At 42.4% G+C, this 144179-nt stretch overlaps 1 protein-coding gene across 1 annotated transcript; it reads left to right on the forward strand.

The window, feature by feature from the left end:
• The first annotated feature begins 33810 nt into the window (after positions 1–33810).
• On the forward strand, positions 33811–111236 carry TXLNB (taxilin beta). Its single transcript, XM_033935495.1, has 10 exons — positions 33811–33904; positions 44934–45387; positions 67817–67908; positions 73907–74077; positions 76031–76225; positions 78091–78210; positions 80667–80741; positions 93189–93281; positions 107423–107518; positions 110223–111236. Exons 2-10 carry the CDS (start codon positions 44943–44945, stop codon positions 111162–111164), a joined length of 2229 nt encoding a protein of 742 aa, XP_033791386.1. The 5' UTR covers positions 33811–33904; positions 44934–44942; the 3' UTR covers positions 111165–111236.
• The last annotated feature ends 32943 nt before the right edge of the window (positions 111237–144179 follow it).

Here is a 144179-nt window from a genome sequence, read left to right on the forward strand (position 1 = left end):
ACTTTTTCCCTAAAAACAGGGAAAAAGTGAAGTTTTCAGTAAAATGTGGGGGGGTTACAACCCCCCACACCTCCGACAACGCCCCCACAACGCGATGCGATCTCTATTAAGTAAAGTGGGGGGGGGGTTCCACCCCACGCCCGCCCCCCCCGTCGGAGCCGTAAAAACAGTAATTGTCTGGGCGCGCCTTTGTCCCGGCGCGCTTTTGACCTGACACCGTTCAAGACAGTTTACAACAAGAGAGGCTGCAGGAATGCAGCGAAGTTACATCAAGACGAGCAAAACATTCTCACAAATCTTGCCTCGCAAACCAAACATTAACTGGCATCACCCCCTCCGCGAACTGGCATCAAGTCTTTCCTCATACAACTTGTGGTACAAACCCTATATCATTTTCATTGCTTTTCTCTGAATTATTTCAAATCTTTTGTAACAAGCTTAGCAAGATACAGCCTCCAAAACTGAACACAATACTCCAAGTGAGGCCTCACCAATGATTTGTGTAGGGGCATCAACACCTCTTTTCTTCTGTTGATTATACCCCTCTTTATGCAGCCCTTCATCCTTCTGGCTATGGCTACTGCCTTTTCGCATTGTTTCATCACCTTGAGATCCTCAGACACCAACACCCTAAGGTCTAAACTAAACTAAACCTTAAGCATCTTCTCTATAAAAAGAGCTTGACACGTTTTACAGAAAATGAAAGAAAAAAAATACAATAGGGATAGGGATAATATAGAGGGAAACAAAGATCACAATTTTGAAAAAAGCCAAGTTTTCAGATGTTTTTGGAATAATTGGAGAGAGCCCAGATCACGCAACTGGACAGGAAAATTATTCCAGAGCTCAGTAATTTTGAAAAGAAGAGACTTCCCTAGTTTTCCAGTATAGATGACGCCTTTCAGCATAGGAAAGCATAATATACGTTTTTGAGTAGGTCTGGTCATCTCAGATCTTGTAGAATTCCAAACTAGAGGAAGGAAGGAAAGATGCCATGCAAGATCTTAAATGTAAAGCAAGCATATCTGAAATAGACTCTCCTGAACTGTGCTTATCAATCTGTCACCTCCTGTCTTGTACATCTCCTTTGGATTTCTGCATCCTAAGTGCACTTCTTTCATTAAATTTTAACTGTCAGAATCTTTGACCATTCCTACTAATATTCTTCTAATATTCTCATGGTTTATACTCCCTCTGGAATATCCACTCTATTGGCTATCTTCGTGTCATCCGCAAAAACTTTTCCTTCTAACCCTTCAGCAATGTCTCAAAAAGATATTAAACAGAATCGGCCCTGGTACCAACATCTGAGGCACTCCACTACTTACCTTCCTTTACTCTGGGCAAATTCCATTTACAACCAACTTCTGTCGCATGTCAGTCAACCAGTTTCCAATCCAGTTCACCATGTTGGGTCCTAAGTTCAGCCCTTTCAGCTTACTCAAGAGTCTTCTCTGAGAATTCATATCAAAGGCTTTGCTGGAATCCAAGTAGATTACGTCTAGCGCAAGTCCTTTATCCAGTTCTTTGGTCACCCAGTCAAAAAGTATACTGGCATTCTCCTAACCCTTCCTCCATTATCTTATGCTCACTTGGACTCCAAGTATCATTCAGCTTTCTTTTATGCGCACCCCTCCCCTGTGGAATTCTTTACCACTTGTGCTGTAAACTGAACTAGCCTTTGTAAAATTTAGGATTGCCTGTAAGTCCTATTCCTTTGCCTATGTTTTTACTGGATGGATGAGAGTTAGGTTTGGTCGGCACACCTGCTTTTCTCCTTTTCTGTTATCATTACCTGGCTTCTGTCCTATATTTATACTGGCATTCTTTTCTACCTGTATTAATCTGTAAACTGCTCTGCTTTAGCAATACCAAAGGCTGCATAGCAAGTTCTTAATAAACAATAACTCTGAGGACTTTCTTAAGAGATCAGATTCCACAGGTGACCCTTGAGGGGAGGAATGCTGGCCTGTTGCCTAACCCTCAGTAAGCCTGGTTCTAAGAGAGAGGTTATAGAGGATCACCCCCTAGCTCATTTTTTTACTTATAGCAACCTGTGAACTACTGTCTGCCTCTGGAACAGGGCATTCATTTGGTAGGATTTTTCTGCCCTATTCTTTTTTTGTTTTCTTCTAGGTGTAAGTTCTTCTGCACCACAGTATGGCTGGGAAACATCGTATCACCAAAGCTGCTGCTCAGGTTACAACTTCTGTCTCTGTGCAGACAGAAAATGTTACCCAGGCAGAGGGAGTTGTTCCATGTACAAGCTGTCTTCAGCTTGAAACTCATGAAGGAATTAAAAGAACCGAGAGAAGAGGTGGCAAGATTGAGAAGCATCCATGAGAATGAGATGTACATTGATTGTTCATGAGGTGTCAAATATTTCCAGTAGTGGGGGAAATGAGGCTGTGCCGAGGGAAGACAGCTGGACTCAGATTATGGAACACTGCAAGATTGTACATCAATGAAATGGTTCATGAGGTGTCAAATATTGGTACTGTGACTGTGAAGAACCGGTATGCTGTCCTGGAAGTGGAGGAGGTGAGAGCATCCCAAGGAGAAGAAGGACCAGAGCTTGAAATCCCAAAAAGTACTGGATTCATAACCACTAGGAGGCATAAGGTAGTGGTACTTGGTGATTCCCTTCTGAAGGGTACAGAAACGTCCATCTGCAGACCAGACATGATGTCATGAGAGGTATGCTGTCTGCCTGGAGCCAAAATCCAAGATGTTATGGAGAGCTTGCCAAGATTCATCAAGCCTGGTGACTACTATCTGATGCTGCTTCTCCACTTTGGCACTAACGATACTGCCAGGTACCCCTGCGGACATGTCAAAAGTGACTTTGTGGCTCTGGGAGAGAAGGTGAAGCAGTCAGGTGTGCAGGTGGTATTCTCGTCCATCCTCCCTATCAAAGGTAAAGGCCAGGGCAGAGACACTCACATCCTAATCTAATCTAATCTAATCTTTGGTTTATATACCGGGTCATCTCCCAGTGGAGCTCAACTCGGTTCACATGTAATTAAGACTAGAGTACATAGCAGAAAACATAGGAGAAGAAAGAACTAATTAAAAACTACAGTACATAAGAAAAGAAAAGAAAAATAACTATAATATTAGAATTTCGTTGGACTGTAGTTAAACCATTTAAAAATTGTGAGAACAACAAAGTTTTCAGGAATTTACAAAATAATTGCAGCTGGCCTAAAAGCCTAATGGAGTCAGGAAGTTCATTCCAGATCTCTACAAACTTGAAAACAAAAGATATTTTTTCTTCCATTTACATCTTTGTTTTCCTGACTACAAGACTAGCCTCTCTTAACTTTTCCAGATATTTTTGCCTGTCTTCCTCGTTCTGTGATCTTTTGTAGTTTATAAAAGCTAACCTCTTATTCCTTACCTTCTCAGCTACTACTTTTGAGAACCAAAGTGGCCTTCTTTTCCTCTTACTTTTACTTACTTGCCTCACAAAAAGGTTTGTCATCCTTACAATTACTCCTTTCAGTTTTACCCACCGCATTTCCACTCCTTCCAGACATTCCCATCCAGCCAATAATTTCTTGACGTAAACCTCCATCTGAACAAAGTTATTTTTTTTTTAAGTCTAGAACTTTTGCTTTTGAATGAGCCCTCTCTGTACCCATCTTAATATTAAACTGTACCATGCAGTGATCACTGGATGTCAGATGATCACCCACTGTAACATCAGAAATACTTTCCCCGTTTGTAAGCACTAAGTCCAGTATGACCCCCATCCCGTGTGGGTTCCATTACCAACTGCTGGAACAGTTCTCCTTGTAAAGAATCCAGAATCTCCCTACTTCTAGAAGACCCTGCAATAGGGATAGCCCAATCAACATCCAGCATGTTAAAATCACCTATTAGCAAGACTTCCCCTTTTTTAGATATATTCTGAATGTCTACTATTAAATCTCTATCTACTTCTTCCATCTGTGAAGGAGGCCTGTAAATCACACCAATGTAAATATATTCACCATTCCCTCTTTCCAAATTGATCTGCAATGCCTATTACTTGCCCTGCAGATCCTGCAATTGTGTGTCTTTAATATGTTCTTTAATATACTGTATAATGCTATTCCTCCTCCTTTTCTTCCTACCCTGTCTTTCCTGAACAGATTATAGCCTGCTATAACTACATCCCAGTCATGGTTCTCTGTGAGCCACTATATCTCTGTGAGTCATGTTTCTGTAATCGCCACTATATCCAACTCCTCTTCTAATCTAATCTAATCCACTGTGCTTTCTCAGATATATTAGTGAAAGGAAGAAGTGCAAAAGTGGCACTGTGAGACTCAAAGGTGAAGGGGAGGAATATGTAGAAGCTGATAAAGAAAAGGCTGAATTGTATAACAGATATTTCTGTTCTGAGCTCACAGCTGAAGCGCCGGGAGTAGGACTGCGGAAGACAAACGTGAATAGGGATGGAGGAGTAATAGACCTTGTTCGATTTTCAGAAGGTTGTATTCATGAGGAGCTAGCTAAAATAAAGGTAGACAAAACAATGGGGCCAGATGGTGTACATCCTAGGGTGCTGAAGGAACTTAGAGAAGTTCTGGTAGCTCCTCTGACTAACCTTTTCAACAAGTCTCTAGAGCAGGGGTCCCCAAAGTCCCTCCTTGAGGGCCGAATCTAGTTGCGTTTTCAGGATTTCCCCAATGAATATGCATTGAAAGCAGTGCGTGCACATAGATCTCATGCATATTCATTGGGAAATCCTGAAAACCCGACTGGATTCGGCCTTCAAGGAGGGACTTTGGGGACCCCTGCTCTAGAGTCAGGAGTGATACCGGAGGACTGGCAAAGGGCGGATGTGGTCCCTCTTCACAAAAGTGGAAGTAAGGAAGAAGTAGGGAATTACAGGCCGGAAAGTCTGATTTCTGTGGTCGAGTTTCTGGAATCCTGTGGATCACAGGACTGTAGGCAACATGTATTCACTAGAGGTATGTCTTCTCAGACAAATCTGATCAATTTATTTGACTTGGTGACCAGATAATTGAATAGAGGATGTGCGCTAGAAGTAGTGTATTTAGATTTTAGCAAAGCCTTCGACAGTGTTCCATACAGACGTCTAATAAATAAACTGAGTGCCCTCGGGATGGATCCCAAAGTGATGGGCTGGGTCAAGAACTGGTTGAGTGGAAGGCGGCAGATGACAGTGATCAATGGAGATCGCTCCGAGGAAAGGGATGTTACCATTAGTGTGCCTCAAGGTTCTGTTCTTGGGCCTGTTCTTTTTAACATTTTTATAAACAATATTGCTGAAGGGTTGTCGGGTAAGATTTGCCTCTTTGCGGATGATACCAAAATCTGCAATAGAGTAGACACACCGGATGGTGTGAATAACATGAAGAAAGACCTTGCAAAGCTTGAAAAATGGTCTGAAATATGGTAGCTAAAATTTATTGCTAATAAATGCAAGGTCATACATTTGGACCGCAAAAATTTGAGGGAATGGTACAGATTATGGAGCGAAGAGCTTAAGTGTACGACAGAAGAGCGGGACTTGGGTGTGATTGTATGTGATGATCTTAAAGTGGCCAAACAGGTTGAAAAGGTGACAGTGAAAGCTAGAAGGATGCTAGGTTGCACAGGGAAAGGTATGGCTAGTAGGAAAAAGGAGGTATTGATGCCCCTGTATAAGACTTTGGTGAGACCTCATTTAGAATATTGTGTAAAATTCTGGAGGCCATACCTTTAAAAAGATATAAAAAGGATGGAGTCGGTCCAGAGGAAGGCTACTAAAATGGTATGTGGTCTTCATCATAAGGCGTATGGAAACAAACTTAAAGATCTCAATCTGTATACTTTGGAGGAAAGGCGGGAGAGGAGAGATATGATAGAGACATTTAAATACCTACGTAATGTAAATGCACATGAATTGAGTCTCTTTAATTTGAAAGGAAACTCTGGAATGAGAGGGCATAGGATGAAGTTAAGAGGTGATAGGTTCCGGAGTAATCTAATTAAATATTTTTTATACAGAAAGGGTGGTAGATGCATGGAACAGTCTCCCAGAAGAGGTGGTGGCGACAGAGACTGTGACTGAATTCAAAAGGGCCTTGGATAGGCATGTGGGATCTCTCAGAGAGAGAAAGAAATAATGGTTACTGCGGATGGGCAGACTAGATGGGCCATTTGGTCTTTATCTGCTATCATGTTTCTATGTTTATAATAAACTGCATTAGGCAAACCTTCTCATGTGAGGAAAGGCTAAAGAGGTTGGGGCTCTTCAGCATGGAAAAGCAACAGCTAAAGGGGGATATGATGTCAGGAAGTTCTGCTTTACACAGCGAGTGGTGGATGCTTGGAATGATCTCCCGGAGGAGGTTGTGACAGAGACCACCATTCTGGGATTCAAGGGCAAGTTGGATGCACACCTTCTTGCAAATTACATTGAGGGATACGGGTGAACAAGGTGTCCATTAGGGAACACCTAGCTTGGCCTCCGCGTGTGCGGGTCGAAGGGCAAGATGGACCTAGGGTCTGATCCGGTGAAGGCATTTCTTATGTTCTTATGAGATCTATAAACTCATGATTAAGAGGTCCTTTTATTAAGATACGCTAACCGATTTAGCATGCGCTAAATGCTAAGGCATCCATTATATCCTATGGGTGTCTTACCATTTAGCGGGCACTAAATCGGTTAGCATGCCTTAATAAAAAGTCCCCTAATTGCATAAATAATGGTATTAAATTTATTTATTTATTTACCACTACATGTCCTTGTGATTCTGGGAAAGTCACTTAACTCTCCATTGCCCTAGATACAAAATAATTATCTACATTTAATATATAAACCACTTTGACTGTAGCCACAGAAACATAGAAACAAGACGGCAGATAAAGGCTGGATGGCCCAACCAGACTGCCCATCCACAGCATCTACTATCTCCTCCTCTCCCTAAGAGATCCCACATGCCTGTCCCATGCTAGTTTGAATTCAGATATAGTTTTCATCTCCACCACCTCTACAAGGAGACTACTGTATGCATCTACCACCCTTTCTTTACTTACATTATTCCTGAGCCTATCACATCTTAACTTCATCCTATGCCCTCTCCTTATGGAGTACCGTATTTTTTGCTCCATTAGATGCACCTGATCATAAGATGCACCCTAAATTTAGAAGAGGAAAACATGAAAAAACCATTCTGAACCAAATTCTCCCTGCCAGAATCTGCACCCAACCCCACAATCCTTGCCAAGCTCTACACCCTGTCCCCCCTCCCTGCCAGGCTCTGTACCCTGTCCCCCCCCCTGGTGGTCTAGTAGTAGGCAGGGACAGGGCAGGCAGGCCTAGAGGCTGGCAGGCAGGTAGGGACATGGGACAGGGCAGGAAAGTAGGCAGGCCTCTCCCCCCCCTACCTGGCAGGCAGCAGGAAAGCCCCAGCCTCTCCCTCCAGGCAGGCAGGCCCTGGCCTCTCCCTCCCAGGCAGGCAGCAGACAGGCCCCGACCTCTCCCTCCTCCCCCCCCCACCCCCCCAGGCGCATACCTTTTTTTAAACTTCTGGCACCTCATTCGCTGAGAGCAGTGCATAAGGGTTGCTGGCTACCTGGTTCCCGCCGCTTCCGCAGAGAACGACAGATGCGGCTACCTCCTCTTCTGCTCTCTCACGGCATAGCGGTGCACCAGGCTGCCTGCCTGGCCCCATGCCGCTTTCCTTGGGAACTGTCTTGCGGGAAGCGGCGTGGGACCTGGCAGGCAGCCTGGTGTGCCGCTATGCTGCAAGAGAACAGAAGAGGAGGCAGCTGCTTCTGCCATTCTCAGGAGAAGTGGCAGGGACCAGGCAGCCAGCAACCCTTGTGCGCTGCTCCCAGTGAGTGAGGCACCAGAAGTTTAAAAAACAGGTACGTGCAGGGGGGGGTGTGAAGAGGAAGAGGGCCGGTAAGAAAGGGAGGGTGGCAGCATTAAAATAAGTTAACGGGGGGGGACGTTTTGGAGATTCGCTCCATTAGATGCACCCTTATTTCCACCCACTTTTGGGGGAGGAAAAAGTGCATCTAATGGAGTGAAAAATACGGTATATCAAATCCCATTCCCTTTCCCTTCTATATAGGACTGACAATAACATTACATAACATAGCATAAAAATGTATTTATATACCGCAGTAACTTATGAGTTCTTTGCGGTTTACAAAAGAAAATTGAAACAGTGACAATAAAAAACAAATGACCTAGAAATTACAAACATTTCTTAAATAAGTAGGTTTTCAATCATTTTCTGAACTGCTGGAACAGAGCTAACTAACAGATTTGCAAACTCTTTATCACAAGAAGCTGCCTGGAAAGATAGGAGTCGCTGAAAATTACTCTTGTATAAACAACCCTTTACCGATAGAAAAACAAACATATTACAATTACATCTTGGGTGTTATGAATTAATGAATAAAAAATGATCCACAAGATAATCGGGTGCTAAACCATGTAAGACTTTATAGCATATACAACCAAATTTAAAACTGACTCTGGCTTCGACTGGTAATGAGGCTTGTCTGATTTTTTTCAGATTGAAAATTAGTCGGATTGCCATGTCTATGAAAATTTTTCTGATAACCCACTAAGTAAACTATTATCTCCCTCCTTTTCACCCCCAGATCACCTCCTTGACCATAGATCCTACTGGTGGCCCATCCCGTTCTGTTCAATGGTCTACAGCTCACTCTCCTCTCACTACCCACAGTTCAGCATCTATACCCCCCTGCTGATATACCTTCAAGGTGATCTTCTGTTGGTCCCTGGCAGTGAAAGTGTTGCATATATGTTGCACATATGTCATGCCTCCTCTAATATCACTTCCTGTTTCTCCATGGGTAGGACCTGTCAGAAGGAAAGCTTCAGACCAGGCTACAGGCAGCAAATGTGCAAAGCTGCCATTGCCATGGAGCAACAGAAGACCATCTTTAAGCTAAACCAGCACAGGAGGCTGGTGATGTTGAATTGTGGGTATGGGGAAAGATGCTGGGATCACACCAAGGACAGGGGTTGGGAGTGGAAAAGAGCAGAAAGAGATGTTTGAAGGAGACAGAAGATGCTACATGATTAATTTTCTTAATTGTGATTAATATGTAATGCATTAATCACAGAGTTTAACTGCGATTAACTTGCAGTTCTTCTTTTGTCCTATTAAGCCATGTCTATATGTTTAGTAATTTTGTTCTCATTGGTCTGTAGTTTTCTGGATCACCCCCTAGAATCTATTTTTATAATGTGTATTATGTTGGTCACTCTCCAATCTGCAGATACCATAGGCAATTTTAATTCATTTACCAGGCGATATGTTTTTTCAGTGTTGGTTAAGTGCCGCTGAATATTTGAGCAGGAACCTGTCAGTGTCATTTAAACAGGTAGGAGCTGCTTCTATCCAGTTAACTCATGCTTTGTATTGACCCCCTTAGTTTCTCCAATGTGACCTTTTTCTTTATTAATGCCCATTTTACCACACAATTATCTAGTGTTCCAACTGACTCCCTCATAGGCTTCTTGCTTTGAGTACACCTGACAAAGTTTGAATATGCTAGTCCACTCTCTTGTAATTGTAAAAATAGATTACTGCAACGGTTTATTTACAGGGATCACTCAGAAGGAGATGAGACGACTTCAGATCATCCAAAACACTGCCATTAAATTCATATCTAAAACCAAGAAATTCAATCATGTGACCCCGCCCCCCCCCCCCCCCCCCCATTACGTAAAGCTCACTGGTTACCCATCAAACAGAGGATTTCATATAAAATTGCTCTATTAACTTTTAAAACACTACAATCAAAATCTCCCCAATTTATAGAGAAATACTTAATTCCCTATGAACTGTGACAGGCAAGACCTTGTCTCATTCAGAGACTCTGCTGCTAACCCTATTTCTGGCAAACCAGTGCCTTATCCTAGAACAATAAAGCAAACTGTAAGTTATGGCAAGCAGACAGCTCACACACCAGAAAGGCAGAGAATAGGACAGAGTGCAGCAGCAACTCATAATTCCTTCATTTTACCCTATTATTCCTTATTTAAAACTGCAGAAGTAAAAACTCATTTTTGAAACCTGCAGCTTTACAAGCTGACATACAGACGGTTAAAGAAAGGGGAGGAGTCAGCAGGGATGTATACGGGAGGTATACAGGGTCCATTTTTCTGTAATTGAATGGAGCTTGTTCCCACACCTATAGCCCCCAGCTAGAGAGCATCAGGGCAGTACGGTGAGAGAGCTCTTTGGAGCTGGGCACAAGAGAGTGTCCTTTATTTAGTAGCAGTCTGAAAATTGAGTGCAGCCAGGAGCACTGCCGGGAGTTGCCTATGGGCAAGAAGAAGCAAACTTTGGTCCCATTTGTAAAGGTTGCTTGGACTGTGTTAAAGCAGGAGCCCAGGGGACAAAAGCTGTGAAATAAGGTTGTTATTTTTGAATGAAGAATATTGAAATCCTGAACTGTTGGAGATTTGAAAAGTTTGCTGTATTTTTGAAGCATAGACTGTATTGAAAGCAGCAAAGGGGTTTTTGCTGCTAGTTTTCCCTGTATAAAGAAATATCAAGGAAAATAAATTTTATGGTTTTGAAAGTGCAAAAAGGAAAAAAAAGGCTATTTATTTTGTGAAACCTGCACACCTCGTTGGCACTCTGTGGGGACTAGATCCAAGCATGCGTGGCGGGGCTTGACCCCGCCACAGAACCAAAATGTCTTCTATGATCTGCAGAACGTAGATTATTAACTGTTCCATCTCTATGTATTACAGGCACCAAGCGTCAAAATATCTTCTTAGTGGTAGCTCCTCCCCCCCCCCCCCCCCCCCCCAGCTTTGGAACATGCTTCCCACCTCTGTCAGAGAAGAAAACAGCTTAGATCGTTTTAAAGGCCTTCTTAAAACACACTTTTTTAATGAGGCCTTTACTGCTTAATTCCTACCTTGGGATATTCTTGCTCTTTTTTTTCCAATAGATTCCTGCTTTCTACTAAAAGAGTCAGATCCTAGTGCTTCCTTTCCCTTTGTTTTGTTCCTTTTTTGTTTTCTATCCTATATATATTGTATTTCTACCCCTACTCCTGCTATATCAGGTCAGGTTTTGTTATTTGTCCTTTTATTTGTAACGCCTTTTACTTAAGTTGTATCTTTTTAAAGTTTGTCCTGTCATAGGCGTTTTTTATTTTTAGATTTGTTTTCCCGTTTTTATCTGTAAATTGCTTGGAATGTATATAAGCGATAGCATCAAATTATAATAAAAACTTGAAACTTGATTTTAAGGTTTTGCTTCCACAGCAAGCTTCTTTTTCAAATTCATTCTTTGCATTCCTTATCAATGCTTTACACCTAACTTGACACTGTCTCAGTTAAATCCTTGAGTGTCACTGAGTTTGGATTTTAAAATTGTCTGGTTAGGGATGATATTCAGCCTCTATCCAGTGGTGTCAGACTCAGGCCTGCGGGCCAAATCTGTCCCGCAAGAAAATACCAAATGTCTACTAGAGCTGGCCTGCCGGGTATGTCAATGTAGGACAGCTATACTATCTTCACAATGTGTGTTAGTTGTTTTTAGACCTATCACTTTTATTTATTTATTACTTTTAATCGGGTTTTAGTTCTTCATGTGACCATCGATTTCATTAGCATTTCTTGTGTGCCACTTTTTGCTTATGATTATGGTTCTGATTATGGCACTTGTCATGTGACCCCCCCTCCCCCCCCCCCCCTTTTTAAATTGCCGGTGTCTTTTGAGCTGGTTTTACTTTCGGTTTGCTCAGCTCAGAGCACTACAGATTGTCTCTGCTAGGTAAGAGCCACCATGGCTTTATTTCATTCTTCCATTTTATTTTTAACGTGCACATAGTTATTTTAAGTTATCTTAAGTTCCATTAAGTATTAGCCTAAGTTAACTCTAAAATTCCATTTAAGTACTGTGAAAAATCAAGCAGTTTACTATTGGACATTACATCTTCAGGAGTACGTATTCCTGCTATTATCCATTGCTTCCACACAATCTTAAACCCGCCGATTCGAATCTTGCCATTTAAAAGCGAACAAGTGAAGTTACAAGGCACCTGCCATCGCTTAATAAATTGGCTCCAGAATGGCACCTCAAAAGACACCTACTGGCACCTAATGACCTGCAACCCTTCCCCCCACTTTCTTATTTTGTTCCCCTTCTAACTGTTAACTTCAATGATTTTACTGTTATGTATTTTTGATTAATTGCTGTGAACCACCTAGAACTCCCTGGGTATGGCGGTATACAAAATAAATTATTATTATAATAATTATTATTAATGCCGCTGTAGGCATGGCCAACGCTGAAAGTGGTGTTAGAGGCCGGTAGGCGCCTCCAGAGGCATGATTCACGTCAAAGGTAGGTGCCGGAAATGTAGGCCTTGAAAACCCTGGCCTATATTCTATAAATGGTGCCATCACTTGAGTGACACATGAGTGGCCGCTTTTAAGGCAGCTGCCAATAATGGCATCATTAGAGTATACTGTATATTAGATAAAGCATTGGCACATCCAATAAATTAATATGCTAATAAAACAGAACAAAAAAAAAATAAGATGATATAAAATACAATTTTCAATAAAATTGAAGGAATTTGAGTTAAAATTCCTTTCATCGGATCCAAACAATATGGATAAAAGATGGCATTTCAGAATAGTGATAGTGTGAAGGGAGAAAGATGGAAGAGTGATCAGAAACATAGAAACATAGAAACATAGAAGTAGACGGCAGATAAGGGCCACGGCCCATCAAGTCTGCCCACTCTAATGACCCTCCCTATCTATCTTTGCGGTTAGATCCCACATGTCTATCCCATCTGGCCTTAAAATCTGGCACGCTGCTGGCCTCAATAACCTGAAGTGGAAGACTATTCCAGTGATCAACCACCCTTTCAGTGAAGAAGAACTTCCTAGTGTCACCGTGCAGTTTTCCGCTCCTGATTTTCCACGGATGCCCCCTTGTTGCCGCGGGACCCTTGAAAAAGAAGATATCTTCCTCCACCTTGATGCGGCCCGTGAAATATTTGAATGTCTCGATCATATCTCCCCTCTCTCTACGTTCCTCGAGTGAGTAGAGCTGCAACTTCCCTAACCGCTCCTCGTATGGGAGCTCCTTGAGTCCCGAGACCATCCTGGTGGCCATTCTCTGGACCGATTCCAGTCTCAGCACATCCTTGTGGTAATGCGGCCTCCAGAATTGCACACAGTACTCCAGGTGCGGTCTCACCTGGAGATGATATAAAAGTAAACTTGTATGGGTTATATTTAATATGATCACTATGTTAGCTGAATAGTGACCCCTTAGTGTCTACACCTTGAGCTGTAACTGAAGAAGCTGTGGGTTAAATCCAGATCCCTTCTTTTTCCTGCATGGAATACTTTATGGATAAATTTTCTAGCAGAGATGGCAGTAAGTTTTCAGAGAGGCTGTGTAACAAGTCACCTAGACATATGCATACACTGACCACTAGGTGGAGATAGAACTCTATTACATACCCAATTTAAGACCAGCCTCCTCCCAGCCCAAGTTACATGGGAAAAGAGGACAAGATTCAATTTTTTGTTGTTTTTCAAAAAGTACAAAGACTAAGGAACACTCAATGATGTTACATGGAAATACTTTTAAAACAAATAGGAGGAAATATTTTTCACTCTACAAATAGTTAAGCTCTGGAACTCGTTACCAGAAAATGCTAAGAGACAGACATAGTGAATCCACTGCTTGCTCTAGGATCAATAGCATGGAAAGTTGTTGGACTGGGGCTAACGTACGTTATGTGAGGTCCTATGCACTGAAAACTGTTTACATTGTATGATATACCATCCTTCTAGTTTATTGTTTGAGGGTTTAGTAACAGTGTATACAAAAGATATATAATAAAAAAGTTAAGAAAAATTATTATTAAATAAAAAGATAGTTTGAAGGTATATTTTTTACCTATTTTATACAATATAAAGCAGGGGTCTCAAAGTCCCTCCTTAAGGGCCGCAATCCAGTCGGGTTTTCAGGATTTCCCCAATGAATATGCATGAGATCTATGTGCATGCACTGCTTTCAATGCATATTCATTGGGGAAATCCTGAAAACCGACTGGATTGCGGCCCTCAAGGAGGGACTTTGAGATCCCTGATATACAGTAATTTATGAAATATCCTTTAACCCTAGATATTGCAATTATTTGGTTTTCTGCCAGGTACTTATAACATGGATTGGCCACTGTTGGAACCATGAAACTAGTATAAACTGAAACAAAATATTATGTGGAAGGCTGGTGTTCTCTCTTACCAAGTCTTCAAATTTTTTTTTTTAAATGCTGCAAAAAAATCTTGAGTCTTCAGCGATTTCTTAAACTGTGCTTCATTTGTGCACAAACATAATTGCCCTGGCAAGCTATTCCACAATGCAGGCCCTGACAGTGAAAAATCTGAAGAACACATATTGGCATAGTAGACTGAACTTATACCATGGCCTGCTACATAGGCATCAACGCTGTGGGTGTCTGAGCACCCCCAATATTTTGGGGACCTCATGTGACATGTTACCCTGAGCCCTGTGGATTTAGGACACCCCTGAAGGCCGGTATGTTTCTCCCTTCTCTTCACCATTGTCTGGCATCCCAGTCTCATTTTAAAAACTAATTATGGCCTGCAGAGGATCGCCAGTTCTGTAGCGATTCTAGCAGGCTTCTGGCAGCCTCTGCTGTTCGTTCCCTCTGCCTTGGTCCATCCCAGACCAAACTAGTTGCTTTTATCTGTATTCATCTCTTCCACTGCCAATTCAGATTTTGTTCTTTGCATTTTGCTGCCTCATATAACTGGAATAAACTACCTGAGTCTGTGTGTCACACCCCTTCCTTTACCTTGTTCAAAGGTAGGCTGAAAGCCCACCTTTTTAGGATAGCCTTCGACTCATAACTCTACTCCCCTACTGCCCTCTGCTCACTACCCTAACCAGCAGTTAACCATCACAGAAACATCCAACCTCACAATTATTGCACCTACAGAATTCTTGTGCTCCATTAGAGCATTGCAAAGCTCAAGAAAAAAGAATTGATTGTAACAGAAACCAGTGAAAGCAACTCAAGAAGAAAAGCACCCCAAAAGGAAAAATTAAGAAAGCTCAAACCAGAAAATTATTACTGTTAGGCAGTGGCGTACCTAGGGTATGTGGCACCCGGGGCCCATCATTTTTTGACACCCCCCCCCATCTATATGAAAAATATGATTTTTAGTACCAATCTACATATCGCACCACAAGAGTGTACCTAGGAAAAGGCTGCATCTTAAACATTGCAGTGAGCACTAGAACACCAACACATACATTGTAAAACTAAACAAGCCAGATCCCGCACAGTCAATGGTCCTGTAGTCAATGCCAACTGAAAACTATGTCTTTTTCAGAACACACAGAACAGAGATACACCCTCGCCCAAAATGGAATAATCACAAACTAAAAATAGAAATATGTAGACAAAAGTTAAACTGATCCGCCAAGAAACCAGACCCTGGATACAATGCAACACCACAAAAAACAGTAACACATGTCCTCTAATACAGTGCAAAATATAAAGACAGTAGATGTAAATTTGAAAAAACTGATACATAACAATCACCACTTTATAAATTAACAAATAAAAATAAAACAAATAATGAGAAATAAAAAAATACCATTTTATTGGACTAATCCCCGTAAGCTCGGTCCCCATCCCCGCAAACCACCTGATTCCATCCACACAAGCCTTGAATTGTTTATATTAAAGTATAAAAAGAAACAATATTCTGTACAATTGTCAATTTATAAATCAGCGTCTTATCCCCACTCTCTTCCCCATTTCCCTTCAGCATCCTCAGCCCACTCTCTCTCCACTTTCCTTCAGCGCACGCACATAAAAACAAGCAAGTAATTTTATATCATTTTCATTCTATTCATTCATAGAAATTAAAGTCTAGATAATGCCAGTCACATAACAAAACATGATTTTACAAAAATAATTCCCTGCAGTCAAGCCTGCAAGGATTACTAGATGTCTTTCAGCAGTTCCCCTCCCTCCCTCCCCCTTACCTTTGTGGCCAAGTCAAAATGATCTACCAACAATAAAATTTTAAAAACACAAAGCACGCTGTACGCAGAGAAAATGTTAATTATCATTTATATTCCACGGGTTTTCAAAGAGGTCAAGGCAGATGACTTTATGCAATGTCACCTCAGTAACAACTATACAAAAATAGACAAATATTCCCCCTCCCTTTTTACTAAACTGCGATAGCGGTTTTTAGCGTAGGGAGCTGTGCTGAATGCCCCACGCTGCTCTCGACGCTCATAGGCTCCCTGCGCTAAAAAACTCTATTGCGGTTTAGTAAAAGTGGGCCATAGTGCAAAATATAGACAGCAGATATAAATTTTCAAAATGGACATATTTTGATCACTAAGTTGAAAATAAAATCATTTTTCCTACTTTTTTGTCTGGTGATTTCATGAGTCTCTGGTCCTTCTTCTGGTCCTTCTTCTTTCTCTCTCCCCCTGGCTCCCCTCTTTATTTCTGCCTTTCTTTCTCTCCCCTTGGTCCCCCTCTTTCTTTCTGCCTTTCTTTCTCTCTCCCCCTGGCCCTCCTCTTTCTTTCTGCCTTTCTTTCTCTCCCCCTTGACCCCCTCTTTATTTCTGCCTTTCTTTCTCTCCCCTTGGTCCCCCTCTTTCTTTCTGCCTTTCTTTCTCTCTCCCCCTGACCCCTCTTTATTTCTGCCTTTCTTTCTCTCTCCCCCTGGCCCCCCCCTCTTTATTTTTTTCCTTTCTTTCTCTCTCCCCCTAGCCCGCACAAAGCCATCGTGCCGATTTCTCCACTTCCACGATTCTTTCCCTACCCTCACCCCCAAGCCAGCAGCCGATTTCTCCCTGCTCCTTCCCCGATGTCCTGATGTCCTGAACTTCATCGGGCAGCAGCAGCATTCACAATTCACTGCTGTTGCCCGCTTCAGGCCTTCCTCTCTGTCGGGTCCTGTCTTCATGAAAACTGGAAGTAGGCAGGACCAGGCAGAGAACAAGGCCTGAAGCCGGCAACAGCAGCGAATTGTAAACGCTGCTGCTGCCCGAAGAAGGTAATGGAGCACCGAGGCAGTCCGCTTCTCCCCCCTCCCAGCCGAACCCCCGCTGACCCTCCTATCTCCCCCCCCGTGAACCTTTCCGACCTTCCCAGCGAGAGCAGCAAACCTCCTTCGCGGCTTTCTCCTCCCTCTGCCGCGTTACTGATGACGTCATCAATGATGCGGCAGAGGGAGGATAAAGCCGACGCTACTGGAGGGAGGTTTGCTGCTTTCGCTGGGAGGGTCGGAAAGGTTCACTTGGGGGAGGAGAGATAGGATGGTCAGCGGGGTTTCGGCTGGGAGGGGGGAGAAGCGGTCTGCCTTGGTGCTCCAAGGCCTGGCGCCATTACCTTTTTCGATAATGGCGCCGATGCTGCTTTCGCTGGGAGGGTAGGAGCGCGATAGGGACCGGGCCAGCTGTGCACCCCCCCCCCTAAGGCGGCACCCGGGATGGACCTCCCCCTCGCCCCCCTTGGTACGCTACTGCCCTGGGGAAACAGCCTGCAACAAGATCGCGCGATGCCAGAGATCTTTGCCTGCTTCGGCTGTTTCCTCCGCCGCGGTCCCGCCCCTCCTCTGACATCAGAGGAGGGGCAGGACCGTGGCGGAGGAAACAGTCGAAGCAGGCAAAGATCTCTGGCATCGCGATCTTGCTGCAGGCTGTTTCCAGACGCGACACCCGGCGCAGGGGGGGTAACTGGACCGGACCGGGAGCACCCCCTCAGGGCTTGGTACCCGGGGCGGACCGCCCCCCCCCCCCTCTTGGTACGCCACTGCTGTTAGGGAATTCCATCATCAGAGACATTAACCTTGAAACAAAAGTCAAGGAGTCTAAAATAGTGATTTTGAGCCAATCAGGACCTTAGGCCCTCCCACTGCATCCCATTCTGAGCACGCGACCCTATAGGCAGGAGGGAGTTGGCTTCCCTCCTGGCAATTTGTCATCTGAAGGTACGGGGGTTGTCAGGTGATGTGGGGAGATGTCAGGGGATGTTGGGAGATTGGTGGATTTGGGGGGATAGGGGATGGGGGAGCGGGTTGTGGGAGCGGGTTGTGACCACTGGGGGAGTAAGGGAGGGTCATGCCTTAAACCCTCCAGTGGTCTTCTTGTCAGATTGGGCACCTTTGGGGTACTTAGACGCAACTAAAACAGGTCTAACTCCCTGCGTCTAAGTTCTGCCTATGAAAGCTTTGGTTATTCCCTCAGGATGTTCAGATCTAAGCCCACCTGATGCCCACCCATAGCACACCTCCCAACACACCCCTATAAGCTCTGGACGCACAGCGGCTTAGATGTGCTGCCAAGCATCCAGAATGTTGGTTTTGATTGTCGGCACTTGGACGTCCCTGCTATTAGGACATCCAAGTGCTGACTTAGGCGGGTTTTTGAATGTTTCAAAGTTTTGATTATGTCCCCCCAGAGACTTTGTTCATTAAGTACTCTTGACTACCACGGTTGCAACAGTACTGAGACTCCACTTTTTGTGTTTCTAGTTTTTGTGGAGATTTTTGGTTTTCCTTATGTTTGTGTGCATTTTATAAAGACGCATAACATCACGAGAGATTCAGCAGGTTAAATCTGCCTGAATTGCTCACTGCTGTTCCCTAAAGGTCGGTGTCCTCGCTCTTCTGACACACAATAAATCAATCCACAACAGAATGTGGATTCTGAACCAATAGGTTTTACTTGAAATAAGGTCTGTAAGCAAAAAGAGACAACAGTCCTATAGGCCAAGGGACTATTGGCAGTTATTACCGACCTATGCTCTAGCTGTTACCGGCAGCCTCGCCTATGCTCCGCCCTTATCATGACCACTCAGTGCGCTGAGGTTCTACTGCAGATTTTTATACTATTTTAATTAGCATGGGACCATACTAACATCTACCATGTGGAAAACCTGCGCTAGCTATTTAACATAGTTGAGTAAAAAGGCTCCTAAGAGCTTTTAATTCTTCAGTTGTTCAGCCATAAGGAGATACTAAACCTTGTGGGATGAATTGATGGGAGTCAGGGGGCAGGCTTTATTGAGTAGGAAATTAATGGTGAATTGACAAAAAAAACTAAGGATCTGATATTCAAAAGGGTTTAACCAGGCAAGAGAGGCTCCTACCTGAATAAACCCCACTGAGTTAACTATCTGCCAATATTCAGTGACACTTAAGTGGGTAGTGCCACTCGGTGGCAGAGCTGGGAATGTTGGCACCTGGAATCACTGAGCTGTGCGGCCCTCTCCCACCGCACCATGCATCCCCTGTCCCCCCCTCTCCCCTCAGCTTGAGTGCCACTTCCCGCTCTTTCCTGCTACTTGGAGTGGCCCACCACTAAAACGGTTATGGCTCTTTAGCTTAGAAAAGAGACAGCTGAGGGGAGATATGATTGAAGTCTGCAAAATCCTGAGCGGAGTAGAACGGGTACAAGCGGATTGATTTTTCACTCCAGCAAAAATTACAAAGACTAGGGGGACACTAGGTGAAGTTACAGGGAAATACCTTTAAAACCAATTGGAGGAAAATCTTTTTTTTTTCACTCAGAGAATAGTTAAGCTCTGGAACGCATTGGCAGAGGATGTGATAAGAGCGGATAGCATAACTGGTTTGTACAAGTTCCTGGAGGAAAAGTCCATAGTCTGTTATTGAGAAAGACATGGGGGAAGCCACTGCTTGCCCTCTATTGGTAGCATGGAATATTGCTACACCTTGGGTTTTGTCCAGGTACTAGTGACCTGAATTGGCCACCGTGAGAACGGGCTACTGGGCTTGATGGACCATTGGTCTGACCCAGTAAGGCTATTCTTATGTTCTTATCTGAATGTACATTCAAAACTATTTTGCAGGCGATTTTCCTTTCTGCCCTTGATTACTGTAATCTGGTGCTCCTGGGAGTGCCAGCTTCGGCTTTGTGTGCTCTCCAGATAGCACAGAATTCAGTGATAAGGGCTTTGTTTTTGGTTGGAGATGCGGGATCATAGTATTATATGCGTTTGTATTTGTTAAAGTTGTCCGATAGGATCCATTATTGGCCCCAAAATGTTTAATTGAGAGTATTTTGCCACAGTTCCCGTCTCGTCAACTATGGTCTGCTGTGTTGGTAGAATTACATATTCCATCTGTTAAAGACCTTAGACTGGCAGTGTCCAGGGATAGCGTATTTTGTTGTATGGGCCCGAGAGAATGGAATATACATATGTCAACAGAATTTGGAAAGTTTTAAGTGATTACTTAAAAGGCATCCTTTTTGTCAGATGAAATATGGAGCATGATTTCGAAATAAGTATTGAAAGTGGAGTGCTGGTCGCCCACCTAGTTGGTTGTAAGTAGTGTGTGTTGTATTGTATTATTTGGTGTTAATTTATATGTACAGTGGTGCCTCACACAACGAACTTAATTGGTTCCAGGAGCAAGTTTGTTATGCGAAAAGTTCGTTATGTGAAACGCGTTTTCCCATAACAATACATGTTAAAAAAAATAATTCGTTCTGTAGCATAAAATATGCTAAGATGACATAAAAAAAGATAAATTTTTTGTTATTATTTTTATTTAGATACATCTAAAAACATAATTGTTTTTTAAAACAACACACATTTTTTAAATTTAGTGACAGACTAAGTAGAGTCTAATTTTACAGTGAGAGAGGGCAGAGTCTCAGCGGCAAAAACTGGGACTTAACTGTTCATTTTTTTTTTTCTAGCATCGGGGAAGCGGCGAGAGTAGCTCCGCCCCCCCCCAACGCATCAGCAGTAGGCGCCGGGCCCCTGCGAGCCGACGGTCCGCCACTGCACAGGGAGCCAGGCGGAGAGAGGGCAGTTAAGCGCAGTGCCTGCGCGGAAGGATGCAGCTCGGGCGACTTCGTTGTGTGAAACGAAGTTCGTTGTAGGAAGCAAGACATGAAGTTCGTTGTGCGCAGCATTCGCTGTGCGAGGCGTTCGTTATGCGAGGCACCACTGTATGTATTTGCATGGCCGGATCGGAAAATGGGCGATCGAGGGGAAAAACACGTGGTGGGCCATTTTGTGCATTGGGTCAGTAAAAGCAATTGACGTTAAAGCTGTGAAAACAGGCTTAGCGACGATCCCTGACTTTAGTGTATCTAGCCATATATCACAGCTGGGCCACATTTGGGTAACAAAAGCCCTTTGAAATCTGAAAAGTAACAACAGTTTAAGAAGATAAGCTGATTCTTCATGATTAAACAGAATTTTTAAATTAGACTGTGTAACCAAAAAAAAATCCATACTGATCCAAAAAAGGAAAGAAAAGGAGATTGTCAAGGGGGGCAGGAAGATAGCAAGAAGATAGAAATAGAGCAATTTATTTTATTACATTTGTTCACATACATTTAATAGATGTTGTACCAGAAAACTGTCCAGGGCAGCTCATAAGGCAATAATAGAGCAATAGTTTTTTAAAAGTTATGTCACCTGCAATTTAATCCACTGCCTTCTCTGCCACCAAAACATGCATAAATCAAGAAAAAAAATGGCTTATCCTCTGCAACCTCTCAAGTGACATGCCTGCCTAGAGGAGAGATGTGCAAGGAAGTCTCAGATTCAGATGACTCATATTTTAAATTATAGTACAGGTCTAAGTTCCTTGGATTATTCATGCACTCATTAGAGGCCTGGAAACTGAATCTTATAGGAACTATCTTTTGCCTTGCAAATTTGAATTTCACAGCCACTGGCTTCAGGAACTTATTTAAATGCAAGTACAACAGAGCTTCAAAGTTCTATCCTGAAGCATCAACCTCACACTGTAGTCAAAAATCAGAATTAACATAGTAACAAAGTAAATGACAGCAGATAAAGACCTGAATGGTCCATCTAGCCTGCCCATAAGTTATACCCATTGAAAAATACATGATTAAATTAACTTGTCTCTTCTTTGATACTTCTGGACCATAGACTGTAAAGTCTGGTAATGTCCTAGGTTCCAAATGCTGAAGTTGCAATCCAAGCTCACTCCAGCCTATCCAACCATCCTGTTTGCAGGATATCTACCATAAAGTCTGTCCAGTAACATCCTCATGTTCCAAGTTAGTGGAGTTCCCGTTGATGCCCTCCCCAGCCCATCCAACACCAAATTACTACAAATGGGACACAGTCCTTGCAAGTCTGTCTAATACCGGCCTAAGTTCTTTAATTTACATCCTTTGCCTTCTAATTAAAGATCCTTTATGTTTATCCCACGCTTTTATGAATTACATCACCATTTTCCTCTCCAACAGATGTACAGGTGAGAACAAAAGGACAAGGTGTCAATAATTTAAGTAGTATTCTCATAGCTGTACCCATGGGAATCAAATCAATATCTTGATGCCTCACTTTAGACAGCTCGAAGGGGCGCACTTAGTGCCAATTCATTAACAGATTAAAGGCTGGCATGCCAAAGTTAGGCACACCTTCTTTTGACAGGTCAATGATAAATGTGTCATGCAAAACATGCAACTGACAGTATTCTTTCATTTGCATGTGTCACCTGCAAAACGGCCATGCTTTCATCCATGTGTACTGTGACAAACCCAAGTCCATTTTGGGTTTTGTCTATGACAAACCCGAGTCCGGTTCGGGTTTTGTCCCAGAGAGAGGGAAGAATTACACTATACCCCGGTGCAAGAGAACTGACCAAGTAGAATCACAGACTACAGAACTAGCTGACTACTGCTGGGACAGAGAGTTGGCAACAGATGAGGTATGGCAGGGAAAGGACAGGCTGGAAAGCTTCACACAGTTTAAATCTGTCCCTAAGCCTGCCAGGAGATTGCTACCTTTCCAGCAGCCTATCCCTGTAAGAGTCAAGGCTGGAAAGGAACCTGCACTTAGCCAGATGGAACAAGCCAGTGTGTGGAAGGCCCTTCCCCCACCTAGGCTAAGGGGGAGTGTCTCTCCACAGCTTAAAATGAGGCAGTGCAGAACAGTAAGAGGACAAGCAGAGTGGAGGCAAGTAGGAGAGAACCTGGCTGAACTGTGGAAAACGGAAGCTGGCAGGAGCCGGAGAGAAAGGGAGATTTTCTCTCACCAGCCTAAGGAGGCTAGGGAAACTGACTGCCAGATGATAGATGCAGAGGAGTTGGCTTCTGCCTCTGGGAGTTGGGAACAAAACTACCTGCTCTGGTGAAGAAGACTGGGTTTCAGGATACTGAGAAAGTCCAGAAGCAGGGGACTGAATTGTGCTTTACTCACAAAACCTGGACACTGGATTTGAGGGTTTTGTCTCTGGATGAGAAGCTTATGTTTGCCAAAGGTGAATGGTGGGTTTTGTTGAAACTGCTAAGCTGAAGCCTGCATTTTTGCTTTGTGAAACCAGTAACCATAATAAAGCTAAGATTTGATGCATTTTGACTTGGACTTTTCTCTTGCATGCCCTTATTAGGCTGATAATAAGCCAGGTAAAGTCCTGAAGGGTCCCTTGGTGGTAAGGGACACGCTGGGCCAGAGAACTTTGTCACGATCCCGGGGGCTCGCAATACAGCTCAAGAGCGCGGGTGTGACAGTACGCCCCCCCCCCCCCCCCCCTTGACTGTTGCACACTAAGGTCTGAATTCTACGTGTGCCTAAAAAAAAAAATCGGTGTCTAAAAAGTGCTATTCCTTAAACCATGCTTAAAGATAGATGTGGTTTATAGAATAGTGCTTACGCCTGGGAACCATAACTAAATTTAGGGGTGGCCGTTTACAACAATGAAAATGTAGTACAAATGCCCAAAACTAAATGTAGGTGCAGAGGCACTAATTCTGTAATTATGTGCATGATTTAAAGAAATACCCCTGATCCAACCCATGACCCGCTGATTTCTGTGCCCCTTTATTGACTTGCGCATAAAATTTAGTCATGGATCCCATGCCTAAATGTACACATATAACCCTTAATTGATTCTATTTAATGCCAGTGATTGCTTATTAAAATGCCAATTATTGGCCTAAGTTAAGTGTTTTAATTGGCCATTAACGGTATGATAATTGATTGTGCTATTAAAAACCAATTAAAAACTAATTAAGAAAAAAGTAGGTGCCATGACACACCCACTAAAAGAGGCACCTGAATTGCATCTACGCAGATGCTTACCAGCACCAAACATCAAAAGAGGCATGGTGATGGGCGGGGTTAACGTTTGACACCACTAACCCCCTCTTCCATTAAACTGCGCTAGCAGTTTTTAGCGCGTTGAATGGCCCACGCTGCTCATAGCACATAGCTGGCTATCCGGCTACCTTCCACTGAATATCCAGCTTAGTGGATTTGTCGGTGACTGGCTATGTCGTGTGACACTGCCAATATTCAGCAGCTCCCCGGCTAAGTTCTACAGCCAGATAGAGCCACCTAAAAGGGTGGTATATCTTGGGCTGTTAAGATATTGACCTTTATCTGCCGTCATGTTTCTATGTTTCCATTTTTACAGAAAGGGTGGTAGATGTGTGGAACAGTCTCCCGGAAGTGGTGGTGGAAACAGACTGTGTCTGAATTCAAGAGGACCTGGGATAGGCACGTGGGATCTCTCAGAGAGAGAAAGAGATAATGGTTACTGCGGATGGGCAGACTAGATGGGCCATTTGGCCTTTATCTGCCGTCATGTTACTATGATTCTAAGATGTAACCAGCTAGATGTAACCGGCTAGCTGCTGAATATAAGCATAGGTGGCTATGTCTCAGCTGGCCAAAAATAGACTGGAAATTCATTGGCAGTCACCGGATACAGTGCCAGCATTGAATTTCTGGTATCGCCGCAGGCTGCAGGAGATCGCCGGTGATCTCTCGTGGTCTGAATATCAGCTGGATTGTTTACAGAACAGCGTCTAGCATGTATGCACAAAACTGCCAATAACTGGCTCCAATCATGCACACGAAAGCTACTGTTCTTTAAACTAGACGCACTATTTGCACCGAAATGTAAGCATCAGCTTATAGAATTGCCCTGTTGGACATTTTGGCCTGCATTCTCTAAATGGCGCCATTGTCGGTGGCCGCCTTAAAAGCAGCCACCGATCATGTGTTAATCACACGATGGTGCCGTGTAGAGAATTGCGCCTACAGTGGCGTTAGGCACCTCTGGAGGCATGATACTGGTGACATTTTTTAGGCTCCTTGAAATTTTTTAAAAGTAGCATTTTAAACAGTGTTTTCCTCTTAATTTAGGCGCCAGTAGGATGCCTACTGGTGCCTAAATTAAGGTGTCGTTTATAGGATATGGGCCTTTGTGTGTTTAATGTTTATTTGTATTTATATACTGCTCTTTGATTCAAACATCAGTGCTGTGTACATCAATTAAAAAAGGAAAGGAACGCCAGATAATCATGATACAAGGATAAGAAGAAAAAGAAAAGAAATAATAAATAAAATAAAAAAATTTTAAATCATCTAGCTGCTGTATTGAGAGGTGCCTAATTAAAAATTAAAACTAAATCATAAAAGAAATTTAAAAACATACTTAAACTAGAAAATAAACATAAGAGGGAAATGCCAATCCAAATAAGTAAGTGTTTAGCTTGGCTCTAAGGGCTCCTTTTACAAAGGTGTGTTAGGGCCTTAACGCGTGGAATAGCTGCGCTAAAATGCCACGCACGCTAGCCACTACTGCCTCTTCTTGATCAGGTGGTAGTTTTTTGGGTAGCGCGGGCTAATCCGGTGTGTGCACTAAAAACGCTAGCGCACCTTTGTAAAAGGAGCCCTAAATGTAATATAAGGAAATTCACCACAAAGTTCATTAGGAAGTGAGTTCCACAAGAAAGGTACTGATGCAAAAAAAAATGCAGAATTTTGAGATGACATAAGTTTAACCAGATGAATTGATGGCACTGTCAATCTAGTTAAATTTGATGACCTTAGTGATCGCGAAGGTTTATATGGGATGAGAAGTTTCACAAGATAGTCAGGTTGCCCTTGATATATTGTTTCCAATTATATTTGTGGTTGGCACCTTGCTGCATTGCAACTCTATTTCATGTTCCTTTTGTACATACAGTAATCTGTTTAGACTTTAGAGGCATTCTCCAGTGGCTGGTTAGCTCCAAATGATGAGGTAACATAGTTTTCACCTGTTGCAATGAGTAAATATGCCATGACATGGGCTTTGGGCTACTCTTTCTCTCTGGATCAAACAACAGGAATCTCGCAAACAGCCGTAGAATGGTTTAACTCATACTTTACAGAATGCAGTTATCAAGTTAAATTAGCAAATTCTAAATCCCACAAGGGTCTACCAAGACTAGGAGACACTCGATGAAGTTACAGGGAAATACTTTTAAAACCAATAGGAGGACATTTTTTTTCACTCAGAGAATAGTTAAGCTTTGGAACGCATTGTCAGAGGTTGTGGTAAGAGCAGATAGTGTAGCTGGTTTTAAGAAAGGTTTGGACAATTTCCTGGAGGAAAAGTCCATAGGCTGTTATTGAGAAAGACATGGTAGAAGCCACTGCTTGCCCTGGATCAGTAGCATGGAATGTTGCTACTGCTTGGGTTTTGGCCAGGTACTAGGAATCTGGATTAGCTACCGTGAAAACGGACTACTGGGCTTGAAGGACCATTGGTCTGACCCAGTAAGGCTGTTCTTATGTTCTAAGATTCTATATTATTGCCGATCCTATTCAACCTGTTTCCAGCCCCTTTATTGACTCTTGCACAGTCAATAGGTTTCACAGCATTTGCATATGCTGACAACATACAACTAGTACACCCTATCCAACCATACAATGTAGGAGATCAGTGGCGTACCTAGGGGGGGGCGGGCCGCCCCGGGTACCAGCCCTGAGGGGGTGTTCCCGGCCTTGCCGCTCAGTCCCCCCCCACGCCCGAAGGACCGCTCGCCCCACTGACCTTCCAGCACACCTATGAAGCAGCCCGCAGCAGGATCGCGACGTCAGCAATCCCTCAGCTGCTTGGGCGCTGCTTCCTGCGCTGCGGTTCCGTCCCTCCTCTGATGTCAGAGGAGGGGGCGGGACCGCGGCGCAGGAAGCAGCTCCTAAGCAGCGCAAAGATAACTGACGTCGCGATCCTGCTGCGGCTGCTTCATAGGTAGTGCGGGGAGGCCAGGGGGGCGAATGGTCCTTCGGGGTGGGTCGGGGCATCAGGCCTTCAGGGTGGGGCGGGCGGGCGGGCAGGCAGACTTTCAAGGGGGAGGGGGGTGACAGGCAGGCAGGCAGGCCTTCAAGGGGGGGTGCAGGTCTTCGGGGGGGGGGTGCAGACCTTCAAGGGGGTGCAGGCCTTCAAGGGGGGGACAGGCAGGCAGGCCTTCAAGGGGGGGACAGGCCTACAAGGGGGGGGACAGGCCTACAAGGGGGTGCAGGCCTACAAGGGGGGGGGGACAGGCCTTCAAGGGGGGACAGGCCTTCAGGGGGGGGACAGGCAGGCAGGCCTTCAAGTGGGGGGACAGGCCTTCGGGGGGGTGCAGGCCTTCGGGGGGGGTGCAGACCTTCAAGGGGGTGCAGGCCTTCAAGGGGGGGACAGGCAGGCAGGCCTTCAAGGGGGGGACAGGCCTACAAGGGGGTGGGACAGGCCTTCAAGGGGGTGCAGGCCTTTGGGGGGGTGCCAACCTTCAAGGGGGGGTGCAGGCCTTCAAGGGGGGGGACAGGCCTTCAAGGGGGGACAAGCAGGCAGGCCTTCAAGGGGGGGACAGGCCTACAAGGGGGTGGGACAGGCCTTCAAGGGGGTGCAGGCCTTTGGGGGGGTGCCAACCTTCAAGGGGGGGGACAGGCCTTCAAGGGGGGACAAGCAGGCAGGCCTTCAAGGGGGGGTCAGGCCTTCAAGGGGGGGACAGGCCTACAAGGGGGTGGGACAGGCAGACCTTTAAGGGGGGACAGGCCTACAAGGGGGTGGGACAGGCAGACCTTTAAGGGGGGATAGGCCTTCAAGGGGGGACAAGCAGGCAGGCCTTCAAGGGGGGGTCAGGCCTTCAAGGGGGGGGACAGGCCTTCGGGGGTGCAGGCCTTCGGGGTGGGTGCAGGCCTTCGGGGTGGGTGCAGGCATTCGGGGTGGGTGCAGGCCTTCGGGATGGGTGCAGGCCTTCAGGGGGGGACAGACCTTCGGGTGGGGGGTACAATCCTTCGGGGAGGGTGCAGGCCTTCAGGGGTGGGGTTTAGGCCTTCAGAGGGGGACAGACCTTCGGGTGGGAGGTAAAGTCCTTCGGGGGGTGCAGGTCTTCAGGGGTGGGGTGTAGCCCTTCTGAGGGGGGACAGACCTTCGGGGGAGGGGGGTCCTGGTGTAAAAGTACACAGAGGGAGAGAGGGAAGGGGGGGTTCAAAGATACGTGCATATGCCAGACTTTGGGGGTTAGAAATAATGGGTCTAAAAACAGAGGAGTGGGAGAGAGATGGTGCATAATGGGATTTAGGGAGGGAAGGAACAGAAAGGGAGAGAACTTGGAAACAGGGGATGGTGTGGAGGGGGGATAGAGATACTGGATAGGAGGATAGTTGGGAACAGAAAGGGAGAGATGGTGGATCCTGGGGTGGTGGGGAGTTGAGAAAAGGTGAATCTGTGGATGGAGACAAAAAAAAGGAAAGATGCCAGATCTCCGGGAGAGGGAAGGGAAACGGAAGGGGAGAACAGAGATGGCAGACGGATGGTTAGCACGGAGAAAGGAGACCCTGGCAAGCAAGACAACAAGAGCCTGGGACCAACAAGATTTGAATATTGATCAGAGAACAAAAGGTAGAAAAAATAATTTTATTTTCTGTTTTGTGATTACAATATGTTAGATTTGAAAAGTGTACATGAGACAGCTTGAAATGGGAACTTTTCTATTTTTGTGAATGGCAAGGCTGAGTTCAGTTAAAATATATGCTTTATAAGAAAATATAATAATGTGTTTTATAAAGTTTATAAGCATTGCTGGCATACTCGGTGAGGTGTTCCTAGTGTTGGTGGTGGTGGTAGCATGTCAGTGTGTTGAGAGGAAGAGGTAGTCTGGGAAATTCTGCTGAGCAAACTCTGGGCCCATTTCCACCCCCAGTTAGTCCACTCCACTCAACTGGTTCACACACTGAGTGGGTCTTTGGGTGTTATTTCTGGGTAGTTGTTTTAGAATCTCTTCCAGTGGTTTGTCAGTATCTCCTTCTGGTCCAAGGAAGGAAACTTTGTCAACCTTAGCATTGACCTTCAGAATATGTTTGTAACAGCGCTGCTTGTGTGGCATTAGGCTATGTAGTGATCGAAAGAAAAAAACAGACCTTTGCACATTTTTGCACTATATGGTGGGTGTATGAGGAGATTCATTTCCTGCACAGTTAAGTCCATGTGAAGTTACCTTGTGCTGTATTTGACATCTAGCAAGGTCTCTGTTTGGAAGGAAAGATCTAAGCTTAAAAATGAAGTGGCCAGAAGTTATGTTAAAAGTAGATAGCGTAGCTGGTTTTAAGAAAGGTTTGGACAAATTCCTGGAGGAAAAGTCCATTGTCTGTTATTAAGACATGGGGGAAGCGTCTGCTTGCCCTGGATTGGTGCACTCAGCAGCAACAAATACTAGTTTTGGCTGGCTCTTTCCCCGCATTTCTCCTCTCTTCCCCACGATTTAATATCCAGTTCAGGCAGTAAGTAAATGCATCGGCAGGGGGGGTCTGGTAAGTCTTGGGGGCTGGGGATGGAAGGTGAGAATCAGTTCTGTAGGCTATCAGAAATTTGCTTAATTATCTACTCACACAGAAAAGCAGTAAAGTCAATAGGTTCTCTGAGTGGGAACAACCTGTTTGATCTTGCACTCTTGTGATTGACCAATTGTTTATCACTGTTTAATTTATCACATTGATTAATTTGAGCACACCTGAGGTGTCCTATGATGGTGTGCACTGCAGGCAGAGGAGCCTTATTGTGTAAAGCACTGGAGAATTCTCTCCTCTCGCTTACCTCTCACGCTGAGGACACCCTGCTTCAGTATAATCATTTATATGATTTATCTTATAAACATTATTACGTGGTCTTTTCCTCAAGTGCTGAGACATCAGGTTGTTCCCACTTGGAGAACCTATTGACTTTTACTGCTTTTCTGTGTGGCTTTAACATTTTTGCTATTCAGTATACCTAAACTATTATTCAGTAGAAAAAATATGGTTTGTTCAATCAAATCCTGTGTGGACATTGGACTTCTATGAGTGAATGTTCTGCTTGATTGAACAAACTAAATTTTTTCTACTGAATAATAGTCTAGGTACAATGAAAGTAAATAGCAAAAATGTTTGAGTAGATAATTAAGGAAATCTTTTTCATATTGCTTGCTTATGGACTGGGAAAAAAGACTGTTCAAGCAAATGTCTCCAGAACTGCTTTAATGGAAAAATGTGATTTTTTTTTTTTGAGTACTTTGTGAAATTTATTGTTGTTGTGAAATTTATTGTTATATTTTGTTTAAACTTAAAAAGCGGTGTCATTAACAGTGAATCTAATCGAAAAATCGATTCAACAGGGTGAATCGAATCGAATGAAATATTTTTCTCTGAATCGGGCAGCACTATTGGCTACCATGAGAATGGGCTACTGGGCATGATGGACCATTGGTGTGACCCAGTTAGGCTATTCTTATGTTATGTTCTCATCTGTAGGGGCCTTTGTTTTCACTTCTTATTTTAATGTATTTTTTTCCTGGGAACTTATCAGTGTTTTTTTATAATGGGAACAAAAATGGAAGAGAATTAATGTGTGTGGAATGGGGGGGTAACTAATTTCTTCAGCTAAATAATTCAATCCACTTCAAACAGACATAGGAGAACTCACGCACCATTCACACACCCTCCAACCAAAAACGTCAAAAGAAAAAAACTGTTCGACAACCTCCTAGCCATTCGAGCTGCAACACTTGACCCCCAACTCTACAACCTATTGACCTCGACCACAAACTACAAAACCTTAAAAAAAGAAATAAAAACCCTTCTATTCAAAAAACACATAAAACCAAACTAACATAATCAGAACTGTCCCAAGCATCACCTGCAACTACTCCATATGTACTTCTGATGTCATGACAATTCAGACATAATTTATGTTATGTTATGTTTGGAATAATGGTTACATAAATGAGGTTCAATAAAAGAAAATTTTCACTGCCTGTTTCTATTCTGACCATTTATTCCATTTCATGGTTATTGCAAAAAAAAAATAAAAAAAAAAATTTTTCCATGAGGGGGGGGGGGGTGTCAAAAAATGATGGGCCCCGGGTGCCACATACCCTAGGTACGCCACTGTAGGAGATATCCCAGAAATCAATCAAAAATCAGATAAAATCAAATCAATGGCTAAATGAAAATATGCTGTCACCAAATCCAAAGCTTCTTTTCCCAAGTAGTGCAAAAGAGACCCTATGAACATCTATCTGTATCAGTTCCATACCACTCCAAATGGCAACCACAATAAAACTTCCAGTGATAATTCTCGATGACAAACTCTCCTTCCATCAACAGATTAATTTGTAGAAGCATTTTTGAACTACTGAGCTAAAGATGATTCGCTCCATTTCTACACTTCGTGAACCTAAATCCCTCAACATTCTGCTAAACTCATTAATTATCTCTCATTTAAACTATTGTAATTCTTTCTCTCAAGGTACAGTACTAAAATAAATTAGAAGACTTCAGATCATACAAAACACAGCTATCAAAATCATATATAAGGCCAAAAAATTTGATCATGTCACTCCTTTCTTTAAAAATGCTCATTGGCTACTAGTATTCCATCGTATAACATACAAAGTTCTACTTCTTAAATTTAAAACAAAATTACATAACTCTCCGGCATTCATCAATAGATTACTAGTTCCTTACACAACCTCTAGAACAATATGCTCCTCTCAACAAAATCTCCTTTTGATCCCTTCCATCTGTCAAATTGTCTATGATACCTTGCGTAAAACCATATTTTTGGTGCCCCTACTTTATGGAATGCTCTACCCACTTATCTTAAACAAGTAGACAGTATATCCAAATTTAAATCTGAACTTAAAACATTCATGTTTAAAGATGCCTTTGACATTTAAATCCTGGTTCTGAAAATTAAACAGCAGTCATCAATCTTCCCCTCCTTTTGTGTTCCCTTTATTGGTTTTTCTTCCCAAAGACGGAAATGTATCTTTACCCCGCCGCCCTTGATGTATCATATAACAGTCTTCGTCGTTCACATTTTAATTTTAATCTTGCTTGTAAACCGCTTAGTTATTTTGATAGGCAGTATATCAAATAACAATAAACTTGTATAGAAAGGTAGGGTTATACAGTTACATGGAGAAACATGTGGAGTGTGAATTAGAGAAGAAACAGTTAATAAAACTGAATCACCTGTTTGGAACATCTGCATATACACTCCCCCACCCTCCTTTAACTAAATCTTGATAGCGATTTTTTAGCGCAGGGAGCTGCACTGAATGCTCCACACTGCTCCCGACGCTCATAGAGTTCCTATGAACGTCGGGAGCAGTGCAACTCCCTGCACTAATAACTGCTATTGCGGTTTAGTAAAAGGGGGGACATAATGTTGATGAACCAAGTAATGAGAGATAAAAGAAACAGTGCATCACATCTGTAAAAACATGATCAAGTCTGTGAAATTTTTCTTTTTTTTTTTCCAAATCTTTATTATTTTCAAAACTTACAGTAAGTGTAACAATAAATACTACATTTTTTACAACAATAACACACTTATTATTCCATTAATATCCATTACAGAAATAGACCCCCCCTCCCTCCTGAACAATCATAATGTTATCACACAAAATTTCTATAATAAACCCCAATATATTTGAAATCATAAATCTAACAGACCCCCATCCTCCCCCCTCCCGGATGTGCATAACATAGGGAAAAACATAATTAAACAGTACAGTATTTTGCTAATGGCTCCCAAATCTCCTGAAATTTCTTAAAATTCCCTTTCTGAATGGCTAATATTCTTTCCATTTTATACACATAGCACAATGAATTCCACCCAAAACTATAATTAAGCCTCGTCCAATTCTTCCAATTGCTCGTAATTTGTTGCAAGGCAACTCCTGTCATTATTAATAAAAGCCTGTTGTTCTTAGATGATAATTGACTTTTAGCTTGATAAAATGCACTATATTTCTGTTATAACAAATGAATTTTAATTCTTCAGGACTTCAATGATTTGGTTTCAAGACTGTGAGACATTTGAGTGTAGTCACAGAGCGGTTGTCGAAAAGGTGATCTTTGATTGCAAACATGTTCATCACAGTCCAAATAAAGAGCTGGAGCCTGGAGCCGCTTCTGCTTATGAACCCAGCCATTGCGGTGACAATCTTTTTTGCCTGGAGCCAGACTGCAGCTCCCTCTCCTCAGGGTCTCAGAACATTGTCCTTGCAGTGTCCCAGACACTGGCTGGCCCAGGGAGCAGAAACCTGAACCCAAGAAATGAATTCCAGGACTTACACATGCTCTGAGCCCCTGGGCTGGCACCTCAGATCAAATTCTGAAAGATTATTTTCTGTTCAATTAACTACATAAGGTTTGCTGTTTCTTTATGTTGTGTCAGACTCCTTCTTCATTTCCTGCTGTATAGAAAATTCTATCTGGTATATTGACTTTTGCCATCTGTCTCTTTGCTCACACTAACCTCTCTGTTGCCTTTATTTGCTTTCATTTCTTTCTTCCCTCACTCACTAAGTGCCCGTTTAAAGGCAGAAAGGCTGCAAGCTCTTACATTCTTCCTGCCTGTCTTTTCTTTCCCTCCTTTTGCTATGATCTGTCTCGCTAGCTCCTCCTCCATTCCTCCCAATCCCCTCCCCATCTAATTTCTCCCTCTCTGACCAGGTCTAGGATTGTGACTCAGACTCCTGCCTTTTTCCTCTCTTGGTGTCTTACTGCCTTCACTTTCCTTATTCTCTCCTTGGTCACTTGGCATTGCCTGGTAAGTATGAAGACTTTTTGTGAATTTCAGGCATTTACCAGGGGTGAAAGGTGGCTCTACTCTAAATACTTCATAGAAGATTTTTGAGGTTGTATAGACATACCTTTGAAGCACTTATAAATCTTAGGCCACTCTTTCTTTGAAAAGCTGGTTTCAGTGCTGAGTTAAAACATCACAGCATAGGTTAAAGTCATCCAGTTGTTATTGGGTTACCATGCAATTAAAGAGATCTGGATTCTTTCTGGGCAAGTAGAGTGGTGGATTATTAGTGTTTGATGGGATAAGCAATAGAGAATGCAGAGGGGAGCAAATGTTTAGTGCTGATAATGCAATTTTGTCCTGCACCATGCACAGTTCACAAATATTCATGCATAATGAATGATGCATATGATAAAATATTTTAAGGCTCATGCTAAGGCATCCAAAGGACAGTGTAATTTATATTTCAAAACAGAAACAGAATATTATGGTGAAAAAAAAGACAGCAAGACATATCTAGACCTCTCAGTTTTCCCACCTAATGCAATATCCTACAATCAAGGATCCTCTCTGCTCTAGACCTACAGCATAATGAAGCCTGATCTGTTTTGATTATAGTATGCTTTAACCCCACCCACCCCTTTTGCAAAAGCGCAGAAGAGGTTTTTAGCACCGTGTTGAATGCTGGCATGTTGAATGTTCTGTGCTGCTTTGACGCTCATAGGAACTCTATGACCGTCAGAGCAGCGCAGGGCATTCAGTGCGCCGGCCAGCACTAAAAACGTCTTCTGCACTTTTGTAAAAGGGGGGGAAGTTTGCATCATTTCAATTTGGCTTCCTCAGTTTTACATTGAGCAATGTTTCGTTTGTCAGTATTAATTGTGGAATGAGATTCCAGGAATGACGCGTTTGTGTAAAAACGTGTTACAATTTAGAAAATTGCTGAAAACAAATTTCTTTGGTTCAAATGTTGATTTTTGCATTCAGATGAATAGGAATAGTTTAAAACAGGGATCTCAAAGTCCCACCTTGAGGGCCGCAATCCAGTCGGGACTTCAGGATTTCCCCAATGAATATGCATGAGATCTATGTGCATGCACTGCTTTCAATGCATATTCATTGGGGAAATCCTGAAAACCCGACTGGATTGCGGCCCTCAAGGAGGGACTTTGAGATCCCTGCTTTAAAGAGAGGCCTTTTTTATGATAACTTGGCTATGATTGTTTATGTATAGAATCAAGGGTAGGGAACTCCGGTCCTCGACAGCCGTATTCCAGTCAGGATTTCAGGATTTCCCCAATGAATATGCATGAGATCTATTTGCACGCACTGCTTTCAATGCGTATTCATTGGGGAAATCCTGAAAACCCGACTGGAATATGGCTCTCGAGGACCGGAGTTCCCTACCCCTGGTATAGATAATTGTTTCTTGTGTATTTTATAATTATGAATGTTTTTATTGTAAGCCGCTTAACCCGCCCCCTTTTACTAAACAGTGATAGCAGTTATAAGTGCAGGGAGCCGCGCTGAATGCTCCGCGCATCTCCCAACGCTCATAGGAGCTCTATGAGCATCGAAAGCAGCACAGATTCAGCACGGCTCCCTGCACTCATAACCGCTATCGTGATTTAGTAAAAAAAGGGGGGGGTTAGTTTTTAACGAGGATAATTAATAAAATAAATAAATATCTGGTTCTGAAGTTGGATGGCTTGGACTCTGTTGCAGCCGCTTTCACTGATAAAGGGCCGAGTGCCATGACCAGTTTTAGAAGTGCTCAAAATAGAGTCTGGCTAACAAGCAGGTGCCACGTGCCTTTCTGAGGGATTCGGAATGAGGCACAGCCTAAATTTAGCCAGGTCTGCAAAGTACACTGAGGTTTAACTCATACATGAGCAGGGATAAAGTGATGAAGAAAACAAAGCTCCTTATATATAAAGGCATGCCCACAGATGATATGAAGAGGTGGTATCAGTTTCCTCTCCTAACAATCTCTTCTATACTTTATAAAATGGGTAATCATCTGTCTTCTGCATATAAGATCCCCATCGAAATCCATAATAGTACAGTCTTAATAAGCTACCACAACTAGTGGAGCTGGTACTGGTTTGTAGGAATTGGGAATTTATTTATTTATTGGGAATTATTAACCGCCTTATAAAGAGATTCACCAGTTTACCGTAAAACTTAAAATTTTGTTAACACTATAACAATGGTAAAATGACCAAATATAAGAATAAACACAGTCGCTATGGTAAACTTGGAAATGGCAAATTGAAACCTAATAATCACTGGGTTATACAAAGCAGTGTAAGAACATTTTACTGCAGGCCGGCAAGGTAAATGCTTCAGTGCTCACAGGAATTTAATGAGCATTGGAGCACTTGCCTCACCGGCCCGCAGTAAAATGCTCATATGCTGCTAAGTAAGAGAAGCCCAATAAGACCAACATGAAACAGTATCAGAAATACACACATCATATAACAGAAATATGATAAACGTCAGTACAATAAAAACAATACCAAACATAATAGCATGGAAGAACATTCAAATAATATAATACAGTGTTCCCCCAGTCATTCGCTGTTCGCGGTCCCGGTCATTCGCGGATTTTCTGACCACGAATGACCGGGCAGGAGAGGACAGCCGCAGCGGCAGGAGAGAGCAGCCGGAGCGCCGGCGAGTGAAGGAAATCACTCGCGGTATGCTCCGCCCGCCTCTTCCTTTACTAAAGTCGGGCCTCACCAATCAGGACTGCCTGCAAGCCCATGGTTTTAACCCACAGTAAGTGAAAGGCTCGGGTGATTCCGTACGAATGTAAGGAAGTTCTTCTTCACCCAGAGAGTAGTAGAAAACTGGAACGCTCTTCCAGGGTCTGTCATAGGGGAAAACACCCTCCAGGGATTCAAGACAAAGTTAGACAAGTTCCTGCTGAACCAGAGCGTACTCAGGTAGGGCTAGTCTCAGTTATGGCACTGGTCTTTGACCAGAGGACCGCCACCTGAGCGGACTGCTGGGCATGATGGACCACCAGTCTGACCCAGTAGCGGCAATTCTTATGTTCTTAATAGAGAGAATAGAGGACTCCCTGAGGAACACAGGTCCATGGCTCTCAGCGGACCGGGTCCCAGAGGTTTTTATATGGATTGTCAAGTTGAATCATTAATAAAGTCCATATCAGAAACATCACTTCTCCACAGTGGTTTTTGTTGTTCTTAGAAAGAACGTTATAACAAGAGTTTAAGCTATAAAACCCCTAATTGTTGGAATCAGCTACCAGAAAGCTATGTAGTGCTACTTCATATATCATCTTTAGACTGACTTGGATGACCAGGTTATTTAAGAAGTATTTATGAAGATTGGTTAGGTTGTTTATGATGAAAATTTAATTCATGTTTTTATGATTTTATTTCTACTTCTGCTGCTTGCATCTGATTTTGTGTAATATTTATTCATACAGTACAATACAATATGGATTCTTATATACCACTTCCTAAAGTGCTGGGTCAACGTAGTTTACTATATCAAGAAAACTAGTACATAATTAAGAATAACAAGGAAGGAAAATACTACTAATTGGTCTTATTTAATTGCATATTTTAGAGGGAAAAATAGCTTTCTATTTGCCCCTAAAATTCATATACAGTAAAACCTTGGATTGAAAGTAACTTGGTTTGCAAGTGTTTTGCAAGACAAGCAAAACATTTGATTAAATTTTAACTTGATATACAAGCGAGGTCTTGCAATACAAGTACATACAGTATATACACATCACAACTGAGTCGATTGCTCTTCTATCTCTGATGCTGCGGAAGTGTAGGGACTGTTCTAAACGAGCAAAGTCTTGCAATACGAGTACATACAGTATACACGCGTCACATCATCACAGCTGAGCCGATGGTTCTTCTCTCTCTGACGCTGCGGGAGCGTAGGGATTGTTCAAAATGAGCGATGTCTTGCAATATGCGTATGTATAGTATTTTGTATTAAAGTTTTTGGGTTGTGGAACAAATCGTCTGAGTTTCCATTATTTCCTATGGTGAAATTTGCTTTGATATACGAGCACTTTGGTTTACAAGTATGCTTCTGGAACGAATTATGATCGCAAACTAAGGTTTTACTGTAATTCGTGTCTAATCCTAATTCTAATAGGAGGCAGTTCCACACTAAAGACAAGTTAAAGAGTTAATCCGTTTCAGTTTAATTGTGTTATTGATGGAGATCATAGAATCAAATTGTTATGCTGATGCACCTATGACTAGATAGAAAATTAAACTGTGAAAGCAGTCTGGAGCTTAGCCATAAATGACTCAGAACACAAACGTGCAAAATTTAAATAGTTATCAAAGTGGGGTTGCTCTGTCATTTGAAAGGAAGCTCTGGAATGAGAGGGCATAGGATGAAGTTAAGAGGTGATAGGCTTAGGAGTAATCTTAGGAAATACTTTTTTACAGAAAGGGGGGGGTGGATGCGTGAAATAGTCTACCAGTACAGGTGGTGGAGACAAAGGCCTAGATTCACTAAGCTTACCGATCGTGTCCGGACCACTTTGCGACCCCGACCTGATTCACTAACCTTCCTCCCGATCTGATCCGCGCATGCAAATGAGGGGAAATAGCATTCAAAGCAGGTAGGCAGTGATTGACTAAACGGAAGAAGGGACACCGATTGAGCTGGCTGATCCAAACAGAAACGACTGCTGAGGACCAGTCGCGCACGTCCTTGCCGACTGTCCTGCTCTCTGCTGCCTAGAGGAGTTCAGTTGCAACGGAAGCGTTCACCCATGTGCCTGCCCTGTCCCTGCCGAACAGCCCTCGTATGTCACACAAGATTCTCTAACTTTTGCTGCACTGGGGGGATGTTAGGTCTAGAGCAAGCTCAGGGAGAGCACACTGGGACTGCCCATGGTTTTAACCCACGGTTTTAACCCTGTGGAGTCGGTAGATAAATGTTCCGACTCCGACTCCTCAGTTTTTTGTACTTCAGACTCCGACTCCAGGTACCCGAAATTTCCTCTGACTCCACAGCACTGGTTAATTTTCAGATCGTTAAAATGGAATGTCAAGTTGAGAGAAATGAGCATTTTCGACACCACCTTCTTTTTGCTTTTAATCAAGGTTCTAAGGCCGCAGAAGCTGCTCGCAACATTTGTGCTGTGTATATAGTGGGTGCTATAGCTGAAAGAATCGCTCGTGATTGGTATGCCAAGTTCAAAAATGGAGTCGGTAGATAAATGTTCAGACTCCAACTCCTCAGTTTTTTGTACTTCTGACTCCGGCTCCGACTCCAGGTACCCGAAATTTCCTCCGACTCCGATTCCTCGACTCCGACTCCACAGCCCTGGTTCCTGGCTCCAGCATGCAGGGTGAGGGGAGAGGGCTAGAAAAGGAAGGCCGGGGTGGAGAGACACTGTCGAACAGCTTCCCGAGAGTGAATGGGAGGCTCCGGCAGTGGCTTTGGGATCATTGTCCTGCAGGAAGCCACTGCTGCTGCTTCAGAGTGTGACAGCAGAATACAGAAGTAGATTGCCGGTCCTTTCTTCCGGTGAAATGTATACCTGGGACTTTTTAATGTGACAATCACTGCAATTCACCCTAGAGAGCTCCTCTGGCCATTTTGCTAAGAATGCAGGCTGCTTGGACTTCCCAATGGCTTGGTTTTGTGCATTTGTATTCCCAAAACGTCCAAACTCAGACATCCCATCAAAAATGCCCCTCCATTTTTGTAATGGGTGCTTATCTTTGTGTGCCCATTGTAGAATAGCACTGAGCGCTAGTTTTTATTGACTCTGATCTTAGCCCTTAGTGCACATCATCCCAATGCCTAATTTTGGGTGCCTCTATACAGAATTTCACTCTCTATGACAAAACACTACTACATTCATTAAAAATGTGATGGAGGGTCCATTGTGCAATTTATGTGCTGCATTTGCCATCCATTAGGCCAGTGGCATGGTGCGTGGGGGTCAGACCGCCCCGGGTGCTATCTTGGTGGGGGCGCTGGCACCTCTCTGCCTCCCCACACCACGCTAGTGCCCTCCCTTTCCCGCCCCCGTACCTCTTTAAAATCTTTGCCAGCGCGAGCAACTACTCTAGCCTATTGCTTGCGTAGGCCTGGCTCTCTCTGAATTCACTTCTGGGCCGCGAGGCCAGGAAGTGACATTGAAGGGAAAGCCAACGCGAGCAGCAGGTGGATAACCTGCTTGTGGTGGCAAAGATTTAGAGGTATGGGGTGGGAAGGAATGGTAAGAGTGTGGCATGGGGGGCAGGCACTGGGGAGTGCCACTGTCCCGGGCACCTCCCACTCTCACTAAGCCACTGAATTAGTCTTCTATTTTTTTCATCCTAGGAGCCCTCAGTTTTCATATGCACTCCATAGCTATGTGATATTTCAAAATCCTTTACACAAAATATGTGCTAGCATATCAGTCAGTACTTCCATTCTTACAATAACTTTCTGATGTCTCTAAGGCTTTGTACTCGCCTCAGAAATGTTCTCATGTTACCCTGTGACCTGATTTTGTGCTGAGTTTCATAGATTAATTGCTTCAGGTGCTTGGGTTATTTAAAAAAAACTTTTTCTCCATGAAACAGTTGCTCAAACTGACCATCTCTCTGCTGTAGTTGCTCCTGACAGCTTTCTTCACTATTTCGGCTGTAATGACATCATAATAAGAACACAAACAACTTTATTAACACTCGCAATGCTGACCTGGCTTGGATTTAGTGGTATATCAAATTTTATTAAACTTATTAAACTAAAAGCTTAAACAGCACTGAGAGTATCTTAAGTGAAAGAGACCGAGGCTGACAGAAGTCTTTACTATTTGAGAAACACTTACAAAGCCGCACAGCAACAACCGCAAAGCCCTTTAAATCTCTATGGGCTTCGGGGCCGCTAGTGCGGCTTTGTAAAAGAGGCCGTTAAAGAGAAGCAGAGAAGGTTCAGAACCCATCCATAGGAGAAAGGATAAGAACATAATAGTTGCCATACTGGGACAGAATGAAGGTCCATCAAGTCCAATATCCTGTTTCCAACAGTGGCCAACCCAGGTCACAAGCACCTGGCAAGATCCCAAGGAGAAAAACAGATTTCATGCTGCTTATTCTAGGAATAAGCAGTGAATTTCCCCCAAGCCACCTTAATAATGGCTTATGGACTTCTCTATTAGAAAATTATGCAAACTTTTTTAAACCCTGCTAAACTCACTACTTTTACTACATTTTCTGGCAACAAATTCCAGAGTCTAATTACCTGTTGAATAAATAAATATTTTCTTTGCTTTGTTTAAAATCTACTACTTAGTAGTTTCATTGCATGCCCCTTAGTCCTAGTACTTTTGGAAGGAGTATAGCGATTCAGTTTACTTGAGACACCACACCACAAAGGGAAATCAAGGGAAATTATTACAGTGGGCAAGTCTGATATTTGCTGCTCCCCGCCCCCCCCCCCCTTATTAAAGACCCCAATAGATTTTTTAAAAAGATACTCGCAACATCACAAGGAGACAACTGATGCCTTAACACCGAACTCAACAATGAAACACCAGCAAAGAGGAAAGCCCAACGACGACAAGAGCAGTGAATCGTGAACACTGCTGCTGCCGGAAGAAGTTCATGACGCTGGTCCTCGGAGCACCCCCTTGTAGCCACTGCAGGAAGGTGAGGGGAAGGGAGGGAGGTACATGGGTCAGAAGGGAAAGAGATGCCCAGACTTCATGCCAGCACACTGGAGACAAAAGGACTAGAAAGATATCTAGAAGGTCAGTTTTGAAAATGCCCACTTGGACGTTTTGACTAGTAAGACATCCAAATGCCTGTGTATGCCATCTTTTGAATGTCTTTGGGCTAGATTCACTAAGCCCACCGATCATGTCCTGACCACTTTGCAACCCCGACCCAATTCACTAACCTTCCTCCAGCACCAGATCTGATCCGCGCATGCAAATGAGGGGAAACGGCATGCAAAGTAAGAAGGGCCTCGATTCACTAAACTTATTCAAGAACACCGACTGGGCTGGCCGATCAAAAAAGAAGCGGCTGCTGGGGACCAGTCGCTCACGTCCTTTCCTGCTCTCTGCCGCCCTGAAATCCCAGCCCTGCAGCCCTGAAAAACCCCTGCTCTTTGCCTCTTTTGCTTTTGCTGCCCCGATTTCTCCTGCTATGCTGCCTTGACTTTTTCTGCTCTGCCGCCCTGACTTCTCCTGCTCTGCCGCCCTTCCCCACAGTGCGAGCCCTTGGCTTTAACCCACTGGCTTAAAGTGGGACTGCACTACGGCATGCTCTGTTCTGTTCCAGAGCACGCCGCAATGCAGCCCAGCTTTAAACCCGCGGGTTAAAACCATGGACTCGCAAGTAAAAAAGTAAAAAAATAAAAGTCCAAAAATAAAAAAGCAAAGCTTTGTTGATGGACAGCAAGTGCATGCGCAGACCACCTGCAGGTAAAGATGGTCTGCGCATGCGTCAGGATCGCTCTTCTGCGATCCGTGCAGTCGCCTCCGATCGCAGTCATTTGCAGGAATTGGACAGATAAGGGGGCTTTAGTGAATCTAGCCCTTTGTTTTTTGTAACAAAAAGATTAATAAAAATGATTGAACTGAAAATGAGCCCCTTAGGAACTGTATAGCAAATCCTTGGCTGCTGAACAGAGGAAGTGCACTCACATCTTAATTGAATAATGAGTCAATTAGCACTGATAACTGCTTTTTAACAAGCAATTATCAGCATTAATTGGATTTAATTTAAACTTGTGTGCACAATTTTAGCCACTATGGGCTAGATTCATGAACCTGCCCAATCGGGATGAACGATCCATGTCCGATCCGGGCAGGTCCGATGGATTCTTGTAGATGGGGGCGATCAGAGGAACGCCCCCATCTGCCAGCATGGATCGCTGGTGTGCGATCCCAATGCATCTGCAGACCATCTGTAGATGGTCTGCGCATGCCCGTCCGAGCTGTGACTTTTTTTTTTTAACTTTAACTTTTTATACTTTTTAGCCCAGCGAGCCTGTGGTTTTAACCCGCTTTAAACCCGTGGGTTAAAATCACGAGCTTGCAGTGCAGGGAAGGGCAGGAGAGATTTGAGGCGGCAGGCAGGAGAGATTCAGGGACGAGCAGGCCAGGGCGGCCATTTGGGAGAGAGCAGGGTGGCGATTCGGTGCAGAGCAGGCAGGAGAGATCTGGGGAAGAGCATCGGGGCGGCAGGCAGGAGAGATTCGGGGCAGCAGAGAGCAGGGCTTCAATGGAGCTGAAGAGTCGGAAAGACGTTTGCAACTGGTCCCCAGCATTCGCTTCATGGGTTGATCAGCCAGCCCAGTCAGTTTCAAAAATTTCTTTGGTGAATCGCATCCCTGTCTACTTTGCATGCGTTTCCCCTCATTTGCATACACAGATTGGAAGCGGATCGCAGGAGAGGATAGTGAATCGGGCCGGAGGGAAATCTGGTCGCAAAGGGGTTGCAAACCGATCGGCACACGATCGGTTTGCTTAGTGAATCTAGCCCTATATCCTCACCTAAATTTTATATGAGGTACCAAAAGGGGGGGGGGGGCATATGGTTATGGGGGTAGATCGAGGAGGCGTATGGGAGTAGATCGAGGGAGTTCCTCACATTCACGTATGTAATTGTAGAATAAGGGGCATCCACACCTAGCTTTAGGTGTTAGGATCTGCATCACGTTTTTGTTCGTGCAAATGGCCATGCCTAAAGTTAGGCACTGCTCCTAGGCTTAAGTTCTGTAAACCATGCCTAATTTTAAGTGATGTGTATAGAATTGCATTTAGGTGATTTTTTTTGGCATCAATTTTTTAGGCGTTACAGTATATATAGAATTCAGTCGTTAATGTTTTGAATTTATTGATTTCATAACATTTTATTTTATATTCCACAGTATACCTTGCAGTTCAATGTGGATAACAAAAGCACAACTGGTCATACACCAGGAAGTATGAAAGATAAAGTACAAAACATGAATTTCTTCACCTTCATATGAGGGGCCACTGAAAAGTTCTTAGCCTAACCAACAAAGTTGGGACAATCTCCATTGAGGATTATACACTTAGTCCAATGTTTTCCACTTTTCTTGTTCCGTCAGAAAAATAAGGAGCGTAAAAATTGAAAAATCGCAGGACTAAAGGGTCCTTTTACTAAAGTGCGCTAGTCGTTTTAGCGCACGTACTAAATGCTAACGTATCCATTATAGTGTATGGACACGTTAGCGTTTAGCGCATGCGAAAATAGCTAGTGCGCCTTAGAAAAAGGACCACTAAATGTATAGTCCTCGATGAAGATTGACTTACCTTTGCTGGTTGGGCTCAGAATTTTTCAGCGGCCCCTTGTATATTATTTTATACTAGCTGATGCCCCGGCGTTGCACGGGTATTTAATTATAGCAATAACACTGTAAATGGATTCAAATGAAGATACTTTATAGTGGTGAATGAAATTATTTTTTTACAGCTTAATAAAAAGTACAATATTCAAATTATAATGTGAAATATTTGACAAAATGAATACAATACAACTAACGCAAAACGTGATTATAAACAACTTTTTTAGTTTCACCTCCAGGAGCAAGAACATATAAATTCTTGGGTGAACCCACCCGTGAGCAAGCAACATAGAGTTGTGGGCCGCGAGACCCCCAGAACATATCAATCCAGGTAGTGAGGGATCTGCATACCAAGTTTCGTTCAAATCGGTCAAGCCGTTTTTGCGTGATCGCGGCACATACACACACACACATACATACATACATACCTCCGATTTTATATATATAGATTTAAGTTTAACATTCTGTTTGTATGCATTCTTTGTAGAGAAACATAGAAACATGATGGCGGATAAAGGCCAAATGACCCATCCAGCCTGCCCATTCGCAAAATCCATATATGTTTGCCTAATTATAGATGCTGTATAAATATTGTATTATGATCCACTTTGTACTGCTATTAGCAGAAAAGCAGAACATATGTTTCTAGGTTCAAAACATTTGTTAAACTGCCATGAAAATCACTGTTTACTTACACCTATGTGTATTTCTTTGATATAAGGACTGGAACATGGAAAAGGATAACAAGCCCGCTGATCAATCATGCGAACAGCAGCTCAACATGTCAGTAAATGATGCTTCAACATTAATTAATCACAACGAACTTAAAGAGCAAAATGGTGATGCCTTTGCTCCCTTATCACAGCCCCCTGCAAAAGAGACATGTGCTGAGCCTGAAGCAGCTGTTTCTGACATCTCTGAAGAGCTGAACCGACAGCTGGAGGACATCATTAAAACCTATGGGTCTGCTGCCAGCCTGGTGGAACAGGGTGGTGCTGGCGATGGAGTAGAGCAGTCCCAGAAGGCAGAGGCGCTCAGCAACGAGGACGGGGAATGTGAGGATGCAAATGAGGAGGCAGAAAAAGAACAGGCAGCTGTGGGGGACATCTCTGCCACTAAAGAGGCGGGAGCCAACAGAGAGCAGAAATTGGAAAAGAAGATGCTGAAAGGACTAGGTAAGACTAGAGCTGTTATCAGACTTGGAAAGGTGAAAGCAGAGGACTCTCTGCAACACTCGTGCAAATGAGTGCTAAAAAAAAAAATGCACCCTGTTCCCTGCTGCCCATTTAAAGAACAAAAAATAGAACCCTGTAAAGAGTGGAGGTGTAAGTACACAAAAATCTAAAACCCTCCCTCACCCCAAGAAGGCAAAATGATTAAGGGAAAGAGATGAGGTCTACTGATTGCTCAAACTAGCCAACTGTGTATTGTACTTTAATTTTTAATTTTTAACGGGAGAACCCTCAGTCACACAGCAACCCCTGGAACGTCCAGGGACAAGCTGCCGCGGGTTTACACTCAAAAAGGTGTTAACTGCGAAACATCCCCGGGCTCTCTCCGTGTGAATAACTAATGTGCACAACAAAAAGTGCTATGTGTGAAAAACAATATATGAAAAAACACACATCAAATATAAATAGATATAGAATTCATCTCTTTCCCCTAATCTGGGGGCCAAAAGGAAAATTAGTGTCCAAATCTAACCGAGCAAAAAAAAAACACAACTGGAAGAACTTAGCTTCTCCTCCTTGCCTTACCAGCTTTATCAACAAACTTGAAATATCCAGCGCAGTCCAGTTCCTGAGGAAGGGGGTGTACACCCCCGAAAAGGAGTCCCGTTGGACGAAGACACTGCCTGCTGACTGCACACACACGGAGAAGCTAAGTTCTTCCAGTTGTGTTTTTTTTTTTGCTCGGTTAGATTTGGACACTAATTTTCCTTTTGGCCCCCAGATTAGGGGAAAGAGATGAATTCTATCTCTATTTATATTTGATGTGTGTTTTTTCATATATTGTTTTTCACACATAGCACTTTTTGTTGTGCACATTAGTTATTCACACGGAGAGAGCCCGGGGATGTTTCGCAGTTAACACCTTTTTGAGTGTAAACCCGCGGCAGCTTGTCCCTGGACGTTCCAGGGGTTGCTGTGTGACTGAGGGTTCTCCCGTTAAAAATTAAAAATTAAAGTACAATACACAGTTGGCTAGTTTGAGCAATCAGTAGACCTCATCTCTTTCCCTTAATCATTTTGCCTTCTTGGGGTGAGGGAGGGTTTTAGATTTTTGCCCATTTAAAGAAGGCACACTAGAGTCAAAAGATATCACAGCAGTTAATTCAAATTGCATCGGATAGCAGCCACATGCATGATGCAAATAACACATGAGTAACTAAGGGGCCTAAATTATCATACAGTATTTGTTCATGATCTAACAATGAACATTTGCAGCTCCCATAAGGTATCAGGAAAATTACTTTTTTAACTTGAAGTATTCTGATAAACTGAGTTCTTTTTACTAATAGACTTCTTCACTAGAATAGAGGATCAATATTCTTCGAATGCTCAGCATTTCATTTGGGATACAATGTTTTAAGCGCTGCTATTTAATAAATCTTCAGTTTCTTATTTTTTAAGCAGAACATGGCCCTAAATATAAAGGTTATTGTGATAGAAACATAGAAACATGACGGCAAAGGCAGATCTGGCAAATTTTAATAAATGATAAACAGTGCTAAGGAACTCAGGTGCTGATGCAGAAATGCTACCTGCAGAATGCGAAAAAGGTTTCCGAGTTGCGTATTCCTGCAGTAGATAGAGCACAGCATATTAAACTACATGCTAAAGATGCTTTTAACTAGCCTGCAGCAATGTGCACTGATATCTACCATGGGAGGTCTGAAGCTGGTGTAGAGCCCCCATGATCAACATCAACCCCAACTGTCCCTCCCTTTGCCCCACTCTGGCACCTTCCAAACCCCCGACAGCACTGTGACCCTTCAGAAGACAGGACTTCCTCTCCAACATGACTGCCATCCTCTCACATGACCAGTTACCATCAGATGTAACTTGACTCAACCCAACCACACCTGAATTTTTTAAAATATAGTCCCTGGTGGTCTAGTGGGCACCCTCCCTTCTCTTGCTCCATCCCCCAACTGAAAAAAATACATTCTCTGGACTCTAATGGCACCCAATGCCTAGTATTTTTAAGTTGGATGGGCTGCGGTTTGATGCTAGTCACTTCAGGCAGAGTGGGAGGGCCACTAGACACCAGTGAGTTTGTTTTTTCACTATTGTGGTTGTGGGGAGAGAAGTTTCAAGTTCAAGTTTCAAGTTTAATAGTTTTTTTGATTAATCGCTTAATCATACTTCTAAGCGATGAACAGTTTAAAAATTACATTTGAAGGGAAACAATACAATAAAAAAACAAAATTTAAATAATGACAAGGGATTGAAATTTAACTTAACATACAGTACTCATAACATTGGGTTAAGGGGGAGAGACAAAATGTGAGGTTATCAAATTTGCCGATGACACCAAACTCTGCAGCAGGGTTAGAAACACGGAAGACTGTGAAGACCTGCAAAGAGACCTAACGAGACTGGAAGGCTGGGCAAAAAAGTGGCAAATGAGTTTTAACGTAGAGAAATGCAAAGTCATGCATGTAGGGAAAAAGAACCCGATGTTCAGCTACAAAATGGGGGGAACACTGCTAGGGGTGAGTACCCTTGAAAGGGACCTGGGGGTGATGGTCGACACATCACTGAAACCATCGGCACAATGTGCGACAGCCACAAAGAAAGCAAACAGAATGCTGGGCATCATCAAAAAGGGTATCACAACCAGGACGAAGGAAGTCATCATGCCGCTGTATCGAGCAATGGTGCGCCCGCACCTGGAGTACTGTGTTCAATACTGGTCGCCGTACCTCAAGAAGGACATGGCGATACTCGAGGGAGTGCAGAGGAGGGCGACTAAACTGATAAAAGGTATGGAAAATTTTGCATACGCCGACAGGTTAAAAATGCTGGGGCTGTTCTCCCTAGAGAAGAGGAGACTTAGAGGGGACATGATAGAAACCTTCAAAATCCTTAAGGGCATAGAGAAAGTGAATAAGGATAGATTCTTCAAACTGTGGGGAGCCACAAGAACTAGGGGTCACTCGGAGAAATTGAAAGGGGACAGGTTTAGAACAAATGCTAGGAAGTTCTTTTTTACTCAGAGGGTGGTGGACACATGGAATGCGCTTCCGGAGGATGTGATAGGCCAGAACTCTGTACAGGGGTTCAAGGAGGGTTTAGATAGGTTCCTGGAGGATAGGGGAATTGAAGGGTACAGATATAACTTGAGGTAGGTTATAGAAGTGGACAGAAACCACTTCACAGGTCGCAGACCTGATGGGCCGCCGCGGGAGCGGACCGCTGGGCGAGATGGACCTCGGTCTGACCCAGTGGAGGCAACTTCTTATGTTCTTATGTTCTTATTAATAAAGTAAAAAAAGAAACAATAAGGGAAAGATACAGAAGGTAAACAAAATAACAATAAAAAATTATAAGATGAAATTTATTAGGGCTATGAGGTATTAAAATTAGTTTTCAAAGGCATCCTTGAAAAGAAATGTTTTTAAATTACTTTTAAATTTTCCAAGTTCCTGTTCTTCCCTTAAAAACATTGGAAGGGCGTTCCAAGTCTGTGGTGCGGTAACCGAAAAAATAAATTGCCGTCTTGTATTAATAACCTTCAGCGAAGGAATAGTCAATAAATTCTGTTCATTGGATCTCAAAACTCTATTTGGAGAGTATGGAATTAATAATTTGTATATAAATGCTGGAGTTTTATTACAAAGAGATTTGAAAGTCAGTATACAAAGCTTATATGTAATTCGATGGATAACTGGAAGCCAGGAACAGGTCGAATTGGGCAGGATGGGGATTAGGATCCGGTGCAAATCACTTGCAAAATGTTTATAATGTCACCTTTCCTCTCAGAATCAGGTACTGACAAGAAGGGTGACACTTTGCAATGAGCTGCTATAAGCCTTAGAGCAGGAGTGTCCAACCTCGGCCCTCACCAGGTCAGGTTTTCAGGATTTTCCCAATGAATATGCATGAGATCTATTTGCATACAATGGAAGCAGTGCATGCAAATGGATCTCATCCAAATTTATTGGCGAAATCCTGAAAACCCGACTGGATTGTGTCCCTCGAGGACCAATGTTGGACAACATTGTCGTAGATCATGCTGTGATGTTTTTGGAGTGGTAGTTTTGTAGATCAGTGGTTCCCAACCCTATCCTAGAGGACCATCAGCCAGTCAGATTTTCAAGATAGCCCTGCATGGGGCAGATTTGCATGCCTGTCACCTCCATTATATGTAAATTTCTCTCATGCATATTCATTAGGGCTATCCCAAAAACCCAACTGGCTGGTGGTCCTCCAAGACAGGGATGGGAACCACTGCTGTACATGATAAAGGGGATGATACTCTCGTATGAGGAAAGACTAAAAAGGTTAGGGCTCTTCAGCTTGGAAAAGCGATGGCTGAGGGGTGATATGATTGAAGTCTACAAAATCCTGAGTGGAGTAGAACGGGTACATGTGGATCGAGTTTTCGCTCCATCAAACATTGCAAAGACTAGGGGACACTTGATGAAGTTACAGGGAAATACTTTTTAAAACCAATAGGAGGAATTTTTTTTTCACTCAGAAAATAGTTAAGCTCTGGAACGCTTTGCCAGAGGATGTGGTAAGAGCAGATAGCGTAGCTGGTTTTAAGAAAGGTTTGGACAAGTTCCTGGAGGAAAAGTCCATAGTCTGTTATTGAGAAAGACATGGGGGAAGCCACTGCTTGCCCTGTATCGATAGCATAGAATATTGCTACACCTTGGGTTTTGGCCAGGTACTAATGACCTGGATTGGCCACTGTGAGAACGGGCTACTGGATTTAATGGACTATTGGTCTGACCAAGTAAGGCTATTCTTATGTTCTTATCAACCCCTCAATGTATACCTCGGTTAGAGAGATTTTGCAAATATTCCAGTCTTGGTTCTTAATCTTTGTTTTATGCTATTGGTGTTTTATCTTCTAATGTTTTTAGTGTCCTGCCCTAAAGTTTTAGTATTATACATACCTTGTAGCTTCGTGTTCCAAGTTTTATATTTTTGGTGTTTTTTTTATTATAATTTATCTTCTTGGTTGTGGCTTAAGCTGTCCAGTGTTCATAATAGGAAGTAGTACAGTAATACTGTTTTGCTTCTTACATATGATATAGTTGGTTTTTGCTTGATGTCATTTGTATGTTCTTAATTGTTATGCTTATGATTTTGATTCATCATCTATACCAGGGGTGTCCAACCTGCGGCCCCATGAAGTATTTTGTGTGGCCCCGGTCGAAGGCGATGCAATGTTTTCCTCTGCTGCCTCCGAGTGTTTACCGTCTTGCCGGCTCCCTCCTCTGTCTTGCTGCAGCGTTTGCGCAGTCCCTGATCTATACAATGTCCCTTGAGATGTTTGGGGTTTTTTATGGTGGTTTTCCTAACTTCCTAACTTACACTGTAGGAATTCTTTTGGAACTACTTTATTTTAAGAATAAGCAACAGTGAATGCTGAGTGACATTTCAAAATTTGACATGGGTAACTAATGCAATTTATTTTTAAACAAAATTACTATCCAGTCTCTTTTACTCATGAGTTCCTAATCAGCATCTGTTATTGTGTGCAAGAGGGGTTAGAAAGGTATCATGAACAGTATGCATTGTGCTATTAGAACACTTTTTTTATTCACATATTTCTATTGCAAGTCTATTCACATCTTTTTAGCGATGCTGTTATGTATTCATTTGAAATGGGGACAACCTGTATATATGTATTATGTTGTAGTAAGGGAGGGAGAGTGTAGCACAGTGGTTAAAGCTACAGCCAGCACCCTGCGGTTGTGGGTTCAAACCCACACTTCTCCTTGTGACCCTGGACAAGTTACTTAATCCCCCCATTGCCCCAGGTGCATTAGATAGATTGTGAGCCCACTGGGATAAATGCTTGAGTACCTGAATAAATTCGTGTAAACTGTTCTGAGCTCCCCTGGGAGAACTGTATAGAAAATTGAATAAATAAATAGTGTGAAAAATTTCCGTCTCTGGTAACCAGAGCTGGTATTGTGATGTCATAATGCCTCATTCCAGCAATGCCTGAAAGCCAACCTCATCAGTGATGTCACAATGGTTGATTGTCCTATACTTGGCTCACTTTTACTACATTATGATTTCTAGAGTGGCGCAGTGGTTAGAGCTACAGCCTCAGCACCCTGAGGTTGTGGGTTCAAACCTATGCTGCTCCTTGTGACCCTGGGCAAGTCACTTAATCCCCCCATTGCCCCAGGTACATTAGATAGATTGTGAGCCTGTGAGGACAGACAGGGAAAAATGCTTGAGTACCTGAATAAATTCATGTAAGCCATTCTGAGCTCCCCTGGGATAATGGTATAGAAAATTGAATAAATAAATAAATACACATACAGTGGTGCCTCACACAACGAACTTAATTCGTTCCAGGAGCAAGTTTGTTATGCGAAAAGTTCGTTATGTGAAACGCGTTTTCCCATAACAATACATGTTAAAAAAAATAATTCGTTCTGTAGCATAAAATATGCTAAGATGACATAAAAAAAGATAAATTTATCTTGTTAGAGCTGTAAGCATGATATAGAGGGGATATATGTGAAGGGGAGGGGAGACAGGGGTTTTGTTGATCCTTGCTGTGTATTATAATCACCCCCCACATACTCCCCAGTACCTTTTTTAATTCCTCCCATCTTTCCCAGCCAGTGGCGTACAGGCCAGAAGCGCAGAGATCAGGAGCAATTCCTCTGCACGCCTGTGTGGGCCCATGCCGATCTCCGAATGGCTGCAGTTAGTTCTTGTGAGTCCCGCGAGAGCTGACTGCAGCCATTCAGAGATCAGCGCAGGCCCAGGCAGTAGCACAGAAGGCTTGCTCTTGATCTCTGTCTGCGCTTCTGGCTGGGAAATTTGCTAGACCACCAGTTCGAGTGAGCGGGTGAGATTAAAGTTGCAGCAGTCAAATTTAAAAAAATATGTGGCTTTTTTAAAAAAATATGTGGCGGCGGGGGAGGTTTAAAAATATGCGGTGGCGGCAGAGGCTTAAAAATATGCAGCAGCGGCGGCAGGGGGGTTTAAAATATGGGAGCCAGGCGGAGAGAGGGCAGTTAAGCGCAGTGCCTGCGCGGAAGGATGCAGCTCGGGCGACTTCGTTGTGCGAAACGAAGTTCGTTGTGGGAAGCAAGACCTGAAGTTCGTTGTGCGCAGCGTTCGCTGTGCGAGGCGTCTGTTATGCGAGGCACCACTGTACATATGTATTTTGTTTAAATATTATGGCCTGGATTCTTTAAACAGTGACGACTAAAACGACTGTCTAAGAAACAGCCTCCAATCGCATGTCAGTCATGCAACGGCGCTATTTATAGAATCACAGCTTTGTGAAAGGTAGCACTGGAAATGTAGGCCAGGTTTTTCAAGGCCTATATTTCCGACACTTACCTTTCACATGAATCATGGCTACGGAGGCGCTTTACGAAGCCCAGCATTAGTCATGCCTACAGTGGCATTAGGCGTTGTAAAGCGCCTCTGTAGCTGTGATGTAGGTGCCTACACTTTTGTTTTCTTAACACTTTTAGGGGTCCTATTACTAAGGCGCTTTACCCAATTTAGCCTGCTCTAACCAATTTAGCACGCGCTAAATTCTAAGGCGCCCATTATATACTAAATCGGTTAACATGTCTTAGTAAAAGGACCGCTTATTTTATTTTTAAACAGCATTCTCCACTTAAATTAGGTGCTGGAAGAGCGCCTACCGACACCTAACATGGCGCCATTTATAGAATATGAGCCTATGTCATTATTTTTTACTAATATTCAAAACTATCACTCCAAAACAAAAGTACCACACAAGCCAAGAAAGCTAGCTTATTACTTAGGACAGGGGTGCCCAACGCGTCGATCGCGATCTACCGGTAGCTCAGGAAGGCAACGTGAGTCGATCGCAGAGCCCATCCCGGGCTCCGTGAAAGACTCGTGTTGCCGTCCCGATCTACCGGGCGTATCAGCCTTCCTCTCCCCGACGTCAAAGACGCCACGCCGGGCATCCACTTTAGGCTGTTTTTGTCATTTCGGGGGGGGGGGGGGAAGAGGGGAGCGTGGCAGCGGCAGCGGCAGCAGCAGCCTGAAAAAGAAATCATCCTGGCCGGGGTCGGTGTCATGCTCCGGAGCTTCTACAGCCTTCCTATCTCCCTCTCCCTTCTACCTGCTTCCGGCCACACACCCTGCTCCACGGCTCTCTTCGGCAACTCAGCAGCAGCGATCGACACAAGCTTCTGACGTCGGGGCCTACCCTCTGCGAGTCCCGCTTCTTTCAACTTCCTTTTTCCACAAAGGTGGGACTCGTAGAGGGAAGGCCTCGATGTCGGCAGCTTGTCTTGATCACCGCTGCTGACGAGTTGCTGAAGAGAGCCGCGGAGCAGGGGGGTGTTGCCAGGTGCAGGTAGAAGGGAGAGGGCCAGATGCAGGACTCGTGGGTGAGGGAGGAGAAGAGAGAGAGAAAGAGAGAGGGGAGGGAAACAAAAGGAAATATTTCATACTGGGCTGGGCCGGAGTGAAGGGAGGGTGGAAAGATTCTGGCTACCGGGTGCAGTAACAAAGGAAAAGGGGGGAAAGCTGAAAAAAGACACAAAGAAGAGAAAAGGTAAGCAGGACCTACTGAATAAGGATAGAGATACAGAGGGGACATGAAGAGGAGGTGAAATAGAGACATAGAAGTAATGCTGAAAAAGTGTGGGGGGGGGAGATAAAGACATTGAAAGGGCAAATGGTGAACATGGGGTAAAGACAAGGACAGAGACAAATGAAGATTCTGAAAAAGTGGTGAGAAAGGGATATAGGTGAGATGGACACAAAGAAGGGTGATGCTGGAAAATAGGTGGAACGGTAATTCTGACAGACACAGAAGGGAAATGCTGGATCAAGGAGAGATGGGGCTCAGGCTGGATGAAATGAGGAGAAATGCCTTGTTGGCCCGGAACTTCCTCTCCTACGTCAGAATTGACGTCAGGGAGCAGAATGCTGGTCAGCACGACGCTTCTGCAGGGAAAGCTTGGGACGGCGGTGGCTTGGGGGCTGTTCCCCGATGGCGGTGGCAGCAAACTGAGTGGCTTGGGGGAGGGCACGGAGAAAGAAAGAAAGGGGGCAGACAGGGAGACAGAAAGAAGGGGGAACAGGGAGACAGAAAGAAAAAGTTGGGGGAGAGAATGAGGTCTGGAGGAGAGGAAACATACAGGAGGCTGAGAGAAAGGAAGAAAGATTGGATGCACAGTCAGAAGAAGAAAGTGCAACCAGAGACTCATGAAATCACCAAACAGCAAAGGTAGGAAAAATGATTTTATTTTCAATTTAGTGATCAAAATGTGTCGGTTTTGAGAATTTATATCTGCTGTCTATATTTTGCACTATGGCTCCCTTTTATTAAACCGCAATAGCGTTTTTTAGCACAGAGAGCCTATGAGCATTGAGAGCAGCGCGAGGCATTCAGCGTCACTCCCTGTGCTAAAACCTACTATTGTGGTTTAGTAAAAAGGGAGGGGGTGTATTTGTCTATTTTTGTATTTTGTTACTGAGGTGACATTGCATAGAGTCATCTGCCGTGACCTCTTTGAAAAAACCCGGAATATGAATAATTAACATTTTCTCTGCCTTTCAGTGTGCTTTGTGTTTTTTTTTAATTTTATTGTTGGTAGATCATTTTGACTTAGTCATTATAAAAGTAGCTCGCAAGCCCATAAAGTGTGGGCACCCCTGACTTAGGACAAAGAAAAGCCTCAGACAAACGGAGAGGTATACCCACACTCTTCCACCAAAGCATCTTAGGCCAAAAACTTAGCATTAAAGTTAGATTAAAGTTAGCAGGTGGGAGCAAAAAATAGCCGAGAATGATTAATGGTAAAAACACAAACAGGCCAGGCCGACGATCGTTTCATGGCTGGTAACCACTGCTTCAGGGCCTTAGCGCCAAATCCAGGCTATCAGTACGCTGAATGGCCCGCGCAGCTCCCAACGCTCAACGGAACTCTATGAGCGTCGGGAGCAGCGTGGGCCATTCAGTGTGGTTCCCCGCACTAGAAACTGCTAGTGCAGTTTAATAGATGAGGCCCTTTGGCCACAAATTGACCCATAAGTTTGTCCATTAGTGTAAGTTTGCTTTTTGCCAAGTTAAGTTTTCTCCACAGTGATATAATGGGTTATAAATAAATGATTATGATTATTATTTCTGAAGCTAAAGTTACGAGGTTTCCTCAATGCATGTCCTCTCCCATGAGCTGCTTCCTGTGACCTCATTATCGGCTTTTAAATTATGGCATATATACTACAACCTCCCTAAAAACAAAGTTCAGCCCAAGGCCATTTATAAAATCATCAGATCCACAAAATGAATATGCTTATAATGATATTAATAACCCCAAAACATAACTATTCAACACATTTTTCATGTAACTCTGGAACTCTGGTCACCACAACTCAAAAAAATATATAGCAGAATTAGAAAATGTACAGAGAGGGATGATGAAACTGATAAAGGGGATGGGATGACTTCCCTATAAGGAAAAGCTAAAGAGGCTAAGAATCTTCAGCTTGGAGAAGAGACAGCTCACGGGAGATAAAATACTGATTGGAGTGTAATGGGTAGACATGAATCACTTGTTTGCTGTTTCCAAAAATACTACTAGGGCAACACAATGAAGCTACTAAGGGCTCCTTTTACAAAGCTGTGCTAGTGGTTTTAGCGCGCACGCTAGATGCTAACGCTATCATTGAGCTGGCGTTAGTTCTACCCACGTAGCGTGGGTTTAGCGCGCGCTAAAAACGCTATCGCAGCTTTGTAAAAGGAGCCCTAAGTAATACATTTAAATCAAATTAGAGAAAATATTTCTTCACTCAACATGTAATTAAACTTTGGAATTCAGTGCTAGAGAATGTGGTAAATTTAGTAGTTAGCTGAGCTTAAAATGGTTTGGATAATTTCCTAAGAAAAGTCCATAAGCCACTAAGGTTTCCTTTTACTAAGGTGCGCTGGCGTTTTTAGCGCACGTACAAGATTAGCACGTGCTATAGCGTACGCTAGCCATAAAACTACCGCCTGCTTAAAAGGAGGCAGTAGCGGCTAGCGCGTGGGGCATTTTAGCGCGCCTTTGTAAAAGGAGCCCTAAAAGATGGACGGGAAAATCCACTGCTTATTTTTAGGATAAGCAGCATAAACTCTGTTTTACTCTTTTGGGATCTTGCCAGTTACTTGTGGCCTGGATTGGCAATGGTTAGAAACAGGATACTGGGCTTGACTAACCTTTGGTCTGTCCCAGTATGGCAATGCTTATGTACTTCTTATATTCTTTTAGTTTCATGCTAAAAAGTCTGTGATGATATTTTGGTGCCCTCTACTGGCTTTTAAATAGCACCATAACTTTCCTATTTTTCAAAGTTTTAGGGTCAGTATTCAAACTGCCTGCCCTGATGCAAGGCTTATACTGTGAGGAGCATTTTCCATAGGTCATCTCTCTGCCCCGGCCTTCCCCTGTAGTGTGATCCCGTGGTTTTAACCCACGGGTTTAAAGCAGGTTAAAACCATGGGCATGCTGGGCTGGCTAAAAAGTTTTTTAAAAAGGTTGCTGCTCTTTAAGCATGCACAGATCATCTACAGATGGTCTGTGCACGCATCGAGATTGCTACAGAGCGATCTGGGCGGTCAGTTGGGGACGTGATTACGATCACCCTCATTTGCATAAGGGCGATTCGTAAATCAGCCTCCCTGACACGGATCGGATCCCTCACGGATCCGATCCGATCCTGCCCTTAGTGAATCTAGGCCTTAGTCCACAATTATAGAGACCAAGAAAAAAAAAAAGAAAACAAGAAAAAAGTTTACATTTCAAAAATGGGGGCAGTGACAAGAGTACAGAGTCGGCAGCCGGTTCGTTTTAAGCTATAGAAGAGACTATCAACTTTATCATTACTCCTCCCCCTTCTTTAGCCACAATAAAGTCTAGAAATTGCTTTGATTAAAAAAAAAAACCAGATAATTTTTACCACCTATGAAACACAACATATTGCTAGAAATTTAATATGAAGGATGTTCCCAAGGCAAGGATTCTAGGGGTCTCTGCTATTAAACGACTCTAGTTTAATAGAAGAGGGGTAGGTCTATATGCCAACAGGTCCTTCCTTCTTTTCTGTGTTACTTCAGATATATCAGGAAACAAATGTACTGTTGAACCTAGAAATTGCTCATTGATATGTCTGAAATAGGTCCGAAGAATTAAGTCCCTATCAAAGTCTAAAGCAAATGTCATGTTAAGGGTAGTCTTCTCTGTAATTATTTTCAAAGAATTTTCCAGAAATTTTGTTAGATTCATCTCACCATCAACTCTTCCCGCCATATCAGTAGGGGTTGAACTTCCTGTTTTATTCCCAATAGAGATATATTGAGCTCTCAATATTGGAGATAAATTCTCCGCAGAAATTAACAATATCTCTCTCATATATCTCCATGGATTTTGGAAAGTTCAACATTCTCAAATTATTTCTCCTTTGTTTATTTTCCATAAATTCTAACTTTTTCTGGATAAAAGATCTTTCCTTAATAATTTCAGTTTCTAAACTTATAATTTGATTAATCTGTTTTTCATATTTTTGGATATTTCTCACTGTGTTCTCTCAGCAATTCACCTTGGGTAGTCACCGTGGAATTGATAGAAGCACAATCATTCCATAGTGTAGTCACTGCCTTCCTCAGGTTGGAGTCCATGATTTCAATATCCTTCCATAGTGCGTCCAAATTGACTACCGTACTTTAGGCTTCACCATATCTCCAAATTGTATGTTTTCCCTCCGGATGGTTGAAGTTCCTACAACCACTTCGTAGGATGCCAATATCAAGGCTTCAGTGGGACCAATCTCTCCCAACAGTTTCTCTCTCACTGCTCCTCCAAGGGTTAACGCCGGTCCCCCTTCTCAAGAGGAGTTAACACTCTCCGTGCCTGCCAGGCTCTCCCTTCCAGGTTGGAGCGGAACCTGGCCCCAATCTGGCCTCAGAGAAACCCATTCTAAACTAAGGTCCACCTTTGGTTCAGGTGTCCCTCCTGAAGTTGACAGGTTCTTTGTTGCATGGTGCAAAGTTACTTCTGGAATAGTTTTCTGCAGCAGTCACCGTGGGTTCCCAGTCGCTGGAGGACCTGGCCGGGTACTCCCTTTTCATTTCCCCACCATTGAAGAGGAAAAAAAGAAGATGAAAAAACACACCAAGGTAACTATCGGCGTCTGCTTAAGGTTTCATTTAGAGAGTCGCTTTGCGCTCACATCTGCTCCCGAAACCATCTTGGTCGTCATAAAATTTCTGGGTTTAGCACTAATGGTGGTCATCAAAATGCTGATCGCAGCCAGCAGAATATAGTGTCTGGCACCTTTACAGCTGCTTCTTTTAAAACCATTTTTCTTCCTTTTATCATAGTTGCCCTTTTGAACGTTAAGTGCTAATGCAATTGATTTCCTTTGTGTTTTTAATTATTAACTCATGTAAAAACTACACTGTTCTTTCACTATTAAGAATTTGCAGCAAAGAAAACGTTTAAATACATTTCACAAAGAGGCATCCAAGCATGGAGGAGAGTATGGAAGCAGGAGGAAGGGTTATATGGTAGGAAAGCATGAAGAATATATCTCATGGAATTATTGCCAAGTTATTAAAAGAAAGAGGAGAGGAAAGTTTGAAAACAGGAATTCTCTACCCACTCTTATGTATCAAAGTGTCTATGCTGAAACTTCTGGAACTTCCTCTCCTATAGAAATGCATTGTACCATATTGGGGGGGGGGGATTTATTTCTCTGGAACTCTCCAGTCTGATCCGGCCCATTTTTAAATTAATATGTCTTTTTTTTTTTTTTTACTTTTCATCAGTGCCAAAAGTGGTCCTATTCTGTTAAGTTTGCTGGTCATTATTTTGTCTCCAGAGGGACAGAAACACTGGCAGATAGTCTCTTACTATGCATAATTTCCTTCTAACATTTCATTGGGTGGGAAAGAATAAAAATGACTCGCTTGTTTTTAGGAAAAATTGTTCATTAACTACATTAACTATAAGTTATGCAAATATCTCAACTCAGGAACTCTGTCCTACTGTGTTTCTATAATTGGTTGCTTCATGTGAAGCTGAAGTCATCAGGGGTGGTCAATCAATCTTACAGCTTTGCCTTTTTCCCCCCAAGTCCTTTTACAGACCAAATATAGAATTAAGATCCTTTTCTTATAGAATTTCTCAAGGTCCCTTTAGCCCTAAAAATGTGGGCTCTTAGATGCTTGTTCTGAAATTGACCATTAAGACAATAGAACTCTAAAGGTTATTCTAAGAGACTTGAGTTCAGTGCAAGGAGTTATAATAGGGGATACAAAAACATACTGCCCGATATTCAGGGTTATATAACCAACCAGAAGCTGTTCCTAGCCAGTTTAATAGCGCTAAGTGTGAATATTCATTGGGAGATAGCCTATTTTTCAAAGTTTTAGGGTCAATATTCAAACTGCCTGCCCTGATGCAAAGCTTATACTGCGAGGGGAATTTTTGATAGGTCATCTGTCTGAGGTTGGACTTTATGGGCTAGCCTGGTTACAGGCTATGTTGCACCAGAGGATATGGTAACAGCGGTTAATGTAGCTGGGTTTTAAAAGGGTTTAGAAAAGTTCCTGGAGGAAAAGTCCATAGTCTGCAATTCAAACAGACATGGGGGAAGCCACTGCTTGCCCTGGGATCGGTAGCATGGAATGTTCATACTATTTGGGTTTTTGCCAAATACTTGTAGCCACTGTGGAAACTAGATTGGCACGGGGACAGAATTTGTCCCTGTCCCCATGGGAAACCATCTCTTGTCATTCTTTATCTCAACCTCAGTCCTTCTACACCAGCATTCTTCAATGCAAGACTTGAGGGTCAGTGGCCCATTCATACTCTTCCCTCTCTCCTTAAAGAATGACATAGGGATGGTTTCCCATGATTAACTGTGGGGACAGGGACAAATTCTGTCACTGTGTCATTCTCTAGCTAGATGGACCATTGGTCTGACCCAGTATGGCTATTCTTATGTTATTTTATTGTTATGACATAGCCAATTATTACCAATATTCATTGGCAGACCAGCTACGTTTAACGGCCAGAATGAACTGTATAATAATTGTAACCTGTTAATTGTATATTATGTATGTTAACCTGTAACCCGTTCTGAGCTTTTTGGGGAGATCAGGATAGAAAATAAATTAAATAAATAAATAAATAGCAGGTTTATCTTTGGTTGCTATGACTTGGCCAGCTTAACCCGCTTTATGTCGAAAGTGGCTGAAAATAGTCCAGAAATGCAATGCCAATCAGCAGATATGATCTGGCCTTTCATATCTGGGTTTGTTTCCAACTGCAGGAGTTAGCTCCGCTAACTCCCTCAGTCTGAATATCAGCCCTGTGGAGGAACATTTTTTTGTTGTTGTTCAAAAATATTTTATTGGTTATCAAAGATAAAGTACAACAATATGTAACAATTGTAAAGTACAAAAACACTGTGTACATGAAAAATATATAAAAACAAAGCATATATATGGGTATATTCAGTGTACAGTATAATAGAAAGAAATAAAGGAAATATTATAAATCGGTAATAAACGATGTAGTGTCTAAAGGGAGATTTCCATATATTTAAGATTCACAGTAACTCAAGAGTGGTGCCCATATTAGTTCATATTGGAGAAGTTTATTATTTCTCTCAGCTAATACCTTCTCATACTTTCCAGTCAAGCAAACATGATTCCACCAAGTATGGAAGTCAACCTTAGTTAGATCTTTCCAGTTATAAAGAATATTTTGAATAGCTAGTGCCATTAAAAGGGTAAACAATTTACTCTTACACATATCCAACAGAGTGTGAAGGCCATGAGCCATCAAGACTATTACGGGAAAGGTTAAAGTTTCTACGATGTCTAGGATGGAACATATGGTGCTCCAGACCTTGGACCAGTAATCGGTGAGATGATTACATGTAAATAAGAGGTACATTAATGTGCCAGGCTTTTGTTGACAGGACCAGCAATTAGGTGACAACGCTGAGTCAATTTTATGAGAGAGAAGAGGGGTCCATGTGGCTTTGTGAAGTAAAAAAATAGATGGATTGTAATAGTGAAGCTGACCTAATGGACTTAAAAAATGAGTCCAAACTGTGGTCCAATCTATTGCATCGGATGGTAAATTCAATTCTTGAAACTATTTGTTCTCAGTAGTGAGTGGAGCATCATATATCGCCATTTGGAGCATTTTATACCATAAGGAAGCTTTACCACCCATGTTAGAAATTTGAGTAATATAGGAAAGGAGACTTGGAGAGTGACCTATTAGGGAACGTTTTCAGTAAACAATGGCAAATTTGCAACCAATGGAAGTATTGATTTGATTGAAGGTGAAATTTATTGGAGAGCTCTGTAAAGGAAAGCCAACGATCTTGGTCTATGAGATCCTGAAGAAACCAAATTCCACTTTGTTGCCATTTAGACCATGCGATCATTTTGTCTTCTATTTTAATTTGTGGATTATTCCATATGGGAATCATTTTAGATTTAGACCATGGAACTGGTAAGTTAGAGTCGACTGCTGCCACAGCCATCTTCAAAGAAGCAAGAATATGATCCATTTTATCTTGTTTTGATAAAGGTAAGCAAGCAATGCACTGCAAATTGACCTGTCCATATGAAGCCTGTTCCAGTTTGGCCCAGGCAGGCAAAGAACCTTTGGTGTAACTCGGTAGCGTTTGAGTCCAATGTCGAAGAATAAAGGCATGATGATACTGACGGAAACAAGGAAAATTCACTCCACTGATAGCCTTTAGTTTAGATAAGGCAATCCGTGGTTGTTTCTTGTTCCAGAGGAATTGGGATAGTAATGTGTCCATTTGTTTGTATACTTGTTTAGGGAGGAGAAATGGGAGCATATTTAAAACATATGTTATTTTAGGGGAAACTACCATACGAATTGACTCTAATCTACCCCACCATGAAAGATTGAGTGGGGATCATTTATGTATAAGGGATTTTACATTTTCTAATAGAAATTCAGCATTGAGCTGAAGTGATTCCTCAATAGTTGGACCCAGGTATACCCCTAAATATTTCATTTTCGAGTCAGACCACTGAAAGCCATACTGCGCGACCTTATATTTGGCTTCAGGACAATTTATGGGCATAATTATGGATTTACCCATGTTGAGTTTATATCCAGATTCCAGTGAATAGCTCTCGATCGTGGATAGAACATGTGATAGAGAGGCCTGGGTAACGTACAGCAATATGTCATCTGCATAAGCTGATATTTTCAGTTCTTGACCATTATGATGGAACCCATGTATAGAAGGGTTGTTTCGGAAGGCAATCAGTAGGGGTTCCAAAGCAATATCGAATAGAAGTGGCGAAAGTGGACATCCTGTCTGGTACCCCTACTAGGAGTAAATGTGGAGGACAATTTACCATTTATACAGATTCTAGTAGTAGGGGAGGTATAAAGTATTCTCATTTTTCAGATGAAACTAGGAGAGAAACCGAATCAATTCAATACTTGGAATAAGAAGGGCCATTCAACTCTGTCGAATGCCTTCTCAGTGTCTAGACCTATGGACACAAGTCGTTGTTCATTAGGAGAAAGTTGATTATGCAGGAGGGAAATAATATTGGAAAACGTATAGGTATTGTCTGAGGAATATCGTCCAGTAATGAAGCCACATTGATCAGGTTCTATAAGTTTGGTGATGACCGATTATATTCTGGATGAAAGGACTTTGGCATAAATTTTCGCGTCCACATTTATTAAGGATAGTGGTCTGTAATTTGGGATGTGTTTCGGGTCCTTGCCTGCCTTCGGCAAGACAATGATTGTTGCTTCCGTGAATGATCCAGAAATGTTACCAGACTCTATAAGATATTCAATGTATTGTAGGTAATGAGGTAATAAAACTTCTTGAAATTCCTTGTAAAATTTCACAGTTAAGCCATCGGGTCCTGGGGATTTACCAGGAGCCATTGTGTTTATGACTCGAGATAGTTCTTCAATTGTAATAGGTGTGTCTAGTAAGTTGGTATCCGAAGAGTCCAACATAGGGTGAGGAAGATTATCCAAAAAAGAGAAGGCGAGGGGAGTTTTATTCAGTTCTGTGGTATAAAGTATACGATAATAATCCATGAAAGTTTGTGATATGTCAGATGATTCAGTAAGTATTGAAGTATCATCTAATATTATACTGGCTATGGAAGATTTGTCCTCTCTATTTTTTAGGGATGCAGCCAGGAGGTGTCCACATTTGTTGTTTTCAGCAAAGTAAGAGGCAGATTTCTGAAATATGGTGTGAGCTGCAGATTTGCTTAATTGGACATTGTATTGGAATTTTAATTTACCCAGGTTATTCAGTAAAGTCATGTCCAGTGGTGTTTGTTGGTGTAGAGATTCCAGATATTTGATTTCCGATTCTAGTTGACTTATTTTGTTCCTCTGGGATTTGTATTTATGAGCCACATATGTGATGATGATTCCTCTAATGTATGCTTTGAAAGCATCCCACCAGCTGCACCAGGATATATGTTCAGGTTGATTAATAAGGAAATAATCCAAGATAGCAGCTCTAACGTGTTCTGTGAACTTAGTGTCGTGTAGGAGAGCGGAGTTAAACCTCCATTGCTTAGGTGGGACAGAAGGGGATTTGATATTAAATGTTAAGGTAATGACAGCATGATCCGAAATGGTGATTGGTTGTATATTGGAATCTACAATATCCAGGTTTAAAGAATTACTTAGAAGGAAGTAATCTGGGATTAAAGAATTAATTAGAAGGAAGTAATCAATCCGGGAATATGAAAGATATGGGTAGGGTGCATGATTCTCCATATATCAGACAAATGCAGGGATTCAAACATTTGATGGAAAGCATACCAAGATCTCAATTTTTTTGTAACCAACTTGAGATTTACGATCTTTGATAGGATCAATCGCCAAATTAAAATCACCACCAAGGATAATTTGGGAATCATTATCAGTGAGAACTGATGCTGAGATCTCATGGAAGAATTCAGGACTGTCTGCATTCGGAGCGTATATATTATAAACTGTAAATTTTGATTTACCACACAATATGGTAAGCTTTACCCATCTCCCATTTAAATCTGTGGAGGATGAGAATACTGTTAGACCCAGTCGATTTCTAATGATAGTTAACACTTCCCCCTTTTTTTCTACTGCAGGAAAAAAATAGATTGGCAGCGCCCAAGGCAATTTTATTTTCTTAGATGCATTCTCATCTAAATGAGACTCTTGAAGCAGGATGATGTCTGGGGTAAAGCGTTCAGAATAGGATAAGATTTTTTTTACTTTAATCTTATTGTTAAGCCCTTTAGCGTTTAATATTAATAATAATAATATTTTATTTTGTATACCGCCATACCCAGGGAGTTCAAGGCGGTTCACAACAGATAGATGAATTACATACAGTGCGATTCGAAAAAAGAAGAACATAACAAGGCAACAAGGCAATAAAGACAATATCTTAAGTGACATAAGCAAGCTCAAGAATGAATGTCCAATTTTGATACAAACATAAGTTGTTAGAAATGGTGAACCCATATATACACATAAAGAAAATTTTCGAGAAAATAATAAACTTTGCAGCAATTGTGAGAAATAACATCATGCAAGGAAGAACACAGTGAAATAGCGATGATAACATCTTTGAAGAGCCTATAGTGAGTGCAGCTAAAATAGAAAGCAAAGAGTGGCAGGGGACAGAGCACCCACAAGTACAGAAACTGATACAGTGCACAGATAAACTACTCATGCAATATAGTTGAATATCATTTAAATTGTGAGGCAGCATGCTGTAACTTGTTGCTGAACTAACAGTGAGTGAGACATGCAGAACTTTCAGTGCAGGAACTTTGTGCATAGTGGTACATAGCACAAGTCAAATCTGATGTATGGGAGTTGGAGAATGTTGTTCGATGAAAGCTGCAAGATCTTCCGGGTTGATGAAATCCTTCATCTGGTTGTTGAAAGTCACCCTCATTCTGGCCGGGTAGAGAAGCCCATATTTTGCATTGAGTTGTTTCAGTTGAGGCCTGTAAGACAGGAGCTGTTTACATTTGTAGGCCGTCGTCTTGCTGAGGTCAGGAATGAAAAGTATGGTGGCTCCCTCGTGTTTCAGCAAGGATTTTGGCGCGTTGCATGATATCAAACACTTGTTGATACCGGAGAAGTTTCACCACCACTGGTCTAGGATATCGACCATTAGAGGTACGGTAGGATGGTACACGATGTGCCCTTTCGATTTCAAAATCTTTTTGAAAGGTGATGTCAAGTATTTTCGGGAGCCATGTTTCAAGGTGTTTAATAAGATCGCGATCCGGAATCTCTTCCGGTAACCCAAGAATTCTGAAATTACTTCTTCTCAATCAGTTATTGCTGATCTCAAGCTCTCTTTCCAGCGCATTGAGCATGCTTTCGGAGTTCCACCACGTTGCTGGTGGTCGCGTCCATCTTGTTTTCCAGTGTGGTGACACGAGTCTGCAGCAGAAAGAACTCCAACGTTAAGTTAGTGATCTTCTCATTTATTTCAATCGTCTCTGATTTTGTGTCAGTTACCAGCTCCTTCAACTCTTTGAGTTCTGCCAGGATTTCACGATTGCTATCTGCATTAGACTCAGGTAGTGGCGTATTAGATGGCGATGTCGGCTCAGGTTTGTGTCTTTTACTAACCTTCTTATCTGCCATTGTTGCCTTTTGTGCAGCGCAAATATTGAGCTGTGACTGATGAAATGTCACTCAGTTTGCTTTTGAGATGAAAAAGACTGATTTTCTAAGAGTAGAATATCGATTCTGTATATCAGGTGCAGGAGCTCCGATCTCACGCTGCCATTCCTCGCGGGTTCAGTAGTGCCCCCCCCCCTGTGGAGGAGCATTTTTGATAGGAGGTATAAATCTAAGATTGGACGTTTTGGGCAGGTCGTCCACAAACTCAAGATTACAAACGTCCATTTTCAAAGCTGCCAGACGTCTATCTTTTATTTTTGAAAATGACATAGGTATAAATTTTGGTCCTTAGGATATCTACCTTTTTTGGCCATTTTTCAAAAATAAAAACATCCACATGAAAAATGCACAAAAGCAAGTTATGGCTGATCGCCATCAGCTGAGTCAGTTTTGGGGATTCCTGCCAGCTCAGCAGAAGGGGATTTCCCCTGTCAGGATCAGCTGGAGCCCTACACCCCCTCCCCCTCTCCAACATCACCTCCACATCCCTCCACATTCCTGCCCCCCCCATCACCAGACACCACCTGACTTCAGGCAACACCCCCACATCACTGGACACCCCCATACCTAGCACTGCAAAATCTGCACAAGGGAAGCCCACTAACTCCTGCCTACAGGGCCACATGCTGCGAATGATGGGTCTTGGGATGCAGTGGGAGGGGTCTAAGGCCCTGATTGGCTCAAAATCGCCAGTGGTCTTCTTGTCAGTTTGTTTACCTTTGGGACACTTAGATCTGTTTTACTTTGGTCTAGGTCCCGGCATGTAAGTTCCACCTAGGATGTCCTGGAAAAGCTATGATTATTGCTTTGGTATGTCCAGGTGGAAGCCCTCCTGATTCCCTCCCATAACTCACCTCCCAACACGCCCCCGTGAGCTCTGGACGCACAGCAGCTTAGAAGTGCTGCTCAACATCTAGAAAGCTTGTTTTGATTATCGGCTATTAGGACGTCCAAGTGCTGACTTAGGCTGGTTTTTGGACGTTTAAAGTTTGATTATGCCCCTCTCCCCAATAGTGTCTGGAAAATGGTGTTGCACAACACTCACCTAGAGTAATACATTCCGGTGGAAAAGGATTAAGATACTTTTGGCTTCAAATCAAGGGCCCCTTTTATAAAGCCGCAGTAGCGATGCTGCTGCAGAAAATGCACCGAAGCTCATAGGAATTGAATGGGTTTGAGTACATTGCCGCAGCTTTATAAAAGGGGCCCAAAGAGTGGCATCCTACAAGCAGCTATGACTGTCAGGTTTGCTAAATCCTTAGCTGTATGACCAGGAATTACTGGACAGACTGGATGGACAGATTTATCATTATCTACTATGTTGAAAATGGATGCATTTGAAGTACATTTTCTAAATGTGAAGTTTTTTTTTTTTTAAGTTCAATGTTTTTTTATTAGTTTTAATAATAAACAATATTACAGATATTTGCCAGAGTCTATGTAATATAATGAGCCATTCTTAAAGTATAAGAAAAGTAAAATTAAAGAACAAGAAGAAACATGAGATGACAATCAAATACTAGAAGTCTGAATTTTACAAAGTTCTTACATAGTATACATTACAAAGATATCAGTTCAAATACATATCAAACATTAATTCTGTCAAAGTATGCCTCTTGTTTCCCCATATGTCGTGTTAATGGCATCCTTCTGTAATACTGCTTTGTGTTTTTTACCAGGAAAAGAAGCTACCCTGCTGATGCAAAACCTAAACAAGCTAGGCACACCTGAGGAGAAGCTGGAAGTTTTATTTAAAAAATATGCAGAACTGGTCAGTAAGACTTGGCTATATTGATCAGTTTGACTCATTTTAATGTATTAAGTTATTGTGAAAGATAAAACAGAGAGGGGATGAACATTACATAAATATTGGTGCACCACTAAATATCACAGCTGTCACACATAACATGTAGCTGACGATATCCTAACCTCATCTGGGATTATACCAGATTTAGAATTAATATCTCACATACGGGGTGTCCAATGGAATCCTAACATCAGAGCTTTATTTCAGCCTGTACATTCTGCCTTCCAAAAATATCCCCTCCCATCAACTAGATATCTCATTCAGTCTCTCAGCATGCTATTTTCCAGTCATACACATATCTTCAGATTGATAGGCAGCCACCCTCCAGGTAGAGCAATTCTGGTTCACATTGACTGCAGCCAAAGAGTTGACCTTTTGAATCCACAGAAGAATGAAAGTCCAAAACAAAACATACTGTGGAGTCTGCAGTTACTGATGCAGACTTTATTATATTTGAGAAGATAATCCACAATATTTGGAATAATGAAGATCATCCACAACTCTAATCAATGAAGAGGACCCAACACAGACCGTGTTTCGACCTTAATGTCTTCCTCAAGGGGTCTTGATTGGTCTCTCCAAAGAATCAGTAGATATGACAACCTACGCCTAGCGTAGGTGAGTGCTTTCCTCGAGTGTTACTGTTGGGTCCTCTTCATTGATTAGAGTTGTGGATGATTTTCATTGTTCCAAAGATTGTGGATTATCTTCTCGATGTAATAAAGTCTGCATTAGTAACATCAGACTCCACAGTATCTTTTGTTTTGGACCCACATTGACTGTATACAGACATTACTATACTTCCTTAAAATAGAATAGGGGTTTTTTAAGGTGAGACTTAATAGTCTCTGCTCAATAGGCAATAAATACATATTATGCCTTGAAGTTTTCCTCACAAACAACAAGTAGATCGGGATGGTGCAGAGAAAATATAGAAGGGGAGACTTTTCTTGAAACAGCCTTTGGACGAAACATGTCAAAATGACAGGTCCCTTCCCGATGTGAACAAGAGAATACTATAAAGATAAGTTTTAGTGTTGATTAGCTTTTATTACTAGAGCACAGAGAACTTTAAAATATTTAAGTATGAATTAAAAATCACAGGGCTAGTGAGGAGGCCACTGCCATATGTATGTTCTTAGTCATTGAAAACACTTGGCTAACAACTGGCACTTCTGAAGCCCTTAGAAAATAGTAAAAAAGAAACAAAAGACAAATGAATGCATATGATACTGCTTATGTAGAAATTGAAGTTTTCCTCAGTCATGTTTGGACTAGACTATCCTGCAGTTCCTGCTCTTAGAAAAGCTTATGAGCTACCAGAAAACTCCAGGTCATTAGAAGCAATCTGAACCAGTCTTGGTTTTATTTCCACTGCATGCAGTGAGGGTAAAATCAGGGCTGGCTCAACCTGTACTTCAATGGATCTATCAGGATGGTTTGCTTTTTATAGCTGTAATTCAATTCCAGCTGCACCGCTAAGGAAAAGGATTTAGGTGTCATTATGGACAATAAATCTCAGATTGATAAAGTATTATGTTCTTCCTTCTGTGCTCTTCATTATGTCTCTGACTGCCCTGTGATATCATAGCATAATGATATGCTAAGGTACCATCACATGGTTAGGATATCCCAAGCTCTCATGGTAGAAACCCCCTGACTATAAAGAAGCAGTTGTGGCTCAATGGGTAAAAGTCCTGTGCTCATCTTCCAGAGGTTCTGGGTTTGAGTCCCAAACAACTTCCCCCCTGCACATGTTCCTATTTTAATTGTGAACTATGGGCCCATAACCTTTTATATATATAAATGTCCAGAATGATGTACGTTAGTATAAGTTTCCATGCACAAATACCGTGCTATGGGAATTGTGCTGCTATCTGGACTACACTTACTTTTTCCACTATTCTTTAAAGGAAGCCTCAGCCCCACCACTCCACCGCAAAATTGTTATTTTGTTACGAGAAGATTTGTGTGGCTCTTCATCATTGGCCATCCTTGTTATATAGTATTCTAAGGTGTTTTGTTTATATTTCCCATTCACAAAAGTGCTTCAATAAATAATTCAATAAATAGTGCTAAATGTTTCTATTTTGTAATGGTACTTAGCTTGCGTTATCCAACTTGAACACAGCCAAAAGCTCAGGAGTCTGACCCGACATGTTTCGCATAAAAATGCTTTGTCAAGGGTCCCCCGAGTGTGCTGCTGTCATCCGACATCTCTTACTTTTTTTGGAGTCGGATGACAGCAGCACACTCGGGGGACCCTTGACAAAGCATTTTTATGCGAAACATGTCGGGTCAGACTCCTGAGCTTTTGGCTGTGTTCAAGTTGGATAACGCAAGCTAAGTACCATTACAAAATAGAAACATTTAGCACTATTTATTGAATTATTTATTGAAGCACTTGTGTGAATGGGAAATATAAACAAAACACCTTAGAATACTATATAACAAGGACGGCCAATGATGAAGAGCCACACAAATCTTCTCGCAACAAAATAACAATTTTGCAGTGGAGTGGTGGGGCTGAGGCTTCCTATTTTAATTGTGGCATTCTACCGTGCAGGTGCACCTTGATGATCTCAAAATGAGGTCACCATTATGCAGCTGCACACCTCCATTTGCAATGAACTAGAAGCCATGCTAAGGTCTGAATTTGTTTTTACTGTTTTTGCCCTTTTACAAATGAAGTTATCTGTTCAATATATATATTTATGTCATGTGGTTGCATCTCTTTGAAGAATGAGCTCATTAGAGCACTGTTTTGTGAGAAAAAAAGGGTTGTTTTTGAGCAAGAAACCTAAAGCTGTGTTTTTCATGTGCTGTAATTAGCAAATAACATTGCTGTTTGGACAGAAAACTAGTAGGTCTGGCATGTAATATGTTTGTATTGATGTGCCCTGTTTATGTGGTGGCTTATTAAATGTATTTTTAGCTTAATAAAGCAAAAATAAATCCCTAAACCCTATTTACAAAGCCCGCCTAAATTCCGTCCATAGAACTCACATCTATCTAAAGCCCAAACCACACTGAAAAGTAGACCTGGTTTTCATTTGCCTACAATTTCCACATTAGATAGATGTACTATGGTGCCCAAATATATGTTAATGAGTGAAAAGACATCCACATTGAAGCCTCTCCCATGCCATGCCCACGTCACACTCACGCCTATATGGTTAGGTGCAGTTTTTCCCAAAGGGCACCTACTGAATTGTGGACATGTCTTGAAACTCGCATCCACATCCTCAGGATGCCCATCTGCCAATTATTACTTGTTAAGACCCTTAAATTGCTCATTAACCACTTAGTTTGGATGCCTAGCTCCCGCTTAACTTTAGGCAGAACTTAGGAGCCATTAGGCACCCTTTACAGAATCAGGCCCTTATTGTCTTGGAATAATACACCAATAAAGTAATATCAAGAACATCGTTCTCCACAGTCTCTTTTGGTTTTTGTTCTCTGAATCGATAGCCAATGCAGAGCATGTAATGGAGGAGTTATTCTGTCAAATCTTTTTAGACAACTAATCAGTCTAGCTATTAAATTTTGCAGGAGATGACTTTGATTCTGAAATTTCTTTGTGATGCCCTCATATAGTGAATTGCAGTAATCAGTTTGAGGTAACAATATAGCCTGAGCTATGGTACAAAAGCTATTGTGGTCTAAAGATTATTTAATTATTGCATAACTGATGTAACATATGGAATACCTTCCTAATAAGAAAATTTACTTGATTCTTCATAGTTAATCCCAAGTCTAGTATAACACTAAAACTTTGGATTTATTTTTAATTTGGAGAGTTTCTCCAGTTAGAAATTGGAAACATTTACAAAGGATGTCATCGTAATCTCCAAACCAGATGATTTTAGATTTTTGCTTGTTTAGTTTGAGGAAATTATCTGTAGCCCTCGTATCTACTATACTAGTGGCCTTTAGTGGAGAATCAGTAGTACAGTACCCTCTCCAAATCCACGGTTTCAGTACCCACAGATTTGGTTATTCGTGATTTTTTTTTAGAAATGCTGCATCCTGGACCTTAACTGGTGATCTAGCGGCGATGCGGGGCAAGAGCAATCTTCCTACGCTCCTGCCCCGTGCAGAGTCATCATCAAAATGGCAGCCAACGGGAACTCATGGCAGCCATTTTGATGACATCTCTGCATGGGACAGGAGCATAGGAAGATCGCTCCTATCCTAATTCTGGGAAAGGTCCGGGACGCAGTCAGGGCCGGCCCTGAAAGTTATCTGCAATATTTCAATATTCGCGGGCCGGCTCTGCCCTGCGAATATTGAGGGTCTGCTGTATTGACATACAAGTCCAATGCTGGACATCAGCAGATGTCATCAGCAAATTGACCTAAGGTAAACTAAACAAAACTAAAACTTAATTTTATAGACCGGGTCTTCAACCGAAAGGAGCTCAACTCGGTTTACAATAATGTAAGCATAATACATAAACATAACAAAGAATGTAAACTAGAATGGCTTAGTTTCCAAAATGCTTGGTAAACAAGAAGGTTTTCAAAGCTTTCCGGAATAGAACAAAAGAGTCTAAACTTCTAAGTGAAAGCGATAGCTCATTCCAGAGCTCAGTTAGTTTGAAAATGAAAGAGTGGCTGTATCTCTTGAAAGTTCTATTTTTACACTTAAGGGAAGGAAATGTAATTTTTAATTTTTGTTAACTCCTGGGTGGTAAAGATGCCAAATAAAATTTTAAATGCAATACAAACTCAAATGCAAATTATGGATTAACGAAGCTGGGATACAGCATAGGCCACTAGTTGAATTGCAATCACTGTATGTAAGAAGAACTGCTTGGATGAAAGGGATCAACTGGCACCCCAGAGCAGCAGGCCAATGTTCAGTGCTGTGAAATATTACGAAAAAATCAGGATGCACATAGCTCTTGCCACTTGATAGCAACATATATATTTTGCATGGCTTCAAAGATGTCCAATCTTGTGACCGAGAGATCAGAGTGAAGTAAACAGCTAGGTGGATTATTTAAAGCAACTTGCAACAAAATAAAAAAGAATAGCTTGGCAGTTGGTCACTTGGCTCAGCAGACTTCTCCTGGACCATTTATGAAAGGTTATATTGGCTTGTTCCGATGTCACAACTCTCCTAACATCAGACCAACTGAATGTTGCAAGTTCAGGCAGATAAAATTGCATCAAGATGGTGCTAATGGGAGCAATAAAGGACTTGCATGGTATGTAATACTACAGTGATTAGCAGGGGCGGCCATATCATTAGGCAAATTGAGGAGGTCGCATCAGACAACTAAATTTTTGGAGCAGCATGAAGTGCCCTCAACCACTTCAGTGGTGCCTCCCTAATGGCTGTCTTTCAGCTGCTGCTGCTTCTCCCCACTCCTACTGTCCATGCGCGCCTCCAAGTCCCTGCTGGTTATACCCCCTCTGTTGCATAATATTGTGTCATAGGGGGCGTGACTGGCAAAGCCTTGGAGGCACGCATGGGTCTCAGAGGCTCCATGCTTATCATGCAGCTTTTTTCTTGTTGTGCCATATGCCTGGAACAGGCTGCCAGAGTCAATACGTCATGCTTCATCTCTAACAGTATTCAAATCCAAGCTAAAAGCCTACTTTTTATGAACTGATTTCAACTTTTCACTCCCACTCACTATCAGAAACTTTTACCCATCATATTATTCCTTCTGCTAGAAACTCCTCAACCCTCAGTTGTCCTATCTCTATGTCCAAATTAGATTGTAAGCTCTTCTGAGCAGGGACCGTCCATTGAATGTTAAATATACAGTGTTGCGTATACCTTTTAGCGCTATAGAAATTATAAACAGTAGTTGTAGTAGTAATTTAGTCTATCAGAGTCAGTTAAAAACAAAAACAAAAACCCACTATCGCCAACTGAATGTTACCACCAGAAATTGCTGATTTCATTCCATTTATTAAAAGTGTTGTGTGAAAAATGTTGCATTTTTCAGCTAGAGGAGCATCGCACAGAGCAAAAACAGCTAAGACAGGTGCAAAAGAGGCTTGCACAAATCATGAAGGAGAAAGACCAGCTGCAGAGTGAGCACAGCAGAGCTATCCTCTCCCGTAGCAAACTCGAGAGCCTCTGTCGGGAGCTACAGAGACACAACAAAACACTCAAGGTGAGCAAAAGATATTGTGGTGCGTACAAGGCCAGAACATACTGTGTAGGGACCATTAATAGGCTGTTTCATTCCCTCTTGTGTTTAAACTCTGTACAGAGTGCCTCAAAGGAAAGTTTCCTAGATGACATTTGTCAGTAACCTACACCCTTAAAAAAATAACAAAGACATGTGTAATATGGAGGAGTATTATTTTTAAAAACATCTAAGTCCCCAAACACCGTCCATCTAACAGCCATAATTAGGGTTGCCAGATTTTCCATTCAGAAAATCTGAACCCCCTAGACCAGGGGTGAGCAACTCCGATCCTCAAAGGCCAGAATCCAGTCGGGTTTTCAGGATTTTCCCAGTGAATATGTATTGAAAGCAGTGCATGCAAATAGATCTCATGCATATTCATTGGGGAAATCCTGAAAACCCGACTGGATTCCAGCCCTTGAGGACCAGAGTTGCCCACCCCTGCCCTAGACCCACCCAGTTCCACCCATCCCTGCCCTGTAGCGCCCTAATCCTGCCCCCAGTCCCATCCTAGCCCCTCCTTAGCCCCACCTCCGATGCCTACTCTTGTCAGGGAGGAAATCCTTCCATGTGCAGATGCCATACGATGACATCACACGCACGAATGGATTTCCTCCCTGCCCGACACGATTTGAGGAGGCTTTTCAAAACCCGGAAAATGATAGGAGGCTTGCGCCAGAAGACATATGAGGAGAGACTGGAAGCCCTGAATATGTATACCCTAGAGCAGGGGTGTCCAATGTCAGTCCTCGAGGGCCGCAGTCCAGTCGGATTTTCAGGATTTCCCCAATGAATATACATGAGGTCTATTTGCATGCACTGCTTTCATTGTATGCTAATAGATCTCATGCATATTCATTGGGGAAATCCTGAAAACCCGACTGGATTGCGGCCCTCGAGGACCGACATTGGACACCCCTGCCCTAGAGGAAAGGAGGGACAGGGGAGATATGATTCAGACGTTCAAATACTTGAAGGGTATTAACGTAGAACAAAATCTTTTCCAGAGAAAGAAAAATGGTAAAACCAGAGGACATAATTTGAGGTTGAGGAGTGGTAGATTCAAGAACAATGTTAGGAAATTCTACATTACAGAGAGGGTGGTGGATGCATGGAATGCGCTCCCGAGAGAGGTGGTGGAGAGGAAAACGGTGACTGAGTTCAAAGAAGCATGGGATGAACACAGAGTATCTAGAATCAGAAAATAATAGTAAATATTGAACTAAGGCCAGTACTGGGCAGCCTTGCAGGGTCTCTGTCTGTCTGTATATGGCCGTTTGGAAAAGGATGGGCTGGGGAGGGCTTCAATGGCTGGGAGGATGTAGATGGGCTGGAGTCAGTTTTGACGGAGATTTCGGCAGTAAGGCAGACTGGATGGAACATTCGGGTCTTTATCTGCCGTCATCTACTATGTTACTATGTTAGATAACTTTAAGGCCTGATGCAATCCACTCCAAATCACACACTTCCCCCTCTTCGACAAAACTGTGTTCGCAGTTTCTATAGCAGGGAGCTGCACTGAATGGCCCATGCTGCTCTCAACGCTCATAGGAACTCAATGTGCGTCGGAAGCAGCATGGGCCATTCAGCGTGGCTTTCTGCGCTAAAAAATACTAGTGCAGTTTCTTAGAAGAGGGGGTTTGTTAAATGCTTAAATCTTGGCTATAGTGACTTCTACATATTCATTAATTCTCCTATTATAGTCTAAACAAATGTTATTTTGCAAAATTGTTGATAATTTTTCAGAGCGTACATATAACCCTTTAACCTCAACAACTGATTTGATTTTCATTTCAAATATTTTTATTGAGATTTTTAGTAAAATAGAACATAACAACAACTGATTTGTTCCAATCCAGAAAAGTACCAACTGCAACTATCAGTTGAAAAGGAGAATCTAAGTTGTAATTTGTATCATTTTTATTTACTCAATAGGAAGAAACCCTCCAGCGGGCTCGGGAAGATGAAGAGAAGCGGAAAGAGATCAGCAATCACTTCCAGGCCACGCTCACAGATATCCAGGGTCAAATTCAGCAGCAGAGTGACAGGAACACAAAACTTTGCCAAGATAATACAGAATTGGCAGAAAAGCTCAAGAGTATCAGCGAGCAGTATGATGTCAGAGAGGAGGTAAGACACAAGGCCCTACCTATGTACCCCCCATTATATACTAGGGCTGGGCAGGCAGAACATTTTCATTGTTGTTTCTGGGAGTGTTTGCTTTATCCACTTCATTTAGCTATTTTTCATGACGAGAGCAAAGTCATTGGCGTGTGCACTCTTTTGAAAGACGGCACTGTATCTGCTGGTTTGTTTGCATCTTGTCTTTTCTAATAAACACTTTTTGGTGGGGAAAAAAGTATATACATATTCATATTCATTTTTGTTTTTATTAATTTTTATTTCTATAAATATTGTACAATGTTTACACAGTTTCTCCTTTCCCATTTCTAATGCTCATGACATTAGCTTCTTTCAAACCTGAAGCTAATAATCAACTAGCTTTGTTCCTTTTTTCTTAAATGGTTTTATTGAACACAGTAGAACAAAGAAGCTTCTTTTGAAACCTAGCATGTGAACATTTTTATTTGCTGAAGTCATGACAGTAATTTTTCATCATAGAGCAACTCCTCAAGACAATGTCCTTAGACTACAAACACATATCAAACTGTAGCCCATACATTTTCACTGGTTGCTCATTGAGTTATTTTTCAGATGTAGCAGTTTTATGGACTCCCTTCTCAAAATATTGTCTCTGACTAATCACCCTTCTCAATAATTGAGGGACTGTATATGAGCACTCGAATACCATCAAGAATAGCTAAGCCGGATGAGGAAAACAAAGCTAAGGACAATTCTTAAACGGAAGGCTTGTTGTTCCTCTAGCAATAGATATCAAGGTTACTGTTCTGGAAGATAAATTAATTGAATTTATTGAAAACAAACAAAATCTATTTTATGGAAATTAATTAGAAAAATTTGTTGTTTATAAAAGAATACAAAAAAAGAAGAAAAGAAGAAGAAAGGGGAATTTAAGGGACCAAAAATAACTTGCATCAAAGCTATATTGATAAAACTAGCTCTAAAGTCAAATAGCTGCAAGCACTTGAGGTCGCCTTTTCCCAGAAGGCGCTCTATATCAGTTTGGTTACCAAGATATTCAACTGAAACATTAAACGTAAGGAGGAGGAATCCATTCATATATAGTCCATCAATTATTGAGAAGGGTAGTTTTATGGATGCCTTAAAATCTCACGCATTTTTCCCCAAAGACAAAAAAGGGAGAAAACCTTCAGGAAACAGGTCTCTAAATTTGTATCTGAGGTAATAGAAGGTGAAGTGGCTTGCCTAGTGTCACAAAGAGCCATTGGAGAGAATTAAACCCTGGCTGTCCTGGTTCTGATCCTCCTGCTGTACTGTAACTACTATGCTGCTTACTAAGGGACTAAGGGGGAAATTCTATAACCAGCGCCTAAATTTAGGCATCAGTAGGTACCCTTCTGATGCCTAAGTAATTGAAAAATGCAGTCAGAAATTGCAGGGTTGAAGCGCCTAAATAAAAGGCGGCTGAAATGGCCACTGGAATCACGGCTAAGTAGCCGCTTTAAGCTGCATAACGCCAAATTAGATGTGGCCAACGCTGGAAGTGGCATTAGGTGAGCTAAAATAGCTACCCAGCCATGAATCATGCCAAGACAGGTGGCTGAAATGTAGGCCCAGAAAACCCTGGCCTACATTTCAGGCAGTTGAATCCCCCTCCCCCCCACCCCCCATCAGCTGAGTGGCAGTGACTCCCCAAAGCCGCGATTCTGTAACCAGCACCCTAAAATTATTGACAGGCAATCGGCGGCTGCTTTTAAGGTGGCCACGGACTTGGGTGCCGGTTACAGAATCCGGCCTGAAGCTTTTTCTTGTAGAAGCAGAATGAGGAAAAACCCCATTGTGAATCCAGTCCTAAGTACGCAATAATCTTAGTACAATGCTTATTTTCTCAGCATCTTGACAAGATATTTAAGCACCGAGACATTCAGCAGAAACTAGTGGATGCCAGACTGGAGCAAGCCCAGGAACTGATAAAGGAAGCAGAGGAGCGACATCAGCGAGAAAAGGACTACGTATGTATCTGTTTATCCTTCTGTCGGTCAATTTCTTTCTGTGGTGTGCTCCTAATATAAAAGGAGCTAAAAATACATATAAAAAAAATTACCCATTCCTCCTGTGATCATAGACGTCTGAACGGGGGAGGCCACAGGAACCATGGCCTCCCAAAAGATTGGTGTTCTCATGTGGTGCCCACCCTCCTACCCACTTCCTAGTATTCTAATTTTAAATCTTTGGGCAGCTGCCGCGTCAATGGGCAAGCCTGCCTCGGGGCACTTCATTCTATTTCCGGGGCAGGCCTGCTCACTGATGCTGTGCAGTGGCTGCTTGAAGACTTACAATTACAGTGCCGGGAGGAGGTGGGTGGGGAATTGGGAGCTGGGGAGAGACTGCGCCCACGCTGTAGGGCTCCACCGGGGCTAGGGTGGAGCTCCTGGGCACCTCCCCCCAAACCATGTAGCGTTCCGACGTCTCTGCTTGTGATTATGGAGCTACTAAAGAAAGAGATCTGGGAGGTATTGTGGGAAAATGGATGGGAGAAAGGCCTAGGTAATTGGAAACCGTTATTTCTTTATAGTAATAATAATAATAACAGTTTATATACCGCAATACCGCTAAGTTCTATGCGGTTTACAGAAGATTAGTGGAGTAGAAGTTGAGTTGACGTACAAGTTGAGTTAACTTAAGGGATGTGGGAACAATGGGGAGAAAGGGCAAGAGAGTGGAAGGAGGGAAGTGGATCAGCTGTCTAGGTATTTCAGGAATAGGTGAGTTTTGAGGCGTTTCCTGAATACCTCATAAGTGGTGGGCAATAGGAGTTGTTCTAGGTCTTTACTCCATAGAGCAGCCTGATGTGAGAGAAGATGCTCATGGTGTTTTTTTAGTTTGCATCCTCTAACCGGGGGAGAAACGAAGTGCGAGTGGGAGCTTCTCTTGTGTTTGTTGGCTGAGAAGGAGAATAGGTCAGTGATGTATTTAGGGGTTAGACCGTAGAAAACTTTAAAACAGAGGCAGGCAAACTTAAACTTTACACGAGCTCAACAAGCAGGTAGATTAAGAGGCTTGAGGAGCCTAAGTCACTTCATGTGTTCAAAGAGTATTCATTGCCCCCACCTTGACCAAGCTTCAAATTCATCTTATGTAATACCAGCACATCTGCTTGAGTAAGAACATAAGAATAGCCTTTCTGTCCTTTGATACTCAACTTCTGGAAATCTATATGGGGACATATTAATTTGATTCTGGAGTCTGCGGTTCCGCTATCATATGAAGCGGTAATCTGTAGGACATTGTTATCTCCTATACCTTCACTAGATAGACATAAAAGCAGATTACTTGGTATAATGACTGGGGTAGCCATGAAAATGGTTACAAAAATTGGAAGAACTTTGACAGATTAAATTACACTTTTTGGTGGAATTCATTATGCTTGTGTTATAAATACGAGAAAATGAATTCTGAACTAATGGATAATAATAAGTTGTTTAAACTGACGTGGGGTCCATTGATCAATTTTATCAATCTTAATTAAATAGTTTTTTCCCTTATTTCCAGTTTGATTTGCACATCCAGCAAAGGGGGGTGGATATTATATTTGGATATTATTAATTACATGTATGTACTGTTGTATGATTTTTTGAATACATTGGAATTAGGGTGGGTGGAAGGGAGTTAAAATGGTTTCTCATATTTATTGATTGATGTAAGTGCTGTTTTTCAAATTACTGGTATGTATTCCTTTATGCACTGTTTTTAGACTGAAAAATGAATAAAGCTATATAAAAAAAGAATAACCTTACTGGGTCAGACCAATGGTCCATCTTGCCCATTTGATATAGTGACTGCAAACAATCTCTTAATTAAGTTACCCAAGCGTCTCACATGTGGAATATGCCACTGCCGACAATCCAAAATAAAGCGAGTTTTTAAAATATATCCTTGAAGTGTTGTAGAATCAATATTAGTGTTCATTTTTAATTAATTCCCAGTCTGAACAAGCAGGTCAAGATGGTTTACAAAATTGGTAGCATGTGTAAGCTTTTGGTGGCCCTCAGAGCCTTCTCGTATTCACACTGCAGCCCTTTACGTGAAAAGGTAGAAGACCACTGACTTAGCATAACTGTTGCCACTTAACCTGAGGTGCACCGATGCAGACTTACATTTAGCATTCTATAACAGAATCTTGGCACCAGTTTAAAGAATTGCCACTTATATATTTCAGTCCAGATGGTGACATTTCACTTCACAGACACATTACTGTAATTTGTGTTATTTGATCAAACACAAACTAAAAAAAATCATAGCAATCCCAAAGAAGAAAGGCACAAAAGACAAGATCATTATATTTAATTGAATTCTTATAGCCTGCAACTTTCAACCAAAAATCATACACTATACACAGTGGTGGATGGACATAAGTTTCGTAACATTTTTCTTTTTTCTTCTTTTCTTCATTGATGGCCGGACACAGTTGCTGAACCAGGCAGCCGAGTGGAAAGTACAAACAAAAATGCTGAAAGAACAAGAGACAGTACTTAAAGCACAGGTAGTGTTATACTTTCCAAACCCTCAGGGCTTGGATTTTAAGAGTCATTTTGTGATTATTATCAATCATTATAGGGGTCAATATTTAGCCATGGAGCAGTGAGTGTTTTGCTCACCACCAATGGCATTATTCTTGGATATTCACAGCTGGGACCTTTGCAGCTTCGGCTATGAATATCTAGTTATCTTTTGAGCCGGCTAACACATAGCCACTTGAGTTGATTTTCAACACTTAAGTGACCATGGGTTACTGCATAAAAGGCCCTTTTTACAAAGCTGCAGTAGCAAGTCCCAGTTCGGCCAGTGGCATAGTAAGGGTGGGTGGCGCCCCTCCCCCCCCCGAAACACGCCCCCTTCCCTTTCCCCATACCTTTTTAACTTCTCCAACGTGAGCAGCATGCCCACGTCAGTGTCGGCTCACCATTTGAGGTCACTTCCTAGGCACGGGCCCTGGAAGTGATGTTAGAGCGATCGCCAATGCAGTGGCAGGCAGCAACCTCGTCCAGGGAAGTAAAAACGTTATGGGGGAAGGCCAGGGGTGCACGCATGTATGAAGAGGAGCAAGGAGGGCAGAGAGGAGGAGGGGTTCTGCGCCCTTAGGAAGATCGTGCCTGGGGCGGACTGCCCCCCTCGCGCTCCCCTTATGATGCCACTGAGTGCTGCAAATGCCTATAGGAATTGAATGGGCTGCGCCTCATGCTGGGACTCGCTACTACAGCTTTGTAAAAGGAGTCCACAAATAGGTCAGACTTTTCAGCATCTCCATTTATGCAGTAAATCTGACTGCTTTAGGGCTGAATATCAGCACTTAAATGGCCAAGTGCTGACTCTACTCCTAGAATGCCCCCAGTATAGCTGGCACTTAGACAGTTTTATCAGATCATCTATATAATGTATCAACCTATCTGAAACCGGCCTAAAACTCTCGTACAATTCTGTTAGAGCAGAAACTTGATTTCTATTATATATTTGAATGGCAAACCCTACTGTAATTTCTCAAGGTAATGCGCCCTTTATAGAATAGCACTCAGGGGCTGATTCTATAAGCGGTGCCTAAATTGGCCGGCGCCTAGAAAAATAGAGCCAGCTGCATGCCAATCACACGTAGGCGCCATTTACAGAATTGCACCTAGCAGCACCTATGTAAAAACTTAAGCGCCAGAAATGTAGGCCATTGTTTTTAAGGCCTATATTTTGGGAACCTAAGTTTTTAAAGAATTGCGCTTAGTGGTGCCGAAGTCACGGTCTGCCCATAAAAATGCTCACATAGGCATTAGGTGCTGCTAAGCGCCATGCGATAGGCGCCTACCTTTTTAGAATCGGGTAGGAACCTATCGCCCAATTAATTTATTATTTTTTTTTTTTCAATTATTGATGCTGTAAAGCAGATTTTTCCAATTAAGTTAGGTGCCTAAAAGATGTCTATCTTTAGGCGCCCTTTAGAAAATCTAGGCCTCAGTCCTGATCTTTTCTGGCGAACTTTTTTGAGTGCTATTTATAGAGTTCCCCCCTTAGTACTCTCCTCTGATCCAGCTCCCCAATTACACAGTTCAAGAAATTGATCCGATTAATCTGAGAAGACCTTCCTGTGGTAAAATCCTGCTGCTCCATATCCTGTAATCAATTTGTGTCGCAATCTAAGAAAAGGTACCAAGTCTTAGTGCATGCTTACTTGAGAAACGAGGCAACAATGTCAGTTGGGTTCTCAGTCTCCTCTTTACTTCCACCTGTGTAGAGAGAAGTCACATCTGCCTGCTGCCCATCTTCAGTCCTCCAGAACAATTCCTGATTATAAGGTCAGATAGCGCAGCTACAAGAATTTCCTTTAATTTCCTTAATACCCACAGATCCGAGAACATTCCCGCCCAGGCTATTTCTTCTATCACCATTCTCATAAACTCCGCCCTTCAGTCGGGCCATTTCTCCCCAGAAATGGGTCATATCGCCTTGACCCCACTACTGAAAAAATCTGACCTTGACCCTTCCATACCATCCAGCTATCGCCCAATTGCAAATATCCCTCTCCTAACCAAGATGCTAGAGTCCATCATTTCTTCCCAACTCTCATCATACTTAGAGAGATTCTCTATTCTTTTACCCTATCAATATGGCTTTCGTCCTAACTTCAGCACCGAATCCCTACTGTCTTCCCTGATTTCAAGGGTTCAACAACTTCACTCTCGAAACAAGTTCGCCGTCCTCCTACAATTTGACCTTTCCGCTGCTTTTGACGTTGTTCACCATGATATTCTTGTTTACCAACTCTCTGAGATAGGTATCAACTCCACAGTCCTAGGTTGATTCTCTAAATTCCTCCATTGTTAACATGAATGGCACCTCATCCTCCCCCTGGAAAACAAATTGTGGAGTCTCGCAAGGCTCTCCACTATCCCCTATCCTTTTCAACATCTATATGTCCTCCATAAAACTCCTCCACCTATCCCCCCTAGAAACAATTTACACTTATGCAGACGACATCCTCGTCCTCCTCGAGACCGATTCGAACCTCACCGACCTGTCTAAGAACATATCCTCTTGTATAATGAACCTACAATCCTGGGCCCACACTGTGCAAATGAAATTGAATGAGTCCAAAACAAGACTTCTTTGGCTCGGTCCAAAACTAGATCACCTATCCACCTCCATCCCACTACCCTCTGGCTCCTCTCTGCAGTTTGAGTTCTCGAGCAAGGTCTTGGGCATCATCATTGATTCCACATTGTCCTTCAATGACCACCTCCAATCCTTGGTAAAAAAATGCTTTTTCAGCCTTCACATGCTGAGGAAAGTTAGATCCTGCTTCCATCAAAAACATTTTGCCCTCCTTGTCCAATCCATCATCCTCTCCAGATTGGACTATTGCAACTCTATCTACTTAAGCCTAACTAAGAAAAACCTCCACAGACTCCAATGGATTCAGAATGCCGCGGCCAAGCTCATCTTCGCTAAAAGTAAATTTGATCATGTCTCCCCGCTCCTGGCCAAGCTCCACTGGCTTCTGATAATCGCCAGGGTCCACTATAAATGCGCCTGTTTAACTTTCAAAATCCTATATGGTATCCTCCCATCCCTTTATCCCTCTTTCTTGGAATTCCTCAAACCCTAATACCACCAGATCCTCCCACAAATTAAAACTATCCTTCCCCTCGCTAAAAGGCATTTCCCACACAGGAAAGCTAGGGACCTCCCTTCACTTCAAAATCACTGAGTTCTGGAACAACCTTACCTCCCCTCTTTGGAACTTGAGCTCTCTCCAAGTTTTCCGCAAACATCTGAAAACCTGGCTTTTCTCAAAAAATGTAAGTCTCCCTCCAGCTTAAGAATCAAGGAAACTCTTATATCTTGGCATCCCCAAGTCCTCTAAATTTTCTTCACACTTCTCCTACTGTAAACTGTGTCGAGCTCTACGAACGTGGAGATGATGCGGTATACAAACCTAAGGATTAGATTAGATTAGATTAGATATATCTATGCTGACCTGAAAGTTTTGTCTGATTTTAGTTTAGATCTTTTAAAATTTGCTTAAGACTTATCTCACTTCTGTACCCATTTGTGTCTGTTTTTCTATAGTGGCCCTTCTTCAGAAAAGATCAAAGAGAGTTAATTGTTAAATAATTCTGCTTTTGACTCATCAAGTAGAGAATGACACGGTGACAGAATTCATCACCGTTCCCGTCCCCACCGATAACTGCAGGAAACTATCCCGTGTCATTCTTTAGAGTCTATCTCAATCTCAGTCCTTCTATACCAGCGTTTTTCAATGCAAGGCTTGAGGGTCATACTGTTTCTTCCCTCTCTCCTTAAAGAATGACATGGGGCAGTTTCCCGTGGTTATTCGCATGGACAGGAATGGTGATGAATTTTTGTCATCGTGTTATTCTCTGCTCAGCAGACTCCACATGTACCTGCCTTTCAATGTTAAGTCTTGTAACGCCACTTTTGCACTTCCTCTCATTACTCGCATATCTAAAAGAAAGTCTTGCTCCAAACATCCAGATACTCAAATTTTAACATAGTAAGGGTGGGCGCATCATCTTGATGCCCCAACAAGAGGATACATTTCCGGGCCAATAAGGAGGCCTTTTGCAATAGCATGTTACCCCCTCTAGACAATCCCAAATGAACCACCTGAGAAAAAAGCAGAACATCCGTCCTCAAAGGAATCTGCTTGCGCAGAGCAGACTGCAGGTACATGGCTACAAAAGACCAAAATGTTTGAAGGTGGTCACAAGACCAAAACATATGAAGCAAGCCGGCAGGGGTGGACTGGCACTTAGGACACCGAGCATGAAAGGCAGAAACATAGGCCCAGTATGGAGATACATGCAGCCGCAAAAGAAACTTAAAGTGCTGCTCCTGCAGCACAACGGAGCAAGTCAGTCGAGGAAGATGTTTCATAAGAAGATGAACTCCATTGCCAGTAATATGTTCAGAAGGGGAGAGATCCTGGTTCCACACAGCTGCCACTACTTCAGGGTCCCAAGAAGGATTAAAGCAGCCCAAACTGACCTGATGGAAAGACAGACTAATCCGTCTGGTGGAACAAAGTCAAAGTCTCACACACCACATCTTCACTGTCTTCGTTCAAAGTAGCAGCATCCAAAGAGTGGAGATAGTGAGACACCTGGCGATAGAAAAGCCAATCTCTAGCCTCCAAGAAACCCTCCGTCTATAGGTCCTGGAATGAACAAGGTACACCCTTCTCTGATACCACATCGCGCATATAGCAGAGACCACGAGCCTTCCAGTGCTGCAAGTAAAGTTTGGAAGCATCAGGATCAGATCACGATTACCTCACAGGGGCAACAGAACGGTGGAGGCAAAAGGCAGATGCATGCGCTTACACAACCATTGCCAATATTGTCTCATGGATCTCAGCAAAGGATGGTTCCAGGTAGGAAAAATCCAATAAGGGCGCTTGGTATGAAGATAATACATCAGATGTGTGGGGGCCATCAATTGTTCAAGAGGGACAGGCGTGTAATACTGAGTGTTTTTTATCCAGTCCACCAGGTGCCGAAGAAGGCAGGCTATGTTATATCTCCTTAAATCTGGAAGCGCCAGTCCACCCCGCCCCACTGGTAATGATAATTGAGCAAGAGTCATTCTGGGTTTTCTATTATTCCAAAGAAATTTACGTAATACAGCGTGATACATATTGATATCCTTATTGGTCATATGTTTTTATGCCAATGAAAAAAGAAAGGGAGCTTGGAGAAATCTTCTATGTGACTCCCAACAGAACTCTGGGGATTTTCCTATCCTCGAATGCTGCTTAAATCTGAAAGTAACACAAATCTGAAGGCAATATTAACTTTTGAAAAATTTTCTTTTAAAAAAGGGATATTATCTTGATAGGTGTTTTTCCTATTTGGGAGTTAGTATATAAGAGTGATTTTGACCTACTACCCAGTGTTTATTTGGTTCAATGTATTTATAGGACCACATTTTATGCTGATGGGCTCCACCTTAGTGAATGAACTTGTTATGGGAACTGTCCTTGAGGTAAGGATTCTAACTGTGCATTGAACCCTTTTCTGTACACCAGCTACTGAGCACATCAACAGGGCAATTCTACAAATGAGAACCAGTAGCTAGACCCACCATGCACATGTAAGTGGCAAGACAATAGACACTTATGTGTATAATTGCACTAAACTTTCCCTCTGCCACCCACCCATGCCTAGCTCATTTCCTTTTCTTATAGTCTTAATTTAAATAGTTAATTATCCTACTTAGGACAACAGGTGAACTGGTTATTACATATTATTATTACATTTCATTACTTGCTAAGACTCAAACATTAAATAAAGTTCACAAATTATCTTAAGGCTCCTCTATACCAGTCTAACATTCCCAGTACCTTAATAGGATTTAATTAAGCAGCTCAATAAAAGATGCAGACAGTAGTCCAACAGCAAGAGAGGTGCTATCCAGTCTTTTGCACCGAGTGTCACATATGTGATTATCTCCCAGTTGGCGAGAAATTACATGTGTGTATTCACTGCAAAGAGCTCCAGGCTCTCAGAATATGAGGCTGTTCCCTTGAGGCTAGAGTTGCAGAATTGGAGAAGCTGAGGGAGACAGAGGAGGAGAGACATAGAGGAGACCTACAGGGACGTTGTAGAGAAGTTCCATCTCCAATCTGGCAGCCCCTGTGCTGCATTGGAGGAGGGAGGTCTACTAAAAGGAGAACATCTCCCTAGTGATGCAGGAAATGATCCTATAGCCAGGACCTGCCCACAAGGAGATGCAATGTCCTTCACTAAGGATCTATCTCCAGGGGTTTCTGCTCAGAAGGGAGGAGTTAGGATAGCTATTTTAGTGGGAGATTCAATCATTAGGCATGTAGATAGCTGGGTGGCTGGTGGGCGTGAGGATCGCCTGGTCATTTGCCTGCCTAGTGCAAAGGTGGCAGACCTCACGTAGAAGCCGGCTGTCTAGGTGCATGTAGGTACTAATGACCTGGGAAATATGGGAGGGAGGTTCTGGAAACCAAATCTCTTAGGTAGAAAACTCAAATCCAGATCCTCCAGGGTAGCATTTTCAGAAATGCATTCCGTTCCACGTTCAAGACCCAAGAGGCAGGCAGAGTTCCAAAGTCTCAATGTGTGGTTGAGACAATGGTACAGGATTGAGGGATTTAGATTTGTTAGGAACTGGGCTACCTTCTGGAAAAGGGGGAGCTTATTCCAAAAAGATGAACTCCTTCTTAACCAGGATGGAAGTGTCTGTATACAAATGCTAGAAGTCTAAAAGATAAAGTAGGAGAATTAGAGTACTGTATATAGTACTGAATGATGAGATAGTTATAAATAGGCATCTCAGAGACCTGGGAAGGAGGACAATCAATGGGACACTATTTTCCTGGATACAAATTATATCACAGTGATAGAATAGATCAAATTGGAGGGGGGGGGGGTTGCGCTATAGGCTCCTTTTACTAAGGTGTGCTAGCGTTTTTAGCGTGCGCTTCATTGCCTTGCGCACTAACCCCACGCTACATGCCAAGAACTAATGCCAGCTGAATGGTGGCGTAAGCGTCTAACGTGCACGGAAATGCAATGCGCGCTAAAACCACTAGTGCAGCTTAGTAAAAGGAGCCCTATATGTTAAAGAGGGAATTAAATCAAACAAAATAGACATTCTGCATGACACATATGGATAGAAATTTCATATGTGAAGGGAAGGAATATACAGGTAGGGTTATACTACCGTCCCCTGGGAGAGAATGAGTAGACAGATGAAGAAAAGTTTTCAGAGATTAGGAAAGCTGGCAAATTGAGCAGCAGTATAATGAGTGATTTCAACTACAAAAAATGAATGGAGAGAGTACGTATGATCACTAAACTAAACATTCATACTCTATCAAGCAATTTATAGAGAGCTCCCCTATTACAACCCTCCCTTTTAATCACCAGAACATCCACAGAGAAAACAAACGTAAAAAAAAAAAGTGGAGAAAAACAACAGTCATGCAATGCATGCCTTGGATGACAGCTTGGGAGTTCCAGGATAGCACTAGTTGCATGCTAATTGGCTATTTCTTACCTTAGCAGGACTGTGAATTTGCATGCATTGCTCGACTGTTGTTTTGTTGAGAGGGTGTTCCCTCTACAGCGTCGCCGTACATGAAGAAGGACACAGTACTACTCAAAATGGTCTAGAGAAGAACAACTAAAATGGTTAAGGGGCTGGAGGAGTTGCCGTACAGTGAGAGATTAGAGAAACTAGGCCTCCTCTCCCTTGAAAAGAGGAGACTGAGAGGGGACATGATCGAAACATTCAAGATACTGAAGAGAATAGACTTAATAGATAAAAACAGGTTGTTCACCCTCTCCAAGGAAGAGAAAACGAGAGGGCACTCTCTAAAGTTCAAAGGAGATAGATTCCGTACAAACATAAGGAAGTTCTTCTTCACCCAGAGAGTGGTGGAAAACTGGAACACTCTTCTGGAGTCTGTTGTAGGGGAAAACACCCTCCAGAGATTCAAGACAAAGTTAGACAAGTTCCTACTAAACTGGAATGTACGCAGGTGAGGCTGGACTCATTTAGAGCACTGGTCTTTGACCTAAGGGCCACCGTGTGAGCGGACTGCTGGGCACAATGGACCATTGGTCTGACCCAGCAGCGGCAATTCTTATGTTCTTATGTAACGTAGCTCCTTCGCCATATGGATTGTGCAGTAGAAAAGTGCTTTGCTTTGGTCTTAACAGAAGAAGATGTAAGAGGTCTACCTGAACCAAAAATGGTTTTCCAGCGTGATGAGGCAGAGGACTTGAAAGAAATCTCTAGCTATAGCCATTAGATGCAATCCCAATATTATTGGTTTTAACTTTAACAACACAGACGTAAGACTCTCTTTATATGCAGATGACCTATTATTATACACTTTGATACCTTCAATTCCCCTTACCTTCAATCCCCATATAATTAACTCCTTTTCCTCAATATCAGGTGGCAGCAGGAGGGATTGGGCTTCCTTCCTGCCGGGGCGTTGTTTTGAGGGTTCCAGCAGGAGGGAGTGAGAATCCCTCCTGCCACGGACAGTTTGGGGGGTTTGTGGGTGACAGTGGGAAGGAGTGGGCATCTTTCCTGCCGGCCGACTTGCAGTGGGGTTCCCTGCCGCAGCAATGACACTAATAGTCATCAAATAGCTAACATACAAGGAAATGAAATACCAGCAGACATGATCTGGAGCTCCTTTCAAGATTTAGAATGGAATAATTATATCAAACTATATAACAAATACTCTAAATATACTGCAGTCTGGACTCATGTTCCCCGGAAATTATGAAAGCGGCTCCTTTAGAATTTAAACTATCTTTGCTGAATTACGTACTTAGCCCATAACCTAAAAAATGGAAAGTTCCTCACTAATAATGGTCACATAATAATAACCCCAATTCCAAAAAATAGCAAAGAATCATCAGCACTGGTAACCAACTATAGACCAGTAGCATCCATTCCATGTATTGTAAAAATCATGGAAGGATTGGTACATACCCAACTGATGGAATATCTTGATCAGTTCTCTCTCTTAAATGAAACTCAATCTGATTTTAGACCTTTGTTCAGTACTGAGACTGTAATTGCGGCTATCTTAGATAATCTGCGTCTCTTGTTCAGTAAGGGCCTTAATGCCCTGATCATACAGTTTGATATGAGCTCTGCCTTTGACCTAGTTGACCATGGGAAAATGCTACAATGCCTAGATGCAATTGGTATTAGGGAAGAGGTGCTGGACTGGTTTTGAGACTTCCTTATGTCCCGTACCTATCAAGTACGTTTCAATTACGATCTCTCCGATACCTGGAGCAATCCATCTGGCATACTGCAAGGATCACCACTATCCCCATTGCTTTTCAATGTCTACATGTCCTCACTAGGTGCGCAATTGACCCAGCTGGGGATAAAATTATTCAGTTTTGCAGATGACTTTACGATCATCATTCCATTTACTAACTCTCTCTCGGAAATTATTCCCAAGGCATCAGAAGCACTAAATTTGATGGAGCAATGGATGACTGAATTCAAACTGAAACTTATTTCAGAAAAAACAAAAGTTTTTGTAGCTTCGCCACACCCGCTTGACATCAAAACATCGCTATGCATCAATAACCTTAGTTATCCTATTCAATCTACTATGAAGGTATTGGGTAAAACACTAGACCAGTGCTTAACCATGAAAGACCAGGTAGACACCTTAATCAGAAAGAGATTTTTCACGCTCTGGAAACTTCGATCCATTAGAGCATATTTTGATATGTCAGCATTTAGAATCATGGTACAATCCCTCATACTGAGTCAACTTGATTACTGTAACATTGCCTATTTCCCAATAGAATATGCGATGATTACAATTAGTTCAAAATTTAGCGGTCAAACTGATTTTCGGGCTGAAGAAATTTGATCATGTGACACCTTACTACCGACAGCTGCATTGGCTGCCAGTGGAGGCAGGCGTAAAGTTTAAGTTCACCTGTTTCTGCTTTAAAGTACTATACGGTCTAGCCCAGTGGTCTCAAACTCAAACCCTTTGCGGGGCCACATTTTGGATTTGTAGGTACTTGGAGGGCCGCAGAAAAATATAGTTAATGTCTTATTAAAGAAATGACAATTTTGCATGAGGTTAAACTCTTTATAGTTTATAAAACTTTCCTTTAACAGTTTTACCTTATGCAAAATTGTCATTTCTTTAATAAGACATTAACTATTTTTTTCTGCGGCCCTCCAAGCACTCTATTTTTTCTGCAGCACTCACATTTAAAGTTTAATATCTTTTCTTTCTCAAAACTGGCACATTTCTATTACTAAATTGAAAATAAAATCATTTTCCTACCTTTGTTTGGTAATTTTCATGAGTCTCTGATTGCACTTTCTTCTTCTGACTGTGCATCCAATATTTCTTCTCTTCTTTCAGCCTCCTGTAGGCTTCCTCTTCTCCAGACCTCATTCCCTCCACCAACTTTTTCTTTCTTTTTCTATGTCTGTCTTTCTCTGATTCCTTGTCCCATTTTTTGCTTTGTTTCTGGCTCCTTGTCCCCCCCCCTTCTTTCTTTTTTCCTTCTGGCTCCTTGTCCCCCCCCTTCTTTATTTTTTCCTTCTGGCTCCCTGCCCTCCCCCCTTCTTTCTTTCTTCCTTCCTGCCCTCCCCATGCCACCGCCGCCGGGGAATAGGCTGCTGCTGCTGCTGGCGCCATCGAGAACAGGCCGAGATCTCCACGGGGCCGACCAACTCTCTCTGCCCAACATCAATTCTAATGTCGGAAAGGACGTTCCGGGCAGACAGGCAGCGATTGGCTAGCCAGAACGTCCTCTCGACGTTAGAGTTGAGGTTGGGCGGCGAGAGAAGCAGGGAGATAAAAGAGCATGGTGCCGGCGGTGAGAAGGGAAGGGAAGCAGTTGGGCACCCCTGCTCTAGACGAGCCGCAAGCCTAGAAGAACAGGAAGAACAGTGGAGGGTGACCAGCTGTGCGGACCGCCCCCCCTTGGTATGCCACTGGAGCAGCAGCGTGTCTGGCCGGCTCATTCCATTCAAAGCCACGGGTAGCGGCTCCTTGCAAGATCCGCGCCTGCGTCTGAAGCCTCTCTGATGTTGTGATGTCAGAGAGGCTTCCGATGCAGGAGCGAATAGCGCAAGGAGCCGCCAACCCGCAGCTTTGAACGGAACGAACCGGCCAGACCCGCTGCTGCTCCAAAAGGAAGGAATTACCCAGTCCAGACCGTGGGCCGCAAATAAAACTTGGAGAGCCACATGTGGCCCGCGGGCCACGTGTTTGAGACCGCTGGTCTAGCGCCTAAATATATAACTGACCTTTTCTCCTTCTCAGCCAACAGACATAAGAGAAGTTCACATTTGAACTTCGTTTCCCCTCCAGTTAGAGGATGTAAACTCAAAAGACACCATCAACACCTTTTCTCACATCAGGCAGCATTATGGGGAAAAGATCTGGAACAATTGCTTACGCCTACTACTTATGGGGAATTCAGGAAACGCCTAAAAACATATCTGTTCCTGAAGTATCTAGGCAGCTGACCCGTACAACTCTTTCTCCTCAATAACTGATCCCTTGAGCTGTTAATCACTAGCTTCCACCATGTTAAGTTCAATCTATTTGTACCATCTTTTAATCTTTGTAAACCGCATAGAACTTCACGGTCCTGCAGTGTATAAACTGTTATTATTATTATTATCATGGCAGGGAGATTTCCTTGCTGCGATTAGTTTAGCAGCCATATCTATTTGAAATGTAGGCGCCTACCGCAGCCTTAGAGAGACACCTCAGGCCGCTTAAGCTTGCCTAAAGCCCTTCTGGTTGAAATCAAGCCCTTGCCCAGCCTTGAGCGAGCTTAAGCATCCCTAGGTGCCTCCCTGTTCCCATGACAGATGCCTACAGTGTATGTGGCCTGCCTTGGGTTTTTGGGTTTTGTTTTTTGTTTTTTTAGAAAACATGCATCCCAATTGGCTGTTTAGACAGGCCTACCACTGCCTACAATCGCGACACTGTTTATAGAATTTGGCCCTTTGTGACTAATCTGTTGAAAATGCTCTTATTTTCACATGTATATTCATATTTTCTTATTGAACATTTTTTTGAGAAAAAAGTGCCTGCAATGTTTTCACTTCTTCAATATTAAAATGGCCAAGTATGTCATTTTCTGTACTATGTAGAGCCTTATGTGTATTAGGAAGTCAATTAGACATTACTGAACTTTAAGGACCAGAGGGTTTTTTTTGTACATATGCAATAAAAACACAGTTTTTGCCTTGAAAGAGTGGCTTTGTGCAAAGATCACAGAACGTGCAGGTATGGAATTGAAAAAAAAAACATTGAACATCTGGATCTTTGGTTAGTAGTATATTTTTCCTAAAAATAGGAATGTTTTGTTCTAAAATAATAATAATAAACAAACCCTGATCTGATCTCTCATTCTGTCTATAATAGATTACATTGTACTCTGAAAGGTTTGAAGAATTCCAAAATTCATTGAAAAAAAGTAATGAAGTATTTACCTCCTTCAAGCAAGAAATGGATAAAGTGAGTATTCTTCAGTCTCTTTGGCCTGGGAAAGTTCAGAAGGCAGGAAGGCAGGGATAAAAATGAAAATGTAAATGGACTACAAGAAATGAGAGATCTGGCTCATACACAACCTAGCTTTCACTGTTTCTATAGCTCTGGGGAATGGAGGCCTTCAGTATTATACATTTTTATGCAATGCTATTATGCCCGAAAATCCTTAGATGCACAGAGTCTGCCGCTGCTTACATTTCCTGAGATTGTACACAATGATAGGCAATGCATCCATCCAGCTGTGTACTATGAAAATTGAAGATTTATAATTAGGGTTGCCATATGGCTACAGAAAAATGACATTGACAACAATGGAAGTAAAAGCCGTACGTCTCAATCCGTCCTTCTTTTTCTGGAGCCATATTTTAACCCTATTTATGATAGGCAGAATAAATTACCTGTTGGAATGAACGTCACCTGAACCCTATAGAAACAAAGGATCAACAAACAAGTATACATGAAATGGCACGTTCTGTTCATGAGGTCAGGGAAGAAATAGCACAATTACAAGGGATGTAAACAGTACAGAGTAAGACAAGCTTGTAGGTTTTCTGTATATGACCTAATAAAAGGAGTGAGTTTGACAAGTGACTTCCAGTAAAATTGTACAGTTGAAAATGCTAGTGACTCTATAAATGGATTAGAAAATCAATATTCTTATTAAGCCTTGGTTTTTTTTTTTTGGGGGGGCAATTCAATAAACTAACGCAGGGATAGGCAACCTATGGCACATGTGGTATGCCAAGAAGTTTTGTGTCAAAATTCAAAGGCACAACAAAATCTTTATCCTGAGAATTCTCAACAATAACCCCACTTTTCCCAAGATATTGAAACCCCAATCTTTAAGGAACAAAGTTTAGAATCACACACTTCAAACCACTCTTACCAAAACAAACTCAATTTAAAAAAAAAAAACTTCAGCGGTGTCATTCAAGGCTCAGCTATCCTCTCATTGCCAAGAGATTTACACACCATCCTCCTCATAAGTTTTGAAAGTTTTTTCTTTTTAACTCTAATAACTATAAATTAGTAATTTTAAATAAATTTTTATAATATTCAGTATAATTACTTCACTTTTAATTTAGAGAGCCACTCTCAATGGAAGAAAAAGCCTCAGGTTTTCTTAGGATAGAACATAAATGCTCAAACCTCCTCCACCAACATCATCGGCTAAAAGAATTTCCGGAGAGAATGTACAAATTAGAGTTAAATCTCTGGAAGTTTTTTTAGCCGATGATGTTGGTGGAGGAGGTTTGAGCATTTATGCTCTACCCTAAGAAAACCTGAGGATTTTTCTTCCATTGAGAGCAGCTTTCTAAATTAAAAGTGGAGTAATTATACTGAATATTATTTATGCCCACTTTCACCAAACGTTTCGCCAGATGACAGCGACTTTTTCAAGGACACTCCCTGCAACAGTAACAGAACATAGCTAAAAACAGCCCAAAGCAGTTATTCAATATGCAGTCCCAAAAATTTTAACTTCTTACCTCAAAATGCTGAATCAACTGAATGCCCCAAGGTTCCGGACATGCAGTCGACAGGCCACACCCCCTTCTTTTAACTTCTTTTTTACTGACGTCATTATCCCTCTCAAAACCCGACATGGAAGACCATTTTAAATAAGTGATAACCACTCAATTTCTTGATTTAACCCAGAGGGGGCCACTCTATTTAGAGAAAAAATAATCCAAAATTGTTCTTTAGAGTTTAAAATCTTTTCAAAGTTTTGTGTGGCACACATGGTCCATGCTGCTGGCGGGGATGCCCAAGCTCTGCCAACTGAAGATGTTTTCTACCTGAGCTCCCATGCTGTGCAAGTAGAAGCAAAGTCGGCAGTGTGCTTCCAGCTGCTGAGACAGAAACCCATGCATCCTCAGGGCATGAGCTGAGCATGTGCAAGGAGTGCTGGCATCAGCACCTCAAAGTGCATCACTGACTTCCCCGCTGCTCAGACTGCATGGGGTGAGGGTGGGGTCGGGCAGAGAACATCTTCAGCTGGTGGGGCTTGGGCATCCCCATCAGCCGAGATAATACAGTGTTCCTGCGGTCGGCGGTTCGCGGTCCCGGTCATTCACGGTATTTTCCAACCGCGAACCACCGACAAGGAGAGAGCAGCGGGAGACGCAGAAGAGAGCAGCCGGAGCGCGGGCGAGTGCAGGAAATCACTCGCTGTATGCTCCGAACGCCTCTTCCTGCACTAAGTCAGGCCTTATCCAATCCGAAGCTGCTTTGACACGCAGCTCCTGATTGGTAAGGCCCAACTTAGTGCAGGAAGAGGCGGTCGGAGCATACAGCGAGTGATTTCCTGCACTCGCTGGTGATCCAGCTGCTCTCTCCTTCCTCTCCCGCTGCCCTCTCCAGTCTCCCTCATGAAAAACCGTATTCGCGGTTTTTCAAGATTCGCAGGGGTTCCTGGAATGAAACCCCGCGAATACTGGGGAAGTACTGTAATGCGGTGGCTGCGGCAACGGTAGGAGGCGGCCAAGAAAGGAAGTGCATGATGGCATGTGATTGTTCATTGCAATTAAATCTGGATAAAAAGTGGCACTCAGTGCATAATGGACTACCAATCCTTGAGCTAATGTTTGAGCTAACGAACTAACATTTATAAGCACGAGTAGCATATATATGTATTTTGTGCACCCGTATGTGAATATATGCCAATGTGCCACCTTATTCTCTGAATACCTGCCTGTCTTAAACAGCACATAGGCCCTATTCTATAAAGACGCCGGCAATAAAAAAAACCCTGACATAAATAGAGAGCACTAAGGTTTTGACGCCTTCCAGCGTCTAAGTCCAATTTAGGTGCTGCTAGGTACGATTCTTTAAACAGCGCCTAATTCAAAATTGACAGCCGCTATGCCAGTGTATCGCAAACCATGTGCCACAGCACACTAGTGTGCCATGGTGAGATTCCAGGTGTGCCATGAGATGCCGGCGAGGAGGAAAGGCGCTGGCTAACTGCTTACAGGACGTGCCTCTCGCAGTGAGAGGCGCATCCTGTATGGAGTCAGCCGGCACGGGCGCCTCTCCTTCGCCAGCACCTCCCCACAGCATAGTAATAGCAGGTTCTGCGCATGCACAGACGTCAATGTGGTGATGTCACACATGCAGGTGATGTCGGCATGTCAACGGCAGCGCATTTCCGGATGCCCTCCAGCCGCGGCACTGGGTTTAGTGTGCCACATCTTGAGAAAGATTGCGGGACACTGAGCTATGTGCTGCATTGTTTGGCACCTGCGTTTTAGGCTCCATTTATAGAATCGGGACCACAATGTGTACTCGGGGACTGAGCATGGACATGACATAGGCAGGACTTTTACATACACAACTTTCAGAATACTGTAAGTTACATGAGTATCTGCCGCACGTAGGCACTCAGGGGCCAATTCTACACACGGCGCTTTAAGAGAAGCAGTGGCAGGTGCTGTACCACCACTTAAGTGACCCACATCCTTAAAACATACTTAACCGAAGCCTCTACTGGTGCCTATGATCGAAGTAAGCAAGGCCAAAGTCGGAAATGCTGTCAGGTGCGTCTAGATGTGATTCACGGGAAAGGTAGGTGCTGGAAACGTAGGCCTTCAAAACCCTGGTCCACATTTCCGGCGCCTACCTTTCATGCAAGTCGCGGTTCTGCAAACAGTGTCCTCATGGGAGTGACATGCAAATGGCGGCACTTTTGTAGGTGACTGCCGATAGCTGCACTGTTTGCAGAATCTGGCCCTCATCACCTAGCTGTCTAGCTAGTGTAAGAGCTTGTGTACCATTGTACACACTTGGACGTAAGCACGTGCAGAAGAGAAGATTCATAGAACTGAAGAATTTCACTTCCACCTCTTCCTTCTACCATCCGGGGCAAATGGCTGATGTTCTGTTGGGCTCAAAGGGAAACATTGAGAACTTGCGGGAGGAAACACGAGTGAAGCAGTGGTTAAAGCTACAGCCTCAGCACCCTGAGGTTGTGGGTTCAAACCCACACTGTTCCTTGTGACCCTGGGCAAGTCATTCAATCCCCCAATTGCCCCAGGTAGATTGTGAGCCCGCCGGGACAGAGAGGGAAAACTGCTTGAGTACCTGAATAAATGCATGTAAACCGTTCTGAGCTCCCTTGGGAGAACGGTATAGAAAATTGAATAAATTAAAAAAAAATACTTGCTTTCGCAATAAAAGTTAGATGCCATCATAGGTACTGGAATGAGTGCGGGAGCAGTTTTTGCGGAGGTTCAAATATGCAGGTCTCCCTCCATATAATTATTGATAGAACACTTGTGAATAACTGAAGTTGCGAAGACGAAACACACAAATATGGAGGGAGACCTGTACTCTGATTGTGAAGTCTCCAAGGGAGTGATCTGTCACAATCTTCTTCTCCATAACGGGAGCGAGTCTATAAAGTACTCCAAATATTAAGAACCAAAATGAAGGGCGCAAAGCACGAATTTTAGAACGGCATCTAAGTGCCCAGATTCCGTTACAGAATGCTAGCGTAAATTTATGCACTTGTACCATGTCTATGGCAGGCGTAAATGTGTGCAACTAAATGACACTATGTAGGCATAATTATAGGAGGTGCCCACCCATGTCCCGCCCTCATGTCTACCCCTGCATTTGCACACTATACAAGTTGTACGCTAAAATTCTAGAATACTTAGCGCCCAACTAGCAGATACCCATGAATCTGCAAAATTCATACATGTAAGTGCTATCATTCTATATGAGCATATAAATGTTGCTCACATTATACTGTAGAATGAAAGAGCAATGTCCATAATATTTGACTTCTGCACTGCTATAGCATCCATTTTCCATTTTGTGCATTCTTCATTCAGAAGTGTGAATGTGAACTCTACTCTGTTTATAGTTATTAAAATACTTAGCTATAAATAGAAGGATCAAAGCGGCTTTCCAAATAATCAATAAAATCAGAAATTGAAAAGAATTCCATTAAAATAGGAAAGGTCACCACATATCCATCCAGAGCAGCTAGAATCAACCATCGCATCCGCACTATGGGGCTCATTTTCAAAAGAGAAAAACATCCCCAAAATGGCATAAAGTGGCATCTGAACGTTTTTCTTGCTAAAACATTCAAATCACTATTTTTCAGAGCCCATATTTTAAACATTTTTCTAGACTGTTTGTCCCCTGTTCATCTAAATTCCAAGGGGTATGTTGAAGGCGTATTTTAGGCAGGCTTAGGACTTGGACATTTTGCAGTAATAATCAAATATTTAACAAAAAAGTCCAGGGCAAAATTTAGACGTTTGGTGCTAGACCTGTTTTTTAAAATGTGTAAGAGCCAAAATGGTGCCCAAACTGATCAGATGTCCACTGGAAGGATAAAGGCATGATCCCCCCTTATTCCCCCAGTGGTCACTGACCCCCCTCCCACCACCCACAAATGCCGGGTTTTGGAAAGTCCATCCAGGAGTCCGGACAGTCCTCTAAAATGTTTTTCACGGGAGCATTAATCTCCTTAAGAAACATAAAGCCATCCTTAGTTCTTCTTAACCAAACCCTCCCTTTCGGTCTTACCTTGATTGTTTTCTTTTCTTTTAGCATATGTAGTTCCTTCCCGCCTTTCCCTGTGTGTCTAGTCTGTCAAACCCCAAATTAAGCATATGTATTTTAAACATTGTATAACTTTTATTTTTGTAATTCACCTAGAAACCTAGGAATAGGCGATCATATCAAATTTTAATAAGACTAAACTTTTCCCGGACATCTGGTAACCCTACCATAAGCTCAAAAGCTGTCCTAAATTCACCTGCTTAGCTTATGCAGCCTGGGAACCACATATGCTTTTTAAAAATACCCCCCCCCCCTCCAGCATTCATACCTACAGGGCTGGTGCAACACAGTAAACACAACAGTGGGTTGTTGACATTTGGAGGGGGCACCAAAATCTGCTTATGAGCACCACAATGTTTCTTCTGTTGTGCCAGTGCTGTCTGCCCACATGTCCCTGATCTTTATATTTAAGCTGCATAAGGGAACTCTGGATTAAGCTTCATGAGACTGCTGCTGAAGGTCTTGGCAGCCATTTAGATAGTGGAGACAGCAGGGGCAGGAGTAAATGGAGACAGGAGTAAACCAGACACCCTTTTACACCCTGCTCCTGCACACTGCCTCTACCTGACTCCGTGCTGTTGCTAAGTCTCTCCCCACTTAGCAAACCGTTTCACACACGATCCAAACAAGCCCTGCCTCTCAGCTTAAAAGGCTCCCCAAGTTCCACCATGAAGCCTCCCTTCTGGCTCCTTTTCCTCCTTCTCTGCTCTTCTCTTAAGATCACCCTCTGTCTGATACCCCCTCCCCCAATCTACCAGACTCCCCAAATGTCACTATTACCAGCCCCGACCTCAAAATTCCCACGCTGATGCGCACCAGAAGTCACTCTCACAAACAAAAACCCCGCAAAGCCAACCTCGCCTCTTTAAAACCTGTGCCCCCCGCCAACCTTCCCAACCACGCCCCAGATTCTCTAACCCCAGTCCCGTTACTCTACTGCAACGCCAGATCCGTATGCAACAAGACCCAAATTGTGAAAGACCTTCTTGCGGATTCTGATCCTGGATTCTTCTGCATCATAGAGTCCTGGATCACCAAAGACGATCTCTTTACACAAAACGAGCTATGCCCCCAGGGCTACCAAGGCCTCTTTTCTCCTAGATTAAACCGAAAAGGAGGTGGCCTGGCACTCCTCTACAAATCTTTCTTTGATGTTCAGCTTCTCGAAAAAGGCAGTCATCGCTCACTTGAATACATGTTAGCCTCAGTCAACGATGAGCTCCATCTTCACCCACTGGGTATCTTATCATTATATCGCCCGCCCACCCCCTGGAGCAATTCCTCCGAGCTTGTTTACGAGACCATATCTAACGCGTTCCTTAAGTTCCAAAGACTCCTGATCATCGGTGATATCAACCTCCACCTCGATGACTCCACCAGCAAGGATGCATCTGATTTCAATAATTTCCTCACCTCCCTTGGCTTCTCTCCCCCCGCCTCCTCTCCAACCCACGACAGAGGCCACACACTAGACATCATCAGCTTCCTCGATCTCACGGATTACAAAACTTCGACCAATGACATCCGTTGGGACCACGTCCCCTGGTCCGACCACTTCTTAGGAACCTTCTCCCTCCCCATCTTCATGTCACACCTTGGAACCTCATCCCATACCTCTAAGTCCATTACTTTCGGCAAGAAAATTTCAAGTGATCAGTTCTGGTCCAAATTTCTCGACAATCTCTCATCCAAGCCTAAGCCTCCAGATTCTGTAACCAACTGGCACAACTGGATTACTCTCTCAGAATCCACCTACCACTCTCTCGCCCCGCCCTCCACCAAAACCATCACCTACTCCCGTAAGGCCCCCTGGTACCTCCCACACCACAGGGTACTAAAACAAAAATGTCGATCCCTGGAACGCATCTGGAAAAAATCTAAATCCCCCACAGACAAACAAATCTGGAGAGTCAACATTAAATTTTACAACAACGCACTCAAAAGCGCTAGGAAAAACTTTTATGGGGACAAGATCTCCAGATCAAACAACCAGAACAGCATGCTGTTCAATATCTGGCGCTCCCTAATCCCCAACACCAACCCTTCCTCACTCCCCTCCTCCCCATCAGCCGACCTACTAGCAAACTTCTTCAATGGAAAGGTCACCACCTTAAGAAGCTCCTTCCCTCCCGCAGTCTCCTACAATTCTCTAGTGTTCGCCACCCCCAATCCTACTCCAAATGTCATCACCCCTGTCCCAGTCAACAGATCCTGGACTGCCTTTGAGCTAGTATCCGAATCGCAGGTCCTCAAGCTCTGCCAGAAATTGAAATCCTGTAACTGCACCTTGGATCCATTTCCATCCTATCTATTTGAGAAAATACCCACACAGGCCATCTCATCACTCACCAAACTCATAAATTCTGCTCTACTATCGGGCCTCTTCTCACCTGAAATGGGACACATTGCATTGACCCCCCTACTGAAGAAAGCTGACCTAGATCCCTCCATCCCATCCAATTATCGCCCTATAGCGAACATCCCGCTCCTAACCAAACTGCTTGAGTCTATTGTCTCCTCCCAACTCTCAGCCTACCTGGAAAGATTCTCTATCCTCCTACCCTATCAATACGGCTTCAGACCTAACTTCAGTACTGAAACCCTCCTGGCCTCCCTAATCTCGAAGATCCAACAACTCCACTCTCACAAAAAATTTGCCGTTCTACTCCAATTCGACCTCTCTGCAGCCTTCGACGTTGTCCATCATGACATTCTAATCTTCCTACTCTCCGAGATAGGCATCAGCTCCACGGTCCTTGACTGGTTCTCGAATTTCTTACGTTCTCGCTCTTACATCGTCACCAAGAATGGTACCTCATCCTCCCCGTGGAAACCGACATGTGGAGTTCCACAAGGCTCCCCCCTATCCCCTATCCTCTTCAACATTTATATGTCCTCCCTGAACCTCCTCCACCTTTCCCCCCTAGAAATACTCTACACTTACGCTGACGATATCCTGATCCTCCTCGAGACCGACGCAAACCTCACCAATCTCGCAGCAAACATCTCTTCATGCATAACCAAACTTCAATCCTGGGCTCTTGCTGTACAAATGAAACTGAATGAGTCCAAAACCAAACTACTTTGGCTTGGCCCTAAACTTGATCATTTACCCACTTCCATCCCACTGCCCACAGGCTCCTCTCTACAACTAGAGTTCTCTAGCAAAGTTCTGGGCATCACCATAGATTCCTCGCTATCCTTCAACGACCACCTCAACTCCCTGATAAAAACATGCTTTCACAGCCTTCACATGCTGAGGAAAGTGAGGTCCTGCTTCCACCAAAAACACTTTGCCTTGCTCGTACAGTCCATCATCCTCTCCAGATTGGACTACTGCAATTCCATTTACCTTAGCTTAACAAAGGAAAGCCTCCACAGACTCCAACTAATCCAGAACACCGCGGCCAAACTTATCTTCTCAAAAAGCAAATTTGACCATGTCTCTCCGCTCCTGTCCAAGCTGCACTGGCTTCCTGTCATCTCCAGGGTCCATTTTAAATGTGCCTGCTTAACCTTCAAGATGCTCCACGGCATCCTTCCACCTCTTATTCCTCTATCCTGGAATTCCTCAAATCCATTCTCCACCAGATCCACGCAAAAATTAAAACTATCCTTCCCCTCCTCAAAGGGTATCTCCCTCGTCGATAAACTCGGGTCCTCCCTCCACTTCAGAATCGCTCAGCTCTGGAATAGTCTCCCTTCCCCTCTCCGCAACTTGAGCCCCCTTCTACCATTCCGTAAGCTTCTGAAGACTTGGCTCTTCTCCAAAACGTAACCCGTCCCCTCCCTATTACTATCACACCTAACCTCTTTCTTACTTACTTCTATAAATCCACTGGAGTTCCGTTGCTTCCCTAACCATGTAAACCATGTCGAGCTCCACCTGTGGAGATGATGCGGTATATAAACCCAAGATTTAGTTTAGTTTTAGTTTAAATGGGGATCACTCCAGCCCCAGTTAGTCCACTAGATCAGTGGTTCCAAACCCTGTCCTGGAGGACCACCAGGCCAATCGGGTTTTCAGGCTAGCCCTAATGAATATGCATGAGAGAGATTTGCATATAATGGAAGTAATAGGCATGCAAATCTGCTCCGTGCATATTCATTACGGGATTCAATCGGGAAAACCCGATTGGCCTGGTGGTCCTCCAGGACAGGGTTGGGAACCACTGCGCTAGACCACTAGGGTTTAAGGTAGACCTGGAAGAGAGGCTCACAAATGGGTTTAGGAAGGGAGCTTCATCTGGTCATGAGGGGAGGAAGTGGGTGCTGTTTGAGGGGGGGCAGGGCAGGGGCAGTTTTAGCTTCAGTTCTGACCAAAGCCAAATGGAGGAGTGTGTGGCGCAGTGGTTGGATCTACAGCCTCAGCACCCTGGGGTTGTGGGTTCAAACCCCGCGCTGCTCCTTGTGACCCTGGGCAAGTCACTCAGTCCTCCATAGCCCCAGGTACGTTAGATAGATTGTGAGCCCACCGGGACAGATAGGGAAAATGCTTGAGTACCTGATTGTAAAACTGCTTAGATAACCTTGATAAGCGGTATATCAAATCCTAATAAACTTGAAACTTGAACTTGGCAAATTTTTTCCACAGATTCAGTTTATCAGCCTCCAATCTCTCCAGGAATACCCAAGCACCTAAAGAACTATTCTTGCTATTAATCATTTCTATAACTCTTCTGGACATATGCAGCACTGTACATCAAAACATAGAAGAGAGAGTCTCTGCTCAGAAGAGCTTACAGTCTAGTCAAGACAGACAAATTGGACAAGAAGGTGCATCAGTACACATTGCTCAGATGGGGGAATTACAGAGGGAATGATAAGACAGATATTGGTGCTAGAAGGTGGGTTGGAGTTTGGAATTGAAAGCATCTTCAAAGAAGTGGGCTTTGAGTCTGGATTTGAATACTGCCAGAGACGGAGCTTGATGTAACATAGTAGATGATGGCAGATAAAGACCATCCAGTCTGCCCAATCTGATTCAATTTAAAGTTTTTTAATTTTTCCTTCTTAGTTATTTCTGGGCAAGAAAGTGCATGGGTTCCAACTGCCGAAATCTCCGTTAAAACCTACTCTAACCCATCTACACCCTCCCAGCCATTGAAGCCCTCTCCAGACCATCCTCCCCCAAACGGCCATACACAGACACAGACCGTGCAAGTCTGCCCAATACTGGCCTTAGTTCAATATTTAATATTATTTTCTGATTCTAGATCCTCTGTGTTCATCCCACGCTTCTTTGAACTCAGTCACCATTTTCTTCTCCAATACCTCTCTCAGGAGCGCATTCCAGGCATCCACCACCCTCTCCATAAAGTAGAATTTCCTAACATTGCTCTTGAATCTACCATCCCTCAACCTCAAATTATGTCCTCTGGTTTTACCATTTTCCTTTCTCTGGAAAAAATTTTGTTCTACGTTAATACCCTTCAAGTATTTGAACGTCTGAATCATATCTCCCCTGTCCCTCCTTTCTTCTAGGGTATACATATTCAGGGCTTCCAGTCTCTCCTCATACGTCTTCTGGCGCAAGCCTCCTATCATTTTCGTCGCCCTCCTCTGGACCGCTTCAAGTCTTCTTACGTCCTTCGCCAGATACGGTCTCCAAAACTGAACACAATACTCCAAGTGGGGCCTTACCAATGACCTGTACAGGGGCATCAACACCTTCTTCCTTCTACTGGCTACGCCTCTCTTTATACAGCCCAACATCCTTCTGGCAGCAGCCACCGCCTTGTCACACTGTTTTTTCGCCTTTAGATCTTCGAACACTATCACCCCAAGGTCCCTCTCCCCGTCCGTGCATATCAGCCTCTCACCTCCCAGCATATACGGTTACTTCCAATTATTAATCCCCAAATGCATTACTCTGCATTTCTTTGCATTGAATTTTAGTTGCCAGGCATTAGACCATTCCTCTAACTTTTGCAGATCCTTTTTCATATTTTCCACTCCCTCTTCGGTGTCTACTTTGTTACAAATCTTGGTATCATCTGCAAAAAGGCACAATTTTTCTTCTAACCCTTCAGCAATGTCACTCACAAACATATTGAACAGGATCGGCCCCAGCACCGAACCCTAAGGGACTCCATTACTCACCTTTCCTTCCTCCAAGCGACTTCCATTAACCACCACCCTCTGGCGTCTGCCCGACAGCCAGTTTCTAACCCAGTTCACCACTTTGGGTCCTAACTTCAGCCCTTCAAGTTTGTTCAACAGCCTCCTATGACTAACCGTATCAAAGGCTTTGCTGAAATCTAAGTAAATTACATCTAGCATATGTCCTCGATCCAGCTCTCTGGTCACCCTATCAAAAAATTCAATCAGGTTCGTTTGGCACGATTTACCTTTTGTAAAGCCATATTGCTTCAGATCCTATAACCTGAGTCAGGCAGTTTGTTCCGGGCATATGGAGTAGCAAAGTAGAAAAGACAGAGTCTAGAGTTTGGCTATGGAGGAAAAGGGTATAGACAAGCATGCTTGTTTAACCATTTTTGCTAGTCATGTCAGACTATATTAGCCATGCTTTGTAATACTATGTTTACTGTGCTCTGTTTTGCTGAACCATGCTATGTCTCACCAAACCATGTTTTTACCGTGCCTGGTTAACTTTGTTTTGTTATCTTTGTCATAGAATATTTGCTAAGCTATCTTTTACTACACTATGGGCTCCTTTTACAAAGGTGCGCTAGCATTTTTAACGCATGCACTGGATTAGTGTGCGCTAGCTGAAAATCTACTGCTAGCTCAAAAGGAGGCGGTAGTAGCAGCGCGTGGCAATTTAGCGCACACTATTCCGCACGTTAAGGCCCTAGCCCGGCTTTGTAAAAGGAGCCCTATATCTGAAAGTTTGGCACAGTGTTCAGAACTGCAGGTTGTAGGTTCAAACCCACACTGCTCCTTGTGACCCTGGGCAAGTCACATGATCCTCCCATTGTCCCAGATACATTAGATAAATTGTGTGTTCACTGGGACAGATAGAGAAAAATGCTTGAATTCCTTAATACATTCATGTAAAGTGTTCTGAGCTCCCCTGGGAGAATGGTATAGAAAATTGAATAAATAAAGATAAGAGAGACTTATCCTCCAATGAGCAGAGTGCCAAAGAGGGGGGGGGGTATGGGGAGAAGCACATATTATAGAATATCTTTGAATGTGTATAATGAACAAAATATATAAATCTATAAAATGTCAATAATTATTGTCAACGTATAACCTGGGAATACATCATTCTTACATTCAAAAGATTTTCAAAATATTTGCAGCATAATAGCCATGTCCTTTCTACTGAGGACGATATACCCCAGGAAACCTTAGGCATGTAATTCCATGTTTAGATACAAATTCTCCCATAAACTTATTTCATGACTGAAACAAAGAGGTGCATTTTCAAAACATGCATCTAAGTCCGATTTGGACGTATGGTGATAGATGTCCAAAGTCAGCAGTAAGAACCCACTATACCAGGGGTCTCAAAGTCCCTCCTTGAGGGCCGCAATCCAGTTGGGTTTTCAGGAATTCCCCAATGAATATGCATGAGATCTTTGTGCATGCACTGCTTTCAATGCATATTCATTGGAGAAATCCTGAAAACCCAACTGGATTGCGGCCCTCAAGGAGGGACTTTGAGATCCCTGCACTATATCCACCTGCCTACAACCCGAATAGCCCTTATGGCTGCAGGTGGCACCTAAATAGCAGTAGAGGAGGGTTTTGGGGGGGCTCACATTTTCCACCATAAATGTAGTGGTTAGAGTGGCTTATGGGACTTGCTACTTCTGTCTATGGTTCACAAGCCCACCCACCAGGCTACTTAAGACACCTGTATGCAGCTCTACTAGGCTTTCCTTTACCAGGTGCTGATGTTCTGGAGACAGGTATGTACATTTGTATTCTGATCTTTGTGGCTGCGAGGGGGTCCGTGAGGGAGTGTGGGGGTGTCTTACCTTGATGCACGCAGTGGTCATCTGATCAGTTTGGGTACCTTTGTGGCACTTAGACCCTTCTAAAACAGGTCTAGTTCCAAACATATAAGTTCTGTCCAGGATGTCTTGCAAAATGGTTGATTATCGCTGCAAGATGTCCATGTCTAACCTGCCCTTGAGACTGCCCAAAGCCCGCCCATAACATGCCTCCACCATGTCCATCTCATGCTCTAAACGTGTAGAGGTTGGAACATCTCACTAGTCGTACAGAAAGACTTTTTGATTATCGATATTTGGATGTCCTGGCAATTAGGTCAATTGCTGATTTAGGATGCTTTTTGGACATCTATGTTTTTTGATTATGAGCCCCATAGTTCCAGAAGTCATATAGGCTTTGGGGAAAAACTGACATCTTTGCTGGTTTTGAGAGCATTTGTAGAATCATCAAAGAGGCTATGTTATTGCATTGGTCTCAAAAGCTCATGTAAAGCATCTGTAGAAAATTTGCTTGCTGATTCAATAAAAACTATCACAACCTGCAAAAAGACTTCAGTTCATGAATTGAACTAATGTTTGGAATTTCTACTCCATATTCTGTAGATGACGAAGAAAATGAGGAAGCTGGAAAAGGAGACAATAACATGGAAGTCTAGATTTGAAAACTGTAATAAAGCTTTGTTGGATATGATTGAAGAGGTAAGACAATTATGGGTAACCTTTCTGGCACCTAAATGGAAAAGTTACTTGCATATTTGAAAGCCTGCAGATAATTTAATTATACAGTTTACCCACTGGATATAGTCATGACCTTTCTAAGTGGTGTACAATAAAAAACTGAAATATCACACCATCATATAAAATTTCACAAATAATACGACTATATGGTTAAAGCCCAGAAAAGGGCTATTATTATACAGAAATGTTTGAAAATCAGGTTGTTGCCATCTCTGGATCAGACCCTGGGTCCATCAAGTCCAGTGATCCACACATGCGGAGGCCCCGCCAGGTGTACCCTGGCATAGTTTTAGTCCCCAAGGGAGATGTGCATCTAATTTACCCTTACCCATATCACTCTTTGCCACTCTTAAGGAGATGTGCATCTAGTTTACCCTTAAATCCTAGAACGGTGGATTCTGCAACTACTTCCTCAGCCTAAAATCGGGACGCACTTTGCAGAATCCGGGCCCCTCCACGCTAAAACACCCCCCCACGCCTCCCCCCCCCCCACAACCTCCCCCACTAATCTTTAATCATTAGCTGGCCGGATGGTCTTGCTACTGTCCGACCCATCTCGTTGAAATAAGGCGGGCCCACCCCTTTCTGGCCCATCCCTGCTAAGCCTAAGGTCTGATTGGCACTGGTTTATGGCCCTTCACATCTCATTGCATAAAATAGGTTCTTTGCTAAAATAATGTGAGTTAGTGATAAAATAACCCATCTTAATGGTAGTCCACATTGATAACTATATCAGGGGTAGGGCACTCCAGTCCTCGAAAGCCATATTCCAGTCAGGTTTTCAGGATTTCCCCAATGAATATGCATTGAAAGCAGTGCTTTCAAATAGATCTCATGCATATTCATTAGGGAAATCCTGAAAACCCGACTGGAATACGGCTCTCAAGGACCGGAGTGCCCTACCCCTGCTAGATGAAATCTGAAAATTACCCCTACAGATTACAGTCTTCTGGTAAAGCTCTTTTAAGGACAGGTATGTGTAAAACAGCAATCCTAGCAAGTGTTAAATAATTCAACCGATTGTCAAAACAAGCTAAATTACTATACAGTAAGTCCCATTTTTATTATTTTATATTTTTGTTCTACAGAGGATTATTGTCTTATGTTTTTGAGCACCTCTTACTAAATTGACGCCCATCATTATAAACAAGGGTATACAAGATATGTTTCGTATCATTATTTGAGAAAACAAGAGGAGATGTAAACCTCACAGGGATATGAACACAAGATGTGCAAAAGGAGACACAGTCAATGACAGGAGATACAGACCCACATGGTCCATCCAGTCTGCCCAATGAGGTGGCCAGAGCCGCACAGCCACTTTGCATAGGCCCCAGTCAGCCATGCTTAAACACTGCTTGTTAAGTCTCCACCATGCCAACCATATATAGGGTTACCAGATGTCTGGATTTCCCCGGACATTTCCTCCTTATGAGGACATGTCCAATGGTCCGGATGGCATTTCAAAACCCGGTACTTTGTCCGGTTTTTGAAAAGCTTTCCTTTGCGCAGTAGAGCATCCACAAGTGTGCGTGACATCATTGCGACACATCCGTGCATGTACGGATATCCTGCCAAGAGCAGGCAGTGAGGGGCGTGGCTGGGGCAGGACCAAGGTGTGATTGGGGTGGGGCCAGAGTGTGACAGGGTGGGGATGGGTGGAAATGGGCGGGCTTGGGGGCGGATCTAGGGGGTCCGGATTTTCAAGATGGAAAATCTGGTAACCCTAACCATATAGGCAGCCAAACATGATGGAGATATGTAGTTATAACCAACTTTCAGCCATCGTGTTGTGGTTTTCTTCAGGGTGTGCTGTGAAGTATTGCTGACAGTATTTAACTTACCAGTCAAGATGTCTTCCCCTCTCACCTGTACAGCATCCTTACTCACAGCATGTGACAAAGTGATCTACAACACTGGAGTTCCCAAACTTCTACTATCCTTTGCCATTTGCGGGATCCAGACTGTAGAAGTCTGTCCAGCATCAACCTTAGCTCCCCTATGTTGCATTTGACAAATCTTTCATTTCATTTTAGATTTATGTCATGTTATTTTTCTGTATTTTTTTTTGTTTGTTTCATGTTATCACATACTTTAAGGATGCTCTATTTCTAGTTCATGTCCAAAAAGAAGCACCAAGAACTATAAATAACTTGAATTTATTAACCCCCCCCCCCCTTTAAGAAAACCGTGCAAGAGGGTTTTAGCGCCACTGGCATGCTGAATCCTCTGCGTTGCTCCAACAGTCATAGAGTTCCTAGGAGTGTCGGAGCAGTGCAGAGCATTCAGCAAGCTGACTGGCGCTAAAAACCTCTTGCACGGTTTTGTAAAAGGAAGGGTACATTTTGCACATAGCACAGGCCAGAATCCTTTTAGATACAGTTTTTGAGATATTAGAATCTAATCTAATCAGGATTTCTTAATCGCACTTTCCAGTACAGGTTCAAGGCAATTTACAAGATAAGAGGTCCATGCAGCATGATGGGCTAAAAACATAACTCAGTAATTTTACAGAATGGTAGTCATCTGCCAGCTTCGGATGGCCACGGAAAAAATGTGTCATTTAAGAGAATCCACATCATTAAAAAACATTGTACATCGCTGATGTACGAGTCCTCACATTAGTGAGCAGTTGTCATATAACACTCTCTGCTTTTTCTTACAGAAAGCCATGCGGGCTAAAGAGTACGAATGCTTTGCGGCAAAAATTCAGAGACTAGAGAAACTATGTCGGGCTTTACAGGAAGAGAGAATTGAACTGTACAAAAAAATTAGAGATGCAAAATTCAATGAAGGAAGGGGAGAGGATGAAATAAGAGAAGAAGAGGAGGTAGAGAAGGGCGTGGAAGTCTCACCAGAGAAAACTGGTTCAAGTACTGCTACTGACCAGGTCAGGTCAGAGCACTCCAATTTAGATGAGAAAATATTAAAGCATTTGACTGCATCCTTCATGGTGATGCATTACTTGGAGGGTACTGATGGTAGCAGCACAGAGTCAAGTAAACCTAAAGAAAATAATCTTCCCTCCCTCAAGGAGCTAGAGGTTCCCTCCCATGGGAGGCCAGAGCATAACTCTTCTAAAGATCCAGAGCATTTCTCCCTCAAAGAACTAGAACATCCTTCCCTTGGGGAACCATCACTTCCTTCTCTCATGAAGCCAGAACATCCCTCTCCAGTGGCTCTAAAACATCCCTCCCTCATGGAACTGGAACTTTCTTCTCTCATGAAACCAGAACATCCTTCTCCCATGGAACCAGAACATCTGTCCCTCAAGGAACTGGAACTTCCTTCTCTCATGAAGCTAGAACATCCCTCTCCTGCGGATCCAGAACATTCCTCCCTCAAGGAACTGGAGCGTCCTTCTCTTGTGAAGCCAGAACATCTCTCTCCCATGGACCCAGTACATCCCTCCCTCAAGGAACCGAAGCTTCCTTCTCTCTTGAAGCCAGAACATCCCTCTCCCATGGAGCCAGAGCATAGCTCTCAGTCAGTAGATTTGTCTGAGCAGCCCAGCCCTGTGTCTGTAAGTGAAGGATATGAAGGAGTCACCACGTCACCATTGCCCAAGCATCCAGAGACACATGGCGATATGGAAGCAGTAGATTAAATAACCCTGTATTGTTACTTGCACTTCATTAAAAAGTGGCTACTCTGGGAATTCATAAGACACAGATTTTAACAGAATGAATGCAATTCTTAATTGCTTTTTCAAAATGTATACAAAAAAATTGAATTGTTTATTTTCTGTGAGTTATTCAATTAAAAGATCTCCTAATTTACAAGATAAATCACTCACCAAAAGAAGGAACCAGGGTTTACATTAGTTTTTTTCAGAAAGACAGAAGCTTTTTCATAGCAGGATTCTGCAATGATTAAAAAACCTTTTTTATCGAGTCAACCTTTTTTTTTTTTTTTACTTTATTTAGGGCTCCTTTTACTAAGTTGCGATAGCGTTTTTAGCGCACACAGAATTGCCGCGCACGCTAAACCCGCGCTACATGGCTAGAACTAACCCCAGCTCAATGCTGGCATTAGCGTCTAACGCCCGCTAAAACCGCTATCGCAGCTTAGTAAAAGGAGCCCTTAGTTTTTAATGCCAACAAAAAGTACAATACAATTTACAAACAAATAATAATAATCAAATAAGCACTTATAAACAATCAGAATCTATACAAAAGATAAAAATTCCCTCCCCCATCCATCATTACCATCAGGAATAATACCAAAACAAAAGATATACCCCCCTCCTGTCCCCCCCTCCCTCCCCCCCCGGGATGTGTGGTGCAATACAACGGAAAATAAAGATAAAGATAAAGGGTAACTATAACAAATCTACAAAAGACATCAATGGACCCCAAACCAATCTGAATATCTTATTATGTCCCAACAAGTCAGAATTCATTTCCTCATACTTATAAGTTAAACATAAGCTCGCCCACCAGAAAGGAAAACTAACCCTTAAACCAGCAACAATATTAGAATTTCATTCTCTGCAATCAGTTTACTCAAAGTATACAGTCTACTACATCTATACCATAATGATACTGAATCATGTACAGTGTTTACCCTCATTTTCCTAAATCCCACGAAGTCCATTACCTCCTTTCAAACCATCTACCCGTCTGATTATTGAAGCTGCCTGGGTCTCACCACATCTGGGTAGGTAGAACCAACTTTTCAGCCATCATGTTGTGGTTTTCTTCAGGGTGTGCTGTGAAGTTTGCAGTTTGTTTTTATATGTAGTGGGTCCTGAAACCTGATTGGCTGAAGCTTGAGGTAACAGAGGCAGGAATATCTATTGACGGAAGCCTACAAAGAAGTCTTTCCAGCATCAATCTTAGCTCTCCCATGCTGCATTTGACAAACCTTTCATTTCATTTGTTTTATTCTGGATATATGTCATTTATGTCATGTCATTTTCCTATATATTTTTGTTTCATATTATCACATACTATAATTTTGTATTAGACATATTTAAGGATGCTCTATTTCCAAGCTGTACAGGGAGAATAGCTTTAAAATTCAAATTTGTAGTCTTTATAATATGCTTATTGTTCTGCAGTGGCTGTATGTCTTTCAGGTTTTTCCCCTTTATCTGTCCCCTCATGATGAAAAGCGACTTGAGCGCACGGTTCAACGGTTCCTCTGGATGGGAAAACGTGCTCGACTTTCCTATCGGAGGGCAGCCTCCCCTTGGTATAAGGGAGGCTTGGGGCTGTTGAATCTTCATTTCTTGACGATTGCTTGTGGAATGCGCCATATTAATGATCTTTTTTGGAGCACCTCCACGTTTACTAACACCTCTTTGGAACTTTCTTATTTTACAACTACTCACTTTCGTGCTTTTCTTCACTCTCCTTTGCTTTCTAAATGGGAGACTTCACCCAGTGCGCTGTTGCATTGCCCACTTCGGAGGGCCTGGCACTGGGTTTGTAAGTTTCATTCCCTCAGCTCTACTATCTCTCCCTTTTTACCGTTACGCTTTAATGCACACTTTCCTCCTGGGGTGGATAATGCTAGCTTTGTGCGTTGGGAAGCAAAGGGGATTCGTTTCTTGTTTCACCTGGTTGATGATGAGGGTCAGATAAAATTCTTTGACCTGCTCTGTAAGGAATTTGCTCTTCCTCCTACAGATGTCTATGCCTACCTCCAGATTTGCCATTACCTTTCCTCCTTGCCTGGTATCCATCTTTCGGCTTCCTGTTGGGAGTTGTTGACGGAGGCCTTTACCTTTGGTTCCCAACAGCCCGTACCTTTGAAATTTCACCATAGACATTTGAAAGACAAATCCTCTTTGCTTGATTGTCTCAGATTGCGGGATGCTTGGGCGGGTGATTTAAACATGGAATTATCTGAGGACGTAATCTTGAATGCCATAAAAAAGTTACCTTTGTATAGTAAATACGCTGTTTTTTGGGAACAACACTACAAACTGACTCTTCATTTGTATATCTCTCCTCGGAGAGCTTCTCTGGCGGGGCTTTGTCCGACTGCGGATTGCCGGTGCTGCGGTGCTCCTGATGCAGGTCTCGGCCACATGTTCTGGTCTTGTCCTTCCATACAAACCTTGTGGGATGCTATTTTTCTTTTTGTGGACAGTACCTGGAATATTAAAGTCCGGCGTTCAGTCCTGGTGTTGTTTGGAGCCTCCTTACACTTCCATCCCCGTCAACCTGGGGCCTCCACATTCCTCCGTTGGGCTGCTTTGATTGATATAAAGTGTATCATGATTAAGTGGATGGAGGCGGCTGCTCCTGATTATTCCCTCTGGCGTTGTCACATGATTACGCTTCTTTCATGGGAATGGAGAGGAGTCCAGGATATTTCTTCCTTATCTGGCCGGGCCTTCCAATGAATTTGGGAACCCTTTTGGACCACTATGTCACCGGTGGCACGTAGTCACCTTTTGAACTATTAGACCAATTGCTTTTTGTATCTTTGTTTTGTTTACTGTGCTTTTTGTTTGGTATCAGTGAGAGGGGAGGGAGATTGGGATGAGGGATGGGGTTGGAGGGGAGGGTTTGGTTGCTTCTGGGTGAACTTTAGAGCTGCCTTTATTATCATATGTACTTTTTTCTTTGGTTGTTTCTGGTGCTCAATAAAATATATTTGATGATAAAATTCAAATTTGTGACCAACAGACTCTCCTGCCAAAATTCAAATTCGTGACCAATGGACTTTCCTGCCTCACTCACCTCAAGCTCTAGCTAATCAGGTTTGAGGACCTACTATATATAAAGACAAACTGCAGACCTCACAGCACACCCTGAAGAAAGCCACAGTATGGTGGCTGAAACGTTGGCTCCACCTACCCATATGCAGCGAGACCCAGACAACTGCAACAATCATGACGCCAGCCGTGGAAGCCTACAAGAACGTCTACCCTTCTTTCACATCCATTCTTCAGTTCCTAAAGCAGTTCAACACATGAAGGTGGTAAATACTTGACATATAATGAAGGGATACTAAAATGGCCCATCTTTGATATGATAATTTTTCAAACATTAAATACTGTTTCACATTATGGGAGTCTTTCACTAAAATGCATTAAGCACTTAGCAGTTAATGTACGCTAATTCACACACGATCACCCAAGTGTACCAACTGTTACCACAGAGAGTTCGCATTTTGGATGCTCTAACCCGGTGCAAGAGCTTTTGTGTTAAGAGATGGGAACTAGACAGGGCATGAGCAGAGAATGGATATGGATAGCAGTTAGCGTATCCTCATTAGGAGCAGCTAAATGCAGCTGTGCTAACTGTGGCCCGGTTCTACGTGTGCTAATGCAAATGTCTGTGCATTAATTGCACAGAACATGATGGGCTTACTCCTAACAATTAGCATTTGGCCTTTACATCTAATGCACACATTTTGCTGTTAGGGTGTTTTAAGTGCAAAAAGTCTCCCTATGTTCCCAAATTTCATATTTAGGTGCACACCTTTTCCTCTCTAACCTTCCATATCATCACTCTTCTTAGCCAGCCCCTCTATAAATCCACTCATCTGAGATTCAGGAGTATACTTGATGTACACTTCCCCCTTCCCATTCGCGATTCCTGCACTTGCGGTTTCATATAATCGCAATTTTTTTCTGGGGAGGGGGAAAATAAAAAAAACAGTCTTCATGTAAAAAAAATCCATCTTTTTTTCCTCCCTGCCGCCTTCCCAGCCTTACCTGGTGGTCTAGAGGGCTTTCGGGGCAGGAGCGATCTTCCTACGCTCCTGCCCCGTGCAGATCGCCATGAGGAAATGGCTGCTGGGAGTTCCTGTAGTCTCTCGAGACTACGTCAGGAACTCCATACAGCCATTTCCTGATGGTGATCTGCACAGGGCAGGAGTGTAGGAAGATTGCTCCTGCCCCGAAAGCCCTCTAGACCACCAGGTAAGGCCGAGAAGGCGGCAGGGAGGTGGGGGTGGGTCAGTGCCGGATAATCGCGGGTTTTTGGCATTCGCGGTCCGGCTCTGCCCGTATCCCCCGCGAATGACGAGGGAGAAGTGTACCACTTTTTCTATGTGGTTACAATTAAAGTGGTTTACATATTTCAGACAGGTATTTATTTTGAAGTGTTAAGTGACTTGCCCAGAGTCACAAGGGGCTGCAGTTGAGGCAGCTGCTGTAGCCACTAGGCTACAAGGCGGTTAGTACAGCAAGCTGAGGAAGCCAGGGTTCAAAACCTGCTGATACACCTTGTGACCAAGGTACAAAACTTATATTATATGTCCTTTGTGGACGGGGAAATACTTAGGGCTCCTTTTACTAAGCTGCATTAGGGCATTAACGCAAGGAATAGCACGCGCTACAATGCATTGAGCTGGCGTTAGTTCTAGCTGTGTAGCGTGGGGTTAGCACACGCTAATCTGCGTGCGCTAAAAACGCTAGCGCACCTTAGTAAAAGGAGCCCTTAGTGTGCTTGAATATAACTGACCCCTAAACTACTGCCGAAAAAGTATGGGCTAAATCCAAAAATTAAACAAGATTAACCAATCTGTTGTTGTCTAGCTATTCCCTCCATGTACAACGCTATACTTCTCTGGAATTTTATTTTTGTTTATAATATTCAAGGAACCTGTATACTAATGTGTCTGCATTAATTTTGTTCTTGCCACGTAAGTCATCATCCCATCTGATCCTGCACTTTAAAGCGAAAGCATCTTAGCTGGACTATTGTATCTGAGCTTTGTAACAGAGGCATTTGGATTGCTTAAAATTGGGAGTAACAAGTTTTGAGTCTCATAATCCTCTGTCAGTACAGAAAGCATCATGCAGCCTTACTTAGGCAGAATCTGTCCATTTTCTCCCACTATATTGTATCTTGATTAATTTTACAAATGCATGTCCTCAAAAAACTATTAATAAATAAACACTGTCAAAACCTTGTAGTCATCATTTTCTCCGTAGTCTAGGTCAGTGTTCTTCAACCACCGGTCCGTGGACTGGTGCCGGTCCACAGAAATTTCCTGCCGGGCCACAGGGCCAGCGTATGCATCAGGCCCAAAACAGTGTTCTTCAACCGCCGGTCCACAGTGCGATCGATGCGGCGTTATCTTCGAGTCAGCTCCCTCTTCCTCACTGATTCAGTGCACAAAGCCACGGGCAGTGGCTCCTACGCGCATCCTGCACCTGAACTGGAAGCCTTCTCTCTAACGTTGCAACGTCAGAGGGAAGGCTTCCAGATGAGGCACGGGATGCGCAAGGAGCCGCAGCTTTGTGCACTGCATCAGTGAGAAAGAGGGAGCCGGCCTGAAGAAAATACTGGGGGTGGCATAAAATGGCCAGGCAGGAGCAGGCCAGAAGGTAAGGCATAGCATTTAGGGAGGGAGACAACCAAAGGTAGGGGGGAATGATTTTATTTTTTAATTTAGTGATTGAATTATGTCAATTTTGAGAATTTACATCTGCTGTCAGTGTACTTTGTGTAGTTTCATTTTGTAGTTAACCATTATGTGTTATTAATAAGATTATATTGTGTATCTGTGAAAAATGAATGGAAAAAATAGTGTTACAATTAGTACTATTATGGGGGAGGGGTCTGGGGTGGAAATTGGGTAGAGATGGGCAGGGTCTGGCCCACGACTTAGCCCAGTGTTCTTCAACCACCGGACCACAGACTAATTCTTTTATTTCTGCCGGTCCATAGGTGTAAAAAGGTTGAAAAACACTGGTCTAGATACTGTGCATATAGGAAAGAGTAGCAGTGGTCAAAGGGCAGCCATTGGTAATTCATCAAAAGATGAGTCACTACACTTTTGAAAGCTGGTGATGGTATTTCAGCTTCTGAATTCTTAAGATGGTCAACAATGGGGAAAAAAAAAAAAGTTTCACCATCTGAAATGCCAACATCAGCCTTCAACGGCATAGTGCAACTGTTTATTAACTGTTAATTGTCATGCCTAGTGACATTTTAAACCAAGCCTGATGTAGAGGCTATCCAAGAAGTTCCTGTTTGGTATCCCAGTCTGTGCACTGAAGGCCAGATTCTATAAATGGCATGCCGACTTTAGGTGTTGGTAGGCGTCCTACTACTAAGCAGCCAATTGGGACACACATTTTATAAAAAAACAACAACGTGAGGGAGGCCACCTATACTGTAGGCATCTGTCGGGGGTGCAGGAAGGCACCTAGGGACGCTTAAGCTTGCCCAAGACTGGGTGTGGGCGTGGTTTCACCCGGAAGTGAGCTTAAGGGCCCCTAGGCGTCTCCCGCGATAGGCACATTTCAAATAGACGCAGCCACTAAACTAATTGTGGCAAGGCAATCTCCCTACTGCAATCAGCTGAGCAGCCACAGCAGGAAACCCCTGAACTTCACCGCAAGTCGGCCAGCAGGAGGATGTCCACTCCCTCCTGCCGCCACCCATGAATCCCCATCCCCACCCCACACACACACATTGTCCGCAGCAGGAGGGATGCCCACAATCGCTGGACACAGCCCACATCTACTGCTTTTCGATTCTCCATATTTTGAATGGTTTCAAGCAATTCTTTTATAGTGTAGTTACATCAAAACGGACTCCAGCTGAAGGTTACTTAATACCAAAACACAGACCATGTTGGGGCCATACCACAGAACTGATATTGTGTACCATAAGGATTTCTAGATGATATGCTTTTATCTGTGAAGATTTTATTCGTGAAGATTTTTCACAATAAACTTTTCATCAAGATCATCATTTTTCATAGTCCTGTTATTTTCCTGGTTGTCTTCTGTCTACTGTGGATCTATTGGGTGATTTTCTATTGGTAATAAAATATGCATACTTGCGCTAATAAAATATGCATACTTGCCTTATGCAGGTCACAGACCATAGAAGTCCATCCAGCATTGGCCACATTTCTCTAGTGCTGGAGTCACTGTCAAAACTAACTCCAGGCCATCCCGATTTGCCTTTGCCATATATACAATAGGACATGACTATAGTAATCCGTCCAGCATCAGCTTCACTTCCCCACTGCTGGGCATGCATTTAAGCATCACTCCTGTGCACCATAAACAAAATTATAGTTGCTGATCTGAACTTTTGAGTTTTATGTTGATACTATCCTCTTTCTATTTAGGGATCCCTTGGGCCTCTTCAACTAAACCGCACTAGCGGTTTTAGTGCGGGGAGCCGCGCTGAATGACCTACGCAGCTCCCGACGCTCATAAGAACTTTGTGAGCGTCAGGAGCAGCACAGGCCATTCAGCGCGGCTCCCCATGCTAAAACCGCTAGCGCGGTTTAATAGAAGAGGGAGTTTGTGTCTATCATGCACTTTTGAATTTGGGCATTGTTTTTCCCTTCACCACTTCCAAAGGGAGGGCATTCTAGGCATCCGCCATCCTCTCCACGAAAAAGTATTTCCTGGCATTACTCCTAAGTCTACCATCCTGCAACCTCATATTATGCCCTCTAGTTTTACTGTTTCTCTGTCTCTGGAAAAGATTTGTTTGTAGATTAATACCATTTGAGTATTTAAATGTCTGCATCATATACACCTTCTTTAGCTCATTTTTGAGATAGGGTTACCAGCACTACACAGAATAGGGAAGGGGTAAAACGCGGACCTGACAGACATCGCGGATCTAAACCCGTACGTCCTTAAAAATCTGAGGAACGTGCCACTTGTAGTTTCTGTCTCTTACAAACCTCGATGACAATTTAACGCTGACGGATCCGTCTCAGCATAGGGAGGGAAAAGTATTGGGATCTGTCAGCGCTAAAATGTCATCGAGGTCTGTCACAGCCGCGGACCTCAGATTTTTAAATTTACTGGGGCTGCAGGAAACTGGGTTTAAAGGATTCGTTTTAGAGCTGCTCCAGCACTAGTCTCTGGCTCTGACAGACCTCGATAACATTTTAGCGCTGATGGATCCTAATACTTTTCCCTCCCTATGCTGAGACATATCCATCAGCGCTAAATTGTCATTGAGGTCTGTCAGAGTCAGAAACTAACTACAAGTGGCACGGACCTCAGATTTTTAAGGACGTGCGGTTTTAGATCCACGAGGTCTGTCAGGTCCGCGTTTTACCCCTTCCCCACAGAATACTCAGGCATGGTCTCACCAAGAATTTATACAGAAGCATTATGATATCTTTTTTATTCTTCATCCTGTCTGAATAATTCCTAATATTCAATTTGCTTTTTTGACTGTTGCCACACATTGAGAAGAGTTTTCCAGTGGTTTTAAATGTGATGAATGAGGGCATCTTTAGTTTATGTACCATAAAATGAGCCAAATGACTGCAAGCCACAAGGAGTTGAATCCACATACGTGCCCATTCTTTTATTATTTATGCAATATTAAAAAAATATATAACAAGTAAATAACTTATGCAGCAAAGCTGATATAAGAAATAAATAAAATGCCCATTCATTTTCAGCACCATTTTAGTTGATAGCACCAGACAGAGGGGAGAAAGAAGTAGTTTTGTTGAAACTTTTTGACAAGCAGCCAAACAAGCCTATCGTTGCCTCAGTTTTTTTAAATCCCATAGCTGATGATGTCAGCACCTCAGCAGGAAACTGAGAGCACCAGCAATACACCATAAGTTTTTCTCCTGCATTCAGAAAGAGAAAGTGACAGTTGGTGGCTTCCGAAACGTTCTTTGTCCAAGTAAGAATTATGTTAAAAAAAAAAAAAAATAGAGATATCATCCAAAGAGAATAGAAAGGTCTCAGAAAGACAGACTGCAATGTTTCTGTCACAGTGTTAAAGTGAGTTTTAAAAATCTTTAAGGATGGGGACTCCAAGATGTATGATTGTATGCTGACAGCTGTTCAACCCGATTTCCCTGATGTGTTACTTTTATTATAGGCAAGTGAAAGTGAAGGAATTTTGCTTGACCCTCTCAGTCTTGAGCCACACCTATACCCCATCAATGGATATATGTATTAGGCTAGCAGAAGCTGAATTCAGTTGCACTCATTCTACACCACTCAGGATTTTGTAGGCTTCAATCATATCTCCCCTCAGCCATCTCTTTTCCAAGCTGAAGAGCCCTGTTTTCCTGTCCAATAACAAATTCTTAATCCACAACAAAACATTGCCTCCTATCTCACGACTCTCTAATTTTCACAGGATTTTTGTAGATCTCTTACATCTTCTTCCAGAAAGACTGAAACAAAAAATTCATTTAGTCTCTGCTATGGTCTTATCCTCCCTAAGTGCTCCTTTTGTTCCTTGATGATCCAACAGCTTTCTGCTTTTGATATACCTGATAAAGTTGTTACTGTGAGCTTTTGTGCCTCTTTGGCAAGTTTCTCTTCATATTCTTTTTTAGCCTTCTTTATCAATAGCTTGCATTTAACTTGCCTGTGCATTTGTTGCTTCTTATTTTCTTCATTCAGATGGGCAGCCTGTATGAGCCATTTGGCCTTTATCTGCCATCATGTTTCTATGTTTCTCTGTTTTCCCATTCTTTGAAGGATGTTCTTTTCACTCTCAGTCTCTTTCACTTCACCTTTTAACCATGCTGGCTCTCATTTGCTCTTCTTTCCACTTTTCTTAATACACGGAATACATCTAGTCTGGTCTTCCACAATGATATCTTTAAATAACATTCATGCCTGATTTAAAGTCTTAACCTTTCCTCCCAATCCTTTTAGCTTTTTTAACCAATTTCCTCATTTTATCATAGTTGCCCTTTCAAAAATTAAATGCCATTATAGTAGATTTCTTTAGCAATATCACTCCGGATATCAGCTCAAATTTGAGCTGAACTGAGGCTCTAACTACTACCTCCTGGGCCTGATTTGAAAACCCCCCACGGTCATTCTGATTCCAGCAGAGAGAGGAGGAAGGGCGTCAGCTGATTGACCCCTCCTCTATCCACCTGAGACTTCTCAGCTGCACTGAGGCCTCACCTACTACCTCCTAGATCTGATTAAGCAGCTTTTTAAAGGGCTGTATGTCAGGTGGGCCTGCACCATCAGCGAGCCATGTCGAATGGCCCTTGGTGAGGTCCTTCATACGGACCAAGCTAAAACCTCCGCCCAACTTCACCTATAAGTAACAGTCCACAAAGCTTTTTAATTGAGGACCAGTGCTTCGAAGGAAATCATTCTTCAAATCCACCTTCGAGTTTCAAGGCCCCAAAATTTGGAACTGCCTCCTGACCTGCTTACATCAGATCTCCTCCTATCTTCAATTTAGTAAGGTGCTAAAACACATCAGTTTTCATTATAGTCTTGCTGTGATTCATAATGTCTATGTTGCTAACTGCAACTGATTCCCAGTTGACATTTGCGGAGTATAAGAAACAATATGGTATGGTATGTTATAATCACTGTTTCCTAGTAGACCCAACACCGTTACCTAGAAACATGATGGCAGATAAAGGCCAAATGGCCCATCTAGTCTGCCCGTCCACAGTAACCATTATCTCTTTCTCTCTCCGAGAGATCCCACGTGCCTATCCCAGGCCCTCTTGAATTCAGACATAGTGTCTGTTTCTACCACCTCTCGTACTATAAGCAGCTCCCCCTCTTGTTGGTTCCTGGACCAGTTGCTCCAAAAAGCAGTCATTTATTACATCAAAGTATTTTACCTCTCTAGCACTCCCTGATGTTACATTTATCCAGTCAATATTGGGGTAATTGAAATCATCCATTATTATACTGTTGCCCAATTTGCCAGTTTCCCTAATCTCTGTAAACATTTCTTCATCCATCCGCTCATTCTGTCTCAGGGAATTTAAAAAGTCTGACTAGCACCCCGTCACGCCCTTCCGCCACCTTAAAGCTGCCCTGCAAAGCAAGGGACTCATTGTCGATTTTAGCAGCATAACCAACATACACATAAATATTACAATTTAACCATATCACTTCACTTATACAAATCACAGTGGTTTTCAATATTAAAAAAAAAAATCATTATATTATTTCACAAATAGATAGGAAAAAACCTGGCACACACATGCAATCACATTTTTTGTCACAAGCTTCTTGCCATTTTGTTTTTGCCTATATTTCCTACAGGTTTTGCCCAAGACACTGCAGGGCATATGTTATCCAGTGGCGTTAACAACCATAAGGAGTGAGTAGGAAATCCCATGGATCCCCTAAGCCCTAAGGCCCATATTCTATACCTTAATTTAGGTGCCGGTAGGCACCCTACTGGTGCCTAAGTTAAGTGAAAAATGCAATTTAAAAATCATCTTAAAATGATTTTCAAGGCGCCTAGAGGATTGGGTTGACTAGAGCCAATGTGAGAAAAATAAATCCCGCCACCAAGGAGCAGTTGCTGGTCCCTGGAACAGGATCCTCAGTCAGCATCTTGTCTGCCTCAAATGATTGTATAGTTGTTTTCTATTCTCCATTTGGCTCAGGGTCAGTTAGAGCCATTCACCTTGATTTATGGAATACGTGAGACAATCTGATACCAGTGGTGTAGCGAGGACGAGAGGCACGCGAGGTGGTAGCACCCCTCCCCTGCCCTCTTCCCCGCCCCCCCTGCCGCATGCATGCCCCTTTCCCCCATACCGCTTTAACTTCCCCAGCGCGAGCAGCATTGACTCTCCCTCTGACCACTTCCTAGGCACAGGACCCAGAAGTGACATTCGAGGGAGAACCAACGCTGGTACGAGCAGCAGGTGGGAGTTGCTGCTCACACTGGCAGGAGGAAGGGGGGGGTGAAGTAGGCCGCTGTCTAGGCCTACCTCGTAATGGAGACTCCACACACTATATACTGGTTTCAATAGGTATACATTTATTAACAAATCAGTAACAGCTTACAATTTCAAATTATTCAGCATATAATGGAACAGATGTGATCCTCAGATCTGAGGGTCCTCTGATGTCTGTTCAGCTTACTTCTGCTTATAGGCCTGATTTTATACATTTTTTGGTGGTCAATACCACGTTAGCCTAAATCACATGATACATCTTTATTGGTTGTTTTTCTTATACGTCAATACATACGTAGATTCATTTATTGGCTTATCTATTTGTGTCATCTTATACGTCTGTTCAGTTTGCCGTAAGGCCTAACCTTTTCCTGCAAATGCCCTTTTCCCTTTACCATATATGCAATTCCGAGTCTAAAATTCCTTTTCTGCTGTGGCAACACATGATATATCTTGCTAAATAATGTTCTTGAGTACTCTGTTTTTCTGACCATGAGCTGTGTTCCTCTTTGCATAATATCCGGCCAGGTGCCATGCATCGGAATTTAAGTCTTGCTTCTTACAAGTTTTTGCTTACCATAGCTAACTCAGAAACAGAACATTTCTCAATCACTATAGGCCAGCTGGCAAGTGGGTTATGAAATATCTTTTACAGTTCATATACTGATTTATTAGAGCAAGAGGGAGGGGAGGGGGTTTTTCTCTTGTGAGGTCTGGTTACTTCACCTTTATCCAAAGGACTTGTTTTGCTTCACCTGTATCTCACCAGGACTTCTTCTTCGTCTCATCCTCTTTTCCCTCTCATCCCCTCTTCAAAGCCCCTTCAGGTGGCTTTGACATCCGGATATTCGGTCAGAAGGTAGATTGTGTCAGTGATCATACAGCACAGGCATAGGGCCACGTACTTGAGATTGTATATGGTAAAAATGAAAAGGACAAGTGCCCACCCATACTATACTAACCCGGAACAGAGCAGCATAACATGTCACAATAAAATTATTAATACAATGTGATAATATGCAATCAATAATTAGGATAATATGCAATGTAAAAGTCAGGTAGGCATGACTGCAGAGCTTACACTAGTGTGTTAGAAACATCAGAATAAAGTACTGACGTGGTGGTGGCTCCTAGGAGGGGAAATCAGCTATTGGTGTTTCATAGGGAGGTACATCAAAATCAGCCAAGTCAAGATTATCAAAAATGTTGTGTATGGGTCTCTATTTCAACATTTGGGATAGTTCAAGCAACTAGGCATCTGCAGGGGTTCATAATTTAATCTGATACGTTTTAATATATTCTCATTTTATGGCTTCATCCTGTTATGAGCATACTACATCCAAAAGGGATGGAGGGATAAATTAACAAGTTAGATTATTTCCATGCTCTTCCAAAATAGCTGGGATCAGTGCAGACTCGGCTGGGTCCAGACGCCAGGGGTGAAAGTCCAGGTAACCACATCAAATTTTACGTCATCATCCTTCAGCTGGGCTCATTACTTCTTCTTCACTGCACTTCTCTTCAGCTTAGCAGCAAAAAAGGGGATGGAAAGAATCTGACTGGAAGGGAAAATAACTAGGGAGCTATTGTGGGAGTCAAAACAGGATGAAAATGCATAAAGTCACAATCAAGAAAAACACCCAAATCTTGCAATAGGGCTGTTAGAAATAATTATCAACACATGAAAAAATATATATACTAATACTGCATGAGTCCATAAAAGAGTTAAAGTGCAAATTAATAAGTCCATAATTAAAGCTGTAGAAGTTCAAGGTCATAAAGGTCATCCTGTCTTTGGTAGCAACAGTCAGGAAGTCTTTGCTGGTAAGTCTAGGCACTTTCTCTGGTAGCACGATCCTTCCTTTGGGGCTCATCCGTCATCAGGGTTTCATACGACTGAAAATTTTTCATCGATGATATTTCAAATAGCATTAGTCCATAATTATGTAAATAAGTCCTTAATAGACATTAAAAGGATGTAAACACGGATTCTCATGTAGCATACAGCTTCCTCTGATAGGCAATTGTCTTTGTGAAGTGATCCATAATTAATAAGGCAAAAATATCTGTACTGTATATATCATTTAACTTGTTTCCAACAATACCTGAGCAATATTACTAACAGGATAGGTACAGCGTTAAAAGATGACATACAAAAGAAAACAAAAATTTATCTGCTTTAATTCAAATAGACTAAGGTCTAATATATGTAATGGCTGAATTATATTTGTCAGCCTAAGGGAATTATAGTTACAATGGCATATGATGTTCAAAGGACAGGAGTAATATGCTAAACATAAATATGAATTAGCAAAGAGTCAAACCCAAGCAAAAGGATGGCTAAGCTATAGCCTTAGACATATTAACACATAGGTTATATTGAAACATACTAAAATAAAGATGATAAACCCTAAAAATTAAAATAAAATAGGATTTATGGGAGAAATGTCCTTCCCATGGGATTCTATCGAATCATGGGTTCAATTTTGTTTGACTCACTAATATTGACTTTCACTAATATTCAATCAGCAAAAAGACCTAAACTACAATATTTTTGAATTCCAATCAATAGGACTAGACATTTCCTTCAGCAACTTATTAGAAAAGTTCTTAAGCAACAGTTAGAACCATTTTTTTAAATAAAGCCAAACACTGATTGTATTGTATTAAACCAGAAAGTATTCCTGCGTGTATCAGAGAATATATAAGAAAAAGAGGAAGTAACATTTCTTTTACAAGTTCCAAGAAAAGGCAGAGAGAGAAAGACTGCTAGAAGTTTTTTAAAACTGTTATGATAAGTAAAGGAACAATAGTTTTTCCTTTTATATTGCTAATTATATTGAGTACTCATAAATGGAAATCTAGCAAAGTCATAGTTGTTTAGCTCATAATATATTTCATTAAGAGAAAAAACCAAACAGAACAATACACATTGCTTAAAGCTAGACAAATAATTTTTCTAACAAGAAGTGAACAACTTTTAATGGGTTAACATTATAGAATATGTTTCTCTGTTGGAACACTCAAAAACTTGGCTTGGGGCTTAAGAAATAAAAAGCAGAAGTTATTCTCACTTCGGTATGTTAGCACAATATTAATTAATATTACCATTTGGGATAGGAGTGGATCATAAGAACCCTATGCAATATGTTCCAATTATTGTAGAGACATGAATAATAAATAAATAAAAAGAAAATAGCTGCTGATAATTTCAAATTAAAGAAATAGAGCACTACATTTCCCAGTGTCCCTAAACATAGACACATCAACCAGGAAATAACTCGGTATGTTTGTGTAACGGAAAAAGAGGAAGAAGAAGCATAACTCATTTCTTAAACTTTGATCACAGACAAAGAATAAGGTTTGAAATCGTTGTGGTGAGTAGTGAAAAATTAAATCTTCTTTCTTTATATTGATAATTATAGAGAGCGCTCATAAATGGAAATCTACTCGTATTTCCAAAGACACTGAAGTTGACGTATGTCATAATACAACAAATAATAACTCATGTACTGGAAAACGGACCGACATAAAAATTAATTTTTTTTCTATTTAGAGTATTAGCATTAGGTGTTCTCTTCGAGTGCACTGTAGTTTTTCCTAACTCTAGAAAACAAATGATCGTTAGTAATGGGAAAAAAGTGAGTTGATGGGAAATGCCCATAATAAAAATCCAAGACCTAGAAAGACAAAGGGTACGTTTATTTTTACATTGCCAGTTATCATACTTAATGCCTGTCAGTTATTTGGTTAGACATAATCACCTGTCACGAACCCTTCCTATCTACGTACACAAATCCTTCCTATAAACTTCAATAATCTGCTTATATATTCCCTTCATTGCCAATCTAACATAACACTTTCTATTGAAAAACAATGATCCAAATCTTTCCTGTAATTTCGTTCTTCTCTTTCTCAAAAACAATCCTTTATAATCTAGCAAACTTATATGAAATAAATAATTGTTTTAATGAAAGCTTATGGTAACATTGAAACACAATTAAAATATATACTTCCTCTTTCAGTCTCATTCAATCTCATCCCTCTCACTCCCCGTTTTTTTTTTTTTTTTTTTCTCTGGTTCGTGACCACAAAAGAACAGGAAACAAGAACCACGAGAGCAATGCTTTCGCTTTCCCATAAAGTGCCATATATTACACAGGCCAGTACACAAGCGACAGCTAAAATGTAAAGCAAACAGCATAAACGGAAGAACAAAGGAAGCCATCAGACAGCATGACAAGCTGAAAATATTACAGTAAAACGCAGACTCAGAGCTGTACTAAGGCTAGAAGACCCTCTCTTGTCAGTAGCAAAAAAAATGAACCCATAAAAGCAGAACTAATAAGCCAAAACCCATACAAAATAGTGACCACACATGATAATACCACTTACACTAATAAAATCCAGGAAGACAACATATCAAGCGTAAATAAAGAAAGCTTGGCAAGGCAAGATGGTATGTCAGGGAAAGCAACGTCATAAGCAAGCAGTATGATGACATCATAAGGGGCTAGGTAACACAAAGCACAATGCAGAGAAGAGGTGTATACTTTCGTCTCAACAATGGTAGGAAATATGGGGGCAGGAGGAACAGAATTGTCTAAGCAACGGCTTAACAGAAGATCGGTGAAAAACCAACGGCAGATGGAATCACGAGGGAACAGGCAAGAGAAAGAAAAACTAGGGCTAGAGGCACAAGACAAATAATCATGGCTAGCACTGGCAGCCAGAGAAGAATAAAACAGGGGGATTCCTAATGTCAGCAAGAGTAGCGGGAGAAATCAGACATAATGGGCATGCCTTTTTAAGATGTGGTTTCCCGAGACAGGAACACTGCAGTTTTCCCTGACTCTAGGAAACAAAATAGGCATTAGTAAAAAGAAAGAAACGTAGGTGGCAATATTAAAATCCTGGACCTATAAAGACAAAAGGGTTTTTTTTTTTTTTTTTTTTTCCTTGCATTGTCACCTTGTCTATTAATTGGACATATATTTATTTCTTGTGCAAATACAGTTTCTGCCTTCTTCGTGCATTATCTTTCGCTGATCTCCAGTAATCTGTTTATAGTGTATGCGAAATCCATCTGTGATCAAAAAACAAAAATAATGTCACCTTTATTCACCCCCCTCTTCACAGCTGTTGAAATGGAGCTCAACAGGTGTGAAAAATGGAAAAATGTATGTGTAAGAGGGGTTTATAGCCATGGGGCGCTTCCCCTCTGGATTCCCTTTAGAGGCTTATTAGACTACAGGAATAGATAAGAAATTAGGATGCGGAGCAGATCACCAGTGAGACGCTGACACAGGAAGTTAGTGTATGAGTCAGTGTCTGGTTGTGATCACAGACGAACAACGATGTGTGTCCCTGAACCCCTGTAGGTCATGTGCAATGACCCGGGGAAAAGATACCAGGACTCTCATGGAGAAGAGAGGCTGAGAAAGATAGATTGGAAGACATATATTTCATGGGCGTTCAGTAGAGATAACTGGCATAAAGACCGCCCTCAAAAACATGCCTGAACACCAAGTATGCACCAGCCGGTAGTAGGAGGAAAATGTAGGAAGAACGAGATAAAAGAAGTCAGGCATCAGTTCCCCAACACTTATGATAATGAAGGTTCACAAAGATGCATGCTGACAGAAAATGGATATATATAGATAACAGTAATAGGTCAGATTTAGAGATTATTTACCAAAGAGATATATATAGGTGACTGATTTCACATGGCACCAACGATGCGGATGCAGAGAAACATCAAAATGTAAGACAGTGGATTCATAGAAGCATCAAAATACAATATCACTATACAATGTAATATTACAAAATGGTTAACCTGTGGACAGAAAAATGGAAGGCCAGGCGTTATCCGAGCAGAGGAAAGAATTCAACCAGCAATTGAATCAGTGTCTGTACCAAGGAAAGAGTTTGGAGAAGAAGTAAACATAAGATTTACACAGAGATAAAGTAACAACGGCCGTAAATATTGCTCCACTATATATGCTATCTTAGCTTCGTGTCCCACTAATCATTACATTATGCTGGTTACTCTAACACCAGTCCCTTATGCTATGTTTGCTACCCCAGCGCCAGTCCCTATATTACGCTGGCTACTTTAATGCAAGTCCTTATACTATGCTGACTACTTTAACGCCAGTCCTTATACTATGCTGACTACACTTACGCCAGTCCTTATACTATGCTGACTACTCTAATGCCAGTCCTTATACTATGCTAACTACTCTAATGCCAGTCCATATACTATGCTGACTATCCTAACGCCAGTCCATATACTACGCTATGCTGCGTTACCCCCTGGTTCCTGTTTGTATTAACTGAGTGCGCAGGACCAATAGGACAATTGAGGATGGGAACCCGGTCCCGGGCAAGGCAATGCAGAAAAACCGCTCCAGGGTCCGGGACCATCCAAATTTGACACCAGTGAGTCCTACGTAAAAACAAAAAGGAAAAAAAAATTAGTGCTGAAAAAGAAAATAGTGTATAAGGCAGAACATATTCAATTGCTGGTGTAAAAAGGAAATGAAGGAGAAGTGTGGCATAAAAAGGGGAACAAGATAAAGCAGGCAACACAGCGACTCTGTAAAATAAGGAAGTTCAGTTGGAAATAATGCATAAGTACAGAAATAAAACCCAGAATCAAACTTTTGGCCAAAAGTAATGGAGAGGCAATCTGACAAGCAGATTTCATGCCTGCAATCCAGTGAGGTCGTTTAAGGCTCGTGTCCTATGCAGTCGTGGGTCACCATTGAAGTAGGCCGCTGTCTAGGCCTACCTCGTAATGGAGACTCCACACACTATATACTGGTTTCAATAGGTATACATTTATTAACAAATCAGTAACAGCTTACAATTTCAAATTATTCAGCATATAATGGAACAGATGTGATCCTCAGATCTGAGGGTCCTCTGATGTCTGTTCAGCTTACTTCTGCTTATAGGCCTGATTTTATACATTTTTTGGTGGTCAATACCACGTTAGCCTAAATCACATGATACATCTTTATTGGTTGTTTTTCTTATACGTCAATACATACGTAGATTCATTTATTGGCTTATCTATTTGTGTCATCTTATACGTCTGTTCAGTTTGCCGTAAGGCCTAACCTTTTCCTGCAAATGCCCTTTTCCCTTTACCATATATGCAATTCCGAGTCTAAAATTCCTTTTCTGCTGTGGCAACACATGATATATCTTGCTAAATAATGTTCTTGAGTACTCTGTTTTTCTGACCATGAGCTATGTTCCTCTTTGCATAATATCCGGCCAGGTGCCATGCATCGGAATTTAAGTCTTGCTTCTTACAAGTTTTTGCTTACCATAGCTAACTCAGAAACAGAACATTTCTCAATCACTATAGGCCAGCTGGCAAGTGGGTTATGAAATATCTTTTACAGTTCATATACTGATTTATTAGAGCAAGAGGGAGGGGAGGGGGTTTTTCTCTTGTGAGGTCTGGTTACTTCACCTTTATCCAAAGGACTTGTTTTGCTTCACCTGTATCTCACCAGGACTTCTTCTTCGTCTCATCCTCTTTTCCCTCTCAGGGGCAGCGCCTGGGGTGGACCACCCCCCTTACTACGCCACTCTCTGATACTTTGGTCTTTGTTTCATTAGGGATAATGGATTCGTTGTTAAAAGATAAGAAGTTTGTAACAAAACAGTAGATATTCAGCCAGTGGCAGTGAGCATTTTTTTTTTTTAGCTGCCAATGATATTATCCCCAGATTGCATGATGGGCCATGTCCAGGTATTGGTTTGAATATCAAGGTTTAGGCGGCTGGCTCTCTCTTATGCAGTTAATAGCCTAAGTGACAACACAAAGATAGGACTGAATTCTATGAGGTCCAATTTGGCCACTTAAGTTAGATTCTTAACCGCATAAGTGTCGACGCCACCCTTGGACTGCCCACAAAATATCCAGCTTTCGGTTTCGTGATCTGTGGCAACATTCAACAGCACTAACTGGTTAATTGCTGCTGAAGATCCCCCCAGATAGCCTTGCAGAAGTGATTTAAGTGGCCAAGAGCCTCTCCTGGCTGCTTAAATTGTTTTCAATATCAACCCCATACCTGTTTATTGTAAAAGAACCAAACAGCAAACAAAGCATAATCATTACTTGCATGGAATTTTCTTCTCAGCCTTCTTACTGCCAGCAAATAATGTGAATCTGAAACTGGAGCAGCTATAAATAATTCCCTAGGCACTGCATAGCTCCCTACACTTCTTCACTAAATGATTCCTCTGTTTCTTCCTTGAACTATTTTCTCCTTTTCTTTATCTTGGGAATTTAACTTCCGCACTGATAACCTGCTATGCCTCATAGCTTCTTACCTTAACCTCCTCACTGGATTTTCAGCAGTATTCCATCAATCCCAGCTCTTCAGCATGGTTATTGTTTTGACCTAGTCCATTCTTCCAACTACTCTGGCTCAGGCTTCTTGATCTCTGTTTTTCAATATCGGACCATTATCTGGGAGTGTGTGGCGCAGGGGTTAGAGCTCCAGCCTCAGCACCCTGAGGCTGTGGGTTCAAATCCCTCGCTGCTCCTTGTGACCCTGGGCTAGTTACTTAATCCCCTCATTGCCCCAGGGACACTAGATAGAGTTTGAGCCCACCAGGACAGATAGGGAAATATGATAAAGCACCTGGATGTAAACCAATTAGGATATAAGTGGTAAATAAATAAAATAAATGCTCACACTTATACTTTCCTCCTCAAGTCTTCTACAGTCAGCACCTATACTCAAGAATCTGCCGATTATCGATTCCTATATTATCTCTGCCAGTCTCATCTTTCCTTTCCTCTACAACCTTGCCAGACTCTGTTGACAAAACACCTTCTTGGTACTTTCGTAGTACAGTATTTTACTTTCCTCTGGTCTTAACCCTTTTGCTCCATGTCTCTCAATTTCATTGTGAATGTTATGTTGTAAACTGATCAGAATTGTAGATGAAGCAACAAATAAATATTTTTAAATAAATATGTCCATCTCATCAAACTTGGCACACCTCCAGAGCTGGTTTTCTATGTTCCTGTGCCTGCTCTGTTCAGCAGTTTTCAGACATTTCATATTTGCCTCCTGCCAGCCTGCTATTCCACTCGGCAAGCAAACATACTGTGCCCATCTCATAGACTTGTCTCCAAACCCTGACATTTCACCTCACCTCCTTCTTCAAATTGGCGCTATCTCCCACCACCAGCAACATGGAATATGGTTGACTTCTGCCATAACAAAATTTGCAAGTTTATTTTTGAGTTCTCCACTAGGCCTCTTCCATCTTTATTCCTATGCACTCTCTTTAGCCTAAGTTCTGTCCTCTAAAATTATTTTGTTTCCCTGAAACCATTCCTACCCAGCTCCTCGGGTCTCTCTTTCCTTCAGTCATCCTCTATATTTGTCATATTCACAATCTACCATATTTCACTGCAACTCTGCCCACTGTTTTCCATATGTTCCGATTGTACGACTCCTCAAAACACTTTCACTAGACCTTGCCTGCCTATCATTCTATCTCTCTGTTCTCTCACACATCCACACTACTTGAACGTCCCAGATAAATTTTCTTTCTTGAATTTCCAATATCTCAAGCTATTCTGCCATCATTCCAATCTGGCGTCTTCTCCCTACACTCCAAAAGAAAAAGTGCTAGTCTTCTTTGGCCAAGGCCAGGAGCTTTTTCTGTATCTTCGTCCACCTATTGCCATTGTTGATCACTCTCTGCTGCTTTATACTATGCTTTACTTGGACTTTTGGATAATATGAATTGTACTGCACCATTATCAGCGAATGTACCTTAAATCTATTTCCTGGACCTCTTTTTACGAACCTCACCATTTGCAGATATATGCAGTGATCTTTATGCTGAGGATTCCCAAATCTACTTGTTTACACTAGACAGTTCACCCAGACTCAGTTCTGAATTCTCTGCCTGCTTATCTATCATCACGGAATGTCCCACCCAGAGAATGACACAGGGACAAATTTTTCCCCATCCCTGCGGGAACACATTTTCCCATCCCATCCCAATTTGTTCTTTTCCTGTCCCTGCCCCATTCCTGAAAGCTCTGTCCTCATCTGCACAAGCCTCAAACACTTTAAAAACATAAGTGTTTGAGGCTTGTGCGGTTAAAGCAAAGCTCACAAGAATGGGGCAGGGGCAGCGGCAAAACTCATGGGGACGGGACAGGGAAATTGAGTTCCCGTGGGGATTGGGACAAATTTGTCCCCATGTCATTCTCTAGTCCCACCTTCACCTTAAAACATAATATGGCAGGAATGAAATCCTTATCTTTCTTCCAAAATCTATTTCTCCTCTTCCCTCTTGTTATCTTTATAGATAGAACTGTTGCCCTCTCTGTGTCCTTGACCAGTTATCTCAGGATTATCTTCAATTCTGTTCAACACAATGAAAAACATATTTACTTCTCTATCAGAATCTTTATTGGCTCCTCATAGATCTACCACTGACCTATACATTCCCACTATAATCTATTAAAAAATCTGCTGTATGACTTATCTTTACCCAATGTTGTTTAGCCATGTAACCCTCTTTTGAAACCATTACAGTGACGTTATTCTAGGGAAGAAGGCATCTTCTTCAGAGAGCCCTATGATATATAGCCTCAGTCGCATGCCATGGGTCACATGTCTGAAGAGGCACACCCCTTTTGAGCCCAGAGGATCCCAGAGAAACAGGGGACTATCAATTTATTTTACCATGGAAAGAAAGAGGGAGAATAAAATGCTGTTGGGACCATCTACAACCAACCATGAGTTTGGTTAAAGGGCCCATGAATTTGCATATAAGACCTCTTTCAACAGTGACAGGAGTTGAGACCTTCCCTTTGGCCGCTTCCCTGTTGTCCTTTGAGAGAACTCCACCACCTCAACCTGGAAATATTCCTTTTGAGGAAATAGCTGCTTCCCAGCAAGGTAATCAAGCATCTCCTCCTTTATCTTTACTTCAAAAGGGAGTGTTAACTGACTGTAAGGGTAAGGAAAGCCCTCTTTTGAGGACCCCCCTTCCCAAACCAGTTCAGATGGTCAATGTAACTGTTTCTGAAGAGACTGAGTCTCAAGAAAGGCAGATTATTTTACAAGACAAGTGGCAAGTTGTAAAGCAAACTGAATGTTCCCCTGCATGGAACTGTTGTTTCATTGTGCCTGTTTTCCCAGGAGGAAGCTATTAAGTTCTCTGAGGTTGAAAAAAGTTTAGGTGACATTGATATGAATATAACAAAGATGGGGAAATCTACAGGGACATTACAAGCTGCTGCTGTTTCCTTTGTTACAGTACTTTTTTTATATAGTCAGTTGGAAGCTATGGAAAATCAATTTTGCATTAGGAATCTGAGACTATTGAATTTCCCAGTGACACATAATTTACCTCCATTAGAACTGCTGAAAATGTATATGAAGGACATACTACAATATTCCAAAGCTACCAGTTGAGAATATTTAACTCTATGGAAGCTAAAGAGGGAAGAATAGATCAAAATGCACCCGATAGCTTGGACTTGTCTAACTCCCTCCTTCAATACAAAAATATGGCTACGCAATACAAAACCGCTATACAACAAGCTAAAAAAAGAGTACTATTCAAAATCCATAACTACAGCCCACAACTCCTCAGCATTCTTCAGTATAGTTCGATCACTATCCCCTTATTCAAACAACCACCAGCATCAGAACTTGCAAACTATTTTGACAAGAAAATCAAAGATATCAGATCGAACCTAGGACAATCCACATCCAATTTCCAGAATCTTCTGACCAGACTAATCTGTTATCCTTCAGCTCATTCTCTAACTTCAAACTTCCATCTTTAGCTGACCTTCTCAAAGTTTTCCAATCTATAAATGCCCCTAATAACTCAACAGAAAGCATTCCTCCCATAATTCTCAAAAAATATTTTTCTATTTTCGGCCATTTATACTGGAAATGGTAACTAAAAGTTTAGAGGGGCATAATTGAAAGGGATGTCTAAGTCCATTTAAGTCCATCTCACAAGTTGTCCAAAGTTAAAAAGAGCCTAAGACACATTTTTGAGAGACGTCCAACTTTTTTTTACTTTTGAAAATCGTCTAATTATACGTCCTGCCGCTAAACCGTCCAAGCCGCTAAACCATCCATCTTTATACCACATTTCCATCCAACTTTCCATCCAAGTCCAAAATGCCTAGAACAAACCCTGTTGGATGTGGGAGGGGTCTGCAAAGTGATGGATTGAACACCCAGACATGCCACCTAAATAGTGGGGTACCTTACAGGGCACTGCTGTGAACTTCACAAAAAGGGTGCCCTGACTTCTCCTCCCTACTGCTCCCTTATAGGTCACAGTGAGCCCCCCCAAACCACCTCCAGAATCCCCTAGACCCACTTATTTACCACCCCAATAGCCCTTATGGCATCAGGAGCCACTTATACGCCAGTAAAAAAGGGTTTTGGGGGTGTATAGGGGAGTGCACATGTTTAAGCATCAATGCAGTGATTACAGGGGCTTATGGGCATGGGTCCTCTTCTCTATGGGTCCCTAACCCACCTCCAAGATGACTTAAGCTGCCTCTGGGCTGGACGACTAGGCTTTCCTATGCCAGGCGGCCAGGTGATGATGGTCTGGAGGCTGAAATTTAAAGTTGTGAATAAAATTTTTATGGGGGTCGGGGGGTGGGTGATTACTGGGGTAGTGTGTGGGGGTCTGTGTTATGTGTTTGAAGTGCTTATCTGGTGAGTTTAGGTGGGTTTTTGTGACTTAGACCATGTTTTACATGGTCTAAGTCACAACGTCCAAGTTCCGGCTAAGCTCTGTTGTAAAACTTTGGTTTTACATGCTGTACGACTAAGTCTAAGCTGGCCCACATCCCGCCCAACTCCCGCCTTTGACACGCCTCCCAAAACGCTCCATTTAGCTTTGATGTTGAGCAGCACTATGAAGGCCTAGGTCGTTTTTAAATACGTCCAAAACCTGGTTTTATTATTGGCACTTTGACATTTTTGAGAAATGTTCATCCAAGTGCCGACTTAGGCCAGTTTTTGGACGTTTTTCTCTTTCGATTATGAGCCCTTTAACCTCCAACCTCGTCCCAAAAGCTCTAGTATTCCTAAAACTGAAAAACCAAAATCTTGATATTACATCACCGGTTAACTTCCGTCCCATTTCCAACCTTCCACTCATTTCCAAACTTACGGAAAAAATAGTACATAATCAGCTCATAGAATTTATTGATAAATCCAATGCGCTTCACCCCCACCAAACAGGTTTCCGTTCCAATTATTCCACTGAATTATCCTTACTTGGTCTTATCACTACTATACACTACTTCCTCGATCACTGAAAATCTGTTCTTCTTGTTTCTCTTGACTTGTCCGCTGCCTTCGACACTATTGATCACTATCTTCTAATTGATCGTCTTAGGAACTGCGGTATCACAGGTTCAGCTCTCTCATGGTTTATCTCATATTTTAATGAGCGAAACTTTAAAGTTTACTCAGAAGAGAAAATCTCACCCATTTTTCAAACTTACAGCATCCCCCAAGGTTCTATTCTCTCTCCACTACTATTTAAGGTTCATAGTCAAAAGCGCGCGGCGACAAAGGCGCGCCGAGACAACTGAGTGCAAGGCGGAAGCCCACGCAGAAGAAAAACAGTGTTTTAAGGGGTTCCGATGGGGGGTGTTGGTGGGGGAACCCCCCCCCCCCACTTTACTGAATACAGATCGCACCGGCGTTGTGAGGGGCTTGGGTGGTTGTAACCCCCCTCATTATACTGGAACCTTAACTTTTTCTCTATTTTTTTGGGAAAAAGTGAAGTTTTTAGTATAATGTGGGGGGTTACAACCCCACAAACCCCCCACAATGTCGGAGCCCCTTAAAACACTGTTTTTCTTCGGCGCGGGCTTCCGCCTTGCGCTCAGTTGTCTCGGCGCGCCTTTGTCGGTGCGGGCTTTTGACCTGTCACCCTATTTAATATCTTTATTTCTCCTCTTCTCACCCTCTGCTCAATCCATCGGCTTTACAATTTTTGCATATGCAGATGACATTCGACTACTCCACCCTGTTGATTCCACAAAAATAACTGAAATACAAGAAATTAATAATAAACTTGACAAAATCAGCGACTGGCTCCAAATAAATAAATTTTCCCTTAACATCAATAAATCCTGTGGTATACTCTTCCCGATCAGGAACAACGAAACAATAACCGGAAAAATCTTCATTAAATCCTGCTCAGTAAAAATTGAACCAAAAATAAAACTTCTCAATAACTATAGACAAAGATTTAACCTTCCACGACCAGATAAGCTCCGTAGTAAAAACTTGTTTTTACAAACTCAGGCTCATCCGTTCTTTAACTTCAATCCTTGAAACTAATGCAATCATAACCCTTGTTCACTCACTGGTTATCTCCCATCTAGACTACTGTAATTCCCTATATAATGGACTCCCACAAAAAGAACTATGTTGTCTGCAACTCATACAAAATACAGCAATCAAACTTATACATAAAGTAGGGAAATATGATCATGTTACTCCTCTCCTGAAAGAAGCCCATTGGTTACCCATCACGCACCATATCACTTGTAAAACCTTAATGTTGGTTTTCAAAATTAAACTCTTACGTCTTCCATCTTTTCTCGACAAACTTATCATCCCTCTCTGCTCTTCTCGGACACTAAGGTCAGCAGATCATAACTTACTGGCTGTTCCTTCCATCAAAGAATTCTGCTACACTAGGAAATCTAACTTCTCTGTAGTTGCTCCAACCTTATGGAACGCCATGCCACCTCAACTCCGTCATGAAAATCTTCTCGCCAAATTCAAGTCCAAACTAAAAACCTTCCTATTTCAAGATGCATATCATAATTTCTAAGTACCTCCTTCCCTAAAGCCAGTAAAATTATCTCAACCACTTTTACGAAGCGACCCCATCCCTGATGTCATATCCTCCCCTCTCCTCCCTTTCCTTTTAAATTTTGTTTTACTAATGTACTTATTGACCCTTCCTTTCTTTTATTACTCTCAAATTCATGCAAGTTCTTGTTTATCATCCTTTTAACTGTGGGGGGCAACTTTTTTCCTTAGATTTTCCTGTAAGTGCCTGGTCAATTAGGGGAACAATAGATATATCTTTCAGGACCACTATCACTTAGAATTTTTTTGTTGGATAAACCTGTTCTTCAAGAGTAATGCAATTGGCCATTACTTGTTTGCAGCATATGCATTTGGGAAGGTGAATCCCACAATGTGGGCTGTATATATTGAAATAGTCTTTAATTCTAGCGGCCTCTTTTACAAAGCTGCATTAGCAGCTGCCGCATGGCAACAGCCCTGAAGCCCTTTAAATCTCTATAGGCTTTGGGGCCATTAGTGCAGCGCAGCTTTGTAAAAGAGGCCGTAAGGGGTTTAATCAAGTATTTTCCTTCATTTTCTTAATTTGCTTTGTAGCATGTATTAATAAATTATTCCCTACTTAAAAAACTGAGCTATTTTTTGAACAAAATTTAACATTTTATTGCATCAATATCATAAAAACTTCCCAATTTTTTTCAAATTATACCTTTCTAATAATTATATAATCATCATACCCCAATAAATACCTTACCTAGTGAGCCTCCCAATGTCACGCTCACTTCTCATTCACTACCCCCTCATACTACACAATTATACACAATTACAAAATAGCAGCCTTCTGTTACACAGTAACCGTCAATTAATTTGACAACTGGAGAGGGGTACTACTAGTTCATTGTCACAAAGGAATGGCCTTTCATAAAGTCTCCTCTGCTCAAATCAATGAGTCTTTCTTCCGGTATGCAGTGCAGATTTGGTCTGTCATTTGTAGCCTGACTTGTGATTAATCCTGAGTTCGTGCCGTATTTCATGTTTGGTTAACTGGAGGAGCAGAAAGATTGGTACGCCTCGCTATCTACAGCTCCTGAGGACACCTATTGGCGAAACACAGTCCTGTGTTGGGCTGTAAGCTGAACAATATAAGCAATGCTCTGAAGACATAAGGAGGAAGAGGGGAACATCGATTTGAACAGAGGAGACTTTATGAAAGGCCGTTTTTGTGCCTATGTTCCGTTGTGACAATGAACTAGTGAGCAGCGGCAGCCAAGCAAACAGAACACTAGAACTTATTAAGAAAAGGATAGAAAATAAGACAAAAACTAGTAGAATACCTCTGTACGAGTATTGCACCATGGTGCAACCTCATCTTGAGTACTGTGTGCAATTCTGGTCACTGTATCTCAAAAAAGATACAGCAGAATTAGAAAAAGTTCAAAGAAGAGTGACCAAAATGATTAAGGGGACAGAATTCCTCTTGTATGAGGAAAGGCTTAAGAGGCTAGTGATGTCGAATGAGTAAATGTAAATCAATTGTTTACTCTTTCAAAAAGTACTAAGACTAGGGCACTCATTGAAGTTACAAGGTAATATTTTTAAAACGAATAGAAGGCAATATTTTGCTCACTCAATGAATAGTTAAGCTCTAGAACTCATTACCAGAGACTGTGGTAACAGCAATTAGCATATCTAGGTTTAGAAAAGGTTTGGATAAGTTTCTGGAGGAAAAATCTACAGTATAGTCCAGTATTGAGATAGAAATAAAGAAAATTATGAGGGGGTGCTGAAAAGTTCTCAGCCCAACCAACCAACTTCCTAAATTCTGAGCCTTATTTTGCCACTGTAGCTGAAAAGAGTGTTATTTCGTTAAGTGCCAATTTTCGGAAACAAAATGCTCTGAACATAAGAAATGCCTCTGCTGGGTCAGACCTGAGGTCCATCATGCCAGCAGTCCACTCATGCGGCGGCCCAACAGGTCCAGGACCTGTGTAGGAATCCTCTATCTATACCCCTCTATCCCCTTTTCCAGCAGGAAATTGTCCAATCCTTTCTTGAACCCCAGTACCATACTCTGCTCCATTACGCCCTCTGGAAGCGCATTCCAGGTGTCCACCACACGTTGTGTAAAGAAGAACTTCCTAGCATTCGTTTTGAATCTGTCCCCTTTTAACTTTTCCGAATGCCCTCTTGTTCTTTTATTTTTCGAAAGTTTGAAGAATCTGTCCCTCTCTATGCCCTTCATGATCTTGTAAGTCTCTATCATATCCCCTCTTAAGTCTCCTCTTCTCCAGGGAAAAGAGACCCAGTTTTTCCAATCTCTCAGCGTATGAAAGGTTTTCCATACCTTTTATCAGACATGTCGCTTTCCTCTGAACCCTCTCGAGTATTGCCATATCCTTCTTAAGGTAGAGCGACCAATATTGGACGCAGTACTCCAGATGCAGACGCACTATCGCCCGATACAACGGCAGGATAACTTCTTTTGTTCTGGTTGTAATACTCTTCTTGATTATGCCTAGTATTCTATTTGCCTTCTTGTTTCAGATCATTGATTGAGCCATGTCCAACCATGACAAAATTAGTAATTTGGATCACTTTTATTGTATAAGTAATAATGAACTTGATTGCAAAATCAGAAAACTGATAAGCCTTTTGCACAATTCACATTTAATGGAAGAACCTCCGATTTGCTCCAATGTATTTTGTACCCAGAAAATTTACCAAATCTATCCAATCAATTCCAGTAAATGCGGAGTGGTGGATTCAGGATTTTTCAAATGAAGCAAGATATCATCTGCATAAGCAGAGATCTTATATTCCCAACCTGCATAAGGAATCCCCTGTATCTCCTTTGCCTGCTGTATAGCCAACAAGGGTTCCAGAACAATATCAAAAAGCAAAGGAGATAAGGGACATCCTTGTTTAACTCCCCTCTTCAGACAAAAATGCTCCAAAAATGTATTATCAATATATAATCTGGCTGAGGGGTTTGAATCATTTGAATGAATCCGGATCCTATACCAAACTAATCCATTGCTTGATACATGAAAGTCCATTCCACACGATCAAAGGCTTTCTCTGCATCTAATGATCATTTGTTGTTCTATTGTCCTTTGATATTCAATTTTTGGCAGTCGATATGGGGACATATTAACAACATACTGGAATCATCGATTCCATTAACCTATGATGTAGCCATCTGTGGGACACTATTGCATAATAAACCCCCATTGGACCGGTATAAATGCCAGTTTTTCATTATTATGACTGGGATTGCCATGCAAATGGTTACTCGCATTTGGAAAAAATTGGGATCAGCTTAGTTTTACCTTCTGGTGGGCAAATTTATATTCATGTTACAAGTATGAGAAAATGAACGCTGATAGGTTAAGACATAATAATTTATTCAGATTAGTTTGGGGTCCATTAAACAACTTTTGTTACTTCAGTATAGTTGTCTTTTACCTTTAATTTCCTTTAGATCTACACATACATCCAGGGAAGGGTGGGAGGGTAGGATGAGGGTTATCTCTTTTGTTTTATTCCTTGATTGAATGTACTGGAAGGGAGGGGGGTAATTCATTTTGTATTGTTACTGATGGATTGTAAGTGCTGTTTCCAATTATTAATGTATGTATAATTTTATGCACTTTTTATTAGCCTTGAAAATTTAATAAAGATTAAAAAAAACCAAAACTGATATGCCTGAAAAAAAGAAAATTTATGGTTAAAATATTACCTAAATTCATTACATATGAAGTCATTTTCAGAGTATAGAGGAAAGTAATTCCACCTCTCAAAAACATTTAAATAAGTTTGATGAAAAGTCATATAAAATTTTCAGAGGCCCCTGCAGGTTGTGAGGTCCTAGGCTGTAGCTTATTTAGCTTAAAAAGGTAAATCCAGCAGTGGCCAGGGGGCGTACACACTGGCACAGTATGAACAAAGTGCACAAGTGCTTACATAAATTATTGGATTCTTTCATTTACGTGTACTCTAGCTAATGTCTAGATATAGCCATTTACACCAGCTATAGGGGGGATGTCCTTCGGTAACCTTCATATCCATATCCACCTGTATGTTAACTCTATGCATGTAAACTTAAATAACAACCTAAGATGACCAAATTGTATGCTAAACTTGAATCTCCACATATATCAACCTTGAGAAGAGGAGACTGCGAGGGGATCTGATCGAGACTTTCAAACTACTGAAAGGATTCGACAAAATGGAGCAGGGAAAGCAGTTATTTACAATGTCCAGTGTGACACGGACAAGAGGACATAGACTGAAGCTGAGGGGGGCAGGTCCAGGACGAATATCAGGAAGTTCTGTTTCACGCAGCGAGTGGTGGACACCTGGAATGCTCTCCCAGAGGAAGTAATTACAGAATCCACCATTCTAGGATTTAAGGGTAAACTAGATGAACATCTCCTTAAGAGTGGCATAGAGTGATACAGGTAAGGGTAAATTAGATGCACATCTCCCTTGAGAAGCATATGGTGATATGGGGACTAAAACTATGCCAGGGTACACCTGGCGGGGCCTCCGCGTGTGCGGATCACTGGACTTGATGGGCCCAGGGTCTGATCCGGAGAAGGCAATTCTTATGTTCTAAGAAATTATTCTATACTATACATATGTAAATTTAACCCATTTGGCTATGCACAATGGGGCTCATTCTCAAAGCAATTTCACACACACCTATGTACTTTGTGTGTCTAAGTGCTTTGAAAATATGCCTCTGTGTGTCAACCTGTAACCTGCTGAGCTCGTTGGAGAGGACGGGATATAAAACGAATCAAATAAATAGCCAAAAGTTCTCCTTTTATTCCATTGCAATAATAACCCCTTAGTTCTACTTCTTTGTTCATATAAAATGGTGACTAAAACCCCTTAGAAAGCTCATTTGAGAAGCAAGGGTCAGGGAATTTAGACCAGGGTGAGGGCACCTCTGCTTTTTGTGATCCCTGCCTGCTGGCCAAAGTGCGTATTTCAGATGTAGCACCCATCCAGCTTTTGACATGGAAATCAATGGCTTCGGCTTCCAAAGCTATTCAGGCAAGCCATCTGGGGGAAGCAGAGAAAAGGCCCCTGTAAAATAAGCTCTTTAAAATTTATAAATTCACTCACAGATCAGTGTGGATCTTATCCCCTGCAAAAAAACACAAAAAAAACCCACATAAAACCACACCAACAAGGTATGCTTCCCTCAGATATAACACCCTTCAGAGATTTAGGGCTCCTTTTACTAAGCTGCGATAGCGGTTTTAGCGTGCACTAGACGCTAATGCCAGCATTGAGCTGGCATTAGTTCTAGCTGTGTAGCGCGGGTTTAGTGCGCACTAAAATTCTACGCTTGCTAAAAACACTGTTGCAGCTTAGTAAAAGGAGCCCTTAGCAATCCTCAGAAATACCACTTTTCAATAAGTTTTCATTACACAAAAGCTTTATGTGTGGCATCATCATTGGATCGATGATCATTAATAAATATTTTTAAATTAAATATTTTTAATTATTATTTTATTTATGTTTTCATCTTTAAGTATAAATATTTCTTTCACATTCAGCAGGTTTCATTCATTATTATAATACATTTTAGCTAGTACTTAGCTTTCTCTGTGGTCTAAGTCAGGGACACTATTTCACTGACATATTTCGTATTATATTGCTTTCTCAAGGTAAAGTCCCTCATAGTATTGTCGCCTTCCTCATAGACCACTATATCCTATATCATGTTTCCAAAAGACACCACAAGGTTAATGTCCCAAAACTTTATTATCATTCTATAAAGGGAAATCACAAAGGGGGTGGGGGAAATCCCTCTTACAAGCATAAATTGAAATCATAACCGAATGCATCACATTCGCCAACATTTATTATTTACATTTTATTTCCTTCCCCACTCCAAAAATGCAAACCAATATGTGCCAACAAGAAACCCTGAGAATTTTTACTGGATAATTTTCAAGTTGGTTTAAACAGTAAAGCTTCCCATTACATTTCCATTTGCTCAGCTTCCGTGCTGAGGATAAAAAAAAAAAATGAAAAGAAAAATTAACTCAAGTTGATTAGGTGACTTCTTGTTAGAACTAAATTCACCCCAAAATAGTTTCTTTCCCAAAAATCACCTTAGAAATTTACTATGG

The sequence above is a fragment of the Geotrypetes seraphini genome, chromosome 3 (genome assembly GCF_902459505.1).
Source record: "Geotrypetes seraphini chromosome 3, aGeoSer1.1, whole genome shotgun sequence".
In the NCBI taxonomy this organism is placed as follows: Eukaryota; Metazoa; Chordata; class Amphibia; order Gymnophiona; family Dermophiidae; genus Geotrypetes; species Geotrypetes seraphini.

Coding starts and splice junctions, on each gene's coding strand:
- TXLNB (XM_033935495.1), top strand. CDS start 44,943: ATGGAAAAGGATAACAAGCCCGCTGATCAATCATGCGAACAGCAGCTC. Junction 45,388..67,816: donor GAAGATGCTGAAAGGACTAG/GTAAGACTAGAG, acceptor GTTTTTTACCAG/GAAAAGAAGCTACCCTGCTG. Junction 67,909..73,906: donor TTAAAAAATATGCAGAACTG/GTCAGTAAGACT, acceptor TGCATTTTTCAG/CTAGAGGAGCATCGCACAGA.